The sequence below is a fragment of the Oryza glaberrima genome, chromosome 8, assembly GCF_000147395.1.
Source record: "Oryza glaberrima chromosome 8, OglaRS2, whole genome shotgun sequence".
NCBI lineage: Eukaryota > Viridiplantae > Streptophyta > Magnoliopsida > Poales > Poaceae > Oryza > Oryza glaberrima.
In genome coordinates this window covers 20,723,592-20,845,487 of record NC_068333.1, presented here as the reverse complement: position 1 = coordinate 20,845,487, position 121,896 = coordinate 20,723,592, and the positions used below count along the sequence as shown (strand labels likewise).

Below are 121,896 nucleotides of genomic sequence, written 5' to 3'. Positions count from 1 at the left end.
CCCAAGGTTCGTGCTGACAGGTCACAAGGTCCCCTTCTTTTATTTCCTAGGGAATGCGGTGCTCATGGTCTTAGAGCAGGTACAATAGCGGGCTATAAGCCAGCTGCAAATACATTTTAAGGAGATAAATGAGGAGAGAGAAGGGCAGCGGGCTACAGATTTGTAGCCAGCTGTAGCACGGACTCCAAGACACCGTGTGTGTATGACAGGCGGGGCCAGGTATCAATAGTGTAGTATGTAACTATTGTATGAATGAACTATTAGATTGGCTATAGATGAATTGGAGCTAGTAGTAGGCTGTACTATTAAACTTGCTCAAGTTTAATAGTACAGCCTACTACTAGCTCCAATTCATCTATAGCCAATCTAATAGTTCATTCATACAATAGTTACATACTACACTATTGATACCTGGCCCCGCCTGTCATACACACACGGTGTCTTGGAGTTTCGTGCTACAGCTGGCTATAAATCTGTAGCCCGCTATCCTTCTCTCCTTATTTATCTCCTTAAAATATATTTACAGCTAGCTTATAGTCTACTATTGTACCTGCTGTTAAAGCAGACAAGCAGTCAAACAATATAGAGATAGGCAGGCAGAGCAATATACTGAAAGAAAATTAAAAAGAAACTGAAAGAAACCCATTTCCTCTTTTTCTGGGTCTTGTTAATTTTCTTTTCTGGTTACACCATGTTATTTTATTCATGTGGATGATCATCATTGCTGATCACAAAAAGGAGTGCTGCCGCCTCTAATTTTCTCCTTACAAATGAAATGGAAAAAAGAAAAAATACTGCAACTAATGCAACTAGAGCTAGTGAACAAAAGAATACTACACAGCCAGGTCAGTGCATGCCTAGTTCTTGGACTTGTTGCCTAAAGCCCCTTACCATCCTTTGTCTTGATCATCTCATGTAGCTTTTATGTTTTTTTTCTTCTTTTTTTTTTTGAAACTCATCAAGCTTTTATGTTGCTACAAAGCTTTTCTTTGTTCTTTGGGGGCACCTCTCATCACCATGGCTTGCTGGCTTGCAAAAGCTTAGCAATTAGGTGTTGTCAACCTCACCTCTTTATTCATCAGCAACTTCTTGCTAGCTAGCTCTCTCTCGTCATGTCAAAATTCCCTCCCTTTTGGCCCCCTTCCAGTGTTCTTTCTTTCTAACAGTCGTTGCAACCGAAACAAATTGACTTTGCCTTTGTCGAGATGAGTGGCGTACAGACTACAGAGAGAGTGATATATCATTTGGCACTTTGACTGGTCAGTCACCTGCTAAGCTTCCTCCTCTTCTTGCTAGTGACCGGGGAGCTATCAAAGCAACTCTTCCTTCTTCCTCCTCCATGTGAGGCAATAGTTGCTGCATCAGTATCATCACTTTTGTAGCTGAGGCAGCCAGCATCCAGCACCGCAACAGGGCTCTCAGGCACAGAGGAGGAGGAGGCTGAGCCTGAGCCTGAGCCTGAGCCTCTCCTGGTGCTTGCAGGTTTAGGTTGCACAGTGTTAATGGTGGCCATGGAGTAGTGATGATCCTGAATCGCTTCCTGGCATTGCAACACCCTCTCCTGCAGACACACAGCGGCAAAAGCCGAACAGCACATTAACTCCCCGAGCTCACACGCCCATAAATGCGTTTCACGCATTCTGAACCGGTACTGTGTTCTACGAAAGTACCGGTTGCAAATTATGAGTTATTATAATTCAGTTATGAATGTGATGGATCCAAATTGGTAGTACACATGAGTTATTCAGAATTAAACGAGCTAGTAAGAGTCTATGAGGATGAGTTTACGTGAGGGTTTGCTTCACTGTCTGTACCTTATCTACATGGGTGAAAGCCTCTGCGATGTCTTCTTCTACCACGCCGGTGGCTTCTCCGGCCAATGTGGCAGCCACCGCTGCAGCGATCTCCGAGGGTCTAAACTCTAGGAATCCAATTCCTGACAAGTTTAACATGCATCGTCAGACTATGCTGAGAATGCTGAATTATGGTCTGATCTATAGGATGTCACTGAATGAAACCATGTTCAGCAGCTTCCTATCGTGGCACACCTGCTGCTATGCGCAAGATGAGCTCCGACGATCTCAGGAGCCAGCTTCTCGGCGCGGCATTGCCGCCGTTGAGCTTTCGTAGGAAGTAGTCGATGTAGGAGAATGGAGTCACGGCTTGCATCCTCCAATTGAGGTTGGTGAGAACAAGAAGCTCCATTCTATGGATCGTCTCCACCTCGAACAAAAACCGTGGTTCCCCAATCTGATCAACAACAAGAACAACGCTTAGAACAATATCAAACAAAAACGCAACGCATTGCGAAATCTGAGATGCTTGTCACGGTTTGATGCTGACCTGAAGATCCAAACATTGCGGGACGACGGTCTCCTCCATCTTGGCGGCGATAGACAAGCACGCAACCGAGAGCAACTGTGTCATCCAATCCCTGCCTTCCTGTATTTGCAAGCATGAATCTTAGCTCATCATCTAGTACTTGTATGAACATGGACAACATTGGCCACATCTTGAGATGATTACAAACACAATCTTTTTGATTCTTACCGGCAGCTCGTACTGAGACAGGAAACGGTCCAGGTAGTTTACAGCCAGATAGGCAGTGACAGAGCTGAAGTTGTAGTAAGTGTAAACCTGTAGAAAGATCAAAAATACAATAAGTTAGAGATCACATGGTAAAAGAAACAAAATTTTCAGGACAAGAACTCCACAGCAATTATCTTCTATGCTTTTATCAGAAGTTTTTTTTTTTGGCTCCGAAAAATGCCGCCCCATCATTGCAAACGTTGTAGTAGTACAAACTAGAATCAGACAATGCACATCGACATCTCGTGAGTAAGCGAACGGATGAAAGGCCAGCTTCGTCCGAGATGTATGGTCCCAAAATTTAACCCCAATTTGTTTTTGTCATCGTCACATTTATCGCACTACGACAAACAATGTTTATTACTCGAAACACAGTGAAAAAAAAAAACTCTTCAGTGCATAATATGCATTGCATTTACGCCCGTGGACGAACGCTAGCTGCAGATTAGTGAAAACTGGCCGAGAAAACAAGTTGCAGGAATGGTTTTGAATCCATCCAGAAACGAAGTAAAAAAGACACGTTTTTTTCCCCCTAAATGAACGGAGCTAATCATGGCAGATCTATTGCATTTACTCAGAAAGACCAAAGAAAACAGCGCAAAAATCATTCCTTTTTTTTTCTTTCTTTCAGGCAATGGCGCATCCTGTGCCAGATCGATCAAAGAATGCACCTCCCAAATCCAGCCGATGGCCTCGCTGCGGACGCGGAGATCCACGTCGCCGCCGCCGCCGCGGAGCCGCTCGCCGTAGTCCGCCCTCGGCATGTGCGCCTGCTCCCTCTCCACCAAGCTCGCCACGCACTCCTCCGACTGCGGCGGGAACATGTCCTCCTCCTCCTCCACTCCACCCCCGCCGCCGCCGCCGCCGCCGCCGAGGTCCCCGACCATCGACCGGCAACCGCCGCTCCTCCTCTCCCCCACCTCCCCCTCCTCATCCTCCAGCCACAGGATGCTGCTGTTGTCCTCGGCGCAGAGCAGCATCGACGCGGCCGCGTCGTGGCAGGACGACGAGCTCGGAGCCATCTCTCCGCCTCCCCTCCCCTCCCCTCTCCGGTTGGTCTTCTTCTTGGGCTAGCGAGTCAAGGACGGACAGTGACAAGGACAGAGATAGATAGCGAGAGCGAGAGAGAGAGACGCTGCGCGCTGTGCTGCTGCCGCTGATGCCGCCGAGGCCGCGCTTTGTACTGGGGAGGGAGACAGGAGGGAGAGGGGCAGTTTGGGAAAGCGCAGCGCGACGCGACGGTACGCCGAAATTGGGACAGCCGGGGCGGGAATGGAGGGAGGGGGGCGCAGGAAGAGGGCACGGTCACGGTAGTGGAGGCCGTCCGATCGGATGGATGGGCGGCTGAGATTGGAGGCTGGGAGGACACGGGACAAGCCCCTTGCGGCTCTCGCGCGAAGGGTTGCCCAAAAGGCTCGGCCGTGTAAACACGTTCGGTGTGGATGTGCTCCTGTGACGTAACTTTCAAGTGGTTTGGTGGCTGACATGTGGGTCCGAGAGTGGTGGAGCCTACATATCAGTCATGGTGAAGGGTAACATCAGAGGATCATCTTCCGTTCGGTGTTTGGGATTTTGGACACGGTTATAAAATACTTTTAGCGAGTTATACCTAGGTAGTACATGCTAAATTTAGTCAATTTTTATGGTATTTGTAACGTTACATGTCGTCCAATATGTTTATAGGGTGGGCGTTTAATCCGACCGAAAAATTCAGTCTCGATCTGTTATTTAGAAATTTTGGTCATTTAAAATTAGAGATCGATCGGTCTTGGACACCAAGAAATTCGGTCTTTGTCTAAATCATGACCGAAATTTCAGAAGGTCCAAAATAATCAAGCGAAGTCTTAATTTCTAGATAAAAAAAATATAAACACAAAATAGACTCTCTTGACTATCATGGATCAAATCAAAGCATACTGAAGGCTAAAATTGGGTCAAAATTCGGTTTAATTGGGTTGTTGATCAAGTACTAACCGAATTGACCGAACAAAATTCAATCTTTCAACACCTGACTGGACTAGTGATTGAATTTTTCGGTTCGGTCTTTTTCTGTCCACCCCTATATGTTCAACAGTTTTAAAAATTAAAAGGTAAATTGGCGAAACCCTTGCTAAATTTACCTTTGGCTATGATGGTTGAACTACAAATAAGTCAAAAAAAAGCAACCAAAAACAATTTTTTTCCGGTTAAACCTTGGTGGTTACAATAGAAAAAGGGCAAGGCTAGAAAATAGACTACAATAAAAAAAGACTCAAAATCAACTTAATAAAATTAAATTTGAGTTGGAATTGATAAGCTAACAAGCAAATAACGAGAGACAAAATAAGTTGGTGCTTTTATAACAGGATTGACACATACCCCTTCCCAAAAAAAAAAAAACTAATCCTGGGTTTGAATTTGGACATACATATTCAAACGTAGGATTGGGTTTTTTTAGATAGAGGAAGTATTTTATACCTAGATTGTACTCTCTCCGTTCCAAAAAGAACCAATTCCTAGCTATGATCTTGTCCAGATTCATAGCGAGAAATTGGTTCTTTTTGGGATGGAGGGAGTATATGAGAAACCTCGAGATCGTATATGGTTGGTTGGGAAAGGGCTCATCTAAAGTACTGCCCTTTAACGTGGGTCACTGACATGTGGGTCCACATATCAGTCCCTCAAAGTTAGACAATAGTAAGTTAGAGGGCTATGTAGCTTAAGTATATTTTATAACATAGGAGATGACTATGTAGCTCAAGTATATAATTAGTGTGTGGTGTTCTTTTTAATAAGGCCTTGACGTTTTTCTAAATGGAATTCATATACATATTTTATTTTACGAGGATAATACTTTAACAAACAATTTCTCTATTACGCTATTTTAATAGAAAAGATTCTTATTAAAAAATGCTTACTAATTATGCTTCCATGTCACATAACTAATTATTAATAAAGCGAATGATAGCTAAAATCTTATCCTAATGAAACAAAATGTCTTATAATAAAAAAACAGGTGATATTGTCTAATTGAGCGATGATGATTGTCCAATTAAATAACCCGGTGATTATCTTACGAGCACATATAGCTGAACTAGATCACAGAGCAACCAAGGTTAGTTATGACAGACAGATAAACGGAATCGGCAAAGTGTACATGATAGCTGATGATCCAATAAAAGGGGCTAACAAGTAACAAATTCTATTGTCAGTACACATGCAGTACGCATTCGCTACTAGCAATCCAATTAACCACACGAATGACCCATAAATAGTCATTTGAAGTGTAGATGTACATCAAAGACAAGCACAAAACTCCACCTAAAATCATTCACTGCTGAACATGTACTGTACAGAACGTTGTTTGATCATCTCTAGCGCCAAAATGAAAAGAAAAAAAAAAGATACTACTGTACTCTGCTAATTAGGGCGTTTTGGCTGACGAGCAGCTACTCTCTGTTTGTATCTAGTTGTGTGTACAACACGTACTGTCTGAAGACTCATAGTACTAACGAACTCGAGTAGAGATCAGATCCGAAATTCGTGCTGCTGAGATTACTGTGTGGTAAGTAAATGACAGGAGTACACTCTGTACACTACAGTTCAGCGTAACCAAGAAATCAAACAGAGTAGCAATGCATGCAAACTGAAAACGATGGCTTTCCATGTTTGGGTCTACACTACAAGTACTCCCTCCATACTAAAATATAAAAGATTTTAAATGTATGAGACATTTCCTAGTACTATGAATTTAGACTAGCTCTATGTTCAAATTTATTGTATTAGAAAGTGTCATATGCATCTAAAATCCCTTATATTTTGGGACGAAGGGAGTACTACTGAAGTTATGGAATTTCCAAAAATTATATATATATGGGACTCCATGATGCTCGGGCTCTAAGGTATAAAACACACAAATTCTCTCAAATTTTTAAAAATTTTCAAATTGTGAGTATATACCTAGGTATATGAATTTGATTCATACAAATACCTAACAACAAAACAACTCAAACTCAACTTTATTCCACAATTCGTTATTACATACCTAACGAATTATATGTTTGAATGTTATATACCTAGAATCAAAATCTAACAAAGAAAAGTTCAAACTCAGTTCAAACTTGTTAGTAAAGAAGTTAATGTTCATATCTAAACATTTAAAAAAATTTCATACTCATTCAAATTGGGTATATACTCAATTTAAATCTTGAAGCTCATACTTATATATATATATATATATATATATATATATAGGGAGCGTATCCTATGCACACAGGCCCTCGCGTGTACACACCATGTACACCAACTAAAAATTATCACAAAAAATTCTAGGAAAATTCATACATGTACTTTCAATAGTATTACATCTACGTGCAAAGTCGCATCTTCAAATTCATTCTACATAGAGAATAACAAAAAAGATAAAATTCTGACAAAATTGCAACCTTAAAACTGTCAGATTTTTTTTGTTTTTTTTGTTACGGCTAAAATATAATGAATTTGACATTAAGATTTTAACCCTAGGTGTAATACAATTGAAAGTATGTGTATGATTTTTTCTAGATTTTTTGGTGATATTTTTTAGTTGGTGTGCACGTGTGTACACGTGAGGGCATGTGTGCATAGGATATGTTGCCATATATATATATATATATATATATATATATATATATATATATATATATATATATATATATATATATATATAAAGTTGAATCCGACATGCATTTATAGTCTATAGAGGCAATTTAATCAAAAATTGAATTCACCAAGAGTTCTTACTATCGACATATGTGGGAGCGCTCTCGCTCCCAGAGTCTTTGCTCGGGATATCGTGTAAGGAAGGGCGCACAACCACGTAGGAGGGATGAGAAACTATGTTTTTCAAGTAGCCACCTTTTTATTTAGGAAGTTAATGCTCAAATTCTCTTTAGAGATTCTCAAAGGGAGGAGTGTTGGATATCTGTTGGTGACGCTCTTAAATGCAAAATGAGAGGTTTTAGATATTCCTATGAGGACCTCACAAGTCACAAACAATTCTACAAGATTGTAAAATTATGCTACTACATCTATTCTAAAATATAGCAAGTAACTATAGTATATGTGGTGTCACCAATCACATCACAAATTTAATTTCAAGCCTAATTTTGATCAATACATCAGGATAAAAATTATGCTGAAAAAAATGTACATGTACTTCAAGCAACAAGGACAAGACTTTTGTACAATATAATCTAGGAGTACTCTGTTTTGGTAAAGACTTGTACAATATAATCTAGGAGAGTACTCTGTTTTGGTAAAGACAAGTACAGCAAAATCCAGGAGTATTCTGTTTTGGTAAAGACTTGTGTAAAATATAGACATGTATGAAATGCCTGGCCCCGTGCAGTTGTGAAACTGTGAGAGGAGCTCGATCTGCTAGTTAGTATTTAATTTTGCTCAACTACAATTACAATCTACTGCAACAAATGCAATTGGCCTGTTGATGATATAACACAACACAATCATTCACAAATGTGTCTGATATTATTGTTCCTTCCCAGTACAGATATAGTGTAAAAACTATACAAACACTGTGATTAGTGTTAGTACAAACATGGCCAGGAGCAGGACATGTACTCGATCACATCACGCATGCATTTCCGTCCTAGAAGCATTACGGATCGTCTTGGTTAATTAAGTACAGTACTTAGATTCAATCTGAATACGGATTATGATTACAATATTACTGGTTGAAAGTAAAAAAGAAGAAGAAAACAACAACGTGTACAAGGCTTGGACCCAAGTTGAGACTTGTTTGGGAGATAAGAGCTTCAATCTAACAACATGGCGGTTCTTTTGTGCTTTACTTGCATAGAATTTCGGATCGCTTGCTTGCTTATTACTGTACTAGAAACGCTATCTACCTAGCTCAGCTCTCGCATATCACGACAGTAACGTTCTACTACCTCCCTCTCTGAAGGAGTGTATCGTTTTAGCTGCTCTTTTAGGAACAGAGAAACTGAGTGAGTAGCTGATTGTGATTTTCTATTCCAGATAAAATAAGTTCGAATTCACCGATGGATTTTTCAAGATTTAATTTAACAGCCACCGTCGGAGGGAGTGCTCAGATATATATTGGCTTTCCCGAAAGAGCACACAGAAAAATATGCAGTTTATCTTCCCTAAAAAAATGCCTAGATTAAACTGCATCATTAGTACCATGAGCAGGTACAACAATGGGTTAATAGCATGCTTACATAGGATTTTTTATACATGGCCGAGAAAGAAAACTTGGAGAGAGAAAAACGAGTGACTATTTAGTCGCCGGCTCTTCGTGCGAGCATATGTATTTCACCTACCATAGGCCCACCTACTCTCACGACAACCAATGAAAAAATGAATGGGGACGTAAAATATTGGCGGGTTCCTTCGGAGTAGACACTAGCTCGATTAAAAAAAATAAAGAAGTGTTGCATGTTGTTGTATGCATTGTAGATTAGCTCTCTATTGAAGGATGTGGCACTCGGTTGCCGCCAGCAGTCGCCGATACTATTAACCTTGCTCTAACATGGCAGCAGTATCCAGTAAAGCCAGTAATGCATGGTTCCTTTGGATTGAATGAAGTTCATAGAATTTTTTGCACCATTAAAGTACTTGGAAAAAAAATCTGTGATACCCTTTGAAAAAATAAAAACAGCGTTACAAGATTTCCATGGGTTGCTTCCCTACCCTATTCTATAAGAAATTTAATAACGACATCAAATCTTTGTATTATTTTATTTTGCTAAGTCCAATACAAACTCTCTATCTCTCTCCCATATAAGATTTTCTTTAAAATCCCATTGTTTCAACTAATGTGAACCATCCAAAGAGTACATTATTTATATCTATCGTTTCTCGATTTGAAGGGCATGTTCATTTTGTTACCAATTTCGACCTTACTAAATTTTGACAATGTTTAAATTTTGATAATTTTGATGTTGTTAAACTTTGGTAGTGTTGGATATATTTAGTTTGACGTCTTTCAAAAATTTGGTAGCGTTTTTATAACACGAAAGTTCGGAACTACCAAATTTTGGTAGGATGGCATTCATAAGGTCATGTTTAGTTTGCTATCTTACTAAAATTTGATACGTATCAAAGTGGCAATAAAGAGAACAAACCCTAAAATCTCGAAGTATTGTACAGCATGTGACAACATACTTCTATTTTTTCCCCATGTTTTAAAAATCCTACCACCTGCGTTTCGAAATATAAGAGATTTAGCTATGCAACCAAAATTCCTTACCTCCTACATCCCAAAATAAATATATTGTTCACCCATCTCAACACATACTAATACAAAAGTAAAATGACTGGAATAACTTTCACTTTATCAAATCCCAATGCACTTATCCTCTGATTTATCTACTTCTAATACATTTATCTCCTACTTTTATAAACTCTAAACTGCTTAAAAATACACTTATTTTGAGATAAATAAGAGAATACAAAGATAAACTTATTTTAAAACGAATGGAGTGTATTTTTAGGACTAAGATAGTACGATCCAAAGGAGCCACTAAGCGTACTCCCTCCGTTCCATAACAAACCAACCGAGAATAAAACTAACCGAGAAGTAAACGAGATACTATCTAATACTATAATGGTATATCCAGATTCGTTATAATAAGCGTAGGGTACGAGAAAATAACAGTACTCCAACAACAGTGCAGTTTTGTTGTGACAATAATCGCCGCCGGCCGGCCGGACGGGGGCGTAAAGGATGGTACCAGACAGGCACAGATTTTGTTGACAAGGACGTCGATACGAATCGGCGAAACCCTTAACTCCGGCTGTCTCTCGCCGTGGCTTAAACAACGCACGGCCTGTGTAACTATTCTCTCAAGGTGCCATTGGGACCCCAATTGCTTTAATTTGAAGGTACGTACAAGAGAAAGTAGAAAAACCTACTAGGAGCTTACATTAATTCACTTGCGTGTAGTACATTAAAATTTGCAAGAGAGATAGCAGTATATGTGCAGTAGCATGCATGTATGTTTAATTATTAACTGCAGTAGTATTATGATTTATGAGAGAGTAGCTATAGTAGATCGGATTCATTGCCCTGTCGAGGATAAGGTGCAAAACTCTGGCCCGTAGGATCGGAGGGAGGGTCACGAGATCGTATCGTATCCTGCAGGTGTGCCCGCGTACGTGCATCTTATCAGTGCGTGGTATATATGGCTCAGCTGGCCTCTCGTATCGGCGTGCAATCTGATCCCCACTCTGTCCTGGTAGTGCTTACATTATTTGTTTTATTTTTTCTTTGCAAATTTGCTAACTACCTTTAGAGTTTGGACAGACATTTGAGAAACAATTCTCATAGTTTTAAACCATTAGATTGATCTCAAGACTCGTGTGTCCGTCCTCTTTCTTCTCTCGCTCCGACAACGAGGATGTGGCGATAATCTCACCGGGTTAGGTTTTTGGGGTCGGAGGATTGATTCAAAGGAGGGTTGGGTTTAGAGCGAGTCTAGAAGACCAGTGGACGGTGAGCAATAGGAGGATGATGAGACGGTGGGGGCGCCACTAAAGCCGTGAGAGTGAAGGAGGGCGATGGGAGGTGAAAGATTTGGTTGGAGATAGTAGGGGAGTCAAGACGGTACATATTAGAGATGACGGATATTGATGGCCGATCCAACGGCAGAAACCACAAGAAGTGGAGGAAGATAGCTCAGGAGCACCGACAATGAGAAACATGATGGGGGAGAGAGAAAAATGAAGTGGAGGGAGAAGATCTGTAGTGTTGTTCTCGGCTTCTCGCTAACATCAGAGGTGAAGTCGGAGAGACAAAGGGTTGACAGCGCGTGAGGAAGGGAGAAAGGTGTGTATGTGATGATAGCAGGAAAGTCGATGCGAGTGCGTCGCTCAAATCCTAATCGATGGGCCGGGATTAGGGGACGATGTGTTGGAGACAGATGAACACAGATAGCGAGGGTGATGTGTGATGCATTTGATTTTAATTAATCAAATGATTAGAAAATCATAACATTACATTGGGGAATTTCTCAATGATGTCTTATAGGTAGTATTTTTTCCCATAAGGCTTACGGTAGAATTGGCACACTAGACACTAGTAAATATAATATATGCACATAATATAATTAGAGATCTTAAGGGTAAAGAAATTAATTAATAACAATTTAGTAAAGATGATATGTTAATTAGTTAATTGTATGCATGTATGTACGTCTTATGTAATGTCTTATGTAATGAAACATCTGAAAAAAAAAATAATTGTATGAAATGAAGCACAACTTAAAAAAAAAGGATAAAAGGCATTAGGGTAGATTATAGTAGTTTCATCCTACTCTTGATGAGTAAACTCTGGCTCCGCCAGATTCACGATGGAATTATTGACGGTGCCTGATATCGCCATTACGCCCTAGGCGCGCAGCACAGGATGGCCTCAGCACAAGATGATCATCTCGCTGCACCTAACCAAACTCCTCCGTGTGCCCGTGTGGCTTACCTCACATGTACACTTCGTGCGGTTTCCACCAAACCGAGCTCCCGTACATTGTACGTGCACTAATTTTGCCGGGGGCGCGCGCGGTAACGGAGCCCAAAAAAAAAAAAAACGAAACTGTAGATGTGCACGGTACACGTCTCCGTGGTCCACGTGCTATACAACGCACAACGTCAATAAATCCCGTGGTCCACGTAGCTTGCTAGCTACACACGAGTTATCTTAGCTAGCTAGGTAGTACGTACGTACGTAATCGTATACGTAGATTGTCACTTGTACAACACAGTGTCCCGTACGTGATCTCTGACGCACGTACGTACGCTTTGTTAATTAGTATACATACATATTGGCTGTGGGTGCCGGGTACGTAGTGCGAGATGCGCGCGTACGTATGTAGGGCGAGTACTATACAGTATGTGTCTCTCTCTTTTTGGATGTATATATGTGTGTATTTGTGAGCCTCTGCAATCGATCGGAATCGGAGGGAGCAGAGGATCGAGGGCAGAGTCCGTCCGGTAGATCTCTCTCCTGTCTCCAGATTCGTGATCACGTAGCTTAATTTTGTCTCGGGCGGTTAAAGAGTTAAAACATACACGTAGTAAAAAAGAACTGCCATGGGAGCGTTTGCCCTCTACTTATAAAAAAAATGGGGCTATTATTTGACCCCGTTTTAAATCCTAACAATTTGACCCTACTTTTTAGAGTTTGTTTATTTGACCATCCTTATCAAAACGAAGCTCCCATCTGACCCTATTTCCATTAGTCCGTTAAGTTTTGATTTAAAATAAAAAAAATACAACTAATATTCATAATACTCAAAATACCCTTAGAAAACCATATGCATCCACCCAACCCTATCCACATTTCTCTCTGTGCGGCAACGGCGGCGACTTGCGGCGAGTCAGCGCCGCCACCCCCTCAGATCGGCGCCGCCCTGGTGATGACGACGATGAGCAGGCACCGGCCCCGGTGACAACGACGACGAGCCGGCACCGGCCCTGGTGACGACAACGACGACGAGGAGTGGTGGCGGCGGCTCGTCGACGATGAAGAGCCGAAGCCGGTGCCCTGCTGACGACGATGACGAAGAGCCGGAGCCGGCGCCGCCCTGGTGACGACGACGACGAGCCGGCACCGGCCCTAGTGACGTCTGTGCCGCCGTCGTTCCTCCCTCCCTCCACGAGCCAGCACGGCCGCTCGCCCCCTCCGCCCTGTAACGACCCGCCTCTCCCAGGCCGGGCCCACTTACATCCGGCAGCTTTCATAGGTCATAGACTGCCCTCACAGACCAACACATGTCTTTTCTGCACACTTTGTCCTCACTCGTGTGCACCCGGGAAGAATTTCCCGATAGGTCACCCATCCCAAATTGCTCCAGGCCAAGCACGCTTAACCCTGGAGTTCTTTGGAGATTGGCTTTCGGAAAACAAGTTGCAACTTGTTGATATGAGTATTCTATTAATCCTATTAAGCCCTAGGCCAGGATGTTACACCCACATCTGGCAGCTTTCATATCTTTTCTGCACACTTTGTCCTCACTCGTGTGCACCCGGGAAGAATTTCCCGGTCGGTCACCCATCCCAAATTGCTCCAGGCCAAGCACGCTTAACCCTGGAGTTCTTTAGAGATTGGCTTCCGGAAAAGAAGTTACAACTTGTTGATATGAGTATTCTATTAATCCTATTAAACCCTAGGCCGGGATGTTACATGCCCCCTCTCCCTTAGCCCCCTCAGAGCGCCGCCGCCACCGGCCCATCAGTCGCCGCCCCGTGGAGGAGAGGAGAAGAGAAGAGAAGAGAGGAGAGGAGAAGAGGAAACTGCGGGTGGGTCCCACATGTAATAGGGTCAAATCAGTAAGGGCAAAAGAGACATTTTGTGCTTTAGTTAACACCGTTAGATGCCCTTAACAGAACAGGGTCATACGCGAGCTTCTTTTTAAAAAGGAGGGTCAAATAAGCAAACTTCAAAAAGTAGGGTCAAATTAGTAGTTAGGGCTCAAAACGGGGTCAAATAAGCAATTGTCCTAAGAAAAATAGAATGCAGTAATTATGAGGAAATTTTACCAGTTTGGGAGAAATCGATAAAATGTTTTTTTAACGACTCGCACGAGATGGTACGAAGTTCTATTTATAGAGCAGAAAAAAATTACAAGATTACAATATTGGAAGGTCGTAGCTAGAAAAAAGGAAAAAAATATACCACCACCCACACACCGACAGTGCCAACACATAGGTCCGGGAGAAGGCTAGCACCGGACCGGTCGCCGCTAAGTGTGACCGACCGCCGCTAGGCCAACAAAGGAACACAGACGAGATCGCCCAAAAAACGTCCTTACAACCAACACAAAGCCCAACTCTATCCTAGAGCTTGCTTGCACCAATCATTCGAGTGGTTTCGGCAAGAGGATGCCTAAACGACGTCTCCAACGAAATAAGCGACAGAAAACCGTCACCGCCGTTCGGCAGGGACTCAAAAGAGCCAAGATTGGGCTTTCGCTCAGCAACCACCCTTGAGGGATAAGACGGCACGACAACGCCCTCAGGAGGGGGAATGAACCATCGTTGTCGGTCCGGCCAAGTCCGGGCTAGGTTTTCACCCGCAGCTCATCACCTGCGAGTCCACGGCTGACGCATCGATGCTCCATCACCGCTCAACCTCTGCCGACATGTGGGACCACTGCACTGGCGCCCCCACCTGGCGGCCTTTGTGCGTCGAAGACCACGCCACACCCACCGGTAGCTTCTCCTTGCACCGTGGTCGTCTCCTTTACCGCCGGCCGGGCCTCATCGCGCCGCGTCAGCCTCCTCCACCCCCGGACGCGTCTCTCGCGCCAGTTCGGCCTCCTGCTATCGCCGTGCCTCTCGCGCCAAGACGGCCTCCACCACCGCCGGTCGTGCCTCTCGCGCCGTGCCAGCCTCCACTGCCATCGCCTGTGCCTCTCTGCGGCAAGCCGGCCTCCGACTCCTCCTCCAATCATTGTCGCGCTAGCTAGGTGCGGTCGTCTGCCACACCTCCAGCTAGCTGTCCGAGACCGCCATGCCTCCTCCCACCATAGTCACGGTCACCACCATCGTGCCTCCTCCCTCCGCAGCCACAGTAGCCGCTGTTGCCAATGGCCAGCCACCTCGTCGCTGTCCGGCCGCTGCCACCACCGTCGCCACGAGCTCCGCGCCGCTGTTGCCGTCTTGAGTGCATCCGGTTGCCACAGCAGCTGGCAGCCGCTACTGTTTTCGGCCAGCCGCGGGCTCCGTAGCGCCGCCACCGCCGCGAGCTCGCCCCACACCAGATCCGTCCTCGGGGGAGGGGGGATCCACCTCCGGCGTGACTGGATCCTGCCCGCCGTCACCATCTTCGCTACCGCCTTCCATTCCCGCCGTCGTCAGTCCCCATCTCTTCTCCTTCTCCGTCGCCACCACCTCCAGACCCTGCCGCCACCACCGCCAACCACCGCCGCCTCACCACGCTGCCCCGCCGTCGGCTGCCTCCCCGCCAGATCGCGATGGCTCGGATCTGGGTGGTCTTTTGCCATCCGCACGGCCCCCCACTACCGGCGAGACGAGAGAAAAACGAAGCCCCGCTGCCATCGTCCTTGTGGCCGCGCGGCTTTGCCGGCGACGGCGAGGCGGAGGAGGAAGGGGGGAACGGGCGACGGCGGGGTTGCCGCCTCCCGTGTCGCCCGTGAGGGAGGACGACACGGAAGACCCTATGAGGACGGACTTAGACACCTTGATGTAAAATCGATAAAATGTCATACTCACTCTGAGTAGCCTTTATAAGGGTACAATTCGTCATTACAAAATGCTTCGTTCTACTAAACGCCGCTACGAAATGAATTTGATGAATGCCATCACACGAAAAATTTTCTTCCCCTTTTACCTTTTTTTTTGTACTTTTTGAATGAAAAGTATCCCACACACGACTTCTTTGATCAAGAACCACATGCACTAGCAACGTTACATGGTACACTACTAGGGCCTAAGGGTTAAAATAGATAAGATCAGATCTACTTCAAATCCATCCGAAATAAGAATATGGTATGACTGTATTTGTAGAAATCTAGTAGATATAATACGTGCATTCAGATGTAGATATGGTGTTCCTAATATCTGGTGGATACTAATTATGCTACGGAATTTTTATTGGATTATCCGAAAAATTTTAACCCATGTAATCACTCCATTTGTTTTTAACCCATGTAATCACTCCATTTGTTTGATAGAATATAAGTTGGCCCATGCATCAATTCATCAGATAACCTAGACTCCTCTAAGCAAGCTCACACTGTAACACCTCACACCTATGTAGCCGCCACCACTCACCAACGCAATGCAGGGATGTAACGAGCGGCAAGAGACGCCCCTTCCGGCCATCCTAATCTCCTCTCCGACTCAGCATATAGCCTCATGATAATGTGATTTCCACCACGGCTGGTGATGGCCTACAACACGATGGTAGACAGCAGCAAGCGATGCCTCTCCGACTCTCGTCTCTTGATAGCTGACTGATTATTGTCCTCGAGAGTATAAATCATGTTCGGAAATCATATGCTCTATAGTTATTATATTGTTGCCTGTTGCATTGTTGACTCATTATTAATAACCGATTATATATACGTGGAACCTCCAATAATTTTAATCCATTTTTAAACTAAGCTTGCATCGACTCTAATCCATCTTCGATATCCGAAGCAATCCGCCCACATTACTCACTTCAAATCTACTTCAAAATAATATGGATGACAACTATCGCATCTAAATACACATTATATTTCACCCTTGATCTCAACCAAATCCTTGGTAGAGTGGCCATTGGGTAAATAATAACGGGCCTACGGATATTTTGAGTATTATAAACGTAATAATAGAGAGATAATGGTAGAAAGGAGGAAAACCATAACGAATTCTACGTAATGGCCTATGTTACACATTTTCGTTAACGGTATTTTGTACAATAAGCTTTTGCGAGTGGTAAATCAAAGAAATTTTCATATAAACCACTACTGGTTTGAGTAAAGGAATTTATTAGGCTCGAATAATACCCCTGCTGTCTTAGGGGTTTAGGGCCCTAGCATTGCATCGTGTCAGTGTGCATGTTCAAGCGATCGACGAAGTGTCACAATCAGCTCATTCATAATGCACGCAATTAAAGCTTGGTCCGGTACGTAATTTCTGTTTGTGTGCATATGCGATCCGGTCGACCCGGTCATTAAGGCTCTTGTCCCATTGCCCATATCTATATATATCTCTCCCCTCTAGATTAATCATAGACGACTGATGTAACGCTAATTGGTCTTCTTCTTTTTGACCTAGAGAGATTATTATAACTCTGCTTAATCCTCTCTTTACATACATACATACATACATACATATATATATATACATACATACATACATACATACATACATATATACATATATATATATATGTATGTATATATGTATGTATACATACATATATATATATACATATACACACATATATATATATATACATACATATATATACATACATATATATATATATATATACATACATATATATATATATATATATATATACATACATATATATATATATATATATACATACATATATATATATATATATACAGACATATATTATATATATATCTACATACATATATATATATATATATATATATATATATAGACACACACACACACATACATACATACACATATACATACATATACATATATATATATACATATACATATATATATATATAGATAGAGTAGGAGTATATATAGCTAGAGCTGCAGCAGCAATAGTCTAATTTAAGAATTTAATTAAGATAACCCAACTGGCAACTGGTCACATGTTACAGTGCATCGATTCTCAGGAAGGCCTGTGAGATCTAGCTAGACATTTGCATTAGAGGGATCTTAGATCTAGTTTTAACTGGTGAGTCAAAAGAGAAGGTAAGTACAAGCACGTAAAACAAAGAGAGCGACGATTGTTCGGCCATCTACGTACGTAGGTGTACTCCCTCAGTACTGTCACTTTTTCTTATTTGACCCTTAACTCCACAATTGATGTGCGTGATCTACTAGCTGATTAATGCACATGAACCGAGGTTAAGAGTATGCTTGTTGCATGGCCCAACATCGAAATTAATGGAATCATTGTTAGGCATTTACAGCTCCAAAATAATGATAACTCCAAATTAATGTACATATTGATGAGATAGAAATGAGAGATGGGAAAGAAGTCTTTATTTTTGTGACGAGATCGCTTGATTATACTCCCTTCGTCAAAAAAAAAATCAATCTAACATTGAATCTGCCATTTTGTAGTACTCCTCCATCCTATTTTAAACGCAGCTTTAGTTTACATGTCCAACTTTAATCATAGATCAACACAGATGCAAATCTCCCATGCCTTCGTGTGTGTGATGAATTTTGTGTCAATAGAAACGTAAATTCCTAGCCTTACTATTTTTTTAATTAAAAGAGCAATTACATTGTAGAATATTCGTGGGCACTAGAATTTAAACTATTGGGTTCAACACCAATTGTGCTTTGCATACCTCAAAACAGTTGTGTAATGTGTGATTTTTGTGGGAAATATAATTGCATGTGCATGTTTCGACATATTTCAGTTGAATTTTATACACTTTAAAGGTCAACACCTTCTGAAATATCTAAAGTGGGTGCATAAAAATTATTTTTTAGATATTAATCAAAAAAATACTTTTATAATATAATAGTAGTTTTTTTTAAAAAATGTTTCTTATAGCACAATCTTTGTATTATTATAGTTGTATAGTAATATCCGAAAGACTATTTTATAGAGAGCTGCTCTCTCTCTCTCTATACACACACACAACATCCGCCATATCTAGCTTAGCTTGCGTGTCGCCGCCCTCCGCGCTGAGACTCCCTATGCAAGCTCTCATCCATCCATCGATCCATCCATCGAGATGTCGCCTACTAGCTTATTAGCAAACTGATTTGTTGCATGGCATGTCCACTTGCAGTAACGATATTGTTGGAGTATATGGATGATCAGGTCTTGTTAGTCGCGTTGTTTCTTGATTCATTTGTCCAGGATCAATTTAATTCATTCATGTTGGTTGCCAACTTGGCCAGGACCAATCAATCTCCCAATGATGCTAAGAATATGAGAGGCTGACCCTATCAGGCTATCACCACCCTGGGCCTCCTTTGATTGATCGTAGTATTAGGGCCCGTTTGAAACCTTATATATCGAATAGAAGTAGCATACTGGTCACTTAGAAGTAGTCTAATTAATTAAATATTAACAATTATATATTTGAAAAATGAATTTATTTTTTAAAAAACTTGTATATATATAGTAAATTTCTGCACAAAACGAAAACGTATTAATTAACTGTTCGGGAAGCGCTGATGGAAAACAACTAATTTATAGTTTGGAGTTAAAAGGGCTTGATTGGATTGATGCCAATATTTGTTCTAACAAATTCTTGACAATTTCAATAGTGTCTCATGCATGTTTAGTTTTCTATCAATTTTTTACCCGCGGTAAATTTGGTAGTCCCAAAACTCATATTGGTAAGGTAAGAATTGACTTCAAACCCAGCAAGCTCAAAGTTTACAACTCAGTATTAGTATTGTCAGGCAAATGGTGCAGACGGATCTGGCTATCATTGGATTTGGCTCCTTAATCCCCACTTAATTGAGCAGAACGAATATAATCCATCTCCATATGCACTAGAGCGCCTTCCAGCAGGCAACTAGCCAAGCTTACTCTCCACTTTGTCTTGTGTGTTTCCTAATTAATCTTTTGCTTCCAATTCACCAGTTATGTCAGAAAAGAAAACTACAGCAAACGATCATAATGAGAATGAGAAGCTGTCCTTGTACTCTTCCGGCATCAGTTAAGCGTGTACCGGTGTACGTAGCAACCGTGCAGTTTTCTTTGTCAGAGTACTGCTTCAGGGACTGTGCCGTACTACCATCCGATAGGCCGGCAGGTTACACATTGGATCAATACATCTAGGACTAGTAGGAGATTAGCTTAACTTAGCTCACGGTTTATAAGTACTACACTACTACTAGTCCTAAACTTCCTCGCGGCTAAAGAGCTGGATGGAACCAGTACAGTACTTGGAGAGAGTCACAAGGACAGTTGCATGTACAATCAGAAGAGATTGTCTGAAACATGTTGCATCTAAACACAACTAGCCTGTGTTTAGATCTTTGTAATGGTAAGATCTAGCATTAATTATTCAAAAGAACTATTGTTTTGGGTTGTCGAAAGAATTGGTATCGTCAAATTTTTGGTAAAAAATGATTGTTTGGGTTGCAGCAAAATTTTTGGTATATGTATACCTCTTGTTTATCACTCTAGCTAGCATCTTGAACATGCTGGTTTTTCTAGAAAGCAAATGAACATGTTAGTCCATTAGCATGGCCAATTTTTTTGGCATGGTGAGAAAGGGCAATGAACCAAACAAGTGGGTGCATGAAGCAAAATCTCTCCACATAATGAGTTTATATCTTCCATTTTTTTTTAAAAAAATAAAATTAAAAATCCAACCTCTACATCCAATAATATTAAGATTTTAAGGTTGAGTCCAACTCTGTAAACCGGGATATGCATATATTTTGATCCTCGTAGCCCAGAACATTGATACAATAAATCCTCAAACCCTAAGGCTGTGTTCGTGGATCATGGTTGGGAACCTTACCCTCCCGCACGGAAAACAGAGCAGTCCATTAGCGTATGATTAATTAAGTATTAGCTTTTTTTTTCAAAAATAGATCAATATGATTTTTTTAAACAACTTTCGTATAGAAACTTTTTACAAAAAATACACCGTTTAGTAGTTTGAAAAGCGTGCGCGCGGAAAACGATGGAAAAGGGTTGGGAACCCTCCTAAACGAACTCAGCCTTAAGTCTTCGATTTTACCTACGTCACATGATATGTGATCGCTATTGAACGAGTTTGTGTAATAAGTGATTCTAACTCTTGTTAGCAAAAAAAAACGGATTTATTCCATTATTTTTTAAAAAAAAGGCACTATGAGAAACGAATCCTATAACGATTTTGCTAAAAATCTGGCGACAAATTTTTGGCTCGAAATCACTCGGATTTACTTTCCTTGTGGATTAGTCTGTGCATGATTTAATTAGTGGCTATGATGCGTTTCCTTCCCACGCACGCATGAGGCCAGCAACATCTAGCTTGGCACATAATTGATGAGTACATACATTGCACGTCGTTGCGGCTAGGTGAAGAGATTGAAGAAATAAAATATAAAGTTACAGATCTATATAACTAAAATTACATTCGTAAATTCAGTTGATATAACATGTAAGTGCACTATAATTTTGGTAAAAATATTGTGTAAGTAAATATGTACTTGTTATTTCCTTTAAAATATAAAATTACAATCCTATATAACTAAAATTATATTTGTAAGTTTAGTTGATATAACATGTAAGTGTACAGTTACACTGTAACTACACTATAGTTACAATATACATTGTAACTATAGTGTAGTTACAGTGTAACTATAGTGTAATTACACGGTAACTTTTAGTAGATGGGTTGGTGATATATTTTTTTCAATGTAAAGATCTAACAAATAAAATATATGCAATATATATAATTAATATATGTTGATACTTGTATAGACTTTTCTAGTCAAGTGATCAAATGAGCCTAATCCAACTAATCTAAAATCTGTGTGATTTGGACCCAAAAATCTGTCGTGTGATGGATAGCTAGTCCCACGAAGGGTAAAAAAGCCCATAAAGATTCGGTCACTCGGAATCTTCAATCTTGGACACGTGAGCTGGGCTTCTGGGCCGTACGGACGGCCTGTAAGCTCCGTCACGGACAAGTGGGCCCCATTAGCAGCTTCCATCTCGCGAGGCTTACCTCTCCGGCCAGTTTGGTCCGAGCGAGTTTTTACGAGGGACTGAGAGTTTAGAGGGATGAGACTCTTAAGTGTTTTGTTTGGTTAGGAGACATGTGAATTTTGGTGGGATAAAGATGGGGAATTGATGAACGATCTTTTCAATACCTGGGTAGGGGCAGATAATTGGGAGTGAATGCCTCCTTTATTTTCTCTAAGCAAATCTCAGTCATCCGTTTTTATTAATGACCTAATCTCTAACTAAACTTTCTAGCAATGTCCATCTCCTCTACCAAACCAGATATTAAGATTAAAAATTAAAATATCATCTTAATCTTCTCATCAATTCTCTCGTAAACTCCCAATCCCCTTCCAACTCCACTCCCAAAGCCACACGCTCCAACTCCGGCGATGGCTTCCATCTCCGGCGCGGCGGCGGCGGCGCCCTCCTCCTCCGGGGCGTCGTGCGGCCTCCGCCTCCGGCGAGACCACCTCCCGCGCTCCTCCCACTTCCGCCTCGCCCGTCCCAGCTCCATCACCGACGTCTCCCGCTCCTGCTCGTCGTCGTCATCCTCTCCTCCCCGCTCGCTCAGCTCCAAGCAGTCGGGCCACGCCGACGTCCTCGCCCATGGCGCGGTGGACAAGGACCCCATCAGGCTGTGGAACCGCTACGTGGAGTGGCTGTACCAGCACAAGCAGCTGGGGCTGTTCGTCGACGTGAGCCGGATCGGGTTCACCGAGGAGTTCCTGCGGCGGATGGAGGCGCCCATGGGGCGGGCGTTCGCGGCGATGCGGGAGCTCGAGAAGGGCGCCATCGCCAACCCCGACGAGGGCCGGATGGTCGGCCACTACTGGCTGCGCAACCCGGCCCTCGCCCCCAACTCCTTCCTCCGCGACAAAATCGAGACCACGCTCGAACGCATCCTCGCGTTCGCCAGCGACGTCATCTCCGCCAAGGTGAGCTTCCACTCGCTTGAGGGATAGTCCGTTTTCAATTTTACGGATAGCCATGATCGATTTGTGTGTATTGTGAATTGTGATAAGGCATGGAATAGGTCATAGGGATAGGCTGCTTCTCGGGGTTAATATTAATTAATTTAATAATTTGACCTGTTAGCATTGTAGTCAAGCAGATTATTGGCCGGATTATTGTAGTGGATTATATACACGATTATGGATATAAATTAAGTATTCTAATAAATAAACTTGATGAATTTACCTTACAACAAGAGAACTAAACAATGCAGTAGAAGAAACAATTTCCGTGACAATAATCCAGTGAAGTGGCTGAAAAGAGCAGGGCCTTAGTGGTGTTAAGTTCTGGTTCTATGTGGGATAACAGAGCATCCAAACAACTTAGTGGTGTATTACTTGTCGTAACAATACAATATTGTATCATTAGCACATTGCATCTTTTGTAGGTACGTTTTATGTCCTGTGTCAACTTCTCATGCTACTTTTGTGATGGTTTACTTAATGCAGATAAGACCTCCATCCTCCCCTGCTGGCCGATTTACTCAAATACTTTCTATAGGAATTGGTGGTTCATCTTTGGGGCCACAATTTGTTGCGGAGGCACTTGCTCCAGATAACCCTCCTCTGATGGTATTTCCTATTCCTGTAAACTGTACCATCTGCCATACATTTTCTTCTCATTTACTTTGTCTATATAGTTACTAGGATCCATTCCTTGCTGAAGTAATAGGTCCAAGAGTATTCAGGGCCCATCGAAGAGATTCCAAATTCAATAGAGAATTCAGTTTTATGAATACCACAAAGAAAATATGAACAGTCTTTGCTTTCTACACCATCATATCTATCTACTACAAAGGCCCATTTGAGCTAGGAACTTTTGTTTTGTGTAACATTACTTTTGCCTTGAAATAATCTATCATTTGTGTCTGATCCAAGTTGAAATTCAAATCCTTCAATAGGGACTTTAAGCTGTAGAGTAGGCTGAGTAGCTTACTTGCTTATGGACTTTATTTACCCATAAGTAAAGTGAGCTCGTTTGCAATGTAATGTATTGTTAAAAATGTCTTCTGCAGCTCAAAGTACTGTGTGTGTGAAGTGTGATCTACCTTATCTTTCTGATGGCTGTGTCAGATAAGATTTATCGACAACACCGATCCAGCTGGAATTGACCATCAGATTGCACAGCTAGGACCAGAACTTGCATCAACTCTTGTGATTGTAATATCAAAGGTACATCATGCACACCCTAATTATCTGTTTTTTTTTTCTACTTCATGGCTAATCTGATATATCTTATTTTTTTCATACTTCTAGAGTGGAGGCACACCTGAAACACGAAATGGTCTATTAGAAGTACAAAAGGCCTTCCGAGATGCTGGACTAGAATTCTCGAAACAGGTTGTGACCTAAGGTTCTTTTTTGTCCTTCTATGCTTTCTTTCTCTTCGGTATCAAATACTGTATGTTGCTCTGTACGAGACTGTGGGTGTGAAAGTTTCATTCTCAGTTTACCGTCTGTCACGTAGTACTTTGTTTCTAAACGAAAAAAGTAGTCTCCTGCAATATCCCTTCTTTTGATGATTTGATCACTGTAATATTATGCTTTACTAAATGTTTCTTAGTGTTCTTCTCCCAATCATAGTACTTGAGCCATAACATAGATAGCCAGATTTTAATTTATTTTTTTATGTATCCATTATGCTAATTAGAAACCTTTTCCAATGGTGACCTGACATTCTTTTACAAGGATGGTGACCAAACATTGATCAGATAATTGCTTACTGTATATTATCATAGGTTCCTGTGATTCTACCAAACAAAATAAGAATCATAGGTCCCTGTGAATTTTATTATTTTCTTCTAATCGTGGATGCACGTGTTTGATCCATGATTAAATTTGATATAATGTAGGACCAGCTATTTTGCAGGGTGTTGCAATTACTCAAGAGAATTCTTTATTAGATAACACTGCCAGAATAGAGGGGTGGTTAGCTAGATTTCCCATGTTTGACTGGGTTGGTGGTAGAACATCAGAAATGTCAGCTGTTGGTTTACTGCCAGCAGCATTACAGGTCAGTGCCTCACATTTGCATGTTCTGTTGTCTGTTGAGGAGAAAAATATTTCCATGGACTTCCAATGTTGCAACTGATAAGAGACTTATTACAACTTACAAGGGTATTGACATCAAGGAAATGCTAGTTGGTGCTGCACAAATGGATGAGGAAACTAGGAATACTGAGGTATGAATTTTTTTTTTAAAGGGAATACTGGAAGTATGATTTGTTTGAACATATAAAATACAAGTTAAATAGTCAATGCCACTCCTGTAACTAAATATATATATGATTATGATGTTTTACGTGTCCAGATTAAGGAAAATCCAGCAGCCTTGCTTGCATTGTGTTGGTATTGGGCATCGGATGGAATAGGCAGTAAGGTTAGTAGTTTTCAACTTGATCAGTTATTATGGCTTATTCGCTGTTCCTTCCAAGTTTCCTTCCATGTCCATGCATCTGTATGCATTGTGACTGCTTGTGTGTTTTGGCTTATCCTTAGTCTTTACGATACTAATTGCTGTTCTAGGATATGGTTGTATTGCCATACAAGGATAGCCTGCTTCTTTTGAGTAGATACTTGCAACAACTTGTCATGGAATCTCTTGGAAAAGAATTTGACCTTGATGGAAATCGGGTATGCATTATTCCTTTTTCTTCTCATAGCTTATATTATCAGTCATGTCGAGGTCTTTATTCAAAGGGGGGCCTTTTCCCTATCCATGTGGAAAATGTACAGATTTCTGTAAAAAGTTATACTATGTCCTAAACAGGCCTTTAACATATGATAGTGTAATGCAGGTTAATCAGGGACTAACTGTTTATGGTAACAAAGGAAGCACAGACCAGCATGCGTAAGTTTACATCTTTACAATCTTCTCATCTTCTGTGTCAGTTACTTTCCTATATATAGATTAGAAAAATGCATGACCAATGATTTATCTCTGATTTCAGCTACATTCAGCAGCTGAGAGAAGGTGTGCACAACTTCTTTGTTACTTTTATTGAAGTTTTGCGCGATAGGCCTCCTGGTCATGAGTGGGAGCTTGAACCAAGTGTTACATGTGGGGACTACTTGTTTGGAATGCTACATGTAATTTTCCAGATCTGATATAGAAATATGAAGTGAGATTTGACATGATACCAATTACATAAAACTGATGATGAAACAAAATTAATTTTTGTAGGGAACTCGTTCAGCTCTTTATGCAAATGACCGCGAATCTATTACAGTCACTGTCCAAGAAGTAAACCCTAGAGCTGTTGGAGCACTTGTTGCACTCTATGAGCGTGCTGTCGGTCTTTATGCTTATTTAATCAACATCAATGCCTATCATCAACCTGGTTTGACTCTCTCGTAATTTTTAAAATTTTCTCAAGAATTGTTAAGAAAATTTGTTGCTATGATCTATGCAAATTATTATGCTTTGTACAGGTGTCGAAGCAGGGAAAAAGGCTGCTGGAGAGGTGTTGGCACTTCAGAAAAGGATCCTACTTGTTCTTAACGAAGCCAGGTATGGAACATCAATCTTCTTCTTTTTTTTCTTCATGGGGGCAACATCAATGTTCTTGAACTGCATTCATTCCCTTTTCTTCTACTGTTTGATTTCATTGCAGTAATAACCACGCATTGTTTTTCTAGGTATGGCTATAGTCCAAAGAACTTGAAACAGAATCATATAGATGTGTTGACCTAAATTCTTGAACTACACCCATGTCCTTTTGGAATAAAATAGCCTGTTAAAAATGTTCTGGAGATGTTTGAGTACCTTGGTTAGCGGCAACCATTTAAAAAATGATATGTATATAGATTACAATAGCTGATCAGTTGACTCAAATAGTTGGAAGAGGTGACTGTGGGACCTTTTTTTTGCAGTAATATTTTTTTTTTATAATTTAAATAAGAACAAAGTACTCCACAAAGAAAACATGAAACATATAGGCATCTCTTTGTCATGAACATATAACCGTTTCAATTCCTCTCCACATGGTTTCATGAGAAACAGATGCGGATATGCTATAAGATTGGTGAAAACCAAAGATATGATTTACGATAACATTTCTAGTCTCCAGTTTGTTGTGTTAATTTTGTACTAGGAGATCTTTCTGCTTATAGTCGAGTTTACTATCTTCCAGCTGCAAGGACCCTGCTGAGCCATTGACACTGGATCAAATTGCAGATCGCTGCCACTGTCCTGAAGAGGTAACCCGTAATCCATGCTCTTTTCTCGTATCACTGGTAAAAACATCAATGGATTGACGCACTAACTCCTTTCCTTGATGCAACCTTAGATCGAAATGATATACAAAATAATCCAACACATGGCTGCAAACGATAGAGCTCTTATTGCAGAAGGCAACTGCGGGTCACCAAGAAGCATCAAGGTCTACCTTGGAGAATGCAACGTGGATGATGATATGAATTCTTAATTTCATCATCGTTTTCTTTTCACCTTTTTGGTGAACTTGAGTGATCTTTTTGAACTATAAGGGAAAATGATGCTACTTGCTGATGTGTATTCCTACAAACTATAGGTCTACTCTCTTGTATAATATTTTTCCTAGCTCTACTCCATTTGTGATAGCAGGATCGGATTAATGCAACTATATTTAGCTTGCATGGTACTACTTCCGTCTCAAAATATAGTTACCCAATACTACGAATTTAAACAAATCTCACAAGTGTCAACCACATACCGATTTGTAAAGTAAGTGCTTCCACAAAGTTTAGCATCTCTGTTTGTCATGGCTATGTACTACTTCGTATTAAAATATAGTTACCTGGTACTATGAATTTGAACAAATCTCACAAGTGTCAGCCATGTAGCGATTTGTAACTTGTAAGTGCTTCCACAAAGTTCAGTATCTCTGTTTGTCATGGCTATGTACTACTTCTTGTTCATCGAAATTTGATAAGGGCCTAAGGGGACAGTGGAACAAAAGATAACAGAGACATGGCTCATCGCATGTGCGTGACATGTTCAGAAGGAATGACACCCAAAAATAAAAATGGATGCAATGAATTCGGCACATAGGCAACATGCCAACTGCGCAATGATGAGAGCGCGTTTGGTCGCTGATTGCGATCAGAATTGACGAGTAAATAACGCACAATGTTCATTGAACTAGTATGATTAATGATTTAACTTCCCACAGGTTCGGGGAACTGAGCTGAAACATCACTAATACTCGTGTTAGTCGTGTCCCTTTGGCTCATCTAGAGGCATGGAGCCATGGACTGATGGATTGCTACGTACCCATACAAGAACGAAAAGCCAAGCATGACTGCTTCCAGTTCCAGCTTTGCCTATCAATACACGCATAGCATCAAAATTATCTGTTTTCATAAACTACTGTCATGGCCTATGAGCATTTAGTCATGGGGCATGCTGGCATGGTGATGTGTATCCCAGAGAAAGTCGCTTATCTGCCCCCTTCCAAAGTCCAAACATGTGTATTCAAGGTAGCTTGGGTGTAGTTTTCTGTCCTATGTCATCAAAAAGGTCAAATGAATGGGTGCATCAAAAATGTCAAATGAAGGGGAAACATTTCTGTCCTATAGCATCTATCAGGAGTTAAATTTTAATACCAACGATTTTTATATCACACGGTTAACTTTAAACAAAAAATTGGTAAGATTGTGAATTTATCCTAGGACTCCCGAGCTCGTTCTAAAAGGAGGCCATGCATATAACTCCATCCACCATGTGTTTGAATCCTAGTGTTCGTAAATGTTACGCATATGCGGATGCGCTTTCAAAGTTTAGTGATGCTATTGATTTGTCGCTAATATGTATTTAACATATTAGAAAAACGTTTTCACGGGGTATATGAATATAATATACTTGTAGTATGTGTCTTTCTAGTAATGCTTTAAAATAAATGTCCTGCTTCCCAGACGGGTCTTCGAGGAACTATGCACTGATCTCAAAGCGTATGGAACATAGAAGAAAATTGTTATGCGTACGACCTGTCTAACTTACATACAACTAAAGTTGATCAATGGTTGTAAATGGTTGCAGTGCATATAAACATGTTCTTCTTTAATTATTTATAATTATATTTATCTAATTGAATATGAGTTGTATAACTGAAACGTCATACGTATAGCAGGACTCAACATAGAAATACGGCACGTAGCACTAGCACATTAGAGCATGTTTCCAGTTCCAGTTGGTGGTGTGGTTACTGGTCAAAAGGGTGCCCTCTCAAGTTGACTTCCTCAACGGAAGAAAGCTTTGGAGCATCAGCGGTGTTTACTTTTCAACGTTGCCACTGATGGAGTAGCACTTGTGCAGTTTGTGCGTCACTGCCTGCCACCTCTAGTTGACATCTGGGCCTGGTCAAGAAGTAAACAATACGGTTAGCTTGAAGCAATTTCGCTCTCTTTACAACTACTACTGTTTACTTTGAAGTTTGAAACAAGAAGCATTTGTACTACTGTACTACTGCTGCTAGTATGCTTTCACGGCGTGTTGGCTTTTCCTGGAGTAGAACATCTGGAAGACCGGACCAGATCAATATTCAACACCGTTTAAAGAGTAGAATAGCTCAATCGTGCGTCCACACTCCACAGTCCACATTAACCAGGCGGTCATTATGCTCTGTTTTTGTATGGATGATTGATATAGATTATTGGTGGTTATTTGTGGGAATAAAACCAAAACTTAGTATAGAACAAGTGATTTAAACAATGGTTTTGTAGAATGTTTTTAGAGAAAAGAACCATGCTATACATAGGAGCTATTCGGCTGCCCTTTATCACAACCGTGTAGGCTGCAACTGCGAGTCGATAACAGTGGTTTGTGCCCTCCCTTAGCTGAAGCACAGCCGCAGCAATGCTGTAGCAACACCCACCGAATTGGCTCGTAATTGTTTTTAAAAAGCCACTATCGGCCCGTAGAGAATCAGCCTAGCATGGAAATAAAAGTTAAAGGGAAAAGGTAAAGCAGAGAAGCCAAACCACCATTCTTGGACGTGTTCATCTCCACTAGCCGTGGAGCTCGGTTTCTTTAACGGCTAAATTCAACTTTTTTGTGGTGCTTGACACCCCTAAGCTCTGCTGGACTTGCTGGCCTGTAGCCCAGGACCGGACCAGGGTAAACCACACTGAACTAGTCCAAAAAGCAACGCAAAGAAACCACCACAAAACGCACCCAACTCGACCCGTATTATTTATTTATTAGTGGAAAATAAAGCACAGATTTGGCCTCACACTCCCACAAGTCACCCCCAGGTTAGGACAGCAGTTATTGCTGATCGTGCCATGTTAGAGCAAGGTCAATAGTACACCTAATTATTGGCTCCAAAACATCTATAGTCAATCTAATAGCCCATTCATACAATGGTTAACTACGAAAATATACTACACCATTAATACACGGTCCCACCTCTCATACACATATAATATTTTAAAGTCCGTGTTACATCCGGCTATAAATCTGTAGCCCGCTTTCTTTTCTCTTATCTCTTTTTTTCTTGATATCTAGTTACAGCCGGCTTATAGCCTGCTATACCTGCTCTTATGCTAGGCGGCCGGCTGGTTCGTTCGCTGGCCGATCGAGTACCAGCAGTCACCACTCACTCCATCACTGGACAGAGGCTTTACTCCGATCCAGCCCGCACCAGCTGCAACCTGAGAGTAGCTCGCGCCCCAACTTCCCCGGAAAACCCACCGGGCGCACGATCGACCCGCGCACGCGTCTGCGCCACGCGTTGCGTTCCCAGTTTTTCTCACCGGTGCGGATGCGTGCGGTGGAGTCCACGCACAAGCGGACGCGGCGACGCGGCGCGACGCGCGATGCCGACGTCGCCGTCCCGCGCGCGGAGGCGGGTGGTGGTGCGGCGGTGGATTTAGGGGCTGTTTGGATTTTTGTTTCGGTTTACCAAACTTCTAAAATTATAAGATGTGGCATGCTATAATTTACGTGGCTAAGAAATTTTTGGTCACAAGTTAGACAAATATTGGCAAAGATATATACCTATAATAAGTGTGTTCACAAAATTAAAAAGTGTGGTATGATAAATATATGGTCAAAGTAGCTTACCAAAGTTATGGCAAAGTATGGTCACCATCCAAATAACCCCTAGCTTCCTTCGTCGGGGCAACTCGGCAACTGGTGTGTCGCGAGCTGTGGCTATGCACGAACGGGCTATTAATACGTGCAATGTGACACACCGTGACAAGATGCTCTCGGTGCTCCGTATCTGGAAGGGTTAACGTACACGTCGCGAGCGTCTCCATCAACGGTCCCGCAGGGAGATAATTTAAAGACTATGTAAATTTGACATACTATTAAAAAATTGTTGGTAGGGTAAAATTATTTAGTTAATATTTGAATTGCTGCCAATATAAAGCCAAATTCTGATAGTACAGTGAAGAAACTTCTAGAATATGACTAAATATAGTACTACCAAATATTTGATCTCAATCCAAAGTAACACACATACTATTAAATTTACCAATAAATTGGTAAGATATGTTTTTTAAATCAAACAAAAATGGCCCTTAAGGTCATGTTGCCACAATGCCAGTTTCAACCTTATAGAGCAACAAACTAAACATACTTCAATCATTATAACCTTAGCAAAATTTGGTAGTTTTAGTAGTTTTCTCTTTTAAAAGCCTACCAAATTTTGATAAATGAATCAAATCAAATAAAGCCAATGCTACTAAAATTTAATAATGCCAAAATCTATCAAAATCCAGTATGGTTTATTTGGATAACAAAGTTAACAAGCCTTAACTATTTGCTACTTTTAGACATGACAATTAACTACTTCCTCTGTCCCATAAAAAACCAATATATTACTGGATTTGATATATCCTAATACTATGAATCTAGACATATAGACATGTATATGTCCAGATTCGTTGTACCAGAATATATCACATACAGTCCTAGATTCATTTTTTTTTTGGCGGAGGGAGTATATACCATTGGATTCATATGTCATACATACATAACGATTCACAAGTTATTGGCATAGGAATAGCAAATAGTTAAACATCAAGTTTGAGAGGAGAGGAAAAGAGAAGATTGAGAAGATACCCAAAACGAGAAGAGCCATTAGTGTATGATTAATTAAATATTAATTATTTTAAACTTTAAAAATAGATTAATATAATTTTTAAAGTAAATTTTTTATAGAAATTTTTTTAGAAAAACACGTTTGGTAGTTCGGAAAGCGTGCACGCGAAAACAAAACAAACAAACTCACCTCCCACAAACGCAGCTCATGAGAAAAAAAAAACGACTAGAAATGTAAAAGGCTGTGTAGCCAGGACGCCTCTCTTTTCAGACGAAGAGCGATAGAGTTGTGTCTCGGTGCGAAACGGTCATTTGGTTGACAAATCGTCGTATGGACACGCTGAGAGGGGTGAATTATTTGGTGCAAAGGAACAGCTTTGATCGATACTACTATTAATAAATTAGACTTGGACATGGCAACGCGTTCGACAAGGAAACCGTGGCGGCAAGCCAAGCCGGCCACAGGCGGCAGGCAGACGTGCCCTTCGTATAGAAAATTGCTTGCTCGTTTCGCTTACTACTAGTTCCACTTTGGGTGGTGTTTGGATACATGATTTAAATTTAGTCTCTATTTAGACACTAATTTAGAGTATTAAATATAGACTACTTACAAAACTAATTACATAAATAAAAGTTAATTTAATTTTTTTAAGCCTAATTAATTCATAATTAGAGAATGTTTACTGTAGCATTACATAGGCTAATCATGGATTAATTAGGTTTAATAGATTCGTCTCGCGAATTAGTCCAAGATTATGGATGAGTTTTATTAATAGTTTACATTTAATATTTATAATTAGTGTCCAAACATCCGATGTAATAGGGACTTAAAAGTTTTAGTGCCATGTAAAGGGGGTCTCAGGCAAGTCATCACGTAATCAGCGTGTTACTCCGATGGCTTGAAGCAAGAGAGGTTTCATTAGCGAAAATAACTACGGCTTCAAGCAACAGAAATGGCCTGAAAGGTCGTTAATGTCCTGAGTTTAACTAATACTTTTCCTTGAGGGGTGTTGAGCCTGACTGCCTGAGATCAGTATTCTCAAACGCAGTGTGTGCCTGGCACTCTGGCAGATGTACTCCAGGCTCCAGCATTCACCATCGTGAAAAAGTCAATCATGGATACACGTTGCCTTTAGCCCTCCTTTTCTAAGTCAAAGTCTTTTCGGTTACGGAAAAATTAACCAATTTCTAGAGAAAAAAAATCTTCTTATTGTTTTTCTTTTCGTGGGTCCTCTGATCAACCAATCGACCGTGCAGCAGCATGCAATGTACTGTAGTGGCTACCATAGCTGATCAGGCCCACTTGTAAGCCAGAGAACTAAAGAGACGTTATACAAGGAGAAAGTAATTTTAGGATAAAAAATACTCTCTCCGTTTCAGGTTATAAGACTTTTTAGCATTGCCCATATTTATATAGAAGTTAATGAATCTAGTTATATATATATATATATGTTTTATTAACATATATATGAATATGGATGACGCTAGAAAGTCTTGTAATATGAAACGGAGAAAGTATATATTTTCACTTATAGTGGTTCAAAAGTTAAAGCTTGAAGATTAAAAAAAAGATAAAAAAATTGCCTGAATTGAATTCTAGGACCTGTTCAGATTGCTACCAAAATGAACCTTTCTGAAATTTGACAATACCAAAATTTGGACAAGTTAACAATATTACCAAATTTTGATAGGATAGATTAAATGTTTTGTTACCAAAATTCTTTAGGCAGTACCAATATTTGATAACAAACTAAATTTATTAACATATTTATTAATTTTACTAAAAATAATATGGTTCAAAATGCCATTAATCTGAATAGTTGTTCAAAATGGCATCAATTCCTACACGCACGACATGCCCACCATAGAGTACGCATTTCCCGTAGGGAGGTCGAATTTCAACTGGCAGACCGGCAATAGTAGAGGACGATTTTCGGTGGAGTAAAAAAGGGCTGGATATTTTCCGTGGAGCAAAATAGGGCTGGATCTTCACTGTTTGTCCTCACCGCGAATACATCGTTCCCATCCAGCCGCTGAACCGCACAGCTCACCCCAGCCACTCACCCAGTCACCACTCACCACTAGGATGAAAACGGATCGGATACGGTCGAAAACTAGCTTTATTATATTCGTTTTCATATTTTTTTCTCGGAATCGAAAACCCGGATATGAAAACGGAATCGAATATTATCGAATACAGATATGGAGCGAATACGAATCAAAACGAATACGGTAACGAATATTAATCGGAACATAAAAGCCCCTCAAACCGACCTTCACAAATCAACGAATAAATATAACTCGTTATTTTTTCTAATAGAACATATCAACATTTTCAAATTTTAGTGTTAATAATTTTGTTGTATTCGATTTTGTGGTTGAGGGAGACGATTCAATCAAGAATAAGACATTACGAGGCTATTATTGTGTTCTAAAATCATGTTCTATCGAGTTATTGTGTTCTTACTGCTATTATTTTGGCCATATTTTCTTGTGACTTTGTTTTATCAAGTAAAAAAATTTGAATTTCAAAAAATAGCAACTTCAAATAATATTTTGAAGCAGTAAATAATTTCAACTGAAAAAGTTATGAATATAAAAGTTGTAGAACTCGTCAAGAGCTACAACTTTTATTTTGGTCATTTCTTCATCCGACCAAGTGATAGTAATATTGTTTATAAAATTTGCATATCTCTCTTATATCTCATGAAACCATATACAAGATATGTAAATTTTGTAAACAATGTTACTATCGCTTTGTCGGATGAAAAAATGACTAAAATAAAAGTTGTAGATCTTGATAAGTTATACAATTTTGTTGTTGGTGACTTTTTCAGTTGAAATCATTTAGTATTTGAAAATGTTATTTGAAGGTATCATATTTTGAAATCCAAATTCAAACTATTTAAATAAAGTCATATAGAAAAATGACCCAAACAAAAGTTGTTGATCTCGATGAGTTATCCAACTTTGTTGTTGACAATTTTTTCCATTTGAAATCATCTACTACCCGAAAAATTATTTGAATTTCTTATATTTTAAAATTCAAAATTTATATAGTTCAATCAAACTCGGATGAAGAAATGACCAAAATAAAATTGGTAGATCTCAATAAATTCTACAACTTTGTTTTTGATAACTTTTTCACATGAATTCATTTAGTATCATAAAATTTAATTCGAAGTTGAGGGAGGACATATAGACTTAATAGCTAATTCTTAGGCCCGTTGGCCCATTTAGATGGAGGGATATATAAACCTAACCCTAGTTTCTCCCACACCTCCCAATCTCCTCCCAGCCGCCACCCTTTCCTCCCGGCTCCCGCGACCACCACAGGGGCGGGGCCCGCATGCGGCAGACGGCGACGGCGACGGCGGGGGCGGGGCCGCGTGCGGCGGACGGCGACGGCAACGTCGGGGGCGGGGCCTCGTGCGGCGGACGGCAGGGGCTCGGCGGCGCAAGGCGACGACGTGCAGCGAACGGCGACAAGCGGAATCAGCCGCGCCAGCCTCGGGGCAGCCGGGTCGTGGCGACGGCGGGAACTCGACAGCACGAGGCGACGGCGTGCGGCGGACGGCGACGCCGGTCTCGGGGCAGCCGGATCCGGGGTCGGCGGCCCAGCAGTCGCGGGATTCGACGTCGTGAGGCGACGGCGACGGATGGGGCTCGGCGGCGCGAGGGGACGACGTGCGGCGAACGGTGACGAGTGGATCCGGCGTGCGACGTGCGACGGCGTGCGGCGGACGGCGACGAGCGTTTTTCGATGTTTGTTAATTTGGATTTTGCTGTTTATTTTGATTCGGATATCTGGCAAAAAAAGGTCGGATAGTTTCCGACCGAATCCGATTTTCGACATATACCATTGCTACTGTATTCGAATTCGTATCCGAGAAAAACTATCCGAATTCGTATCCGAATCCGAGAATATCCAAAAAAAAATTCGACTGCAACAATCCGCATCCGAAAAACCGGGATCGAAACTCAGAAATTATCCGTACCACCTTCATCCTGCTCACCACCAGCAAGCAAGGCATCCTGTTCCCAGCTATACTTGCCTACTATTCCCTTCCTTCTTTTGCCCGCCTCGACCCCTATACGCCGCAAAAAAAAACTTTCCGAGCAGACACACAAGGAAACCCGAAACCCCCCCCCCCCCCCCCCCCCCCCAAGCGAGTCATCTGCCGTCCATCCTCACCAACGGACGGCCCACGACGCGTCCAAACCACGGAATAATTAGGGCAAACCCAACAAGAGCCCTGTCCGCCCACGCGCCGTCATACCACCCCCCCCCCCCCCCCCCCCCCCTTTCTCATCCTCCTCTCCGCGTCAAGTCCAAGCGACCACCAGAGATCTCTCTCGCGGGGCGGCCAGGTCCTCCCCATCCCGCGGCCACCACCCACCTCCGAATCTGCCTTCCCCAGAACCACCGCGACCCCTCTTTCTTTCCTTCTTCCTCCTCCTCCTCGTGCCGTCTCCAAGCTCCCTCCAGCTTGCGAGGCGAACTATAAATAGCGGCTTGGGAGCCTCTTCCTCTGCCAAGACGCAGCAAACAAACAGCACATCGGAAGCCAAGCCCCAGGAAAGAGGAACGCACGAGCAGCATATGTCACAGAGGGCCAGCGTCCCACACTCCTCCTCCATAGCCTTCGCCCTCCATTCCCATCTCCTCGTCTCCAGTGAGATGTGCCCCAGCTCCTATTGGCAGCAATAGGAATAGAAAAGATTGCTCCTTTCTTTTGAGCTTTCTTGCAATTTTGGTCTTCTTTCCTTTTGATTTGGTTTCTTTCCGTCCGATTTGTGAAGAGGAGGAGCAATGGGGTTCAAGGGATTTGTGGAGGGTGGCATCGCGTCCATCGTCGCTGGGTGCTCGACGCACCCGCTCGATTTGATTAAGGTGAGGATGCAGCTGCAGGGGGAGGCGCCGGCGGCGGCGGCGGCGGTCGCGCCGGCGCAGGCGGCGCTGCGGCCGGCGCTGGCGTTCCACGCGGGGCAGGCCGTGGCGATCCCGCATGACGTGATTGCGCCGCCGAGGAAGCCCGGGCCGATAGCCGTCGGCGCGCAGATCCTGCGGGCGGAGGGCGCGGCGGGGCTCTTCTCCGGCGTGTCGGCCACCATGCTGCGCCAGACGCTCTACTCCACCACCCGGATGGGGCTCTACGACATACTGAAGAAGAAGTGGACCCAGGAGAACGGCGGCGTGCTGCCGCTCCACCGCAAGATCGCCGCTGGGCTCATCGCCGGCGGGGTCGGCGCCGCCGTGGGGAACCCGGCCGACGTCGCCATGGTGCGGATGCAGGCCGACGGGCGGCTCCCGCTCGCCGAGCGCCGGAACTACCGCAGCGTCGGGGACGCCATCGGCCGGATGGCGCGCGACGAGGGCGTCCGCAGCCTGTGGCGCGGGTCGTCGCTGACGGTGAACCGCGCCATGATCGTCACGGCGTCGCAGCTGGCCACCTACGACCAGGCCAAGGAGGCCATCCTGGCGCGCCGCGGCCCCGGCGCCGACGGGCTGGGCACGCACGTCGTGGCCAGCTTCGCCGCGGGGCTCGTCGCCGCCGCGGCGTCCAACCCCGTGGACGTGGTGAAGACGAGGGTGATGAACATGAAGGTGGCGCCCGGCGCGCCGCCGCCCTACTCCGGCGCCATCGACTGCGCGCTCAAGACGGTGCGGTCGGAGGGCGTCATGGCGCTGTACAAGGGGTTCATCCCCACCGTGTCGCGCCAGGGCCCCTTCACCGTCGTGCTCTTCGTCACGCTCGAGCAGGTGCGCAAGGTCTTCAACGGCGTCGAGTTCTAAAGGCCACCGCCACGATGATGACGACGAACAATCCACCTCTAGTATTACTTCTGCTAGTACTACCTCTGCTGCTGATGCTGCTGCTATGAATAATTACTACTACAGCCTGGTTGAGAGATTGTACCTTAGCCTGCCTCCCCATGGCATATGTTCCTTCTGTTCCTGCATTCGAACGAATTTGGATGGATTTGATCAAAAACTTCAATGGAATCCGCATTTTTAAATTTCTTGTGTTTAAAACGTTTCCAGTGTCTCATATTATTTCGTCAGTAATACAGTAACCTCCAAGCATGTTGGATCTTGGAACGTGGCAACCTCAAGCCCTCAAAGCTTAAACTGAATTGAATATTCCATCTCGGTATTTTTAGATGCAGTGCACACAACCAAGACCAAGGTGATCTAGTAGTGTTTGAAACAGACAAGAACTATTCTCAAACGCAGTTGAATAATCAATCAACAACCACCCTCCCCCAGTTCGACCCTACTCAATGATGATGGAGTAAATTGCTAAGCTAAAAATCATAGGATTCCGCGTGTGCGAGTGAGTTCCGCTAATTCAGCAGCAACCAGTAACCAGAAACGTGTCTCTCGCGCCGTTAAACATTTGGGCAGGACAGTGACGTGCATGTTCCTGGCCATAGGAGGCTTGGGGGTTGGGACCTGGGGTATGGCAGTGACATTTCTTCTTCTTTTTTCCCCTCTTGTATGATTGCATCTTTGTATCTAAATCATGTGTCCATGTTCACGCTGCAAAACAAAATGTCACCACCACGCTTGGTAGTGGATACCGATGCAAATCACACAAGCCTATAACAATGGTGGTAAGTGCAGCCATGACATAAGCGCTTTGCTGTCAATTAGTACAAGGTTAGTACCAACTAAACACGAACAGCACAGGAGCCGTTCGCCAATGCTTTGTCTGCACAATGGATGCCAACTTTGGCCTCGTCAGCAACAGAACAAGTGCAGGAACTTTAAAAGGCTAGACAAGATATCCGCTGTAACAAATTGGATCCACCTACGGACCTACCTACCAGCAACAGGCAAATTTGGCCGATCCGGCGATGACCTACTTTGAAACACGCTAGTTTTAGGCAGCGTTCGTTCTGGGGAGATTGGAGGTAGAATGCACATCGTTTTCGCGTGCACGCTTCTCAAACTATTAAACGGTACGTTTTTTGTAAAAATTTTCTATAGGAAAGTTGCTTTAAAAAATCATATTAGTCCATTTTTGAAATTTGAAATAATTAATACTCAATTAATCATGCACTAATAGCTCACCTCGTTTCATGTATCTCCCAAATCTTCTCTATCTCCCCTTTCTCAAACACAGCCTTACATGCCAATGCTTTTTTAAGACATGCTTTTTAGATGGACTCGAGACACGTCTGAAAACTACAGTTTCTAATTCTGAAATTTCACAGGACATAGGGAAGATTCATGTGTTACAAACAAGGACTTTGCATCAGAGCTTTCTAGTCAGTAATAAAAAAATAAATTGCATCAATTGCAGAAGAGGTTAAAATCTGTACTAGTTTTGCAAATATAACTGGTAGTCATATCACATCTTAGAAGAAAATGTAGACGAGGTTAGTTATTCACCTTTTGTGCGGAGTTTGAGCAGAAACCAGTTGTTTCTCTTGAGAAATCACATGATTGTCCTTCAAGCACAGCATCCTGGTTCAAATTTAGCCTTTAAGCTTTGGCTTCCCAACCTTGCATGCAAACTTGTTCTGAATCATGCTGAACAGGAAACACATAGCGTCGATTTAGATGCAAAGGACTACTTCTTGGACATGTAACAAGCAACAGAAAATTGTCTGTCAACTTGCATTAGCCAATTGTGGGAATTAAAAAAAAAAGCAAAAGAAACAAGCGGCAACTGATGACATCATACCAAATTGACCGGTACCATAAGAATATGCACAACGAAAGCAGTTTGAGACATGATGGACTGATTTTCCAGATGCATTTGCAGGACATTAGCAGCAGTGTTTTGATCGGCCATACCTTTTTGGAACTCTTACAGTAAATTTAGATCAACAGCTTTTCGGAGTCATCAAGAATATTTAGGATCTCACTGACATGCCTTATTAACAACCCATTTTCACGTCAGTGTGGTTGGAGGCCATTAAACTCAGTAGAGACCTGCCGCAAGTGCAGTTTTGCAACCCCACCTGCAATACATCCCGGCACCTGAGCCCTGAAAATTACATTGTCTTGCTTACTTAAAGAACAAGAAAATGATCGTCATTCTTTGATGCATGTGAACTGAGAGGCATATTATCAAGGAGGTTAACTTTAACCTCTTGCCCTAATAGGTTCAAGTCCTAGGATCAACTTGGATGACCATCTCATTTTTAATTGAATGACAATATTCACATAATCCAAGCCAGTTTTTCTTTTACTCTTTATCGTTTCAATAAAAGAAGATTCTGGAAGCACAATATTACCTCCCACTAGAGCAATCATGCCCATCACTCAACATCAGAAAATATGTCAAACTCAACATATATAACAGTGTCAGCTTGATAAACAGCTTGCTTCAGTAAGTGGCATATTATCCTGCATATGACAGTATTTCATGACATATTACGTCATATAAGTTATGGCCAGGCTGTACTACAAATATCCATTTATCAAGCTCTAATCAGTTCAAGCTAGAAGGTGGCACTGGCCAGTAGCAATTTCATACAAATGGTAAATGTAAGCTTGTTAGCAAAAGATTATATATATATATTGTTTAATAGGAGCATGAGATTGATATTTAGGCATGAACTCTCTCTAGTCTCATTTGGACAGGAATATGATTGATGTAGATCATGTAAAACCAATAAAACAGTGATTCAGAAATCAAATGATGGTGACCACGAACCTACAACTGGTCCTGTATCAATTTGATTTATCTGAAAATTCTACAACTATTCTGGTGTTAAGTGGATGCTGATTGCTCAAGAAATTAGGTATACGCAAATATCTGAAAAATGGAGGGCCACAAGTCTCTAGTCTACAGCATAATTGGAGTGGGCTTCACAAATATTTAACTGTGATATATTTCCACTAAATTGCCTAAAAAGGAAATTGTTTCATTATTGCCAATTTGATGCTAATAAATTTTGGCCAAATTAAAGTGTCATGTCACAACATAACTCCAATATGCCTCAATAAATCTTTGCAACTGTTAGAAAATTGGCTACATAATGTATTTACTCTTATCCACATAAGTAGGCATTCTATGTGCGAACCAGTAAAAACAGAGTTCACACCACAGGTCCATTGCCTACCATTTTGATGAAGGATAGAGATGTGTACCTAAATAATTACTGGATGGTTTCCCTGCCAACTCCAACTGAATTTCTTTGTACTTGAGAGCCAATCATGATCCTTGACTGGTTCTATCATTCCACTCCACGATCATGATAACATGATGTTGAAGATGGAACATGCATGATGCATCAGTAAGGTTAAAAATCTGTGCATTTGCGGAAATACCAGAAAGGGACTGATACTCTAGGATTCTAGTTTCTACAAAACAACTTTGAAACAGGTGCTTCTCATCTCAACACAGGTAGGGGCTTCAAAGAAGCATACTGAAATGAGAAGGATAAATTACGCAATACAAGTCAAATTTAACTTTGAATAAAAGAAGCGTCAAGTTTTACCTTCAGCAGGAACATATGTGAGAAATCTACCAGATTATAGGTGCAGGTTCTGCAATCATGAGAACATAAAGCTTCCTATTAGTTGGTACAACTATAACAGAATTCTGAAGTTTGCATCTTGCACTTTTGCAGACACTTGAAGGATCACACTATTTGGGCTAAAATTGGCCTCCACAACTTGTTACCCGATTGGACTTGGCCCATTAAAATGTTTTTTCAGTTGCCAGGAACCCAGACTGGTAAGAAGATGGAACATGCATGAAGCATTAGTAAGGTTAAAAATCTGTACATTTGCGGAAATACCAGAAAGGGAATGATACTCTAGGATTCTAGTTTCTACAATACAACTTTGAAACAGGTGCTTCTCATCTCAACACAGGAAGGGGCTCCAAAGAAGCATACTGAAATGAGAAGGATAAATTACACAATACAAGTCAAATTTAACTTTGCATAAGAGGCGTCAAGTTTTACCTTCAGCAGGAACATGTGTGAGAAATTTACCAGATTATAGGTGCAGGTTCTGCAATCATGAGAACATAAAGATTCCTATTAGTTGGTACAACTATACCAGAATTCTGAAGTTTGCATCTTGCACTTCTGCAGACACTTGAAGGATCACACTATTTGGGCTAAAAATTGGCCTCCACAACTTGTTACCCTATTGGACTTGGCCCATTAAAATGTTTTTTCAGTTGCCAGGAACCCAGACATCCAGACAAAAGATCGTATTCTTTTCCTGTCTTACACCAACCTGTTACTTAACAACTATTCAACATTTCTAAGACATGTTGCAATATTTTTTTATCAGCTACAACTTTCCTAGGTAGGCAAGCTGACACTTATTCGAAGAGTTCTCACATGTTAATACCATAAAGTCAAACAAACCCCTTAAATAGGTCAGAAGTAGAGAGAAAAAGGTTAATCTTATTTCAACTTTTCACCTAAAAGCCAGAGAACACGTGGTAATTTGTGTGCAACTGTGCTATGGGTATGCAAACAAACAAAAGCCATGCACATCAAATAGCAAATTACTCAGTGATACAAATTTTATTCGTAATGCCATCTGTTATTTTCAATAATTCAAGGCACTCTACTTAACCTTAGAAGACTCCCTTATGCTAATTCTGCAATTTCAGAATGGTTACAGCAATGTGGGCACCATGGTTTGATTATGCCGAAGACATACTGGTGACTGGTGAGTTCTGTACTGGCCATAAGCATAGCTTCTCAACATTACTACCTAGAAGGCCATTATGGTACATAAGTTGAATAGTACTGTACCAGTTTATGGTAGTATTAAACTGGTCAAGAATATTTCAGACTTCTATTCTATTGGCATTCATATTCACATGTACTAGAGATTAAAAAATTAGCCATATTGAAGGTGGCTGCAAAGTTTCAAACAAAAAAAAAGGTGGCTGCAACCTGCAATTATAGCAGATTAATATTGGAGGATGATATTCAAGAGCAAATTCAAAATAGGTACGTCAGCATAAGAAAAGAAGTGCATTATTGTGCAACAACCTTATGTTGGTAGCACCTGACAAGAAAGCAGCTGGTGTATTTGGTACTTGTAAAGAATAATGGAAGCTTCAATCTTGGCGCAAACCAAGTTTCAAACCTGGCGCAAACAGTGTGTGTTTTCAGAAAAAAAAAACGTTTTATATAATTAGCAAAAACATAAACGTTTCACATCCTCCAGGCTACAAGAAATGCTTGCAGCGGTATTCAAAGGGGTACCATCAAGTGTATCCATGTGCACACGCTGAAGTGCACAATAACATAATGAAGAAAACAATCAAATTGACAACCATGTGGAAAAGCTATTTCCTAAATCAAAAGGCCGGGGTACTGCCAAAAGGATCTGTGGGTTTTTCTGCTCAAGTGCAAACTGATTATAGTTAACCTATCAACTTCTCTGTCAAAGCTCTACCTTTTTGATAAATAATAAACAAGCTCTGGTGACTTCCAAAAAGAGTCCTAGACTACTAGTTATCTAGTAGGATTCTAGGTCAAAGCTGAATTCACAATGTAATGTGACTTTGGAATGGCATGTCTTCATTGAACAGACTAGGACCACTAAGAAAGAACAACCGTCCTGCACATTGCTCAGAATAACTAAACCAGGAATGAGGTTTTAATCGCCGACGTTCTTTTTCTATCAATGCCAGTCTGGATTGAGGTAACTTTTAATCAAAAGAACTCTAACATGCCTAGAATCCATCCCAAAGAAAGGAATGACGACCTCATGCCTCAAACTGATACACCACCCACCATCAATATTCAATTCTTCCCATCAGGCGTCGGAGCTGTGAGAGGCATATCCCACCTAAACAACACCTTACACCTACAGCACGATGACCCAATTCATAAACCCCCCAAGGCCCCAACTCCCCCCATCTCCAGGACGCGAACGCGCTTGACCCTACTGCCGCATTACATCGAACACCTAGCGTGCGCCCCGCCCGCCACAACTCCACCCACCTATCCGCACATGCGGCGCGCGGGCAGCCGAGTAAATCGCCCCGCCCCCGCATCCCCGAACAACCGCCATCGCTGCTGGTTTAAGCACATTTGATGCATCGGTGGTCCTCGCGCCTGGCCCGCGTGCGCGCGAAAAGGGACCGCGACCGAATCTCTCTGGCTTCTCTAGTAAAGTTGGTGGATGATCCGGAGATTAATAAACATTTAAACAATTGGGATCGAGGTCGGTGGTAAGATGGGTTGGGTAGCCCTGGTAGGAGTTGACCGATCGATCGATCGATCCAATAAACAACTGTTTTACTTGGGGAAATTAAAGGAGAGGAGAGGAAGAGATCGTGCGTGCAAAATGTGATGCGGCGGAGTCCAAAACTAGTCGCCTGGGTTGGTTAGGGCGACTAGTCCCGATAGGAACAGCAAGCGGTGGAGAGAATGGCGGGTAGGGGGTGAAACGATCACCTTGTTTGTGGCCGCCGACGCTGCCGGCGGCGATGTCGGCGGCCGGATCGGAGAATCAGCCGTGGTGGCGTGGTGTTGGTGGACGACTGGTAGACGGTAGTGGCGGGAAGGCGGAGCAGATAATGAATTGTGTTTAGGGCAAATTTGAATTAAGACAATTGAATATTATTATCCAATTGTAGTGTAAATTAAGGCAAATTGAATAATATTATTATCCTACAGTCTGCAAATTAAGGCAAATTTGAATTCACCTATCCGGTTATCAAATTGTACTATAAAAGAATATTGTTAAGACGAAATCGGATAGGTGACACTGGTACTTTTATAAATTTGAATTGTTCTATTATCGTTAAGGTTTCTGTCAATATCTTGCTCCCGATTATTTCTTCTCTATCTCCGGCGCGCATAGTACAAAATGATTGTCATAGCGGCTGATGGCATGGATGGCCGTGGAGAAGCAGAGTGGTGCAAGCGCATCGTAGCGATGTGGGGGCTCGAGCTCACCTGGTGAGGCAACGATGTACGGACTTAAGCTCCCAAGGGCGACATCGATGCGGCTTTGAGAGGCAGACAAAGCTCGGTCACACTAAAGGAAAATAGTGATAGTGGTTGCTGGAGCGAGCTCCTAATAGCGATGGCAATACAACTTGGAGAGGTTAAGGGGAGCTCGATGACAGTGAGTAGAGGCGATTGTGGTTGCTAGGACGTCAGTGCATCCCGTTCTGCCTCGTCGTCCTCTTGCCATTGTCGGATCCCTTGCCTCCTCCAACAACAACTCCTGGATCTCCTCCTGTCACACCTCTTCCACCTGTCGCTGTCAATTCTCCTCTTTATCATGTCTACTCTGGTCGCCATTGTTGGATCCCTTCCCGTCCATCTGTCGCTGGCCACCTCAAGAGGAAGAAGTTACATGCTTTGACAGCTATTGCACGTTTCTTATTTTAGAATAGTTAAGTGACACAGATATACTTTCAATTTTGTTAGTGACATTTTTCTAATACAATGTTTCATAGTGGCATGATCAAATTTACCCTCTTGTTTACGACGAAGTCTACTAATCGGAAAAAAAATAATGAATGAACATTCAATTAAAGGATATATGATAGATTATCTTATTCTACATTAATATTTAGAGGGTAACGGAGTTAAAAGTTATTTTAAATACTATCCCAAGAATGTATGTATTTTTTTATGGAAATGCTAAATACCGGGATACCGTTTGCTAGCGTTCAGGACGGGATCTTCTCCCAGCCTCACACAGCTACGGATAAGAATGGTGCGGAGACAACCAGGTTTCACGGCAGCCATTGCAGTAGAGACAGTCTATTTCACGCGAGGTTGCGGCGTGGCGTCTGTCGCCGTAGGTTGTGGGCGTCGCCGTCGTGCTGCTCAGCTACTCACGCCAACTGAGGACGGCGATGGCGCGTGGGGCTTGGCCGCCGTTGCTGAATCGAAGAGAGGTGCCGTGTTGAGGAGCAGCGCGAGCTCGACATCGGAGCTGATGGATGTGGGTTGTCACGACGATCGGGGATAGAGCTATCGTCGAAGTGGATAGACGCGGAGCAAGGAGGACACGGCCGCTGGCGATGAGCTCCGACATGGCGTGGACGGTGGAGGATGCGGCCATCAGCGACGAGCTTCGGCGTGGGGCCTGGATGACGGAGAGGACACGACCGCCGCCACTGAGCTCCGACATGGCGTGGACGGTGGAGGATGCAGCCGCCGGCGACGAGCTCCGGCATGAGACGTGGACGATGGGACCACCGGCGACAATGCCTTGGTGCCCGGCTCCTGATACCTCGCAAGTATCACCTAATACGTGGTAAGAATCGCTTGATACTTGACAGGTATAACCTGATACTTTGCAAGTATCACCTGATACGTGATAGGAATCACCTGATACCTTCTAGGTATCACATGATATCTCGCAAATATCGCCTGATACCGGGTTAGGTATCAGGACGTGATAACTTAGAGGTATCAGGACCTGATAACTAATTGGTATCATTTTGTCCTAACGGGATTCCGTTGAATAGCAGCCCCGTTTTTAAGAAATCATGAATCCTACAAACTTAGCGAATATAAACATGATATAATCTATGATATGTAAGTGGAAAAGAACGAAGAAATTTGAATAATTTTTTTTTCTCATAAAAGAATGAATTTGAATAGGGTTGACATCATGTCATCACTCTTAATGTCTTTTTCCCCTATGATGCAAGTTTCACCTATTCGTGAATTATCAAGACATAACAATGCAATATACTAATCTTCAGGTCATGATAATATATTATTTGACTCACGAATGGTGCCAACTCCATGGACGGCATAATGTATGAACTAGCCAGCTAGGTATATTTAGTTTGGCACACAGTTTCAAACCCAGCCGCAACAAATTCTTTCGTTATCTTCTCCATGCAACAAAGAACAAAACAGAAGGAATCAACTAACTTAAAATACAATCAAGCATGGAGGAGAAAACGTGTGTCGCCATCATCTGACGGTCGCAGGTTAGCGATGGAAATATGGAATTATCTGAAACCTTTTCTTCCTGAGCCAGAATTCTGTACGCAAGTAATAAAAAACTTCAGGCGATTAGCCCCCAACCAATGCTCTCTCGCACTTAGCTGATGGACCACATAAGCATTAGCATATCAAAGAAAAGTGTTTATCTGTCCCAGAATGGCAAGAGAACAAAAAAACTGAAGGAACTTGGCAACAAAAAGAGGCAAAATGCATCCGGTGAGCTTTACAGAACTTTATGCACTGTAGGTTATAGTCTGATAGAGACTTTGGTTTAATCTGTAGAGATAACGTGCTGCAAATACAAGTTAAAATACTCTTATACGAAAAATACAAGCTAAAATACAGTCTTTCTAAAAGTTCTAGCAGAAATTGGTAAGAAATAGTCATGACTTGTTAAGACAATAATAATAAAATAGTTGAAGAAATTAGATAAGAGATAGTTGTAATTAGCTGAGATGAATAAAATAAGTAGAGGAATGGTTATACTGCGGTACAAACTTTCAATCTAAAAACAGTTTGGAGAAATGCTTATATTGCAAAGGCTGCAATTATCGAAACGAGGAGGTTGCTTCTGCAAACGTAACCTGAAAAAAAAAATCTCATATTCTCATTTGTTACGCACCTAATCCCGCCAAATAAGTTTGATGAGAAGATTCAGCTCGGTGAAATTTCGCTAATTGCGGAAACAAATCGCCTGCTGGTCGTTGCATCTAATCGACTGACCACAACCGTGGAAAGCAACCGGATTGGTTGCGAAATCAATGAATGGTTTGATTCGTCAGGCTATTGGACTCCCACTGAGGAAAAAAAAAGGTCAGTGCATGTACTAGAAAACAACGCATGCTTTTGCTGCAGTATTCTTCAGCACATGTACATGTTGAATTCGTTGGAAGCTAAACCACCCCACAAGCTATTGGTTTTCGGGAGGAAATTTCTTCAGGGTACGAGCTTGATTAGCAGAGCTGAATCGTATACACCACGTCTTGGCATGCTCTTGGACTTCCATGTTAACATAATTCAATGTTGCCATGTTGGCATAATTTCAATTACCACTTTTACCTCAATAATCTCGTCTGTTACTAGGCTAGCAGATTCCTGAGCAGAGTATTAGCTGGTGTGTTGTTCGTTAATTGGGTGGTATGAAAATTTTTAGTTGTTTCGACGTCGCATCATGCTGATAGACAGCTGTTACGGCCTGGTTCAGTTCCCAACTTTTTTTTTAAACTTCTAATTTTTTTATCACATAAAAACTTTTCTACATACAAACTTCCAACTTTTCTGTCATATTGTTTTAATTTTAGCGAACGAAACACACCCTACAGCTCGTGGAACAGATCGTGTGATCGTGTCGCTAACTAAACTACTGGTTAGAAGAAGAAGGCCGGTGTAAGTTGAAACTTCAGACCAATAGCAATCAGTTGACTGTAACAACACACTGATATTTCGAGCGAGCGAGCGTGAGGAGAAGTGGTGAAATTCGCCTCTTGTTCCCGTCGTCCACTCATCTCGCGACGACATGCTCGAGTGCTTCTGTTGATGGAAATTGATGGATTCTTCCCAGAACTCACCCGCTGCCTAATTAATTAAAAATCTAGCTCTGATGCTTGATGATTACCACCAATTGGTCTCTTTGATCTGATGCTATTTAGAGTCCAGATCACACCATGTCACCATGCAGCATGATTAATTTGTTTTTGTGATCGAGATGCAGTCGGCGAGTCGGTTGTCTGGAATTTGGTGGCCGCGCTTTCCTTCTGGGATACTCCGGCGCCGACGTGGCGTCGCCTCGGCGAACCAAACCCCCCGCCGTCCGCCGACCAGCCGCATATCACATCGGCGCGTCGCCATCGCCCGCGCCGCCGCGTCCGCCCGCGGCGCCGCGAAGCGTCGGCGCAGGATGGCGGTGGCGCGACAAGCGTGTGTGTACGTGGGCGACGCGCCGACGCCGCCGCGCGCGCGCCGTGGCGTGGCGTGGCGTGGCGTGACGTGTCGCGTGCGCAGGGGAAAGGTACGTGGGGGAAAGCCAGGTGAGGCAAACCATGCCTACTTCGGACGCTGCGAATCAGGAGGAGGAAAAAGGGAGAAAAGCGTCGCTTGTTTGGCACGTATTTGCCGGTTCGTCTCAGCTGCTGCATTTGTTTGATTTCTCTGTTTTTTTCTTCCCTCGTCGCCATTGACAGAAAAAAAGTGACGTCGACAGAAAAAAAAAACTGATTTAATTGGGCTATTTTGCAAAAGGTCTTGAGCTACTAAAACGATTATTATTAGTTTATTACTACAGTATTTTATTTTATGGCATCGAATATTTCGGGTAGGCAATATTGAGAACAAGTGATATTGATGGAAATATATTTGCCTAAATAAAAGCTTCATGCAGTTTAGGCAACTGTGACAAATCCGAACTTCTTCTAATTTCTAAAACGAATAAAAATCACCAATTACCTTAGAATAGTTTCCAATTCCAATTACCAACCGCAGATATATATATATATATATATATATATATATATATATATATATATATTAAAAAATCCCTTTCATGTGAAAAATCCCTCAACGTCAACCGCGTGGGACCCACCAGTCAGTTTATGGGACCCCACACCTAATTGGCGGGAACACATAACAAAAAAGAAAAGGGAAGAAGAACAAACTTGCTAATAACATTTTCCCGCGATTCCAAAAGTTAGGTACGAAATCCACCCGGGGGGAATCGATCCGACGGCCCAGACACACTCGGGCCCACACCCCCCTCCCGCGTGTGGGAACCCATTCCTTTCTTGTCGTCGCGGTGGCCGTTACCGTTACGTGCTCCGTCTTCCCTCTCCGTCTCGCGAAGCCACTTTTTGCAGTTTCCCCCCTCCACAAGCCGGATTATTATTCTTTTATTATTCCTTTCCCTCCTCTCGAGTCCGCCGGCTTCTCTCTCTCCGTCGCCTGCCTCTCCGTCACTTCCAAAGACCAAACAAAACTCGAGTAGAAGAGAGAGAGAGGAGAGAGATAGAGAGAGAGAAGGGGAGGGGAAAAAATTGGGAGCCCTAGATTTCGGCGGGTTGGCTACGGCGAGGTGCGGGGGAGGGGTCGGGGTCGGGATCGGCGGGCGGATCCGGTGGGTGGAGGAGGTTGGGCGGCGAGATCTATGCGGTGGGGAGGGGAGGGGAGGAGGAGGAGGAGGGGAGCGGGGTGAGAGGGGAGGAGGAGGTGGTGGATGGCGGAGGCGGCGGGTTCGTCGTCGTCGTCGTCGGCGTCGGCGGTGGTGGTGGCTGTGGTGATTGCGGTGGTGGTGGTGGTGTGGGTTGTGGTGCGGCGGAAGGTGAGGCGCGCCGCGGCGCGGAGGGAGGAGGTGCTGCGGCTCACGCGGCTGGCGCAGGAGGAGTCGGAGATGGCGGAGGTTGAGTGCGCGCGCGCCTACTACTCGGAGCTGTTCCCGAGCGTCGTGCACGCGACGGAGATGGTGGATGAGGCGGCGTGGGGGGCGCCGCCGGCCGTGGTTCCGGCTCAGGCGGAGGCGGAGGCGGAGATGGAGGCCCGGGCCCAGCCGCAGCCGCAGCCGCCGGTGGGTGCCAAGGGGGTCTGCGCGGTGTGCTTCCGGCCGACGACGTTCAGGTGCAAGCAGTGCAAGGCTGTCAAGTACTGGTGAGTTGTCTGAATTCTGAAACCCTCTTCTGAGTCCCCCTTTGCATTTCGTGAAATTTCACCGGGTGAAAGGGGAATCGGAAAGAGAGTTCTGCGATTGGTAGTGCGGATTTCTGTATTTCGTAGTAATTTCGGTGTTCAACCTTGAGGAGGGCTAGTGGTTCCAGAAAGCCTGGAATTTGCGTCTAGTTTTGGTTTGCGCATAACATGACCATCTTGAATAACTGATTGGCAAGTGAGTTTGGTATGGATAACCCTCTATTTAGTCTTTTCTTTGTGCCCATTTGTTGCATTTGAAGAATCTAATGTGGACATATGGCATTGCTAACAGAAACACAGTTTTGAAAGACATTAGCCTGTGAATCGCTCATCTGTCATATTCCCAACTAGGATCCTAATGGCTCAATTCTTTCTATTACTTTTGTTGATGATGATCTTCTTGGAAACTTTACTTTTTTTAGCCTGACTTAAAGTTGTCCGTCCATTGGCTCGGGGCACATATATTATTGTCTTTTATTTATGAATGAACTTAGGCACATGACCGGGTTTAAGATGTTAGGATCTCAATGTCTAAAATGTTCTCTAGATGAGAAAAGTATCATTTTCACAAAGCAATATTATTTTTGTGATGGAATTTACTGGTATCGTTTTCATACATGATGCTTCCTATGCTCAGATGCTCTACATCGAGGCAACAAACATAGATGATTTATCAAACCATGTTCAATAAATAGTTGAGACTCTGAAATTCATAGTTATTTTTTGCGGGAAAAGATTCATACCTTTTTTTTTTGCGGGGAGGGAAAAGATTCATACTGCTTAACAGTGGTGATTCTTCACAATATTTGTCTCATGCGCATAAGCTTATCTCTAATCATATCCTTTAAATTTCACTAAATTGCAAATGTTTGGACAAAATTATCACAAAACAACATATTTACGCCATAATGAACTGTAGATTTAGCATAGAATATATCCCGATACTACAGATTGAAGCCATTTTGTTGCAAAAATATAAGATTTAACCCCAATTTTATCACAAAACTATATATTTTTAAGATGTACACACATCAATCATGCTAATCTGAAGGGTATTCAGAAAATTAAATTCCATAATTTCAGAAAATTAAATTCCATAATTTTCATTGACAAATTTCATCACCCGCTACACATTCATGAGTATATTTATGTGTTAACCCATGATTATGGATTAAACGAATCTGAAGTTTTCGAGGTTGATAGTCGTAATAAGAATTTAGCAAACTACTTATGGAACCGTTGATTACTTGAGTTTATCAGTGATTTTTTATGGATTAGTTTAGTTAATCATCCTAACAAATATTATTATTGGATTACAACAACTATTTTTATTCTGAGTTTTATCCTTTGATTCTAAACTCATAATAGTTAACATTGAGGCTTAATTTACTGGATATGATATCAACATTGATACCTTTTCAAACTCTTAAGTTATTATCTTTGTTACATTGTATACATTGAAAATTCTGAGCTATAGTGTAATGTTGTGCATGGCATTAGAATGTGCTACTTGTTCAACTTCAATGATACCTTCATTTTTTTTGCAGTTCCTTCAAATGCCAGATAGCCCACTGGAGACAGGGTCATAAAAATGAATGCCGCCCACCAAGCACTGATGCTAATCATGATGATGTGGCTGAACTTTCTGTTGCAAAGGAAAGGAAAATTGAGCAGACAAGTGCTTCTGAAGAAAACATAGCTGAAACCAACACGGCAGCCACCGTGAAGAATTTAAATGATAAAACAAAAGATATGCCCTCAGAAGTACTTGCTTCGGTGGAGGTTCCTGATGATGACCATTCTGTCAGTGAGGTCAAACTCCCTCAAAGTTCTTCACAAGTAGCTTCTCTTGGCAGTAGAAAGACAGAATCAAATATGAAACCTACAACTCCTGTTGAAAATGGTTCTTACACAAAGGACTTAGATGAGGCGTTGGTGTGTAGATCTCAACCTTCTCCACCAAAGATTAGTGGCTCTGGAAGTCTTATCAACAAAGAGTCCTTAATTGATTCCAAGAAGCACCAGGATTGCTCTCAAACTAGTAACAGCAAAAAATATGCAGATAACAACAATGCTCAAGCTGCTCTACCTGTTGCGGTAGAACCTAAAACTTCCAGGACTGCTCTTCATGTGGAAGTTGGACACTCCAAGACAAAAGCTGCTGGCTCAGACAACATTGGTGTGTCAAAAATGGTGCCATCTGTCTTGACTGTTGATAAAGTTTCTCCTGTTCCCGGTGGACGTTCTGTTACACCTAATTCATCAAAAAGGGCTGATAATATTGCTGAAAGGAATTCTAAACCATCAGAGAAATCAATTTCAACAGCAAATAGCCTGGCAACATCTCTGAAAAAAATTGTCAGGCAGCAAACAGCACCAAAAGTTGTGAGGCATTATCCATCAGAGCCAGTAAGCAAAACTGAACTGCTGTGTTTATAGTTAGTAGGAGTTTTCTATCTGCTAATAGTTTTATTTTTTTCAGACACATTTTCCATATGAGCTTTTCATTAAGCTCTATGAAAAGGTTGAATTGCAACCGTTTGGTCTTCATAACCTTGGCAATAGGTAAGTTTTGGATTATTTCTGGATAGTTGGAACACATATATGTGTTTCTTTTTTGCTTATCTCATTATTTTAGCATTTCTCTAAGATTTATAACTTAGCTCTCCCCATCCTTTTGTGGCTATCAGGCTACATATCACAGCTTGCATCGAATTTTATGATAATTTGTGGTGTTTATGCAGGAATTAGCTTAGTACAGTGTTCTGTGTTCACCCTGTTTCACCTTGTTTTTTCCTCTCTCTTGCAGTTGCTATGCAAATGCTGTTCTTCAGTGCTTAATGTTTACCCGACCACTTACATCATATCTTTTGGGAGGGCTTCATTCAAAAAATTGTAATGTTCTATTACTGTGTTTATTACATCATTGTTTCCCATAAAGCATTTCTTTGAGTAATTATTTAATATATCATACTCTCTAGGTTCCAAAAAGGAATGGTGCTTCATGTGTGAATTTGAAAAACTCGTTGGGGAGGGCAGACAAGGCAAGATTGCTTTGTCACCAACTGGGATACTCTCTCATTTGCCTGACATTGGAAGTAGCTTTGGTCCTGGTAAACAAGAAGATGCTCATGAATTCCTTAGGTAAGTTATTTTTTTTAATTGACAGTTTCCAGTTTAAGAAGTTAAGAATTAGTTTAGCAGAAGTTAGGAACATTTATGTGCCTCAACGAGGAATGCACTGGGGGATAAGAGCGGGGGTATCATATCACATATTCATGCAGAAAATTAAAGTTAATAGGCCTACTTGAATATTTGAGTGGTAGCTGGAGTGCTTATTAGGTTCTGTGGTCTGTGGTCTGCATGAAGAATCTAATGAGCAATGACAACCTTTTTCCCTATCATCTGGATTCAGAGTTTTGGTGGTGGTTTGCATCAGTATAATGTTGTAATCCTGGTAGAAACAACCTAAACATATTATTTTGGGTATGAATTGGCATTGCCAATGTCCTTGTTTTGAATTAGCTTAGTTAATTGTGCTCAACCAGTTCTTTTCAACAATAGTGTCTGATGGAACCGCACTACCTGATCTGTTTGTAGGTACGCCATTGATGCTATGCAATCTGTATGCATGAAGGAAGCCAGGAAAAGCGGCACTCATCGGTTACACGAAGAAACAACACTTATGCAATTAATATTTGGGGGCTATCTGCGATCTAAGGTTTTCTTCACAGTTCACAGAACAAGTTTAAATTTCTGTTGTTTGTACTCAATTACCTGAGATCAGCTGTGTAATGAAGCCCCACTCCTATTGACTGCTTTTTTCCTTCTTCTAGATAAGATGCACAAGATGTGATGCTACTTCTGAGCAACATGAGCGTATTTTGGATCTTACTGTTGAAATAGATGGCGACATCAGTTCACTGGAAGGAGCACTTGAGCGATTTACATCTACAGAAGTCTTGGATGGAGATAATAAATATAAATGCAGCAGGTTTATTACTTAGTTGACCTTATCTTTCTCTGCCAGCTCTTGCTGTTCCTTTTGTGCTCATATGCGTTCATACAGTGCACATCTTTTTTGCCACTTTCCAAAATCCTCAAAATGCTTGTCACTGAGACCGTAGTAAGTTAAGGACCTCTATTATAGTGTTGTTGTAATTTCAAAACGAATTATAGGCACCTCAGACCTGTAGCCTAAGTTCGTATTCACTTTCTGGGATTTAGGGATCGATTTTTTTTCCCATGTCACTAATCAGGATTTAAGAGGGGAATGTGTAATCCTTAGTGAAAGGGAAAAATAAAAATAAAAGGATAGGCATGCATTATTGTTTGTGAAAGTTGGCCAAGAGAGGCCTTACAAAATTAATTCGTATCATAACATAATCAGGTAGCATGAGGATACCAGTCTAATGTGTAGAGTGTATCACGTAAAGACCACGTAAATACTGATGTTATTTGTGAGCACCATGCTGGTGAGCTTTCTACTTGTTGTGAAACTGAATGTGCATTACATGGGAACTCTGAATTGCAGAGTGTTTATTAATTTACGGCGAAGTATGAGTGACCAACCATGGTGGTTAACTGTCACGATAGACTTATTGAAACGCTATCACATGTTTGATTTTTGAACTACCGTATCCAAGCTTTCTACAACAGCATGAGTAGTGCCTTCAGATCTGGCAAATTGTTGAGATGGAAAATTGATTTCCCAGAAATTGTCATGTATATCCATGCAAAAGTTGCATATATTTTAGTCTTGAAAACGAGATATCTTCTCGAGGGACTTTTGAAAAAGAATTGGTGGAACGCTCTGTTGCTTGTTAAAATTGCTTTGCTTCTGTGAAATAATAGGAAGGTGGATGTCATAAGACGTGTCCTGTTAATCTAGTTCTATAATAAATGTATCGTGTTAGAGCTGTAATAACTACATATTTAATCACTTCTGTGTAACTTGACTGCTTTTGTGCCTAGTCCCTAATGCTGATACTCCTAACTCTACTATGTAATGTCAGATGCAAATCGCATGAGCGCGCTAAAAAGAAGCTGACAATATCGGAAGCACCAAATGTCCTGACTATTGCGCTGAAAAGATATCAGGTATCATCTACAATAAGACCTTTTTTTTTGCTTTTCTTATCATAGCAACACTGAAGGAACTTGTTTACTTATTCAAGAGTTCATTGTTTCATTTATCCTAGTTTTGAATAAGTCCAACAAGCATTGAAATTGTATTTAGTGTTTGACTAATACTTTTCTTCTGTATCTATACAGTCTGGAAAGTTTGGAAAGATCAACAAAGCCATCAGATTTCCAGAGACCTTGAACTTGCAGCGCTATATGAGCCCAAAAGCTGATGACACTTCCCCTGTTTACAGCCTGTATGCAGTGGTTGTCCATCATGATATTATGAATGCCGCCTTTTCTGGTCATTATGTATGCTATGTGAAGGACACGCATGGGAAGTGGTACAAAACAGATGACAGTCAGGTAAACAAGCTCTTTCACCATGTTTTTGCCTATACCTGCCCAATGTTTTATCACTGGTAAAACACTATTTAGTAAAGCCGATTATGTTCATTCCTGGATCTTCCGGAGCCTTGTTTTCCTATTTTAAGTAATGAATAATCTTTAGCTATGAGAGTACTACTTACTGAGGATAATCTATGTGTTAGTGAAAGCATACTGAACAGAATACGCGACTTCAATAGGCACTGCACCATTGTTTTGTTCTAACTGGAGGGTAAATTGCTTTGTTCAGGTCAAACCTGTATCTCTGGAAAATGTCATGTCGAAGTGCGCATACATGCTGCTCTATGCAAGGTAGATTCTCTTGTTTCATTAGAGAGAAGATCCTTTTTGTTATTTTTCTTTTTGCCACTTGTTTCAAGGAGCGGAAAAAAGAGAAGTTCTCATGAATAGCAGACACTGGCAATTACTTGTCTGTGCTTGCCTGGATCTTTATCAGGACATATAAATCCTTTGTCAACCATTTCAGGTGTTCACCAAGAGCTCCAAGCTCTGTAAGGCCAGCGCTGATGGCTCAAGATCCAGCACGTGTAAAGAAGGACAAGGCAAGGGTAAATTCAGGACGGTGGCATGGAGGAGGTCCCATACACCAAGGTGGTCAGATGTACGCAGATCACATGACAGATGATTTGCCCCATACATATGACGAGTTTGGACATGGACCATATTCGCCAGCAGAATCTCCTAGTCCAAGTGAGAGTTCATCAATTTTCACCAGTTCCGACACAGGGTCACATAGCACCGACAGCAGTGAAAGCACTAGAAACTCTACCAGTGAGGATATGGAACGCCTCATATTTGGTGATCAAGTTTCATACTTTGATGGCTCTATGTTCGGACATGGGGAAAACGACCGTATGACTTATTCCCGATCAAAGTCTAGCTTGGGTACCAGTTCATCAGGTCAAGAGGTGGATCAGTATAGGCCTGACGAGCACAGGCTTCAGGGTGCCAGGGAGGGTTGGAATCAGGGCGATGAAAGTTCTTCCTTGTATACTAACCAAAGTAAACATCAATTTAGTAGTAAGTTAACAGAACAATATAGGAGGAGGTTAGATGGGACTGAGCATGATCCTGGAGAAGCCAATAGTGTTTTATTGAGGAGATCGGCTAGGGAAAGGACGGCCCAAACATTTTATTGACATGTGGAGGGTTTGGGTTGTAGAGGTATAATAATGTAGGATGTATTATTACCCCACTGCAATGAAAAAGGAAAAAATGGCTCAGTTTGTAGATAATGGCTGAAAATTTCAGTCAGTGCACGCATCTTGTTTATTCATCTTGGATCTGCATCCCAAGAGGTTTGATCTGCTGCCTTCAATTCGATCAGCGGATGGGCAAACCTGGTTTCATCTGCTCTGCTAGCTAGCAAGCCTGGTGGGGTGATTGACAAGTGCAGCAATTAACGAGCGTATCATGGTCTCACGGATGCTGTGTATGCTATATTGCTATGACATGGAAATACAGATTCTTGTGTAAAGTTTAGGATGTTTGGCTAGGTAGCTAAATAGCTGAGCGACTTACGATAATTATTTAAGGGTACAACCGAATAAATTAAATATTATAGTTAAAAAATAAAATTAAAATAGTTTTTTTAAAAGTGTTATATATAAGAATGTTTTTTTTAAAAAAAGAAACACGAAAACGTGCGTATTCAGCTATCATTCCGTTTGTTGGAAAAGAAATAGGGCTCAGCAACCAATTTCTTCTCCGAAGGGGATGCGCATGGATGATACCATACCATATTCCGTCTCCGTCCATACGTGCTGTGCCTGTGCCTGCCAGGTCAAAACCAGAGCTGTCGATGTAGATTGTAGCGTCTCTATCTGATCCACCAAAGCCACCACGAATTCTAACCAAGACAACAGGAGGACGTACTGGAGGAGCAACCACTTTGCAGCTAATTCCACCCTACTTAATTTCAAAGCCACGCACATATAATTGCATGTGGTCTGACTACTAAGCTGAAGCATTATATTGAGAGCATACATGCACACATATCAGTTCATCCATAAGTTGATTACTCCCTCCGGTTCTATAGTTTATATCATTCTAAACAATGACACTTACATTATGCAAAACATATCTTTTGGGTGCGTTCTAAACTCCATTTGGGCACCCTAAACTTAGTTTCTCGATCTTCATTAGCACGTTTTTCAATCTATTAAATGGCATGTTACGTGTGAAAACTTTTTATCTAGAAATTGCTTTCAGAAAACAAATAAATCTATTTTTTTTAAGTTTTTACTCAATTAATCATATACTAATCATGTTTCTTGTTTACGTGCGACTAATCATCCGTCTGAAAACTCACTTTAGAACACACCCTTTGAATATAATTTTATAATATAAATATAATAAATAAATAAATAATCAATTTTATTAAAGTGCTTTCGAAGACTAATATGTATACGTTGTTCTAGTGCCTTTAAACTATATTTTTAGACATTACTGATAGTCAACCTTAATGTTCAAAATGATAAGAATTATATAACTAGAGGGAATTTATTTTAACGCTTCTATTCACATATTGATTTTGTTTTGCCTATAGAAGTACTCTCTTCGTTCATAAATAAGTTCATTTTTAGATTATACTGTTTGTTCCAAAATAAGGTTATCCACAAATAAAAAAAATATTACTTCAATACCCTTACATACTCAATCATCAATACTATTTTCTCCATCAATGAAGAGTATTTTGGTCGTTTTTGCTCTATCTTAATTTGTACTTCAAGGATTAAATATGAACTTTACAACGGAGGAAGTAGGCATCAGGAACCAGCACTTCCTCAAATTCTGTTTTTACTTGATGTGTCGGCGTGCTAGGTACGAACATGTGAATGAATTATTCAAGACTGCAAGTACTACTACACCCTTGACATGTTGTACGTCGCGTTCCAGAGATACGTACGGGTCGATAACGGATAGAGACCGATTGATAGCAGAGTGCGGCTAGCTTTGGATTCTTTCCCTTAAAAAGCGAACAACATTAACTCCATCCTATTCCACGGGCCAAGTACACCGTCTGTCTCAAGATAAATTTATTTGTCGGTTTCTATGTTCAATATTTAGTCGCCCATTTTATTTAAATTTTTTTATGATCAATATTTTTTTATCATTAGATGATAAATATGAATAATATTTTATGTGTGATTTTGTTTATAATTTTTTAAATAAGATGAACAGTCAAATGTTGAACGCATAAACCCATAAATAAGAGATGGAGTAGGACCAAGATTGGATAAGCCAGCTACAGGTGGATGGATCATATCAGGTCCATCGCTTGGGCCTATCACGTTAGCCAGCCAAAGTGTTTATATCACGTGCTTGATTATATATTGGTCGTCCAATTTGCAAACGTCCCTGTCAATCTTATCAACCAATATAGCTCGATCGGTTTTAGAGTGCCCTCCAAAATATCCTCCACATAATTGACAGTTCTAGCTACTACAACATTCAAAACGCGCAGTTGTACTAGCATGCATATGTTCAGATCTCTCGCTCGCGTCGCGGCGTCGGCACATGAAAAAGCTAGCGTGAGAGGTGGCGGCGGATTCGCGGCTGTGCGTGTGTGTCGCTGCCGTGCCGTCAAAGGGTGCGGCGGCCGGCCGGTGGGTGGATGCTGGATAGCGTACACACACCGGCCATGCATCATGTCAGTTGGAGGAGGAGACGGTGAAAGGGGTAAAGATGAAAGGAGATCAAAGGAAAATGGAAGGGCCCTACTTATGGCATCACAGGTAAGATGTAAGATTTTATCCGATTCTATTAACATGCTTTTAAAAATGCTAAACGGTATGTTTTGTATAAAAGTTTTCTATATAGAAGTTACTCTAAAATATCAAATAAATCCAGTTATCAAGTTTATAATAATAAAAATTTAATTGATTATATGCTAATAACTTTCTTGTTTTGCGTACCCACTTAATCTTATTCTCCATCTTTGTTGGAGGAGCTCTAGAATTCTAGTAAGAATATGAAAAAACTAGGCTATCAACTTTGGGTTTCTAGTCAGTTTATTTTCTAAATTTTACAGCTACAGATTTTTAAAATGTCAATGAAAATCTATACTATTTCAGCAGCAGGAGAGATTGGAAATAAACTGCAGCTACCAGCTACCAGAGGCTCCGGAGTATGGCATTATTAGCTAGGTAATGAGCTCCATGTCCTTTTCTCTCCGGATCCAGTGGCTAATCCTGTCCTCCTCCTGTCTCTCCTCTCTCCAGCTTTGCTTCACTTACACTTACACCTCGCCGTGCTCCCTCTCCCGGCAAGAAATCTCTCCCGGTAGGGTAAAGCAGCCAGGGACCCTCCTCCTAGCTTAGCTATTATTGCACTCACACTCCAAGCTGGAGTAGCTAGCTGCTGCTTGTGAGGGAGGTATGGAGAGGAGGAGTCAGCTGGGAGGAGGAGAAGGCGATGGCAAGCTCGTCGTCGGCGGCGGCGCCATGGGCGAGAAGAAGCAGCAGCTGGAGTGCTTCTCTGACGAGGTGGACAGCCGTGATGGTGGTGGTGGCGCGGCGGAGGAGACGACGGCGGGCGGCGGCGGCGAGGGTGTTGCTGCGGTGGTGGTGGTGGGTAAGAGGAGGAGGGGGCGGCCGCCGGGGTCCAAGAACAAGCCGAAGCCGCCGGTGGTCGTCACGCGTGAGGCGGCGGCGGCCGAGCCGGCGGCGGCGGCGGCGATGCGGTCGCACGTGCTGGAGATCCCGGGCGGCGGGGACGTCGCCGGCGCGCTTGCGGGGTACGCGCGCCGCCGTGGCCTCGGGATCTGCGTGCTCGCCGGGACGGGCGCCGTCGCCAACGTCTCGCTCCGCCACCCGTTGCCTTCCGGCGCCGCGGCGGAGATCGGCGGCGGCGCCGCCGCCGCCGTGGTCGTGTTCCACGGCCGGTACGAGATCCTCTCCATATCGGCGACGTTCCTCCCGCCCGCCATGGCCGCGGCGGCGCCACGCGCCGCGCTCGGCGGCCTCTCGATATCTCTCGCGGGGCCACACGGCCAGATCGTCGGAGGCGCCGTGGCGGGCCCGCTCGTCGCCGCCACCACCGTCGTCGTCGTCGCCGCCGCGTTCGCCAGCCCCACGTTCCACCGCCTCCCCGCGGAATACGACGACGCGCCGGCGCCCGTCTCCGGCAGCGGCGCCGACGCTGACGAACACCGCGGGCGGCGCCGAACGGAGCCACCGGAGCACCATCACTTGACACCGCTGCATCCGCGCGGCATAGCTCTGGCGACGGCGACGACGACGACGACGACTCAACCTGTGTACGCGTCAGCGTGCCAGCATGAAGAGGTATGGCCGCCGGCGGCGGCGGCGGCGGCGAGCGCACCACGGCCACGGCCGCCGTACCAATAGCTAAATCGAAGCTAGTGATGCAGTGCTTGCGTGATGACATGCAAGGCCAAGGCAATCCCTTTGATCTTCTTGCAAAGTTGCATAGAGTATCAAAATATATCTAGTTAATTGATGTTGGCTCACTAGTAAAAGTCATTAGGGTTTTTAACTTTGCTGTTTACCTCACGAAGGGTTGACGACTCAATGTCCGGTGAGATCGAAAATTTGGAATGTGTTTATATTTTCTACTATTTGTTGCTTGGACAGCTGAAAACTAATTTGGAACTGATTTTGAATTTTAGACTAGAAAAATTGCTCGTGCATTGCAAAGGGTGAAGACTATTTTAATCGTATTATTGTTAGATTTTTTTTGAAAAGTGTATATGAGAATTTTATTTTGATAGTATTGTTATCTAATTCGGAACTCTTATTCGGATGATGGTCATATTCTATATGTTGTTTTCTTATGGCTTGAAAAAAATTCTGAAGCAATTAGGAGTCCGACTCTCGTCCCAATTTAGTATGTGATTTTTTTAAAAGGATATTTTATACGACTCCTTATATATTTTCAAAAGCGAACGAATTTAAAAATCGACTCAAATACATACGACGTACCAAAGTATCGGCAAAAGTATTTTCAATTTTTATATTTTAATTAGATTAATTTCGGGGTATTATGGTCACTTCATTTCCCAACTCATTTTTATGATGGTTATGAGGACATATAAAATTCATCCAAAGTTATTGTTGAACACCAAACTTTTAATTTTAAAATCGTTTTGAATTATAATCCACAGAAAAAACAAGCTTGTTCTGACCATGATTCTGATTGACAAAAGGGCCAAAATTACATGGATATAAATTTAGAATTATTATCCTATTCTGGTTCTAGTAGTACTCCCTCCATTCTATAATATAAGGCACAACCACTTTTTTAAGATGTTCCATAATATAAGACATGCATGCATATAGGCCATTAAACTAAGGAAAAAAATTTGGAGGAGGGGTGCAGCGGGCCTGCTGTGCAACCCCAATCTGGATGAGCGACACGTGGCCCAGCTACCGATCCAACGAGAGCGCGCGTAGGGCCTCTAGCACAAGTCTCGGCTGGCTCCCTTCGGCTGAGAATCGATCGGCTCCTGTCCCGGCTCCCTCCGTTCTCGGAACAGGATCCTCTGACGTAGAGCAATCTACGTCAGAGGGACGTCCGATGCCGCTACGCCGCTGGATCGGCATCGAACGGAGGTAAACAAGCACAGCACACCAACTAGCTTCTTTTCGGTCCACGCTGACAAATCAACCCACGAAAACGGAAAGGCTCGCTCCTGGCCGGCGGCCGCTTCTCTCGTCATATGCCGCCGAGTTCTTCGTCGACGGTGCCGCAGGCCCGCAGCACGCAGCATCCTGCGGCGGAGCCGTCCGTGTTGAGTGTGTGGTTCGCCTGCGCCGACCTCCTGTCGCTGGGGTCAGCGCTTCTGGCCGAACCTTGCATGGGCCATGGCTAGCTGCCTCCTCGAGCTCACGCTCAGACGGAGCACTGCTGAATCTTACTCTTCTTGCCAGAATCGACATCATGGTTGTGCTTTGAGCTTGGATACATGCCAGCGTGCTAGTGAATGGCATTTGCGATGAGCCCCTGCAAGTTGAACGACATGGTGATCGTACGGAGGGCCTTGCTGCCGGGATGGGTGCTGCATGGCCACGTTGACTACGTCTCCGGCGGGCCACAACCGGCCGGGATTTATTTCGCCATCCCCCGAGGCACGCACTCCGGCTGGCGCAGGCGGTGGCGGTGCGCTCCAGGGCGGCGTACGCACTGATGTTCCTGGCCACACGCACCTGCACGCGCGACGACGAGGCGCTGAACGTCGCCATGACGCCGTCGTTCTCCGCGCCGGCCGACGTCCCTGCGAGCGAGTAAACTGTTCGATTTTGTCAGCGTGAGCAGAAAAGAAGCCAGTTAATCTACCGTGCTTATTCACCTCCATCCGATGCCGATCAAGGGGTGTAGCGGCGTCGGACGTCCCTCTAACGTAGATCTACCTCAGAGGATCCTGTTCCCCGCGGTCACGCTTCCCTCGATGCGCCTGTTCGTCTGCCATCACCGCACGCGCTCGATCGGCTCGTGGGTGTGGAAATTGGAAAGCTCCTATCGCGTGCCCCTGGATCACGCGGACGTGGAGTGAGACGTCTCATCCTGCGCCTCAAGATCACGGCCAAAATCGCCGGCAACCGCAGCACTGCAGTAGCCATGGCAGGACAAGTCTCCACGGGCAACGCGGCTGCATCAGCTTCCATGGCAGGAGAAGGGCAGGAGGAGGACCCTGCAGCCGCCGGGACATCTCATCTCGTGTTGTTTTCACCTGCCCTAGCACATGTGTAACACCCTGAAAATTCGACCGACAAAAATCTAAACTCTAAAAATATGGATTTTCAAAAACTTTTTAAATTAATTGCATCATGCCGATCCTATTCGCCTATTTTATTTGGATTTGATCTCGAAGTTTATTAACCGTGAGTAAAGAATAGTTAATTAGGAATAAACCATAAAAACAAGTTGGTAAAATAAATATAAACTAAAATAAAGATTAGGTGTGGATAGGAATAAATAAAATATTATCGCGACCATATTTGGATCAATTAAAATACGATGGAATAAGAGTTAACCCTAATTAAAAATTCAAATAGATTAAATAAAAATAAAATATGAGTAATATTAATCTACGGTGAACTCATTAGTTGAGATAACACAAATATTGAGTAAAATGCATATATGCAAAAATTAGGAATTGTTGAATCAAATTTATATGGAAAATACACTAAAATCGGGATAAATAGGAAAAATCACTGTTCATTGCCTCATAGGTGTTCGATTTCGGTCCCTAGCCCTAGACCCTTCTCTGCCACGCGCCTGGCCATGCCCCGAGCCCCGCGCCGCCGCTGCCGCGCCGTCGCTGTCACCGTCCCGTCGCGCCGTCGCCTGCCGCCGCGCCGACGTCGCCATCGCCGCCTGTCGCCGTCGCCATCGCTGCCGCGCCGCCCTAGCCGACCTTGCGCCCCGCGCCGCGCGCCGCCCCATCGCCCCGCGACGCGCCCCGTGCCGTGCTGCCTCGCGCCCCGAGCCGCCCGCCCGTCCCATCGCCGCTCGCCCGTCGTCTCGCCCCGTCGCCGTCGCGCCGCGCTACCGTCGCGTCGCCGCCCGTTGCGTCCCGCCCCGAGCCGCGCGCCGCCGCTGTCGCCGCCGCCGTCGACGTCCCGTCGCCGTGCGTCCCGTCGCCGCCTCGCGCCCCGCGCCGCCGCGCCGCCGTCGCGTCGCCCCTTCCCTTCTCTTTCTTTCCCCTCCTCTCCCCTATAAAACTCCACCCTCCCCCCATTTTCCCCACTCCATCTCCCCCTTCCCCTCCCTTTTCCCCTTCTCCACACGCCGCCGTCGTCGCGCCGCCGCGTCGCCGTTGTCGTGCCGCCGCGCCGCCACCTTCACAGCCGCCGCGCCGTCGCCCCGGAGCAGCCGCGCCGTGCGTCGCCGCCTTGCGCCGCCGTCGCCGTCGCGCCGCCCTCGCGCCGCCGCACCGTCGCCTTCGTGCCGCCGCGCCGTGTGTCGTCGTCACGCCGCCGTCGCCGCTACCGCCGTTGGTAAGCCGCCGCCTCCTCCCCTTGCTCGGTCGCCGTCGCCGCCCCGGGTAGCAGGGAGCCGAGAGAGAGAGAGAAAGGGAGAAGCCGAGGAAGAGAGAAAGAAGCCGGGAGGGAGGAGAGAAAGAAAAGAAAAGGAAAAGGGGGAAGAGAGAAAAAGAAAAAAAAAGAAAGAAAAAAAAGAAAGGAAAAGAAAGGGAGAAAAAGGAAAAGGAAATAAATAGGAAATTAGAGGGAGATTAGGGAAGTTTAGAAAATTTAAAATAATTAGAATTTAATTATAGATTAATTATAGTCGTAGAATTGCAAAATTTAATATAAATTATGGATTATCCTTGGCAATTTCTATAAGAAATCAATTCACGGTAATAATTTAGATGTAGATAATAACTAAACAAATAGATGAATTCTTATAGATTATTATAGATTATTTTTGGGTAATCCCTATAAGTAATCGATTCACGGTAGAAATTCGGATTTAACTACTAGGGATTTTACCCGTGTATTATATTTAATCATTTAGTCATAGGCTAAATTAAATCGTATAATATTTCTAGGATTCCGTCCGATATTTAGCTCGCGATAGAAATTTCTAACCTATTATATGGATATAATGCTCGGTTAGATTAAATTAAAAACTTATGACAACAAAATATTTATACCCGCAAAATAGTTTAGGATATAAAAATTGAAATTGGGTTTGCCTTAGTTCGCGAATAGTAAAGTTAATATAAAAGAATTGACTTACGCGTTCGACTCCCACTTGGATTTATTTGGATTTTACTTGAATTCTAACCGAATTCAAAATCGATTCTTCGCACGTACTTGTAGAGCCCGAGGGAGTTGCGGATCCAAGCGAGGACCAAGACCCGCAAGACCTTGAGCAAGGCAAGTCATCACTATCCCTTGAACATGTTGATCCCAATTGCGAAATTGCTTTGTTTACAAATAAAATTGCATGCAATGATGAACATCCCACTTGTGATTATGCCATGCCTTGATTATTGTTTACCCTTAAATCTTTGTAACCATGTTTACGTATGAGTCCCTAGTCAACTATGACAATTGCTTAGAAATGCTATTCTAGAATCATGCATACTCATATTTATCAAATGCTATATGCTTGGGTAATTACCTTTGGGAAGGTAATTGAGATGCGGCATGTGGAGACATGAGCGCCACATTGCCATGAAATTGATGACATGATTTGTGAAAGGAAAATAAAGTGAAAACAACTGTTTTCGATTGGGGCGGACGGAGGATTTGGGTGGTATCTGGAAAAGGCTAGTACCGTCCCCGGTCAATTAAGGACCGAGCCATGAAGTTAAGCATGAAACGACCCCCGTACAACCGTACTTCTCGAATGGGTATAGACCTAGCGGATTAGATAGCCGAGCGGAGGCAGTATCCCTGCATAGATGGTTCACCCCTGAGTGAGGCAGGTGCGCTACGATGGGACAGCCGTTGAGGTAGGGCCGAGAGGCGTGCCCTACATCGGTGTCGCCATTGGTAGGACTGCCATGAGTGTGTGAGAGAGAGAACTTAATTTGAACTATAATTTAATATGTGTGTGAGACTTCTCTTTCCCGGGAGCGCCAGAACTCCTCTCACTGCTAGAAACATGGACACCTAGAGTGCATGAGGATTTAAGTTCATGGAGCGGGTACTGCCAATGCGAGGTTATCGAAAAGCTTTGCCGTGACGCGTCTCATGTGTTGGGACGAGGCTCATGTGTTGGGCAGTTGCGGAGTGCGGGTAAAGTGTACATCCACTGCAGTGTGAGTAAATCAAATCTATTCGAATAGCCGTGCTCGCGGTTATTGAGCACCGGGACATGTATTACACTTGGCTAGACTCTAAATTCTTAACTTGTGTGGGATGGGATATTGCATGATGATTTTTATGCTGATGGAGCCACTTCCTGAGAGGTGGGAATGTGGACGTCCTCAGAAAACCATAACGACTCGATGGCGGGAAGCTATCCTTGGGATCACAATGGATGGTGAACAGAACCGTCATTGTTTAATATGAACACTGGTACTAAAATTTGATTAGTCTGTGCTAGGTCTTAGGCTTGCGAAAAGAATTACAAAACTGGCTTTGCGCAAAGGAACCATAGCTATCCTTTGAATACCCCTATCATGTGCATTTCTTGCTGTGGTGGTTTGCTGAGTACGGTTGGTACTCACCCTTACAAATATAAAATTAATCAGAAGTGGAAGATGAAGCTTCGGAGGATCCCTATGTCTACTACCAGGAGGGAGATGAAGACGATGGCGCTCAGTAGGTCTTAGTTACGGTCGTTGCCTGTGGCAATGGCATGCCGCTGCCTGAATTCCGCTGCCTCATCTATTTCTGCTTTTGGATGTATTCCGGACCGCTCGGTTCGATGATTTAAGAGAATGCCTGCGGGCTTATGATGTAATAATTAGCACTAGACTCTCGTGTATGTGCTTTTGGTATTTCAGCTATGAACTCGTGTGTACCAGACTACTTGATCCAGGGAAATGGTATTGTTTACACGAATAATTCCTGTTATAAACAGGGGTCCACAACATGGCATGGAAGGACATGGATTTCAATCACCTGCGCCCATGGACGTCGAAATCGCCGGGGATGTTGGAGCCGGCGGCGAGCGGATAATGCAGGTAATATCGTCTAGTTCTTTAATTATCATGTTTTTCAATCAGCATTGTTTGATGATGGATGATGTTCACCTATATGTAGAGGATGACCATGATCATGACAATCATAATATTTCTTATATTGTGTTAATATAATTATATAACTTTAGTTATCAACTGCCATGTGTATTTCAGATTTACAAAAATATACATAAGTATTGAACATTGCTCTGCTGCTGAATTATTGTCAGAAACGAAACAGAGATTGCAGCTGTAGTTTCAGGTGAGAGCAAATAATCTGGATCTGCAGACGCTGGTAGTGGTTCTGATTTCTAGAGAGATGACGTACCTATCAGAATCAGACTTGTTGTCCAGACGACACATACGCGGCACGGCACGGCCGCTCGCCGCCGCCGCCGGCGCTCGCTGCTATGAGAGAAGCAGAGGGGAACACGCGGGCGGCGGCGGTAGATGAGCAGGCGCATCGAGACTTCGAGAAATAAGGGAGGGATATACTTTAGCCGAGCTGGCGCATCGAGGGAAGCGTGAGCGCGGAGGGAGCCAGGACGGGAGCCGATCGATTCTCAGCCGAAGGGAGCCAGTCGAGACTTGTGTTGGAGGCCCTACGCGCGCTCTCGTTGGATCGGTAGCTGGGCCACGTGTCGCTCATCCAGATCAGGGCTGCACAGCAGGCCCGCTGCACCCCTCCTCCACCAAATTTTTTTCCACTAACTAAATTATTACTTTTTTAAATCCTCCACTCTCATGTTCTCTAATATTCTATTGGATGCATGTATTGTATTTATTAGGATGATCTAATCTATAAGATGATAATAATTATTCTCTTGGTATTTGGGTTAGGGCTGGTTATGTCTTATATTTTGAAATGGAGGGAGTAGTATATAGTACTCCCTCTATCTACTTTTGATAGTCATATTTTATCTTGACACATAGACCAAGGATAAGTAATTCTACTTATCATCCATTTAAACATGCTACTAGTCATTCATCGTAAACAAGCGATTCATTAATATTTACATTTCTCAAAACCCATGTAGCCAATGATGTGTGGAAGAATGGAGAGTCACGTATTAAATTCAAGAAAATCAATAAGATGATAGGTTGTTGGATTGAAATATGCCTATCAAATAAAATTTTCAGATTTGGAAATATGACTATCAAAAGTAGATGGAGGGAGTAATGTGGATTGATTTAATTGCCATTGCTCTGTGCAACCCAATATAAAATCCTACATTTATTAGGGGCTTTTATACTGTTGGCTAACTAAATATAGTGTAACACTTATTAGGCCGCGAAAGTACCAATGGAAACTCTATAACCAACGACCAACCAGATTTTATTCCAAGGTGTGGATAATTTAACCTTGCTAACCAGATTTTATGAGTGTTTTACCATCGGACATTCATTTAGCAACACTGCTAACTAATCCAAAATAGAAGTAAGCTGTTAGGACGTGATGTTTGGTGGCAATAAGTTTGTTTTTGATTTTTAAAAGAAATTTTGATATGGAATTTTTTTCATGGAGCATACTATTTATCAGTTTAGAAATAGTACTCACTGAAGACGAGAAAATTTTGAAAATATGCCTAAAACACGACGTAAGTCTCGCTAGCTATTTATATTCTTTATTATAATTATGATCATATATGCAATCTCATTTCTCTGCTGCTCATTGCTCTCCTTCCTTTCATATGATCCAGACGACACCGCCGTTATCTTAGCCTTGTTATCGCCGTTCACTGTCTTTCTAATTTCCTTGGTAGCCAAGGTGCTTGCTATGTACTTTCTTTGTCCCAAAATATAATGGATTTTGGACGGTTTTATTATATTAGAAAGTATCACATCTGTCTAAAATCCCATATATTTTGGGATGGAGAAAGTATATACTAGCTCTCTGCCATTTGCACAACGAACTCTCCCGACACACCTCTAAACTATCCACCCCACCTCACCTCACACCCTGTCAATCCTACCCTTTACCATGATGACCTAATTCGACCATCTCCTCATGCAACCGTTGGATATTGAGGTCAAAAAGCCTATAGTAGAATTCTTCAAATCTCAGACAACTGATTAGTACTAACAAACTTAGGGACCGAAGGCCTTCACTTTATTCACTCCAGCTCACAGAGTACTAGCTGAGTTGCTTTTCATCCATGGTATGGATTTTTGTCGCTAGAGAGAATGTCTTCTCGTTTTATTTTACTTATCGTCTAAAAAATCATCTTTTTTTTCTTATAAAAAAGGTAAGATAGATTAATTTATAATGTCATTTCACGAGATTTGGAGAATTCTAGTACCTATATAAATTTTTTTTAAAAAAAATTGTCTATGAATTACGAATTCTTTTTGTCAGATTTGTTATATTTGTTTTTACTTGTATTAATTAAGTTTGAACTTATATTTTAAAGATTTAGATGACATTGAAAAAAAGTACATCTCTTTCATGGGACGAATAGACTTTCTATGAATTACGCATTCTTTTTTTCTTTAGAACTAAAGTACATCTCTTTCATGGGACGAATAGACTTTCTTCCCATCCATTAGCCGGTGATCACCATTCACCAGCGCAAGTACACAACCAACTCTGCAGGCCGGCCAACGCCTATGAGTACACCACCAAGATACCCCCGTCCCCACTCACCTGCATGCCGCTACAACGCTGCTGCTCCGCGTCCATCTCCTCTGCCGCCATGGTGGTTGGAGTTGGAGGACCAGCAGCAGGTGTGGAGCTAGAACGAAATATAGAGAGATATACTTGCTTAATTTACTCTACTTTACATCAAGTTTGAGTTAATATGAGTGTCTTTTGTATTAAGAGGTGTGCACATAGTGAAAATGAGTAAGATATAGCTAAAAAAAAATTTGTTGATCGGATTCCTGGGCAAAAGCGCTAGTCTCCGACGACGACGCAGATCACCATCGGTACGTACGTGTATCCGGCGGTTTCGTTGCTGCGACGGCGACTGCATCTCCGATTTCTGCACGCAGTTCCAGTTCGCCTGTACTTGGAGAGGAGAGGACAGCAACCTGCGGTGGTCTCGCCTCTCCCTACCGCGCTTTCTCTGCTTTTCTCGAGCCGATGCACCGCTCGCTTTCTCTGCTTTCCAAGCGTACCGCGACACCAGTTCATCAGTTAGCTCGTCAGTTACATCCATCTCTCTTTATTATCTCGTAGTACTTCTTCACTTCTTTATCTATTCCATGCTGGAGTAGCATGACCGCCCACAGCCCACAGCTCCATGCACCGATGTACTCATTTTTACCTGTCTCTGATCCGTGGTGGAAAAGAGTTGATAATCCCGAGTGATCTCTTCAGCATCACGCTGTGAGTATGTGATGATTTTTTTTTTTACTGGTTTCTCCTCGAGAAAACTACCACATGTGAATTGTGATGTTCAGAACGGGTTCAGCGGTATGCGGGCTGATTTTGCTTTATGTTTATCGATAATTTTTTTCTAAGAAATTATCAAATATAACTAAAGTATTTGTGGCTACTATATAAAACTTTCACATAATTCTAAATCAATAGATTTACTACTCCCTCCGTCTCAAAATATAACAACTTTTAACATTCACGATTTGTCCTAAAATATAACAACTTCTCCAACAACATTCTCTTCCCAACCAATCACAACCTCCGTCATTTACTTTTCCTACCTACCTCCACTACTCATCCAATCACAACCCTCCATCACTCACTTCTACATACTTTATTAATAATCGTGTCTAACCTTAAAACTTGTTATATTCTGGGACGGAGGGAGTACAAGATTCATGCAAGTTGGAAAGAAATAAAAGATCAAGCGTATGTACGTGAGTGATGTCGCGATCTCCGCTTCATGAAAATAGCGTGTTATCATATGATTTTGAAAGTTATATACAAATTGTATCATAATTACATACGACCACCTATACATTTGTCGATAAATTTTCTACTGAAAATTTGACAGATGTAATTACAGTACAATCGTAGTGTAATTACACTGTAACTTGCATGTAACTACAGTGTAACTAGTATGTAACTACAGTGTAACTTGTATGTAAGATCTATTACAAGATTTATTTTGGTGAGGAAGAAAACAAATCACAGCACACACATATGTGAAAGAATTTGTTTCCACGACCTCTATTTTACCGAAATAACATGTTATGTAGAGGTTTTTGAAAGTTACATACAAGTTAGATTATAGTTACAGTGTAATTACATGTAAGTTACAGTAATTACACTATGATTGTACTATAATTACATCTGTTAAAAAATTTTTTTTGGGGGGGGGATTTGTCGATAAATATATAGCAAAATTGTCTAAGAAAATTTGTTGACAAATAGTCCCTACGTGGTCTGTGTTACAGCCCACGAAGGCCCGTAGTGGGTAGAAATGGGCCGACGGCCCAAGGGAATTCGTTGCGAGGCCCACTAGGAGTCGCCAACCAGTATACCCCACGCGAGCGGCAGAGAGGCCAGGCAAATCCCCATCCCGTGGCTCGATCTCCCCATTTCTCTCTCCCGTGTGGTCGGAGCTCACTGCGGCGGCGGCGGCGGCGGCGAACGAGGGGGGAGAGAGAGAGGTCGAGGTAGAGAGGAAAGGGAGAGGAGGGCGGAGGAAGATGAGCGGGAACGGCGTGAAGAAGGTGGCGGAGGTGGCCGCGAAGGCCGGGAAGGCGATCGACTGGGAGGGGATGGCCAAGATGCTCGTCTCCGACGAGGCGCGCAAGGAGTTCAACACCCTCCGCCGCACCTTCGAGGACGTCAACCACCAGCTCCAGACCAAGTTCTCTCAGGTATTCACCACCCCCCCACCCCTCACCCGCCGCCGCCGGATCGGACCTAGGGTTTCCGGATCTGGGGGGCATCCTCCCGTAGCCGATCCTTCTGATCTTGTATTGAATGCGAAGATCCCATGGTGAGATGTTAGTGGAATCGATCCATTTAGTTGGGTATATTCTGTATTCGTGTGCGTTGTAATAATTTTGTTGGCATGTTGATATTCAGTTAGATTTGGACTTTACCAATATACATCGGAGATAGGTTAACCCATACAAATGTAGTCGTCGTTATGCCAACATTCTCACATCGTTGGTGCTTACGATCATCAGCATAAGAACGTTGTTAATTATGGACATCTTTATTCCGTTCACCGCGTTTGCGCGTTTGGATTTTTATTATAGTCTACAGACTACGTTCGATCACCAAGGATCTGTATTGTCTTTGTGGCTAATAAGATTAATATGGTTTGAATTAAAATGATCCTTTGTCTTGTCAAATTGATGCCGTCATGTTCCTTTGGTACTTTTACCTTGAAAAATGCCTGGAAGAATCTAGAACTCTTGGATGCATGCATTTTCTCTTGATTTGCAGCATGCGTTTTCTCAATGCTGTTAATTTCTGAGGTCCCGTATTATGTTTCTAAAAGTTTCTCTCTTTTGACACTGCAGGAGCCCCAACCGATTGACTGGGAGTACTACAGAAAAGGAATTGGGTCTAAAGTTGTAGATATGTACAAGGAAGCTTATGAAAGTAAGCATTTTAGGCCCTGTTTAGATTCCAACTTTTTTCTTCAAACTTCCAATTTTTCTGTCACATCGAACTTTCCTACACACACAAACTTCCAACTTTTTCGTCACATCGTTCCAATTTCTTCAAACTTCCAATTTTGGCGTGGAACTAAACACGGCCTTACTCTTCAAACATATCCCGTCTTTCAAGGAAGTAGGGTTAAATTTGAGTGTGCTTTTCTTTGCACAAACGTTAGTGTGTCTTTGTACCATTGTTCTACAGTGATGTTACAAACTTAATGCTCAGAAATAGTGTTTGACAATATTGATTTTTTTTTCTAATCTATTATTGGAATATGATTCTATAATCACATCAACATATTTCAATATTTCATAAGGCATGGGAAGTGGCAAATATGTTCTTTCTAGTTGATATTGTTGTTTGATGATTATGTGGGTTGATTCTCTTGGTTGTCTCTTAGCGTGTGCTAATTTTCTGGTCAATGACCTTGTTATGCCTTTTCTTGTTGTCGCTCTTGTGTATAGACCTTTGAATCTTTCAGATCATATCAGTAATATGTATATGCTGTTTTCAGCTCCTTCTAATGTCAATCAATACGATATCTTCGTACCATGTTGCTGACATGCAATTAGCACATACTACCTACCATGTTAATGATTCTAATTGGCTGTACCTTTTTATTTCAAAGGAACAAGTTGTTTTGTAAATCCAAATGTTAATGCTTTTTGTGGCACTGTAATATGCTCAGAAATGCATGTTCTTCTCTGTGATTTAGTCAATAGAAGGTAGTATGTGTTATTTCACATGCCCTTTTCCGGATGGGAAAAGGCAAATTTATTGTTGGAATATTAGTAAAATGCTGATCACATCAACCTTACACTTTGAATTTGCAATTGACCCCATGCAAGTATTACTTTTGCTTAATTCTTCTGGTTTATATAGTTTGTTCCGCCTACTTGTAGTGAAGATACTAAGCATGAAATAAATGCAGGCATTGAAATCCCCAAGTACGTTGACACCGTGACTCCTCAGTACAAGCCAAAGTTTGATGCGCTGGTGAGGAACTATAAGTCTATCACCCTTGTCTGGAACTATCATTCTGTTATATGTGCCCGTCTTTCTCTCATCTTGCTTCAACAGGTTATCCTTCTGTACCCTTTAGATACTGATGCACCTTTTATCCTTTTCTCTTTTATCACGTCATATGCAGCTTGTTGAGCTGAAAGAAGCAGAAAAGGAGTCTCTGAAGGAGTCAGAGAGGATAGAGAAGGAGCTTGCTGAATTGCAGGAGATGAAGGTGAGGATGATCTCTGGCGAAACTTGTATATTGCAGTCCATTTGTCAGAGATTGGTTGTGCATGCATCCATTATTAAGAGCATTTTTCCATTTGCTTTAACATATACTTGTTCACGTATACAGAAAAATATCAGCACAATGACAGCAGATGAATACTTTGCAAAGCATCCTGAGGTCAAGCAGAAGTTCGATGATGAAATCCGTAACGACAACTGGGGCTACTGAAGAGTGGAGGAACTCTTTATTTCCCTTTCTTGGAAGAGTTAATAATTTTGTCTTGTGTCCCAGAGTGTATGTATAGGGGAATCCACTATCGCAACAATGGTGGTTTCCATACCATGTGGATGGGGCCTGTTTAAACTCCCAAACTGATTCTACCATGTCGTCCGTGCTGCAGTTCCAACTGAATTTGCTTGTGTTGGACCTCTTCATTTTCTAGAGGGTTGACCCTTAAGAAGTTTATGTTTTATTGTTTTTGTGTTCATCTCCGTTCTACATGAATAAAGATGATCAATTGTTGAAAGATTATGTTGATCTCTATAATGCCGAGATAATTTGTGTATTTATGTAGATGGTTTGTTTGTCGAGTGTAGTATTTCGCCCTCTGTTCACGTGAGCCCCACCTGTCATAGGGCGAGTCCGCTCTGACAATCTGGGCCCACCTGTCAGAGAGACCAGCAGCATCTCCGTGGCTACACGGAACCGGTGCGCGCACCCACGGTTTCCACCCATCCATGGCGGCCGTGCGCATTGCCCCACGCCTCCGCTCTCTCCCGCTCCTGCTCCCCGGACCAGACGCCGCCGCCACCGCCGCCGCCGTCCACCGCAGCTGCTCCTCCTGTGGCGGTAGCTTGGCCGCGTTGGCGCCTGCCCGCCTGCGCGCCATGTCGTCGTCGTCGTCCTCCTCCTCCGTCTCCCCCTCCCCGTACACGACGCTCGTGGGTCGCGTGAGCTGCGAGCGCGAGATCAAGAAGAGCAAGTTCAGCGCCATCGCCGCCCCCGTCCCCGACGAGCGCGCCGCCATGTCCTTCCTCAACGAGGTGCGTCCCCCTCCACGCGCGCTATTATCATCTCCCTCACCGACGCCCCAAATCGGGCAAGTCTTAAGTCTTAACCTTGAGCCACAGGGAATTCTTGTCCGACTATGTGGCAGCCAACAATCGCCAATTTTTTCTTTGAAGGGAGAGCAGACAATTGTTCTATAGGGGAACTCGATAGTTTTTCAGTGTAGTCTGCACTGTAAAGTACTAATCCATCATCCTTTAGTTTTAGTGTCCATACCTAGCTGAAGGGTTCGCTCATTAGCTAAGTTGAATGCGTGCTATTTCGAATGATATAAACTTCATCTAGGATTTGCAGGTATTTCGTTTAGCGTTTCACAAGTTGTTTATGTGAGGTTAAGTTTGCAGTTGTATGTGTACACATAATATTGGTCCATTTACCTTCGGCTTCCAGAAAACTCATCCATGTGAAAATTGGTTTTACAATTTTTTTTGTGTGGTATGTTATCGATTAAATTTATGAGTCTCTTTTGTAACAGGTCAGTGATCCCCGTGCAACCCATAATTGCTGGGCGTATAAGGTTTGTACGTATACCTGAATCGTACAACAATTCATGCTCATGTAGTTATGTTTGTTGATGATAGATTGGTCTTTTATACATGTCTATTTAGCTGGGAGAACAATTCCGTTACAATGATGATGGTGAACCTTCAAGCACCGCTGGAAAGCCAATATACTCTGCCATTATTTCATCTGGCATTGATATGGTCATGGTGGTGGTAATCAGGTAACCGATTTGTTAAGCAAACCATTTCATGTAATTTTAAAATTGTGACCCACCCTTTTGTTGCTATTTAGTGTTCTACTGAATTAAGTACCTCAACTTGAGCAGAGATAATACTGTCACTAACTGACAGATATATGTGTACATTAACTACAACTTTTGGCTAGACAGATGGTTTGTGGCTATTTGATACTTTCCATCATATTATGATGCTATACATTGTATAGATACTTTGGAGGCATAAAATTAGGAACTGGTGGGCTGGTGAGAGCTTATGGTGGGGTTGCTTCTGAATGCCTAAAAGATGCTCCTACTTGTCTTGTAAAACCAAAGGTGATAATATCTAATTCTTTTGCATAAGCATTTTCTTGGTCATTGCAACTACGTATGAAGCATGGACTTGGTATAATTATTATTTAATTTCTGACTTCACTTTAGGCTCGTGTGGGTATGGAGGTACCATTTGATCTCTTGGGAACAGTCTATCATCAGGTGATGATTAGTGGCTTAAGCGGTTCCATTTTCTGTAAAAAAAACAGTACAACTGAATGTGCATTTCTTTCAGAGACTTTTTTATCCTTCTTTCTGCAGCCTAATTATGACTGCGTTGAACCTTGAAACAGTTGCAACATTACCAAGCTGAAGATATCAAACAGGACTATGACACTGGGAAAGATGGTACTGTTATGGTCATGTTCAAATTGGAATATGAAAAAATTGAGAATCTTGGGAATGCAGTAAATTCAACCTGCAGCAGGAAAATAGAACTACTCCTATAAGTGGAATCATAGGGTTAAGTGTGACCATGCAGATTCAATGTTCAGGTTGTGCCTACTGCAGCCTCTGTTAACCAGTGTAAGTACTAAGATATTCCATATCACATATAGTACAAATATTTTTCTTTACCTTTTTCCCTGTTTTGATATTTTTTTTCCTTGTCATCTGATCTTTAATATATTTGGCTTATTATTTATTTAACTTATAGGCACTACTACTACCCCTGAAATATTCAGCCTTTGACTCGACGATAGTTCTTAGCAGCAACTTCAGATTGGAGTTCCCCAATGTAAACGGCAGAATCATGTTCTACTGAGATTATTGATCCTCCAAACATACATATATATTAGTTTCTCATCCTGTCTACCATCTATTGTAAGTTACCAATAATAACGTCTTAGTATTATACTCTTGTAGCATTGATATGTTGAAAGAGATGTTATGATAACTTCTCCATGATCTTTATGACCAAATTGACATTAATTTGGCTGATCTTTTGATTCAGCTGTGTTATTTTGATGCGTAATTCTTTTCTTGCAATTTATGGCTTCATGCATTGTTTCTTCCTCTTTCTTTACAATATCGTTAGAAGATTATCTTGTTGCAATGATACATGTGTATATCTTCATTATCTTGTGTGACTTGAAGAGTTGCTGAAGAATTAATTGAGACAAATCACTGCTTACATTTAGTAAAGCTTTTTCCTTATCAGTAGATTATGCTTAGAAAATTTATGCAAACAGTTTATATCAAGCCACTTTTAAGCAGAGACAGGACCAAGAAGCACACCTGTCTGTCTGCTTCCTCCTGATGTACTATGTTAAATTGCTAAAACCATGCTAAAATTCTGTCAAATAGAAGAAAGCCTTGTAATAGTAGGTGTCACATTCTTCTCTGTCGCTGTATGTGATCGTGTAAAGAACAATAAAAAAGCTTATATCCTGTGCGGTATGTTATGCAAACCAAGAAATGATTTATTCACAAACATGATAGTACAACTGCCTAGCTGCATTTACAATCACACCAATGCAAGCCAGTATAACTCCAATAACAGAACACAAATAAATGTACACACTGATATGATGGCAACATATGCCTAACCAAATCCCTGACTAGTAACCATGAATATCAGTCTCATCCTCTTGAAGAACTTCAGGGGCTAGTGGTTTTGGGAGGTGAGGACATGAATGGGATTGGTGGCATCTGGAACCCGGGAATGGTAGGGATCGTCGTCGGGATTGTGGTGGGAATGGATGGAATAGTGGTTGGGATTGAGGGCATTGGTGGCAGGGTAACAGGAACTGTAGGAATGGTTGGTATGGTGGTCGGAATGGCCGGAATTGGAAGAGATGGAATTGTGCCAGCGGCTGTTGGGGGAATGGTAACCTTTGGGATAGGAACAGATGGCATTGGGGGCACTGTCAGCTTGGGGACTGCAGGTATGGAAGGTATCGGAGGCAGCGTGGTTGGAACTGTTGGCATGGAGGGCTGAGCTGGGGCTGCCTCTGGTGCTGCAGCTGCAGCTGCTGTGTCCAAAAGATGACGAGCTGCGTAGCTGCAATGGAAGGCTGAGAAGGCCAGGAGCAGAACCAGAAGATGACAACCAGAAGAAGCCATGGTAAGTGACTGTTGTTTTTGTGTGTTCTGGGAAGGCTACTGTGTTTCTTTTGATGTGAGGTGATGCTTGTGAGGCTGTGAAGCTAAGAGTTGATGCTGGAGCTACTTATAGCAATCTGTGATCAGGTAAGCCAGAGCAATGGTCTTATTGGTAGTTGATCTGTGTGCTTTAGCTATTGAAGTCCCTGGCCTTGGTTTGGTTGTTCACCATCCAATATAAAAGGCTCTGAACTTTGGTGGAATTGGTGGCACCAATTATCTCGAGATGTTGTTCGTCAGGGGGGTTAGGAAAATTCTGGCTTGAACTGATGGTGTGGCAGTCTGGCAGGGTAGTTGGGTTTGTTCTGAACTTCTGAGTTTAGACATCCCAGCATCATTTTGGCCACATTGTTCACTCGTTAGGTGTGGGATAGTCATAAGTTCTCGCCTTCTTGGTATATATGCCTTTCTTCATTCTGAACTTTTCGAGCTCTCTGCAATGCTCATCACAAGTCTGGCAAGTCCATGCATTTCCTAAGGGGCTCTTCTGGTTTGGTTCAACTGGGTGCTATGTGGAAGATTAACAGTAGACTTCAAGCTAAACGTCATACATAGAGAAACGAAGAGAAATGGTGCCAGCAATGTTCTGGGCTTCCACTTAAACCATTCCAATGACATTTTGATACATCTCCTACCCCGATATTCTTTGTCCCGTGAAGTTGGAACTGTACCAAACGCTTTCGAGATCCTTACTCGCTATTTTTATCCTGTAGAATTGATGCTGTACCAAACACTTTTAGACCCTAAATAATATTCTTCGAGATCCTTACTCGCTATTTTTATCCTGTAGAATTGATGCTGTACCAAACACTTTTAGATCCTAAATAATATTCTCTCCATCCCAATTTGATCATCCTCTGAGCAAATGACATCAAGACCAAGGAATTAATCCTCATTGATCAAGGTGCTCCGTCACTTTGTGTTCAACGAAAATTAATTCACACTTTAAATGTTGCATGGGTTAAACCAATATAAATTAATTGATTGGTTGCACGCGTGCATGCAGGACATTCCATGATACACATTTACTTTTAGCACAAATAAACCAAGAGATACTTTGTTAGATGATCATTTTGGGAAAATCTCGAAAATCTTGAAATTGGGATGGAGTATCCAAATGCTTTCAGGATCCTAGATAATATAGAGTGAAATTGTCTCTCTGCTTCTAAAAATTACTTAGTGGGGGAGCTGTAATGATTCCTCAACATTCAATTTCTATCAGATACCACGACTTTGCACGTGCAGTTGCAACATTGCGGGCATGTTCAGATTGTAGCTAAAATAAATCTTATCAATGCTAAAATTTTTGCAATTTGGTAATATTGCAAGTTTTGGCAAGATTAATTTCTTATTTATTTACCAGAGTTTGTTAAGAAACTAAATGGATGAACATATTCGATAATTTTACTAGAAAATGACATGGTTTGAAATGAATGTGAACTAAGCCCTGCATTTAGAACTTTGCTTCTACTATTTCATTTCCTGCATGTATTAACTCCGGAGCAGCAGGAGCAAGCCCTGTCGTGTTGTAGACTTGTAGAAGTACAGCACACTGGCCCCTACTGCCGGCAAAACACGAAGGGATTCATGTGATCTGCAGTAGAGCCAATACTGAAACTACTGAAGTACTGGTGGACAAAAAGTGCACCAGTGCCACACATCTCCACTGTTGCAACTTCGCAACACTGCAACCGTGCAACAGTATACCTGACAAAGTCTACGTGACGATACTGGTTGCCAAGTACAATTACCAGCCTACTAGTACCATGCAGGCAAGCAGCAAGGAAAAATGACACGCAGTACCCCTCCGTTACATAATATAAGAGATTTTAGAAGAATATGATACATATTAGTATTACGAATCTAGAAAGAAAATTTGTCTAGATTTATAGTACTGCTCCCTCCGTTTCAGGTTATAAAACTTTCTAACATATTAACCACATTTATTTATATACATATATATATATATATATATATATATATATATGTGGTTAATATGTTAGAGTCTTATAACCTGAAACGGAGGGAGCAGTACTATATATATATATATATATATATATATATATATATATATATATATATATATATATATATATATATATATGAGAACGTGGACAATGTTAGAAAATCTTATAATATGAAACAGAGGATATATCGTATTACTTCGAAATTTCTTATATATTGAGATGGAGGGAATACAAACAAACAAAAAAACACCAAGCTAGTTGTGACACGAAACCGGTAGTAGTGTATCAGCATCGCATTGTTCCCCTAGCTTATCTTAGATTCGTTTTGCCGCGTACGTACGTACGGCGAGTAGTAGCGAAGCTTAGGTTAGGCTGCTACACCTCGGCGAGAAGCGTGGCCGCTTGTAGCCGTCGGTGGCGGCGGCGGCGAGGAGCTCCTCGCGGTTGAGAAGCACGGTGCGGAGGGCGGCGCGGAGGGCGGAGAGCGCGACGGCCCTGTCGTTGTCGGCGGCGTCGGAGGCGACGACGACGTCGAGCTCCAGGACGCTGCGCGTCCTCCCGCCGACGGTGGCGACCTCGGCGCGCACGGGGCGCGCGCTGACGGAGCGCACGGCGCGGCCCAGGTCGGACATGAGCCCCGGCCTGTCGGCGCAGCACACCCACGCCCTGACGCGCCGCCGCCACCGCCTGTCGCCGCCGCCGACGACATAACACCCCTCGTCGCGCTCGCCCTCGTCGTCCTCCTCGTCCTCGACGCCGACCTCGTCGCCTTCCCCGGGGACGACGACGTCGGCGCCCTCCGTGGCGTCGTCCGCCCTGCACCGCAGCTCCCGCACGTGCCGCACCACCTCCCCCAGCAGCGCCGCCTTGTCCATCTGCACGCACGCACGCACACCAACCTCGTCAGACGCACGCACGCACGCACACACGCCATCGTGGGCGTCGTGGATGTCTCGATCTCGTACGTACCCGGGAGGCGGAGGGGACGAGGGTGCGGAGCGTGGCGAGGTGGGCGTTGATGCGCTGCCGCCGCTTCCGCTCCGCCTCGCTGTGGCTCCGCACCGCCGGCGACCCACCCTTCCTCGCCGCCGCCGCCGAGCACTCCCCGTCCGTCACCATCGATCTCACCCGCAGTCCAGAATGGCAAGCGAGGTGGTTGTCGTGGGGTTTAAAAGAGAGGAGGCGGGAAAGAGGGCGGGAGGGGTATATGTATACGGGGGGGCGGGGGGCGCCGACACGGGAAGCTACTCTTTTGGTCGGGACGACGGCTGTTTTGGCGCGTTTCACTTGGCGGATCGAACGACCGATGTGTGCTGCCTCCGTTTCAAGGGTTGTGTTTACATTAAAAGTTTGGATACAAACTTCAGTCCTTTTCTATCACATCAACCTGTCATACACACATAACTTTTCAGTCACATCATCTCCAATTTCAACCAAAATCTAAATTTTGCGCTGAACTAAACACAACCAAAATAAGGTTAAGGTTAGGCTGTTTTTAGTTCACGTCAAAATTAGAAATTTTATTGAAATTAAAACGATGTGATGGAAAAGTTATAAATTTATATGTGTGGAAAAGTTTTGATGTGATGGAAAAGTTGAAAGTTTGAAGAAAAAGTTTGAAACTAAACTCGGGCTTAGTTATTTAGTTTAAATTTTAACTGCACAGCTATATTTATTTTGAAATAAAGAGAAGGTTCAGATTGTATCCAAAATATAACTTTCCAAATTCTGGTAATATTTCTTATGTATTTAGTAAAGTTTGGCAATAAACTAAATTGATGCTCATATTTGGCAATTGTATTTAAAAATGGTATGGTTTAAAATGATGTAAATCTAAACAACTTCATATATACTCAGTTACCAAGTTGAAAAGAGTATGTAAGATTAAGTTTAATAGGATTCCATCCATCCTAAAATATAAGAAATTTTGGACGGATGAGATATTTTAGAGAATTCATGTGAAATGTCCTATCCGTCCAAAATCCTATTTTAGATAGAGGAAGTAGGCTATAAGATAACTATATATACTCAGGTGGAGGAGAGAAAAAAAATGAAAATGATAAATGTTAGCTTTTATATAAGAACTAATTATACATATGCTTCCAAGCAAATTATAGATGCTATCGCCTTGTTTAGTTGGAGAAAATTTTTTAGATTTGGTTGTCACATCAGATATACGGATATACATTTGAAGTATTAAACGTAGTCTAATAACAAAACAAATTACAGATTCCGCCAAAAAACCGCGAGATAAATTTATTAAGTCTAATTAATCCATCATTAGCAAGGGTTTACTGTAGCACCATATTATTAAATCATGGTGCAATTAGGCTTAAAAGATTCGTCTCGCAATTTACACGTAAACTGGTTTTTTTTTGTGTAATTGCGTAATTGGTTTTTTTTGTCCACATTTAACTACTTCATACATTTGTCCAAACATTCGATGTGATGGATGAAAATTTTTGTTTTAGGAACTCTAAGGGGGTGTTTAAATCCATGGGTGTAAAATTTTAACGTGTCACATCGGATATACGGGCACACATTTGAAGTACTAAACGTAGACTAATAACAAAACAAATTACATATTCTACTTGTAAACTGCGAGACAAATTTATTAAGCCTAATTAATCCATCATTAGCAAATGTTTACTGTAGTACCACATTGTCAAATCATGAAGCAATTAGGCTTAAAAAATTTGTCTCGTAATTTACACGCATACTGTGTAATTAGTTATTTTTTTTATTTATATTTAATGCTCAATACATGCGTTCAGATATTCGATGTGATAGGGTGAAAATTTTACCAGTGTATCTAAACATGCCTTAAATTAAGCTTTATATGATAGGGTGAAAATTTTACCAGTGTATCTAAACATGTCTTAAATTAAGCTTTATGTTAACTCTAAATTAAGCTTTAGGGGTGGATTGGGTTGGGCGACGCAAGACGCAACCAAAGAGGGAGAAGGGGGGGACAGGGGAGGGACATGGAGGCTGGGATGATCGGAGGGAGGTGTCAGGGGATGGCAGCCTTTGGGGAATGGGGATTTTCATCAGAATTCCTGCTGGGGATGCCCTCCTCTTTACCGGACCCTCCTTTGAACGTTATTTGTCGGCCGCCCTCGGTCAAAAGCGCGCGTCGGCCGATCCATGGATTTTATCCCAACAGTGCACCGTAGTTAATTAAGTCCTTCTCATGGATGTTTATCACGATAGGGGCAGTCAACAGTCATTTGTTCCAAAAAAAAAAAGATGAATGAGGCAGTCCCCTTAAACCTTACTCCCTCTATAAAAAGAAAATCAAATTCTAACAATACGTGTCTAGATTAATCTTTAAAATTGGATTTTTTTTAACACAAAGTATACTCCTGTACATCGGTTCAATAAATAAATATGTGGATATGGTACACACAATAGAAGTATGGTACAATTTCATTTATCTAATAAAATGTTTGTTATATAAAATATAAATATGACTTTTTGTCTAAGTTTGGCCTTTACTACATAGTATAGTAATATTGGTATGTCACTAATTTTATAAAACAATCCACATTATACTATTAGATCATTTTCCCTCTGTTAGAACACCTAGTATTTAGAGACATGCTATTTGGATAGAATTTGTTTGTGTCAACTCACTTTCCTGACCGTACCAATGTCGTTTCAAGAAAATGATATCGTTTTCGACTGTTTTCATCCCTAGTCCATGTAGGGTATCTTTGAATTTTATAGGATTCAATAAATTTTCTTTTTTGCTCCTTAGATACAAAGGAATGGGGTTTTCTAAATCCTATGAAATTCGTATGGAATGGTTCATTGCCTATAGAATTTGAAATAAACTTAGCAAGAGCTCCAATATTTTGAAAAATTTTCATTTTAATATATCTCTCTTATTAGATTTCTGTGGTTTACAATTATCTACTTTACACTTATATTCCTATCAGATTCTTAGATTTTTTTTTCTATTTCTCTGTTTTTTTATTCTTGTGATTCGAAGGACCCGTAGTATTAACCACTACGAGCTCATCTATGTTGACATCGGTTGGATTGTGCCAAGCTGCTATGAGAACACCCATTCTATACTACGTTGCCATTGCAACATGCTCATCGCTCCAGGGTTTAGAAGCTTTCGGCATACAATCGTTCCTTACCGGAGACTACAAAAGTGGCCATGAAGAAAAGAAGAGGTAGACCGATGGAAGAAGGAAAACGTAGATACATAAGTTTATCTGAAGCAGTATATTTTAGATCGTCCATAAACTCAGTTGTGCATTGTCAAATACTCGACTAGAAAAAGAATAAAGACCACTACACCCACTTAAGGCCTATTCTTTAGAACTAGTAACAGATAATGGATTATCGTTGGCATGCTTTCCAAGCTCCTAATCAACTTTCTAATACTCCATTTCATTAGCATTTCTTTGAAAACTTTTAGAAAATAACCTTTTCAACTTTCTATCATTTAGTTTATTCGTACGTGCATTCAAACAATTATCATAAATTATTTTTCATCTACCATCAATCAGAACTTTATAACAAGTCTAAGGCCCTGTTTAGATCCCACCCTAAAATTTTTTACTCTATCACATCGAACATTTGAACACCTGCATGAAGTATTAAATATAGACTAAAAAATTAATTACAAAGATTGCGTGTAAATTGCGAGACAAATCTTTTAAGCCTAATTGCTCCATAATTTAATAATGTGGTGTTACAATAAATATTTGCTAATGATAGATTAATTAGGCTTAATAAATTCGTCTTGCAGTTTACAGATAGATTCTGTAATTTATTTTGTTATTAGACTACGTTTAATACTTTAAATGTATGTCCGTACATTTAATGTGACGTAAAATTTTTTACCATGAATCTAAACACAGTCTAATTAAAGACGAATCAAACTTTTTTTTACACACACTACCGCTATTTTTGCCCATGATACCCAGACGACGATACCTACTGCTTCATGCAGCAGGGTCGTGTGTAGTCATTCGAAGCCTCTCTGGCACAAATATAATCCCTCAGTTTTAAAATGTTTGACACCGTTGACTTTTTTAGTATGTGTTTGACCATACGTCTTATTCAAAAAAATTTAAGTAATTATTTATTCTTTTCATATCATTTGATTCATTGTTAAATATATTTTCATGTACACATATGGTTTTAAATATTTCATAAATTTTTTTAATAAGATAAATGGTTAAATATGTGCTAAAAAGTCAACGGTGTCAGACATTTTAAAACTGAGGGAGTAAGAAGGAAACTCATGATGTCGAAGACAAGCGGCACAGGGCTTTGCATACCCCCAAACAGTGGTCAAAAAAACTCTCTCCAGCTGAGCCTTTTTATCTGGTGCCATTTCACCGGCATCGCTCCAGTGAAATGCCGGATGGAGCCGGGGAAGCACTAAGTGATACATGACTCTGCTACTATGTCAAAATCTCCACGAATATTACACATGTATATATGTTGGTTTTCAACAGGACTTCAGTAAGATCAGAAATATATCGCTGGTTTTCATATCTTATAGCATGTGTTATAGCATGTGTTAGGGGACACATTTATAGGATGTTAGTGGGATGTGTGCGCCTGTGATTCTACCGTGTAATATCAAACAAAAAGGAGAAATGCCGGATGGGCCGCAGCTTTTTTTCACCATGGCGACCTCACTCTCCTCTCCGGTTAAACCGAGACAAGGGACAAGTTAACCGTGGCCTTTATGGCGTGTCCCCTCGCGACGCGGCAGCTTCAGTACTACCACCCCCTTTGGTTTACAAAACGCAATCGAAAGCAGAGGAGAGAAGGCAGTGACAGGTCAAGCTTCATGATGCGTATGCAGACCATTTCACTCACTTTTTATTTTTTTGGTTTGCCCTTTCTTTCTTTCTTCTTCCCTGTCCAGGCAGCAAAGGCTTACATCTTTCTCATAAAAACGCACTCCGTTTTGTGATTCATAACAAATGTGCTTTGGGAGTAATCTAGCTTTTTTCCTGGAATTTAATGTGGTGGTACTACAAATTTCGAAATACTTTGGGACATCCTTTGGAACACGGTAATTTTATAGTTCTGATTTGTGAAGGATCATACAAGAGCTAGTTTAAGCCGTGTGATATTAAAAAGGTTCCAGGTATTACGTCAAAAAAAAGTTGCATGTATTTCAAACGAGACCTTGATAGGTAAAACATGCTACCAATAGAAGCTACTATGTATCTTCATGTATGTGCTCGTGTATAAAGATGGATCCAAAATAAAATTAGAGAGAAACTCATCTCCTTCCTCCTCCTTTAGTGCCCTCCCCTCCCCTCTTCCTTCTCTCCCTCTTCTTCCCCCTTCCCTCTCTAGTTCTATCAATAGTGATCCAGCGAGGTAGGGTGGCACCCACACTGGATCCGGCTCTACTAGTATATATTCACATTGTTCTTCATTCTCTTTTGTTAAGCATGAAGCTCTTCTCACATCACATTGTGAAAAAGGTGGACGAGATCAAAACTTCACTATACATAATTTTTTTTTCTCTTAATATGGATCAAATTTTCTAAGCTCATCTTTTCGCTTATGCTTATGTTTATCAGCCAAAATTTAAATTTTCAACCTTAAATTTGGAGCTAATTTTGAGGTTTTTTCATTGAAGTTTATTTTTCAGCCTATGCTTTTAGATAACTAAGAACATGTATATAAAAATTTTATTCACAAATTACTTTTCGTTTGCAAATATATCATTTCGCTTATATCGTGATGGCTCCGTTCATTTATTTATCTTTAAGGGTTATGCCATACTTTTTTTCCCTTTTTTTCCCTAATTTTGCATACATTTTCTAGAGCTAGGTGACGAGCACTTGGAATGTTCTCGGGAGGAGACCTGGGCTGACAATCGCCATGCAGCCAACAGGGAACCTTGTTTATCTTGATCGTTCAGGGAAGGAATCATCTGCAGACGTGACGTCATGTCAATGCCGACAGGCTCTCAGATGCGTATTGTTCTTCATGAAGATGAAACAGTCCCTCTGACGTTCTTCACCGGCACCTAAAACTTCTCAAAGAAAGAAGATTTTCAGTCCATCCATCAGTCCTCTGTTGGTCACCTCCAAGGCAGACAAGAGTAAATACTGCTCCAAGGTTTAAAGTCGTCACCTCCAAGCTCAAGTTTAACTCTAACCTGCAATTCTGCAATGGTCAACACTGGTAACCATGTTGTTACAAGCTGTTCATACTCCGTCCGTCCCAATATATTAAAACCTAGAACAGGATGAGTCCGTCCTAATATATTAAAACCTAGAATAGGATGAGACATTTTTAGTAATATGAATCTGGACAGACAGTCTGTCCAGATTCGTAGCACTAGAAAATATCCCCATCCTGTCCTAGGTTTTAATATATTGAAACGGAGGGAGTACACTGTTTAACTTTACCAGTAGGCCAATGCATTATTGGCACCAAAGTTTCAGGCCCCATAGTTCCCCTTGTATGAAATCAACCATCGCCAAAATTGAAATTTTAAAACTTAATTTTAAAGTTTTTTCATTGCTATTTAAATCACTATGAACATTGCAATAGGGGGCCTCAATTCAAACGGTGGCGCATTCTGATATCTTAAGATAAAGAGAATAATTGAGCCTTAACTTGGTACTAGTACTAACATAATAATAGTGTACTCATGTATGAATTCAGTTGGCAGTATACTGGGACCATTTTGTGGCCTTACAGATACAATGTTGTGCTCACATTGCAATTAAATTCAGTCGATTCTACTACACATAAAGGCAATCGCATTGCATTCTAGAAGACCATGTAGCGTTGTGGGTTTCTCCAAAAGACCTAAGCGAGCAACTGGTTAGGTGTAACCGAAGCTGAGTTCATGAGTTATGATAGCTTTCGAATATCTGTATCCAAAATGCTGTGGAACCAAGGACTGCAAAACGTTGGAAGTATTGCTCCGAACCTTTCAAGGATATTCGAATTAACTCAGAATTATAAACTGGTTGATGCAACCAGTCCATTTTTGCCAAACGGGGATCCTGACGGAGCAATCAAAGCAAGACTCTGCATGATCCTGATTTGACGCGCGCTAACTTGCCCCAGTTCCTCCATGGCTGCATCCCTGCTCTGGTGGATTTTGGTCAAATTAGTGTTGAAATTTGAGATAATAAGGTTTAGAAGTATGGGCGTGGGCAAGGGAATCTACTTACAGTACTATCGAAAGGCCCTCTCTCGAAAGAGTTGGGACTGTTGTCATGATTCATGGTTTCTGAGGTGTCCTTAGCTCTTTTCTTTCCATTGCTACTTGCTTGATCTATTCTCCCTTTTCTAGATCTCTGTGTAATGTTACTTGACTCCGCCTCTGCCCTACTACCACCTCGTTTGATGCCTCGTCCACCCTTTGCAACAGGAGTAGGATCACCAGTTATGTTCAATTCACTAGCGCAGCAAATGCCATTGATCACTTCATCTACATATGCCATCTCAGCAGCATGCTGCTTGGCAATAATGTCACTGAACAGTATATCCCTAACCATAACCCTTATTTCTGCATGAGAAGCCAAAGTTCCATCTATGGTTGAATCATCTTCATGCTGATTTGAATTCTCTGGTGTTCTATTTACTTCATTTGCACCTTCACTTGCACTTGTATCACTGAAAAGTGATGTTCTATCCTCCGATGGATCTAAATATGCCTTCATGGGTGTACAAGCAGATCGTCTCAGTCCTTCCCTTCTACCCACTGATCTCTCTGTCGTTGTCATCTTACAAGCCTCTTCATCATATACAGAACCAACTTGTTTTTCTGTCTTATAACTTGAACCCTCAATAGAAGCTTTTTTACCACTGGCTTGATCTTCACCATCAGTAGGACTGAGTTGTCTTGCACCTTCTCGCGTTCTTCTTCCTTTACGAGTGGCAACTCCAGTTGTTGCAGTATATCCAAGTTCTTGGTGCTGCTCTGCACTATGCTGGTCTTTTGTATCCTCTCCCATATGCTCAGAGGCTGGTGATTCCTTTAAGCCCTTTTGCTTTCTGACTTTCTTGGAAGAGGTCTTGGCTGTGTCCAATTCAGTCACACCATCAGGAAAATAAATTTAGGTACATAGTAAAGAAGCAAAATTAGGGGCAAATGGATTAATACTAAATAGATGGCATGAGTCAGGAAATAATACCAATGTGCCATTGACATGTTGTCTGTAGAACCCACTTGATATCATCAAAATTAATGACAGTTTTAAACTTATACATGCTTGCATTTCACCAAGCAAAAAAAATCCTTTTGTTTCATAGAAAAAGAGTACATTTGCATGTTATGTTCGTCATATCCAATTGAGCAATATTTGATATTATGTGATGTTTGAACTTTGAAGATCATGTATATCAATTACCTTCAAAGTGATGCTGCTCCATACTACTTCTTAATACCACCATTGCAAGGATTTTATTAACAGAAAAAGAGCATTGTTGACATATAATTTCTTATTTTTTACTAGTAAAATAGCTATTCTTTCTTCTGTCATCCAAATTCTGCTCTATCTATTGTTAGTATCGCCATATGGCTCTTTTCTGTTTTCCACTACTGCTTGTTCAAATGTAATCGATTACCATTTTCTTGTTCTCGATTCCAATAAAGACTAACATGCCTCAACAATGAGTTACTGACAATGTGACCCATATATCAGTTTTATAAACCTCACTGTGTCATCCAGTTATCCAGTCATCCACCTAGATATTTTCTCCCACTGACAGAAGGTCTACAATGGTTAGCTTTGAGGCAGGGTTGGAATGGTCATTTTACAAACTCAAAGTCTAACTGACAGTAGTAGCAAGAGGGGTAAATTCTGGATGGCAGAAGAACAAAAATTCTCTAGTAATAAAGAGCGAATAAGGGATTGAACGAATGATCAAATCATTATCCATAACCACTAAAAAGCTGAGTAAAAAAAACTTGTATATGTGATATATATCTTCAGGTAAAAACAGAAACTCACCTTTCAAGTTGCCAGCTTCTTCAGTAGAATCGCAAGGTGAATTAACGTGGGACAGCTCCTGCATTATGGGATGTTTTCAGCAGCTAAACATAGTTACATCTTAACATATGTGATGCAATTATGCAAAGGTGACTGTCGTACCTTCTTAACGGCCTCATGGAATGCTTCCATTGCACTTTTATTCTCTCGCTTCAGCATCTGCATGCGATGAGCTCATATGTGAAATATAAAATGAATATCGATATGATTCATTTTCTTCCAAGAGAAAAGATAAATGGCACAGATTTTTTTAAAAGTTTGAAAACCCAAACCAGCTTTTTCAAGCAGTTGTATTATAACCATTCTAAACTGGTTCATGTTATCATACTGCAGTGATAACCTGGTAAGCCGAAGAAAATAAACGAAGCAATCAAATATAATTTTAGTGTAAGACTTTTATATTTCTATTCTTACTTTCTTAGCAGTCCAAAAGACAAGGCTGAAAAATAGAAAACAATTACAAAAACCCAAATCAACTCTAAAATTAAGTTCTAGAATTCAAATTCTGGCTGTTGCTTATAAGCCAACAACCAGCCAAGAAAGCACCTAGTGATATCATGGTTGCCTTGGATATCTGTCAGAGGGAGTAGAAGTTTAGAACAGGCCAACTATGATTTAGAGGCAGCTAAGTTATCTGCGACCATGTGAAAATCTCCTTTCACTTCTTCATTCTCTCCCCCATTCACTCCATTCTCACACTTGATCTGGCACATTTTTTTAACTCCACTGCCATGCTGCTACTAGCGGATCCAGCACGTGCTGCCGCTGCCCTTAGATCTGATGTCATGCCTGAAGCATTCAAAGTGTTGATTTGAAAGCAATTGTGTTGTTTAATTGAAAGTTGTTATTTGCAGTTGAAATTTGTTTTATTTTCATAGTTTAAAGTTTGAACCATGGTTTATAATATTGGGAATTTTATGGTTCAAAGTTTGAAATGCAGTTGGGAGTCAAGTTGTTCAATTTGGAAGTTTTTTACTTGAGAGGTTTAAAGTGAGGGGAACATCAAAGGAGAAAGGGAGGATGACTGTGAGTTATGGAATTCATGGTCAACTGTGTCAGAGGCACTTTCTTTCTAAATCTACAATGAGTGGCACGGGAGCAATGACAATATATCAGTATCCTTATAAATAGATATTGTGCATACCATTTTGAATTCCATGTTAGACTTCCAAGGGTCTACGTACATGCTGAAAATAGTAAAAGAAATAAACTTTTGTCACCAGAATATCATGGAAAGAAAAGAAGGCATAGCGCATTAATAAGATCCCTTACTGTACACAAGTGCCATACAAACGAACTGGAACATGATGCTTGGCCGTCTTCTTAGGCTTGCTGCTGATACATGAATTTTCAACGACCTTGAATTCAGAGGAAAAAAAAACAAAACAAAACCAGTGTAAATATACACATGGGAAAACTAGGATCATGGACAAAGTAGCAGTCAGCAAAAGTCCACTTCTTAGCTTCTGCATCACATATGCATAAAGATGGTGGCATTATCATCTGAACTTCAAAAAGAAGTTCATGCCAATTCCATATATCTACAAATGTCAATCTATTATCCCAGCCAACATTAATATTTTACGATTTAGAATATAGCCTGCCTAATGCACCGTTCACTGAAAATATCTCATCATCTTATGAAAGAACGATACTTTGTGCATTCAAAGTTAAAGCTCGGAAGATGTATGCAATCGTACCTGTGCTGGCCACCACGAGCCAGTGTGCTTAACCCATGTAATATCTCCCAATCGGAAACTGTGCCTCAAGTTATCTTCTGAAAGCGCAGGAGACGATTGGCATTCTTGAACGCCATCTCCTTTCTCTGCATGTTCTTTCACCATGATGATCAGTTCAGACCTGCACCAGCACAGAGTAAGAAGAAGAAAAAAAAAACTGTTATAGAGACTGTCCACAAGCAGGGGCGTATCCAACTTTGGACATGGGGGGGTTCAGTTGAACCCCCAAACTTTTGAGAGGTTTAAGGAGGAGAAGAGGTTTTTCCAGATCTAGAAGAGAAGCTAGGGTTAACGCAAAGCAAATTCCAGACAACAGTAGTCCCGGTGGGAGAGAGATGAATCAGAAAGAGGATGTGGATGCTCACCAGAATCCCCTCCCCTGCTCTGCTCGCCAAATGGAGATCGCCGCCCCCTCCCTGCTCAGCCGCGACTCGCCTTGGCGGCGGCGCAAGGAGCGGAGGAGACAACGAGACGGGACATTTCGCGACACGCGACTACTACACCTTCGAACTACTCCCTCTGTTTCGTCATATTATGCTGCATCTAAAATTATACAAATTTATAGAAAAAATTAACAGCATCTAAAATGCCAAACTAGTTTCATACCTCCTCCGTACTTATAAAGGAAGTCGTTTAGGATAATGTTTAAGTCAAACCTTAAAAATATAAATCATGAATAACTCTCAAGTTATTGTGAACTTGAGTTTGAAAATGTAAAAATTATATGAATAGATTTGTCTTGAAAAATACTTTCATCAAAGTATACGGGTTTGTTTGGTACAGCTCCAGCTCCAGCTCCACCCCTCCTAGAGCTGGAGCTTAGCTAAACAGTTTCAGTTCCACCAAAACTGGCAGTAGAGCTGGGTGGAGCTCTCTCATAAAATGAACTAGAGTTGTGGAGCTGGGTTTAGGCAGCTCCACAACTCCACTCCAGACCTAACTCCTAGAGCAAAATTTAGGAGTTAGAGCTGTACCAAACAGGCTCTACATATATTACTTTTCAATAAATATTTTATTAGAAGCAAGAAGTTAAAGTTATGTTTTGGAAACCGTGTCGCTGTCCTAAACGACTTCCTATGCAAGTATGGAGGGAGTAGAATCTAACATTGAATATATTTTAATAATACTTTTTTAAAAAAATATTAATATATATTTTCATAAACCGGTCAAACTTGAATAAGAAAAAATTCAAATGATTTATAATATGAAACGGAAGGAGTAGCTATTAGTATTTCTTTCTTTACGATGACTGGTGGCCCATGTATTATCAATACTTAAAAAAAATAACAAACTCGGTTAGCGATTGTATCGACAACAAACTCTTTCTCCATGAGCCACCATCACTACTCTTTCTCCATGAGCCACCATAGTCCCTCCTCTCCGCCTTCACATGCACCTATAGTAACCGACATGTCTTTTTCTCCTCCCATATTGTCATACACACTATTTGTTATGGTTGTTGTTGTGGTGGTGGTCAGGGGCTTGCAGGGGCTCTGGGACGCAGGAGCTGCCCCGACAAAGAGCGAAGACGCTAGATCCGGGCTCCTTCTTGCTGGATCTAGCGGTTATCCAAATGTTGGAGGAAAAAAGAAAATGGAAAAAGAAAATAGCGGTTATCGACCGACGTGGTATGAAAACGGAGCGGATACGGATGGACAATGCTCATACCATATTTGTTTTCAGTTTTTTTTGCTAGTTAAGAAAACGAATACGAATAGCTCGGATATAGAAACAAATACGAAATATCTCGAATAGGAAAATGATCGAATATGATCAACACGAATATGGAAACAATTTTTTCTCGGAACACGGAAACCACCTTAACTTCTAATAGAAACAAATATCATCATATATAATTAGACCATTTTATATGAAATATTGTATAATTTACAAAATATTTAAAGGTTTAAATAATATTAATAGTGTGGACAAGTGTTAAGAGATGGGCAACTATTAAAATCTAAAAAGGTATATTGAATGTCGTAAAGTTATAAAGAAATGGGGTATGTCTTTTATCTCTTCAGCGAACATTTGAATAACACCATTCATTCGCATCCGTATATGAACTATTCGAGAGTTTTCGCTCCGAAAGGTATATGTATTTGTTTTTCTCCGGAGTGGATAGAAACTATCCGCTCCGTTTTCATCCCTAGTGACCCACATAATCAGTGATCATGTCCATGTGACTTCACACCAGAGGACCTCAATTCAAAAGCTTATAGCTATGCCTAGAGTTACTAAAGAGATTTAGTTCTTTTCAAACTTGGAATTGAAAAAATGGAGCAGTTGAAAAAAACACGATTTTGATAGGAATATAAATCCAAAATAGAGTATTGTGAAACAAAAATAAATATAAATGACTGTTTGAATAGACCGTATAAAAAGTAATAATCGGATGAGAGATATAGATCAAAGAAAAATTTCCAAGAGGATGGAGCTTTTGCTAATTTTCCTATAAAATCTCTATAAGATCACCCATTCTATAGTAATTTCAAGAGCAAGAGAGTATATGCTTCACTCCTTTATATAAAAAACCTTTATAGAAATTTTTTCTGTAGTATTGAAACCCTCCAAATTTATATGTTTTTGCTAGAAAATCAAAGAGGGCTTGAGAATAAAGAGAATAACTATGACGCCCTCATTAATTAATGGGTGGGTGAGGGAAGGGTTGTTAGGGTAAAATAGGGAGAAAATAAATATGGGTATGTTCGGTGTATCTAAATTGTAGCTGCACAGCAGCAGCCACTACAGTGCATGCATGGTAAAGAAAATATATACATCGGCTATAGCGTAGCTGGTTACAGCTGAAGAGCAGTGTTGTCGATTAGAGCCTATAGAGTGATTGAGTGGGAGAAATAATACTATAGTATCTTCTATATTTGTGAATGAAATTTAAACATTAGAATCTCTTATATTTATATTTATGGAAGTAAAAGCTTTATAATTATTGAGCAATATATGGTTTGAACTGTATAGAAACTAGTTGATTCCCAAGTGCTGCGGGAATTACTAAATAATTTTTAATATGTTTTTTTAACAATCGAGTTAGGAGTAATATTAGTTATTAACAACTGGTTTGACAAACCATGTCTAGAAAAATAAATTTAGTAGACCATATATGAGATTGTAGATGAAATATTAGGTTGTTATCTAAGGTGGTGTTTTTTTTCTCCTGAAGATAAAGATTAAGTTGCATCATCCTAAAGTAATGTACATTTGGCACTACCAACAACCCATCTGATAATCTTACAATTTACAACAACAAATCTTGCGCTCGAGGTGGCATGGCACAACACACAGAATCTAACCATCTAATGAGAACCAACTTTCCAACTGAAAGAAGAGGAAAATTGTTCATCACCAAAATTGCTGTTCTTGTAGAAGATCCAATCTCTCTTCATTTTCACCCCATTTTTGCCCCTCTCATCAGCAAACAAAGAATCTATCGTGCACATTCAGAACCATGAGTTTGGCGAAGAGCAAAATTTGCCAAAAAAACATTCTAATTGATCTCGATCACCACATGCTTGTTCTTACTGCTTTTGGGCCTCCCTCGCTTCCTTGCCCCAAGCTTTACAAGTTTGGGCTTCACCGGCAATGGCGCTGCCGCCGCCGGCGGCGGCGGCGGCGACGGCGCTGTCACTGTGCCATCACCGGAACCAACTGCTGCATTGCCCTCGGCAGCGTCGCCTTGAGCTGGCAATGGCAGGGAGTAGGGTCCCATTGGATAGAATCCCAGAGCAGCCGGTGCTTGCTTCGTCGGCGAAGAAGAAGAAGAACTGGTTGGTCGAGCGAACGCAGGGCCACCGGGGAATCCCATCGGGAAGAAGCCCCATGAGCAGTAGTACATGTCGGTGCCCGGCACGATGGGCGGCGGCGTGGCCATTGCCGCGGCGAAGAACGGCTTGCGGCAGCTGGGGCAGAGCAGCGTGCGCGCCTCGTAGGAGCGGGTGTACTCGTGCAGGTTGCAGCAGGATGGGCAGGCCGTCCAGAACGTCGCCGCCGCCTCCACCTCCGCCTCCTGCTGCCGCTCCGGCGTCGGTTGGGGTTTAGCGGCGCGTGGCGGCCGCCCGCGCTTTGGCCGCGCCGGCGGCGTCGACACCGCCGAGGCCACCTCCGGTGCCGCGGGAACAGGCGGTGGCGAGGCTGGCCGCGGTGACCGCGGCTGCGGCTGCGGCTGCTGCTTCTGTGGAGAGGGAGCGGGAGGCGGGCGAGGTGCCGCCGCGGCGGCTGCGGCGTCGAGGCTGGAGTCGAGGGAGGCCTTGCGGACAGGGTCGAACAGGAACGCCCACGCCTCGGCGACGAGGCGGGCGGCGTCGGCGAAGGCATGCAAGCAGGGGCGGTCGGGGTGGGAGCGGTTGAGGAGGAGGGAGAGGCGGCGGTAGGCGGAGTGGACGACGTCGGGGTCGCGGGACGCGGGGTCGGCGCAGTCGAGCCCCAGGACGGCGTACGGGTTGGGCGCCCCCGTCGCGAGGCGCCGCCGCTGCGTGGCGAGCAGGATGTCCGCGGCGGCGGCCAGGTCGTCGGCGCCGGGGGCGGTCGGGTCGTCGGCGCGCGCCTGGGAGACGAACTGCTTGCACCCCTCGAGGTCCCGCGCCATCAGGAGCTTCTCCGCCACGCCTATCCACCGCTCGGCCTTGCGCCGCGCGGCGGCGGGATCCATGGCGTCGCGTCGCGTCGCCTCGCCGCCGTAGGGGGGGAGGACACGGGGGATTTTGACTGGGATTCTGCTGGGAAAGAGAAGAGAAGGAGATGGAACGGAGGAGGACGAAGAGGGGCCCGGTGGTGGTAGTGGGGTTTGCGGGTGCGCCCAGCAATTTTAGTCGGCGTCCTCGATTTGTGTTTTTGTTTCGATCTTCGTGTCACAGGACTCGGAACAGAGCATGAACATGAACTGCTACGTCCACACACATAGATTTACGACTCCATAAATGAAGAAGAAAATTAAGCTGACGCACATGAGAAAGCTATTACTCCCTCCGGTTCCATATTAATATGGCGTAATGGTCAAACTTTTATAACTTTAACAATCAATAACTTTAAAAATATTTAGTTTAAAGGAACTAGAACAACATATACATACAGATTTATCTTTTAAAGTACTATAATAAAAATAAACATGCATTTATTTATTATATATACTATAATAGAAAAGTAAGATCAAATATGTATCTTGTAGACCGTGTCATTGTCCAAAACATCAATTAAAATAGAACCGGAGAGAGTAGCACGTACTCCCTTCATTCCAAATTGATCTACATATAATTTTTTTGGGTTTATTCCTAAATGACCTACATATTTGTGTTCATTTATTAGGTCTATTCGTTATTTGTGCATTGGAGTAAATGGACATTGATGCATGCATCCATGCACACATATATTTATAACACACATGCAATATATTGATTTGCTATTGGCTAGAAAATAGTGGGGATGGTGCATGCATTGAGTTTGCTGCTAGAGTAAATATAGTATGAGAGAGTTATTAGCTTTTTTTGGTCTTGGTGTACCTATGAAATATGTAGATCAATTTGGAATGTAGGGAGTAATTAATTAAGCTTTAATTATTACAAACTTAACAAATATATATATTTGATATTTTAGAACAACTTTTATATAGAACGTTTTCGCACGAAACATATTGTTTAGTAATTTTAATTCGAGTGAGCGGCTATCACCCCCTCCCTCCTCCCCTTCGCCTCACCGCTGCCCGAGTGGCTCGTCAGCAAAGCCGGGGCCATATGGACGGCGGCGGTGGGGCGCTCTCCCCCACGAGGAAGCCCAGCGGCAGGGACACCGAGGACTGCTCGGTAGTAGCGGGTCGTGGGAGGTGGTGACTGAATGGTCGGCGTGGCGGATCCAGCCATGCCGGAGGTGGATCCACCTCCCTCGGCAGCGGATCTGGCCCCCCGCATTCATATCGGGATGGAGTGGCGCTCCCGTAGCCAGATCGAGATGGAGCGGCACTGCCCGTGCCGCATCGGGAAGGAAGCCAAGGTACAAGCGAAGGACGTCATGGCTCTGACGGTGGCGGTCGCGGTACCCATGGAGGAGGCTGAGGTGCAGGTGGAGGAGGTCGCGATGCTGGCGGTGGAGGTCGCGGTGTCGACGGAGGAGATCATGGCGCCGTCCAGAGGGGTTTGCGCTTACGACGGAGGAGGCGGAGGCCACTGCGACGGTGGCGCAGCCCACGGTGCGACCGAGTGGAGGAGGCATAGGGCGTGGGCAGCCCCAGCGTTCCTAAGGAGGGAGAGGCGGCGAGGGTAGAGGAGGATGAGCGGGCAGCGGGGCTGAGAGCGTGAAGGCGACGCGAGGAGGAGAGAAGGCGGCGGGCAAAGGGAGCACGTGGAGGCTCCGATTTGATGCCGTGGCATGCTCACACGGAGGAGGCGTGGGTCAGTGCCTCCGAGGAGGGCGAGGCGGTGAGCAGGCCGTGGAGGTGGGGGCGGCCGGCGTGTGGCAAGGTGGCGTGACAGGCGGGCGGTAGGCCAACATGGCGTTAGATGCGTGGCTGGCAGTGGAGCGCGTAGGAGTCTAGCATGGAGCGCGCAATGAGAGTGGCCGTGTGGCGGCACGCGGAGGCTGACCGCCAGTGGTGGAGCAATGGCGTGTAGGTGTGGAATCGTAGGCGGCGAGTGAAAACCTAGCCCGGTTTTGGTCAGGTCGGCAACATTGGCGTTTTCGAGCTCGCTTTTCCTCTTGAGGGCGTTGTCGTACCATCTCATCCCCTCTAGTGGGGCTACCGGGTGAAAACTTAGTCTCGGTTCTCTTTGAGAACTCGATGGACGGTGGCGACGGTGCTTTCGTTGTTTCTCTCCCTGGAGTCGTTGTCTAAGCAAGCCCTTGCCAAAACCTCCCATACAATGGGTGCAAGCTCGCTCTAGACTATATCCTTCTGTGCCAGCACCCTAGTTTATGCAAGTTGGCTACGTCGGAGGGTCTAGGGGGAGAGCGGTTCCATTCTTCTCTTTCACCCTCTCTCCCTCAACCCTAAAGATGTGGATAGAGTGAAGTTTGGTATCGTTTGTTAGGGTTGGGTTTTGGGCGATTCCAGCTGTAGTTCCTTTGTTGGCTTAGCGCGGCCGGTTCGGTGCTAGCATTTTCCTGGGTTTGTGTATTGGTGCTGTCGGTGCATGGGTGGTGGTTTTTTTTCTTCGTTTTTCTGAGTACGATCTCCCAGGGTTATAATCTTATGATTTTTTCCTGCTCTATCAATATGAATTTGTGCTGTCTGGTATGAGTTATTCCAAAAAAAAAAAAGTAAGATACGACGTGGTCGCAGGATGCGAGGGATGTAAATGTATTGAAGGGATACGCTCATCTAATAATTCGACAAGGGTAATTAAGTGGTTACGCTCTTTGTTTCAAAAAATATAGATACTTTCTAGGTACTTGGATAATTAGCTAAATGTAGCTATATTTTAAGAAAAAGGAGTAGAAATCAACTTTTTTTTTTGTGAAAAACTTAAATGCTTAAAACCAACATTCTTTTGAGACGATGGGGGTACAAGTTATTTTCCCCTTATGTTTAACGGTAGTTTCTTCTAAATTTTCGCTAAACTCTCTAGGGAGAATGAGGGAACATAGATGGAACTTCCAAATAAAATCACGGGTCGAATATAATCCAAGTAATCACATTGTACAATCACCTAGAAATTTGCTCACTTCCATGTGCCAAAAACAATTACTCCTTCACTGAATCACTGATATAATCAAAATTTTTGGTAAGCAATTTTCTAGTGCAAAACAATCAAAATTTTGGTGTAAAACAACAAAAAATTTTAATTAAAAAAACAAGCCAATTTTGGCAAGCAAAGTTGGCAGGAGTGTACTCCTATAAAAACTGTTTTTTTTTTTTTAAAAAAACGAGGAGTACTACTTCACTAACCCATTAGAAAATGGAATCTGTGCAAAAGGAAGAGCCCAATTAACCGTACTATTGTTGCGTCATGGGCCGGGCCAAATCAGCCCACTTCGGGATGTAGCCCATCGTACTCAGAGTCTCTTGTTAAAGCCCAAGTAGAGCGCAAATCCGGCCCGGTCAGAGTTCCCCTCCTCCTGGTTCCCGGCGGCGACTGCGGCGGCGACGCGAACGCCGAGATGAGCGTGTTCGGCGGCAACAGCTGGGCGCGCGACGCGCGGCAGCGGAAGCGCCGCCTCGACGACCTCATGCTCCCCGCCTCGGCAGCGTCCCCATCCTCGTCCTCGCCCGATTCGTTCAGGAGGCTCTCCAACGGCAAGTTCGCCTGCCTCGTCTGCCCCCACCGCCCCGTCCTCGACTCCCCCCTCATGCTCTCCGTAAGCGATCCCCTTCTGTGCCCCCGCCTTCCTTTACCCTAACCACGTAGTTGGATTCTAGCATCTTGGATTCTAGATGCTTAATGGTCATACATTGTTCTTGCCTGTGCGTGAGCACGAAGACCGGCTCGTTAAATTTCTAGTCCTGACCAATCGATTTTTATTTGGGGTTTGAATGAACCATGGATTAGGAAACTGTCACAAGATAGATTGGTTCAAATGTTGATAAGAATGGTTCAGAATTCGGATTGGTATGAGAGAAGTAGGTGTCCTAAGCCAGTAGTACCTCCCTTAAGTTAAGTATGATGAGGTATTGTGTTTGATGTTTTGATTAAAGAGATTAGCATTGTGAAGCTATTGTGTTGTCATGTGATGTGGAGCTATTCTGTCCGTATTGAATTTCTTTGCCACAATCGTTGTCAGTTGTTGCCGTCTAGAATAATGTAAAAATCTTGTCCGTGAAGCTTATTTGTGAAATTTCCTGGATTGTCATGAATACATATTGGATCAGTAGCATTCTGTGTGTATGGTTGGTTCATTTGCCCATGTTACTTTAGTGTGTGTCAGCTATTTTTGCTTCAAACATCGAGTGATATGGCTCTCTAGATCCAGTTTCTTATCCAATGAAAGGAGCTTGGGGCCAAGTTGGTCCTTCGGTCTAAAGCGCTCTGTGCATCATGTTGTACATGAAACTTTGTGTTGAATGATCCTAGGGAGTATATATATGTTAGACCGAGATATGTTCGTTATCCGTCTCTTTTGCATTTTGTATTGTTGAAAATTGCGACCACGTGTTCTTTGATTATTTTCTTCATCTCTAAATGACAACAAATGAACAGATGCATAATAAAGGTTCACGGCACATTGCAGCAGAATCGAGGCTGAGGGAGAAAGAATTATCAAGACAACAAGAGATCAACAAGAGACTTGCTATTTCTCCAGAAGCTTCCGTTTCAAGTTCTGGTAAGCAACATTATGGTGTTAGGTCTAGTGATATGAAAGAAAAACCATTGATTCAGCAGACAAGACAAGCTATTTTGGAAGCACAGTCCAGCAGATTTATCATCGACAGCGCCAACAAGAAATCTCATGATCTGGAGAGGACATCGAATTCTTCACTGTGTGATTCCCAAGTTACTCCTAGTGTTCCAATGGAAAAATGGAGTGGAGATACTGTGAAAGGAAAATTCTTTGCTGGTGACAGAACTGCAACCAAAATGCTTGCAGAGGAGCAAGCAGATTTCCAAAAACGCCAGGAGCAAGAACTCAAATTCACTGCTTCAGGATGGAAACGAGATGGCCATGGAAGATGGTACAGGGATGAAAATGTGAGTCACATTTTTTTTTTGTATGGCTCTTTCTTTTGTATGTTATTCTTAGTAGTCAACTCAATATAGAAAGAATAACAATAGCTTTGCTCATATAGGCTAATTATTCTTTGTATTGCTGTCATGAGATTTAAGTTGCTTTTGCTATCAACAATAATGAATGATTCCCAATTACTAAGCCTTTTTACACTAAGTCACATAATGCACTTCATATTTTTGTGGCGGACAGTGATGTGGCATCAGTAGAGGTAATGTCCTTTGACCCAAGGGCCTCATAGAGGATAGCTCATTTCTCCTCTCCACTGTGCAATCCAAATTTATACCAGCATCTGTATCCACTAACTATTAAAATGCAATGGTGGATGGCAGGTGGAGTTTGACTCAGATGAAGATGATCCTAACATATGCCTTGGCTAACCATTTTAAGGGCATTCTGGATGCAACATGATAATGGTTCGACCTTAAACTCAGATTGCTATTTTCAATGCCAGATGAAAAGCATGAGTCCCTCAAAGATTTTTGCTCATCTATGCTGTCAGTCTTCCATACTTACTGGCTACTTGTAACACAGGTATCTTATCTAACAGGTTGATTATTAGTTGTGCCGTGGTTGTTTTACTGTCTGTTTTCTAATTCTTTTTCCTTGTATGTATTCATAAAATGATGATGTACTATAATGTGCCTACTGAACTGAATTTGTCTTTGCGAGTGAACCAAAGCCTCTGTAATGTTCTAATTCTGTTGTTACTATAGATTGATAATTTTGGAGGGCGTTCGTATGATCATATCTGGACCTGCTGTTAGCCTGTATAAATTTATCACAGAATATGATTAAGACTTGTACTATTGTTCGGTCACCGGGCTACTATTTTGTTTGCGCAGCCCTGTCATCATGGTTTGTTTCAGCAGTAGTACATGAAGTTATTCATGAAGTGAAGGAAGGGAAGTGTGCCCGCTATTTCCATCAGTATAGACTTGCAAAACTGAAATTGATGTCAATCAAACCGACTTCATCTCCAAGCACAAATTGCGTGCGACACAAAAGAAAATAACTAATTAAATATTTATCAATAGCTTAGTTTCTTTACCTTCCACTCAACAACCAGGTTAACAATCTCGACTATTTTTTTGGTTAATTCCCACCTGGTTCGAAGTAGTCAATAAACAACACGGATCCACAGCTTTTTTAGTATGATCATTATCACAAATCACAACACACAAGCTCACAGCATCTTATTTATCAATCATAATAGCTGTATGTATTTTTTTTGTTTCACGCGTTCTACTTTGAGAAGATAACGTTAAGAAAAGAGAGACAACATTGGTGGATTTATGTTTGCATCTTCTTAGGTCTTAGCTGGTAGTATTACATCTGTTCCTCGTTGTAAACATGTTTACATTGTAATGCATATATTTTGTTTCTTAAGAGCACTAAGACTTTCTGACGATGTCAATGCAAGTACTTGGAAACATTAATTATCTCAGCCTTTGAATATATATACCTTCCGACAAGCCGTTCAATATTTCAACCAAAATAATAGAATTTTCCACCCCCAACTGGACAACTTAGTTTAATCCATATGCTCACACACACATATGTGTGTGTGTGAGGGGAGCATAGCATTTTAGTTATAGCGCACCCTGGGTGCGGTTTAGCGCATATATATATATATATATATATATATATATATATATATATATATATATATATATATATATATATATATATATATATATGAACGGAACTGTCTGATTGGAAATGTAAATCTGGGCCTCATCTTTTCGCTTATGCTTACAATTATCAGCTAAAATTTGAATTTTCTCATGAGCTGATTTTGAGGTTTTTTCATCGAATTTTATTTTCCAGCCTTTGCTTTTAGATTGCTAAGAACACATATATAAAATTTTTATTCACAAATTACTTTTCGTTTGCAAAGCGAAAAGATGGCTCCGATTTCTTATACGATTTGAGAAAATCCAATATATATGGATATCAGTCGAAGCCTCATGAACAAGCAACAGAAACAAATTTTAGGTTTAGAGTTTTATAATTACTAGTAATATGCCCGTACTTTGCAATGGATCATACCCATATAATTGGAGATTGGATGAATTGAGAATAAACACGAATCAAGCTCATATAATTGAGTAATGGCTGGGTGGATGGATTATGGATAATAAAGCAGAGGATTCTTCAATGGTTACCACACGAGAAGGAGCAGACGACCTCTACTGCTCTACATGGGGCAGATGGAGGACAACTCCGCTTTTAAAGTAGAGAGAATCCCTTATATATCACTCTAAATTAATTGGCTCCTTTATATGTCACTTCAAATTGGCTTCTCCCTTTTATGCCATCGGTTCAAGTTTCTCCTCCCTTATGCCATTGCCGTCAGTCCACCGTCAGTTGACCGTTAACTTCATTGTAAAAAGACGCATTTGCCCTTGAGAATTAGTATACAACCAATAATAAGTATTTTAGTACTAATATAGCTACTGGATACAACATATGAAAATTGATTTTTTCTGCATCACATGCAATTTTAGCCATTACCATCACAAATAAATTTTTAATGTAAGCATGAAACATGCAGTTTTCTAACAATATTTTTAATATAAAGAGCATTTTTCATTGGTTCTGACAAAATTTTATTCACTCAAAAAGGATTTAAAATAAATTAGTTATGATTTTTTGAAGTTTACACATTTTTTAGTTGAGAGGGCATATTGGTCATTTACGAAAAAAACTAATCTTTGACTAACAGTCAACTAACACTATAGTGGTGGGAGTGACATAAAAGGGTAGAAAAACTTGAACTAGTGGTATATAAGGGAGAAGCCAACTTTAAGTGACATGTAAGGAAACTGGTCAAATTCTAGTGGTATATAAGTGATTCTCTTTTTAAGGTAACATAAATACTCCTATAGCTTAACTAAAAACCAAGGCATAGTGAAATCAAAACAAAATTAGATCTGGCTTTTAATGCATGGCTCAAACAACCAGTACCATTGTTGTGACCAGAACCCAAATATACAATAAGTATCCTCCTTTTTCTTCTCTCTATCAAAATGTGCAAATCTCTTAACTTTTCAGAGTGAACGTTGTTGTAACCAGAACCCAAATATGCAATATATATCTGCTTTTCTTTTTTCCTTGAATGTCAAATATGTAATATATACTGTATATCCGCCTTTTTTCTCCTCAAAATCTGCAAATCTCTTAACCTCTCGGAGCAGATGTGTGGATGCTTATTGCTACTAAAAACCACGTAAATATAGTAAAATACACCAACCATAATTTTTCCCCCTCCTCTTCTTTTTCCTTATCTCCTTTTCCTTTTTTCCCCCCTAATTTTCTTTTCTGTTTTTCGCTTCTTCCTCCTGGATTGGTGACTGCAAACCATGCAACTTAATTAACCGAAGCTGTTAGTTAATTTGTCTTATTTTATTCCTTTTTATCTACATTAATTCTTTTCTCCCACATTGGTTCCATGCATGCTATTATCATTTCCATGATTGCTCGAGAGAAAATATAATTAAGCACGTCTCAGTATGTTATCCTAATTAAACGCGATCTGCAAGCATTGCGAAATTATATGACAAGTTGTAGTTGACGCAGCACTTGTTAAGTTTCTTCTCAAACTAAGAGCATTTTAATAGATATTCTTTTCAAGAAAAGTTCAAGCAAGGCACCAAACCGTTGAAAGGAACTGATGATTAATTAAAGCTAATTAAACGATGTTGTTTATTAGGCTTAATTTTTTTTTCTTGATGAAGTTTTTATTAGTCTTAGTTGGCAACTGCCGATTAGCCTATGTATCTCTGCAGCTGACCTGGCCAATCTTTGTTCCTTGCTTCCTTCTGTTGCAAACGTGCATGTCTTTATAAAAGAACCCCAAATTGCTTGCTTGCCTTCCTGCTAATCACCGCCAATCTTGCATTGTTCTTTCTTTCGTTCCATAAGTCGTTGCATCAATATTAGCCTGATTTTGAGCTATCAAAGTAGCAAAACGATGGCAAGTGCTAGCTCACCGGAAGGTGCAAGTTCGAGCTCTCCTGAAAAGGTCAAGATGGTCACCGTCCTGAGCATCGACGGCGGCGGCGTCAGAGGGATCATCCCGGCCACCATCCTCGCCTTCCTTGAGAAAGAGCTCCAAGTAAGTGATGAACAATATAATTGAACTAAAGTTGTGAATTGTTCTTGTTACACTGTGACTTAATTATTAGTGATGACTTGTCTGAGTTTGTGTAGAAACTGGATGGTCCGGATGCTAGGATCGCTGACTACTTCGACGTCGTCGCCGGCACGAGCACCGGTGGCCTCCTGACGGCGATGCTCACTGCTCCAAACGAGAACAACCGGCCACTGTTCGCCGCCGACGAATTGGCCAAATTCTACATCGAACACTCGCCCAGCATCTTCCCACAGAAGTAGTAACCTAGTCCCATGCATATGCATGCACACATAGCAAACCAATTTGTCATATAAAATTACATTTCTTAGTACAACATGCATCGTTTGCTTGCTGAAGATTGCAACAACTTGATTATTATTTATATATATATTCTAATCAATGGTGAATGAGCCGGTGAATTCGCAGGAACTGGGTCTTGTCCAAGATCGCCGGCACGCTGAGGATGGTGAGTGGCCCAAAGTACGACGGCAAGTACCTCCATTCGCTGCTCCGAGAGAAGCTCGGCGACACGAGGCTGGACAAGGCGCTGACGAACGTGGTTATTCCCACCTTCGACATCGCTAACCTGCAACCAACCATCTTCTCCAAATTCGAGGTACAGCGTCGTTTTCTTTCTTCCCATGATGTTTCAGTGACCGGGCTCATCACCTACACACGAGCATAATTTTCGTCTACCCCCCATCAGTGAAGCAGCTACCACCAATTTTGCTCTAGTAGTGGATATCAATCATCAATGTCAATATCCACTTTTCCAGTGGAATATATAGCCACAAATAGAGCTAAGACGATGATGTGCACAGTTTTAATTAGGTGGCTTAATCAGAACAAGAGAATTTTTGGCGAATGAAGATTAACCAAATATAAACTATTTTTGTGTATAGTCTTTTTTTCGAACGGTCAGGCTGTTGCAGACGTTTTATATAAAGAAGAAAGTGTCCCATTTTAAAGAGTAATCGGGACCAAACCTTATAGTCAACACACATGGGTATAAACTATAAAGGATAATGAAATGTTTGGAATTTCTAATATATGGATGGTTTGGTGATGATCAGTTGAAGTACAAGCCACTGAAGAATGCTCTCCTGTCGGACATTTCGATCAGCACCTCCGCCGCACCGACCTTCTTCCCGGCGCACTATTTCGAGACCAAAGACGACAATGGCCAGACGAGGGAGTTCAACCTCGTCGACGGTGGGGTCGCCGCCAACAACCCGGTAAGCACCACGTGTCGCCGATGCAAACCTCAGGTTTCTTTTTTTTAGGACTTTCAAGGGAATCAAACTATTTCATGTGAAAATCCCATTCTGCAAAAGAGTCCTAATAATACTCCCTCCGTTTCTAAATATTTGACACCGTTGACTTTTTTAAATACGTTTGACCGTTCGTTTTATTCAAAAATTTAAGTAATTATTAATTCTTTTCCTATCATTCAATTTATTGTTAAATATACTTATATGTATACATATAGTTTTACATATTTCATAAATTTTTTTAAATAAGACGAACGGTCAAACATGTGCTAAAAAGTTAACGGTGTCAAATATTTAGAGACGGAGGGAGTATATCTGTTGGAATATAATAATATATAGACATGGAACTGTATGTGTAGACATTGTGTGCAATGAGCCAAGTGTCCAAGTATATCATCCTCGAGGACAAGGAAGATTGCGACTTCTTCCCGGTGAAGCCGACGGAGTATGGCAAGTTCATGGTGATCTCCATCGGCTGTGGGTCGAATCACGATCAGAAATACAAGGCCAAGGACGCTGCCAAGTGGGGCATCTTCAACTGGCTCATCAAGGGTAGCTCAGCTCCCATCATCGACATGTTTACTTCTGCTAGTGCTGACATGGTTGACATCCACCTCGGTGTGCTCTTCAGCGCTCTTCAATGCGAAAAGAACTACTTACGCATACAGGTAAAATACCTATTTGTGCTGGATGAGAAGTTTTTACTATCCATAAAGAGGTAGTACCACCGTACTTTGACCATTAGTATCTTAAAATATTTTGAAAACGCAAAAATCATATAAGTATATTTTTTTCTTTATAAGACTTGCACAATATTCTAATAAAAAATTAATGATCAAAGTGGAACGTCAAAACTGAGTAAAGTAGCCTAAACAGGACCTAAACAATGTCCATATATTGCACTGCGTTTGAGTCTATTTGGGGAAAAACAGGACCTCAAAAGTAGCCTGAACTCTAGTTTTCTTTTCAAATTAAGGAGCCTAAGGTCTAGTTTCACCTTGTTCTTAGTCGTAATTTGTGACTTTTCTTCGATAAAGAAGACAATTAGAAATTTTTTCTCTAACTTAACAAGATGTTGTATCGATATATGATCGATCTGTTGGAGTGTAAATGCAGTATGATCAGTTGACGGGCAGTGCGGGCTCGATCGACGACTGCTCCAAGGAAAACATGGATAACCTGGTGAAGATTGGGGAAATGCTTCTCGACAAGAACGTCTCACGAGTAGACCTGGAGACCGGCCATTACGTGGATGTGGCCGGCGAAGGCACGAACAGATATCAGCTTGCCAAGTTCGCAAAGCAGCTCTCCGACGAGCGGCGCCGGCGCCAAAACGAGCCCTCAAATTAAATTGAATTAAGGAGTGATAAAAAAAATTAAAGTGATTTCACTGTTCTGCTAGGCCGTAAAATCTCTTTAAATTAAAATCTCGGTTATGTGTGATGGTCGAACTGCTTCTGATTGAATCGAATTGGTCTTCATGTGTGTGTTGGGGGTGGTTTGTTACTTTGAAACATGTTCCTCGTTCCATTTTTGTATATATCAGAAATAAAAACTTCCATTTCTCTAATCATATATAGTACATGTGGAGAAATAAGTCCATGTTTTGCACAACGAAGCAGAGGGTCCAGACTCTAAAAGACACATGTTAAGCCATGTTCACTGCTATTCCCTCCTCCTCCTGGTTGATAATACTTATTGTTTTGGATAAGAGCACGGTCTTAAAAAAATAACTTTAACCATTATTGTCCATTATAATATATATAAAAGTGTTAACAAATATATGATTTTATTAAGTACTTTCTAAGACTAATCTATACATGTAGTTATCATATTTGAAAAACAAATATTTTAAAAATGATTCATAATCAAAAGTTCTAAAGTTTGACCTCACCCTTATCTAAAACGATAAGTATTATTAGCCCGGAGGAAGTACAAAACTGCTTAATCGTACTACCTCCGTCCTAAAAAAATTGCATTTCTAGCTCTAAGGCTTTGTCCCATAAAAATTATATATCTAGCCATTTGGGCCCCAGCAAATTGATTCATCTAGATAAGTTTCCTTAAGTTCTCTCAGCTTGTAATTAAAGTACGCTAATTATATGGGTTAATTCTCTCAAACTTCCTTTTAATCATTTGTATATATGGAATGTGTGCATGCAATGAGTTCATTAAATAAGGTCATTGTGGTTATTTTCCAATCCTATTGTTTTGTCCTAAATTAGCTAGAAATGTAATTTTTATAGGACGGAGGGAGTAACACCCTATCAATACCAAACAAAGAAAACTCAGCATTGATAGCGGTTTCCTGTCCACCCGCCGGCCCATGCGCGTCATCCGCATGGAATAACCATCATTAATGATGCCACATAAGTGCTGGTTCATTAAAAAAACCAGTATTAATGTGTTTCCACATGCTAGTTTTTCAAATAAATAAGCACTGATTGCAACGACGTGTGAGCTAGTGACAGTTCATGCCGGAGGAGCGAGGGATGATGGATCTGATGCCATCACGGTGAAAAAACGACTTGACACTCAATGGGATTTTTTTTCTAGTTAACAAGCGTGTCTTGTGCTTGTTCCGAAAAAAGTTCGATATGGATGTTTGTATATGCATAGAGATTATGCAAAAAACTGGATCTATGTTCTGTAAAGTGTTTGATTCAACCATACCAATTTTTAGGATGCCTTTGTGACTGCTACTTTAGTTGGATTCGTGATTGTTTTGTTTTGTGGATAAAGATGCTCGATGATGATGCATCGGCTCGGCTTCAATAGAGTCGTACCAGCTCTTTTGTTTTTCAAATTGTCACCCTATCACTCTCGGATTAGGAACCGGTAACATGAGGATCCTCTCATAAGTGCTCAATAATTAGTGCTAGTTTCAAAACCAACATTGATGAGGGGGAAAAACTAGCACTATAAGTATTGTTTTGTAGTAATGGTTTTGTTCTTGGCTTACTCAATTTGTGTACATGGGCATTTACTCAATTTGCCCGATATAAATGACTTGTATAGGGAGAAAACATAGTTTAACGTTTCTTTTTTATTTTTTAACATGTAATTTCATTTTCATCATAAGTTGGTTTTAACTATAATTTATAGACGATATCTTATACTGCAATAAAAAATATCTCCTTTATCTTTAAACAAAAATTAACTATCATTTGTAGACTGTTTTGTGAATCAGGAAAAAAAAAATGTTCTCGTCATATATCCTCTCTAGCGTTCCAAGAAACTGCACTGAACGAACTTCTATATGCATTATAAGTCACATATATACTTTGCCGGCAAGAAATCTCAATGAAAGATGTTATGAAGACATAATTAAGTTTGAGATAATTCTTGATCAGCTAACTGTACGTACAATAGTTTTGCTTGCAGGCTGATCAGAACGCTAGCCAACTTAGACAGGTTTCATATTTCCACTGTATCTCTGTCTCGTATCTTGGCAAGGCATTCTTTCATATACAACTCTATGGAATCCAATTCCAGTGGCAATTATATTAGTCCGAGCAAACAACGTCATCAAAAAGAATATTAATTTACACTTACACTGTGCTTATCAAGTCACCAAGTTGATCACATCCCTCATGTACACACTAATTAATTACTACGTCCACGCCATTGACTATGAACTTGTACTATATCTATATGGATTAAACCTAGCTAGCTTATCCTACATGCATGTTCTGGTTCATGCATGGGAAAGCTACTTGTGCATTATCCATTGCTTTGAAAGTGACATTGTCGGAGGGTGAACTCCTCCACCAGGAAACTGTGAGGCCCCTCTTTTTTTTTCGGCCGAGGATAGCGGGTGAGATTTGAGGACCCGGTGAGCGAAGTTGTGTGATCTTGAGGGGGTTAGGTAGGCCCCTCAAAGACGATGGGACAAAAGGGGTTTATACAGGTTCGGGCCGCTATGAAGCATAACACCCTACTCATGTGCTATGTTCATTGAGTTGGGGGTTACAAGATCTTCTTGTTGGAGTAGAAGGTGGTGTTGATCATCAGGGGTAAGAGACTGCTCTAGAGTCTAAAATGGCTCATCCTCCCTCTATCCGTCCAAAAAACACCCCCTCCCTAAATAGGCCTGGACCTCCTTTTATACCATAAGGGGTTACCACATGGGCTCAACAACATAACTTAGTGGAGAAGTATTACAATCTTTGCATTAAATGCATGTCTTGTCTATTGCACGTTGTCTTGATGATGGGGCCCGTCAAATCTTGCCGCCTGACACGGGGGGTGCCCCTGTGAGTCGCCATTTAAGGGATGAAGACTTCTAGGCTCCTGTTTGACCAGAGCGGATAAACCGACTCCTGCTATGATGAGAGGCTAAAAAGCCTCTCATTATGATGTGATGGGACAGAGCACGCCGCACGCCGCCTAGCACACTGACAGGGTGGGGGTACATAGCCGCCGTCCCATCGGTCATTCGACCGATCACAGACCAGTTGAGTGCACTGCACGCCACATTAAATGCGGCGTAGCGCAACCGCTCAGGTCGCCATAAATGTGGGTAGGTGAGTGCCTGGAGGCAGCCACCTAACCCACCGCACGTGGCGACCTAGAGAGGGGGTCGGGGGAGCCCGACCCCTAGTCATAGGAGGGGGCGGCCACCGCCCTACCTCGGGCCCGATCCCCCCTCGGGGGAGGGCCACGTGGCGCTTGGGGCAGCCTCCTCCCTCTGGTCTTGATCGGGACGGGCCCGACCCCCAAGCGTGGAGGGGGTAACCGCCACTCCACCTCGGGCACCATCCCCTCGGGGAAGTGCCATGTGGGTCTAGGGGCAGCCTCCTTCCTCCAAACTCGGTACCCTAAGCTGGGAGGGGGCGGAGCCACTCCACCCGGGCGCCACCCTTCTCAAGAGACGCCACGTGAGTTGGGGGGGCGGCCTCCTCCCTCTAAACATGATACCCCTAGGCCCATATCACCGATAGACATATACCCAACATATTGTCATGAAACAAACTTAGGGCCCCTTTGAATCACAAGGTCGAGAAAATGCAGGAATAGGAAAAACGTAGGATTTTAATAGGAATGAAAGTGTAAAACAGAGGATTGCAAAACGCAGGAAAAACACATGAATGATCGTTTGATTGAACCGCAGGAAAAACATAGAAATTGGATGAGAGAGATAGACTCAGAGGAAAGTTACCAAGAGGTTGAAGCTCTTGCTAAATTTCCTCCAAAATCTCTATAGGATTGTCCATTCCATAGGAATTTCAAAGGATTGGATAGGATTTAATCCTTTGTTTCAAAGGGCTTTATAGGAAATTTTCTTATAGGATTAAAATCCTACAAAATTCCTATGTTTTTCCTCCAAATCAAAGGGGCCCTCAATGGTTCTAAATATGAATTCTCAAAAAAAAAAATATTTTGCTGCATTGCTTAGACCACTTATCGTAAGGTTTATTTCATAAGATATTTAATATATTCCTATAATCGAATGGATAATATGTGACGTGTGAATAATCTGTTTCAAACGCTACCTTAAATCTACGTAAAACTAGAATATGACCATTTAGATGCTTGGTCCATTTATTTCCACTATGTTCACTTTAGAGATTAAAAAAATATCACATTAATAAAAGAAATAAAAAAAATTTCATCACTCGATCGTGGCGGGTTAAGATGATAAAGCCATAAAGCCATAAAGGCTCATATATATTGATCGATATGGTCGTATATAAAATATATTTATATCGAAATGGAAACAAATATATTTATCTATTCAATTCCACTTTTGAATATAAAGTCTAGCTCGTGTATAATCATGGAAAATGGTTTGCTAGTTACACAAATGCATGACGGATGGACGATGCATTTAAATATCTTGTTTTAAAAGGCAGAGAGAAAAAGATGCGTACCATCATAATTAATCAAAGCTTAAAATATATCGTATTGTCTGTTTAGGCGACCCTACTCGTACGTACGGCCGGATTCGTTAAGTCAACTATCAAACCGATGGTTGTGCTTGTTTGCTGGTCCTCTCCGTCGACCAAGTTGTATGTTTGCACAATTTATATACGAATGATCTTACCCTCCTGAGAAGTCACCGGAATACATCCTAGCTAGTATATAAATTCTGGTACGTACAAAAATCTCTCTTTGGTTATATGAGAACATATCCTATGCACATAAACCATCATGAATACACTATGTACACCAACTATAAATATCATAAAAAATCTAGAAAAAATTGTTCCAAGTGGCTTGCGCGGTCGGCGCCGGCAGCAGCTGGAGGCGGCGTCCACGGCTTCGGCATGCACGGGCGATGGGCCGGACAGCGACCGTGGACGGGAGGAGGACTGGCCGTGGTGGGTGATGGCGGCGAGGTGAGGATGGCGACGACGAGGTGGCTGGGCGTTCGGCAGCAGCGGCTGCGGTGGTGGTGACCGTGACTGCGATCACTGGAGGTATGACGGCCTCGGACGACTAGCCGAGGGCTTGGCAGACGGCTGCATCTGGCCGGCGCGGCATCGTTTGGAGGAGGGGTCGGAGACCGGCTTGGCGCAAACAGGCGTAGCCGATGGCAGCGGAGGCCGGCTTGGCGCGAGAAGCGCGAGCGGTGGAGATGAAGGTCGGCTTGGCGCGAGAGGCGCGGCCAATGGAGGGAGGCTGGATTGGTGCAAGAGACGCGTCTGGTGGAGGAGGCCGGCTTGGCGCGAGAGATGTGACCGGCGGTGGAGGAGGCGACCTTGGTGCGAGGAGGAGCTGCCGGTGGGTGTGGTGTGGTCTTTGGCGCATGAAGGCTGGCCGGCGGGGGCCGCCGGTGCAGGGGTCCCAGATGTCGGCAGAGCTTGAGTGGTGGTGGAGCATCGGTGCGTCAGCGTTGATTCGCAGGTGGTGAGCGGCGGGTGAAAACCCAGTCCGGCCTTGGCCGGACCGACAACGATGATTCATTCACCCTCCTGAGGGTGTTGTCGTGCTGTCTCACACCTCAAGGGTGGTTGCCGGGCGAAAGCCTAGTCTTGGCTCATTTGAGCCCCGACGGACGGCGGCGGCGGTTTTTCCGTCGCTTCTCTTCTTGAAAACGTCATTTTGGCATACCCTAAGGGACGATCTCGTCTGTGTTCCTTTGTTGGTCTAGTGGCGGTCGGTCACGCTTAGCGGTGGCCGGTCCTGTGCTAGCCTTCTCCTGGACTTGTGTGTTAGCGTTATCGGTGTGTGGGGTGGTGGCATATTTTTTCCTTTTTCCTGGTTATGACCCTTCAGGGTTGTAATCTTGTAGTTTTTCTGCTCTATCGATAGAACTTCGTATCGTCTTGTGCAAGTCGTTAAAAAAAATAAAAAGACAAAATTTCAATAGACTTGTAGTCTTAAATCTGTCAGAATTTTTGTTTTTTTACGACTAAAATGTAATGAATTTCAGGTTAAGATGTTATAAGTAGGTGTAATACTATTGATTGATTGTTTTTGGATTTTTTTATGATATTTGTTAGTTGATGTGCACGGAATGTACACGTAATTAATAAATATAAAGTTGTACTTGTTATACTGTTGTAATTTTAGCTTTTCTTACATGAAATGATTTATGAAATTCAAAATTAATACAAATAAAATTGTACTCAGTTTGTACCAAATTACAGTTTTTCATAATTTAATAATTCTAAAACTCAAACGTAAAAATAAGCATGGAGTTGTAGCCATCTTGGTGTTTTGATTTATTACTATTTTAATTTATTAGTTCTTATAAAATTCAATTAATAATTCTCAAGTCATAATTAACATGGACCCATAAATAACAAATATATATAGTTACAACTTAAATTCCTTCTTGATATATTAATTCCGAAATCCAAAGTTCATAAATACAGTTGTACTTGGCCTGTCATCTCAGTTGTTTTACCTAATAATTTGAAAATCGTAATGAATAGACATGAAAATTTAAATATTTTGAACTTTCAGGTTAGCATCATATTGATTTAATTTACAATTAGACATCAATATTTGGGAAGCTGTAACTAATGTAAACTCAAGTAAACAACAATAATTTAGTCCCAGTGCACTTAGATGAATAGCTAAATTTATTCACTGTTCTTTTTATTAATGTGAGATTCTTTTAAAGTCCAACTAATATATAATATTTCCGTTCCAAAATATTGCAATCTAACCAAACGAGATATATAGTCCGAGGAATCCAGATAGATCTCTATCTTGATTCGTGGTATTAGGATTGGTTTTTCAGATTCGTAGTATTATGATATGTCTACTCCGGTTTTATGTTGTACTACCTCCATCTCAAAATTAATGGTCGTTTTGATTTTTTTTAATGTTTGATTATTCGTCTTATTTGAAACATTCGTACAAATTAAAAAAATCATACTTAAAATACTTTTGATAATAAAACAAGTCACAAACAAAATAAATAATAATTCCATAATTTTTTTAAAAAGACGAATGATCAAACTTTACACAAAAAACTTAAATCGACAAGTATTTTAGGTATTTTAGGACGGAGGTAATAATATTTTGGGATGTATGGAGTATATAGATTAGATAGATCAATTTTCGTTGACACGTTTTCTTACTACTGGAGTAAAATACTCCATAGTAGTAGGTAGTACTAGAGTAAAATATAGCCTTCACTGAATTATGGAATGGCAGTGCAGGCAAAGCTTAATTAAGCAGCCGTTGACTTCAATGTGTGGTGAGCATCAATTAGCCAATTAGCCAAATTGGTACTGAACGTGCTGCCATGCATGCATATATACTGTACTCTGTGTTCATGAGGCGATGAGGATTCTAATTTCTTCCCCTCATATGCTTCTTTTTTTTTCCTGTCAAATTTAACGTAAATGGTGGAGAAAATTTCACAATATAGAGCATAAATTTAGATTGAATAGTACCGATATGTTTATACATTGAATTTGTTTTTTAAAATATTTCTTGATATGTTAAACTGAGTTTACATTTGATTTTCTATACTATTTATAAAAATTTGAGTAAATTTTACAAACAACATATATTTTGATCAAACTATCACACAAAACTACAGGTTTAAGGTGTTCTATCACAAAACTACATATTTAACAAAAAAAAACTTGTCATAAAACTACATATTAAAAGCCAAGTATCATATAATTAGAGATTCTATAATTAGAGATTCTAGAGTTCAAATCCCTAACACTATCTTTATGTTGGAGCTATATAAATGGTGTAGTTTTGTGATTAGATTGGTGCTAAACCTATAGCTGTGTGATAAATTCGCTACCTAATCTTTATTTTTTACACTCCATCTTAATTTTATTTGACACTATCTTAAATATTTAGTTTTGTGAGAAATTTCATACTAAATCTGTAGTTTTGTGATCTGACACTTTAAATTTGTAGATTTGTGATAGTTTGCTCGAAATATTTATGGTTCTGTGAAATTTATTATAAAATTTTGAGGGACTAAAAGAGTTCCCGATTATCTTGGGTATATAGTTTATGAAAATTGTTGTCGTACGACATCCAACGTAACTTGCCACCCATATAAGGTGAAATATTGCAAAACTACAAATTTAGTAACAAAATTATCACAAAACTATATGTTTTATATCAACTTTATCACAAAACTTGGATATTTGTAACTCAACATAATAGTAATGCTAAGGATTTAAACCCCAACATGTTTAGTTTTGTGATAATTTTATTATTATATATGTAGTTTTGAGATATTTAGCCTTAAACATGTAGTTTTGTGATAAGTTTATTGTTAAATCGGTAGTTTTACGATACAACACCTTAAATCTATAGTTTTACGATAATTTGACTAAAGTACCTATAGTTTTGTAAAATTTAAATATTTATAAACACAAACACACATATGTATATATACCATCTCTCCGTTATAAATTGTTACTATCTAATGAATCTGTCTAGATTGGTAGTCCTAAGAAGTATCCCATTCTATACAGGTAACAATATTTTGAAACGGAGGTAGGAATAATGGAACTTTTATGAATTCATGCATGTGCCTGTGCTTGTGCATGTGTTGCCGGTCAAATGTCAAAACTATTGTGTCTTACTGATGCCGGTCAAAAAGTCAATAGTCAAGACCACTAGTATATATACCGTGTTTAGTTTTTCATTGTTTCTACTCGTACTCCATTAAGCACCATGGACGACGCAGACAAAGCTAGATGTATGTACCTTTCAGTACCTCGTCTCCATATTTTGGAAACGAAACTACGAAAGGAAAATATTTGTCTTCCCAATGGATGACGAAACAGGAGCTTTCCGTGCAATTTCATTGATCGAGAAGAAAATGTCGTGTATATTACAGTGATATCATTTATGCACTCCTAGCAAAAAAAATAGATCAATTATGCGCTAGATGACATGCGTCCACAAACACAATTAATATAGTTGCTTTTATACAATATTCCAATGACAGTTAAGGATGCATGTATCTGAACAAATTATACGTCATCTCAATACTGTGTATTTTATGCCAGTACTATCTTAATTATTTCAGGCACACAAAGTTGAATTTTACTTGTTATTAATAAACCTCCAACTCTGATCCTTTCTACGGTCAGATACCGTAGGTGATACGTGAGATCGAGCTACTTAATAATTATGTAGTATGATAATTAACATACCGTATACTGAACGGGTACGATATTTTTTGAATAAACACTACTTGATCGATCGAGACACAATAATACGAGATATATATAGAAGTGTGTCAAAGTTGTCCTATGAACTTCAAAAACTGTAGAAAATTAAAACTCGCAGAACGGAATATATATTCAGATATGTTTGTATGCATGTGCTACCAAAGTTTTAATTTTTAGTTTTCTCCTGTATCGTCCAGTTATAATATCCCCTGTGTTCTACGCAAGGGGGCTTACTAAAATGCGCATCTTTTTTTTGTCGTAACCAGTTTATCTTTGAGAGCGGACACGAAATCGATTGTTTCGGTGTCTATCATTGTCAATGAATATGATAATCAACTACTGACCATGCATGCAAACTGATAGATTAATCAGCACGTTTTGGAGCAAGTTGAAAGTGAGTTAATTAATTACTGAGGCTGCTTGAATTTGTCCACTGCTGCATCATATCGCACGCCAGCTTTGCTCCAATTCGTGGAGACTGAGAGCTAGCTTGTCATCATTATCTTGCTCTCGCAGCGGAGATCGACCAGTTTATCTAGCTAGTTACTTGGGCGGCTTGGAGAAGGTCACGTGACACATTCACGTAATCACGTTGTGCTAGCTTGGCTAAAGGAGTATTATCTGAAGCTGTACGAGGCTAGTAGAAAAGGCAACATGAAATTACATTCCTATTTACGCACTCCGTCTAAAAATATAACAGTATTTAAAATGTCATGTTAACCAATATTACAGATCATCCCTATTTAATTTCTCATCTTGCCTTAATCCCTAGTATATATAAAAGAAATCTAAAAGTAGCTACTATATCCGCCTCTAAGATATACTCTCTCCATTTCAAACCATTTCAGGTTATAAAATGTTTTGGCTTTGATAAAGTCAAACTACTTTAAATTTGACTAAGTTTATTGACAAATATAGTAATATTTACATTACCAAACTAGTTTTATGTTAATAATTAAATATATTTTTATAATAAATTTATCTTGGGTCGAAAATATTACTATATTTTTTTGTCAAACTTAAAGAAATTTGACTTTGACCAAAGTCAAAACATCTTATAACCTGAAAGGGGGAGTATCCTTTTAAGTTATGAGTCTGTTAATAGATATCTATCCGAGATACTGCCTCCGTTCCATAATAATTGTATTTCTAGGATTCAAATTTGTCCCAAAATAATTATAGTAGTAACTATTTCATTAATCACTTTTGATTTGAATTTCTCCCTATTCTATCCTCAGGCATCATCCTACTCTTACTAGCTATGCACCATTTAATGAAGGGCATCTTAGTTTTTCTTCTCAAATCTTAATATATGCTAAGTAATCTAGAATTGTAATTATTTTAGGATCAGTTTGGGACTGAGGTAGTAGTATATAGATTTTGGTATGGGGTAATTACAAGCGGAAACCTTTGGTGCCGGCGATTGAGCTAAATTTGGGGCCTGCTAAATGGATGCGCCGTTGGTATTGAAATGTCTCAATTTTCCTTTTGCGGGAAAAAAGTCTCAAATTAAACCAACAGGGCTGTAAAATGTAGAGAAAATAGAAAAACCGATGAACTATAAGGACTGTGAATGCTTGCATGCACACTTTCTTTTCAGATATACAAGAGTACAAAGTAGCTAGAGTACAATTCAAACCTCCTAATTGTGGGTAAACACCAAAACAGTTTTCTTTACCTGATTAAAAGAAAAGCCAAACTATCCATCATAAGCATGGACAACCAACCATAACAGGACAAGAAACTCATATTTACCACTTGTTTTGCATGCATCAAAGAACAAGTCCAGAGTCTTTTTTTCCCTTTCAGGAACAAGTACATATATAGAGCCAAATGATGTTTATATGTGTGTAGCTCATATAAGGGTGATAAATATATATCATTTTATTTTTGTCAAAAATAACATCATCGAGATCACCACAAAGGCTATGTCGCCTAAAACTTCTATTTAAATCCTAAACATGTTTCTAAAGTGAAAAATATTTCGGATATATTTAAATCCTAAATATTCCTTAAGGAGGCGTGCATATTTTTCCATGGCCATAGCATTCGACAGTCCGCAAAATATTCAGAGCTTATCAATGGATAAACGAATTATTGTAGTACTCTAAGAACATAATAAAAGGTTTGGCTGTACATGTACACACCCACTTTTGGGTGTAGAGGCCAGGTTTAAATCCATTTTCTAAAAAAAAAAGATGACATATTTAATAAAAGCCGTAATGTCACGCCCCGAACTAGCCCCGACCGGAACTAGCCCGTGACGCTTCAAATTAACCTGTTAATCGATACCGGCCCCAGGAAACAGTGTTGGTATCACAGGAAGACAGATTATCACAGCAACAGAGGTCTCTTTATTACAGAGTAGGAGTACAGTCATGTTGGGCTACGGACAGATCCCGAGCTCATAAATGCATTACAAAAGGGAAAGCGGAAGCCAAGACTTGGACCATTCATCACAAGCGCGACTTGGGAACTAGGCCGAAACCTTAAAACTCATCGTAGCCGACTTGCTCCTGGAAGAACTCCTCGTCAGCGGGATCTACTTCATCTTCTTCAGCAACTGGGGGGGATTATTTATATAGAGCAAGGGTGAGTACAAGAGTACTCAGCAAGTCATGGGAATTAAGTGTTTAAATGCAGGCTTCAAAGGAAGGGCTATTGTTTTTGCGATTGATTTTAATTAAACTCATTTTTGAAATAACTAGATGAGTGCTTCTCAAACGACATGGATGAGACAGTGCGTCTCGTCCGGTCGGAGTATGTGCAATGTGTCAGGGTTATGGATACCACATACCTAATAGTAGTTGACTAAATCTCGGCAGGATCCACTACATACCATGTCTTATACAGAAACTGACCTCGAGGGAGTTCCGGATAAGGAAAGACAACCAGAGTTCTACATGGAAACGATAAGGACTACTCGGATTGTATCCATATTGGTTTCCCTAGTTCTACTTGGACAAGGGGACACCTATGGGTATAAATACAGGGCCCCCTAGGAGGAGAGGGGGGACAAGACAATCAACACCCAACGGGATCAACACCCGACAGGATCAACACCCAACACAATCAACATAGAAGCCTACATACGCCAAGACACGCCGCCGGATATCGACTTCAGGGATAAGCACGGCTAATACCCTACGGTGTCTTCGGATACTGTCAGGAGAAACGAAAGCGCTATCTCTGATCTCGCCGGGCACGGATTCGAGGAGGAAGGTTACCCTGTTGTCGACTACGAGTCAGATCGTCAGACCGCCATGTCGACAACAGTTAGATTAGCTACCCCAAATATTGTACTGGTGTGATTATGGTGAATAAGAGCAATACCGGCTTTGGCCAACAGGATGTAGGGTTATTACCCGACAACTCGGGGGCCCGAACCTGTATAAAAATCCCTGTCTCCATCTCTTTTACCTCAGTCTCGCGTATACCCTAGCACCGACGATCTCCATACCATGCAAATATCAGAATTGCGACATCAAACGTCGACAGTGGCGCGCCAGGTAGGGGGATTTTGGTGCTTCAGGATTTCGACGAGATGGGTTCAAAAGATGGATTCTCCGACAATGAGCTACTCGACGACTTCAGCTGAGGGGGAGATCCAACCTAACCAGATCGGAACCATCATCGTCATTGACAACTTGGTCTATCGAGATCATCCAAGCCTCAAGCTCTGCGGCGTACCAAAAGATGTCAGATCGCATGACATCGAACGAGTACGCAACAAGGTA

At 41.8% G+C, this 121,896-nt stretch overlaps 13 protein-coding genes and 1 long non-coding RNA gene across 19 annotated transcripts; 8 read left to right on the top strand and 6 right to left on the bottom strand.

The window, feature by feature from the left end:
• Positions 1 to 513: 513 nt before the first annotated feature.
• On the bottom strand, positions 514 to 3,764 carry LOC127781122 (cyclin-D4-2). The gene is made up of 6 exons (XM_052308028.1): positions 3,261 to 3,764; positions 2,551 to 2,637; positions 2,344 to 2,442; positions 2,049 to 2,250; positions 1,815 to 1,936; positions 514 to 1,561 (listed from the first exon to the last, which is right to left on the bottom strand). Exons 1-6 carry the CDS (start codon positions 3,609 to 3,611, stop codon positions 1,265 to 1,267), a joined length of 1,158 nt encoding a protein of 385 aa, XP_052163988.1. The 5' UTR covers positions 3,612 to 3,764; the 3' UTR covers positions 514 to 1,264.
• An 18,520-nt stretch (positions 3,765 to 22,284) lies between these two features.
• Positions 22,285 to 27,684, top strand: LOC127782914 (glucose-6-phosphate isomerase 1, chloroplastic-like). Its single transcript, XM_052310193.1, has 14 exons — positions 22,285 to 22,887; positions 23,413 to 23,535; positions 24,037 to 24,135; positions 24,220 to 24,303; positions 24,833 to 24,976; positions 25,080 to 25,145; positions 25,274 to 25,342; positions 25,489 to 25,596; positions 25,761 to 25,813; positions 25,914 to 26,052; positions 26,147 to 26,303; positions 26,395 to 26,473; positions 27,096 to 27,162; positions 27,252 to 27,684. Exons 1-14 carry the CDS (start codon positions 22,342 to 22,344, stop codon positions 27,387 to 27,389), a joined length of 1,872 nt encoding a protein of 623 aa, XP_052166153.1. The 5' UTR covers positions 22,285 to 22,341; the 3' UTR covers positions 27,390 to 27,684.
• Positions 27,685 to 36,671: 8,987 nt separating this feature from the next.
• LOC127782477 (mitochondrial uncoupling protein 5-like) lies at positions 36,672 to 38,011 on the top strand. Its single transcript, XM_052309679.1, has one exon. It carries the CDS (start codon positions 36,804 to 36,806, stop codon positions 37,785 to 37,787), a length of 984 nt encoding a protein of 327 aa, XP_052165639.1. The 5' UTR covers positions 36,672 to 36,803; the 3' UTR covers positions 37,788 to 38,011.
• A 32-nt stretch (positions 38,012 to 38,043) lies between these two features.
• On the bottom strand, positions 38,044 to 44,476 carry LOC127782478 (uncharacterized). Of its 2 annotated transcripts, XR_008019182.1 has the most exons (5): positions 44,390 to 44,476; positions 41,100 to 43,070; positions 40,241 to 40,352; positions 39,798 to 39,990; positions 38,044 to 39,530 (listed from the first exon to the last, which is right to left on the bottom strand). It is a non-coding gene; the product is annotated as an uncharacterized LOC127782478 (long non-coding RNA). The 2 variants fall into 2 exon arrangements; XR_008019181.1 differs by having other exon boundaries at positions 39,798 to 40,352.
• Positions 44,477 to 49,873: 5,397 nt separating this feature from the next.
• LOC127781761 (ubiquitin carboxyl-terminal hydrolase 17-like) lies at positions 49,874 to 57,633 on the top strand. Its single transcript, XM_052308784.1, has 11 exons — positions 49,874 to 50,548; positions 52,135 to 52,996; positions 53,070 to 53,152; positions 53,397 to 53,482; positions 53,569 to 53,731; positions 54,188 to 54,308; positions 54,424 to 54,581; positions 55,603 to 55,687; positions 55,862 to 56,077; positions 56,349 to 56,410; positions 56,586 to 57,633. Exons 1-11 carry the CDS (start codon positions 50,121 to 50,123, stop codon positions 57,256 to 57,258), a joined length of 2,937 nt encoding a protein of 978 aa, XP_052164744.1. The 5' UTR covers positions 49,874 to 50,120; the 3' UTR covers positions 57,259 to 57,633.
• A 1,912-nt stretch (positions 57,634 to 59,545) lies between these two features.
• LOC127781765 (AT-hook motif nuclear-localized protein 17-like) lies at positions 59,546 to 61,779 on the top strand. Of its 4 annotated transcripts, none has more exons than XM_052308792.1 (3): positions 59,546 to 59,856; positions 60,199 to 60,267; positions 60,343 to 61,779. In XM_052308792.1, the coding sequence occupies exon 3, from the start codon at positions 60,499 to 60,501 to the stop codon at positions 61,468 to 61,470; it is 972 nt and encodes a 323-aa protein (XP_052164752.1). In that variant the 5' UTR covers positions 59,546 to 59,856; positions 60,199 to 60,267; positions 60,343 to 60,498; the 3' UTR covers positions 61,471 to 61,779. The 4 variants fall into 4 exon arrangements, with proteins under 4 accessions (XP_052164752.1, XP_052164749.1, XP_052164751.1 ...); XM_052308789.1 differs by having other exon boundaries at positions 60,196 to 60,267; XM_052308791.1 differs by having other exon boundaries at positions 59,546 to 59,863; positions 60,196 to 60,267.
• A 10,409-nt stretch (positions 61,780 to 72,188) lies between these two features.
• On the top strand, positions 72,189 to 75,070 carry LOC127781769 (ATP synthase subunit d, mitochondrial). The gene is made up of 5 exons (XM_052308796.1): positions 72,189 to 72,509; positions 73,164 to 73,245; positions 74,237 to 74,301; positions 74,456 to 74,542; positions 74,666 to 75,070. The coding sequence occupies exons 1-5, from the start codon at positions 72,336 to 72,338 to the stop codon at positions 74,765 to 74,767; spliced, it is 510 nt and encodes a 169-aa protein (XP_052164756.1). The 5' UTR covers positions 72,189 to 72,335; the 3' UTR covers positions 74,768 to 75,070.
• A 112-nt stretch (positions 75,071 to 75,182) lies between these two features.
• LOC127781767 (uncharacterized) lies at positions 75,183 to 77,564 on the top strand. Its single transcript, XM_052308793.1, has 7 exons — positions 75,183 to 75,582; positions 76,083 to 76,124; positions 76,216 to 76,331; positions 76,556 to 76,661; positions 76,767 to 76,820; positions 76,952 to 77,183; positions 77,314 to 77,564. The coding sequence occupies exons 1-6, from the start codon at positions 75,277 to 75,279 to the stop codon at positions 77,105 to 77,107; spliced, it is 780 nt and encodes a 259-aa protein (XP_052164753.1). The 5' UTR covers positions 75,183 to 75,276; the 3' UTR covers positions 77,108 to 77,183; positions 77,314 to 77,564.
• Positions 77,565 to 78,058: 494 nt separating this feature from the next.
• On the bottom strand, positions 78,059 to 78,818 carry LOC127781770 (vegetative cell wall protein gp1-like). Its single transcript, XM_052308797.1, has one exon. The coding sequence runs from the start codon at positions 78,720 to 78,722 to the stop codon at positions 78,258 to 78,260; it is 465 nt and encodes a 154-aa protein (XP_052164757.1). The 5' UTR covers positions 78,723 to 78,818; the 3' UTR covers positions 78,059 to 78,257.
• Positions 78,819 to 80,879: 2,061 nt separating this feature from the next.
• LOC127781768 (transcription factor AIG1-like) lies at positions 80,880 to 81,887 on the bottom strand. The gene is made up of 2 exons (XM_052308794.1): positions 81,698 to 81,887; positions 80,880 to 81,603 (listed from the first exon to the last, which is right to left on the bottom strand). The coding sequence occupies exons 1-2, from the start codon at positions 81,845 to 81,847 to the stop codon at positions 81,091 to 81,093; spliced, it is 663 nt and encodes a 220-aa protein (XP_052164754.1). The 5' UTR covers positions 81,848 to 81,887; the 3' UTR covers positions 80,880 to 81,090.
• A 6,446-nt stretch (positions 81,888 to 88,333) lies between these two features.
• Positions 88,334 to 92,986, bottom strand: LOC127781762 (uncharacterized). 2 transcript variants are annotated; one of them, XM_052308785.1, is made up of 8 exons: positions 92,840 to 92,986; positions 92,436 to 92,595; positions 92,008 to 92,093; positions 91,880 to 91,922; positions 90,838 to 90,894; positions 90,697 to 90,754; positions 88,912 to 89,762; positions 88,334 to 88,828 (listed from the first exon to the last, which is right to left on the bottom strand). In XM_052308785.1, the coding sequence occupies exons 2-8, from the start codon at positions 92,577 to 92,579 to the stop codon at positions 88,694 to 88,696; spliced, it is 1,374 nt and encodes a 457-aa protein (XP_052164745.1). In that variant the 5' UTR covers positions 92,580 to 92,595; positions 92,840 to 92,986; the 3' UTR covers positions 88,334 to 88,693. The 2 variants fall into 2 exon arrangements, with proteins under 2 accessions (XP_052164745.1, XP_052164746.1); XM_052308786.1 differs by having other exon boundaries at positions 88,334 to 88,823.
• A 2,604-nt stretch (positions 92,987 to 95,590) lies between these two features.
• Positions 95,591 to 97,261, bottom strand: LOC127781764 (protein transport protein SEC31-like). Its single transcript, XM_052308788.1, has one exon. It carries the CDS (start codon positions 97,135 to 97,137, stop codon positions 95,977 to 95,979), a length of 1,161 nt encoding a protein of 386 aa, XP_052164748.1. The 5' UTR covers positions 97,138 to 97,261; the 3' UTR covers positions 95,591 to 95,976.
• A 1,138-nt stretch (positions 97,262 to 98,399) lies between these two features.
• Positions 98,400 to 103,047, top strand: LOC127783114 (uncharacterized). Its single transcript, XM_052310370.1, has 4 exons — positions 98,400 to 98,667; positions 100,474 to 100,772; positions 101,612 to 102,100; positions 102,470 to 103,047. The coding sequence occupies exons 1-4, from the start codon at positions 98,400 to 98,402 to the stop codon at positions 102,515 to 102,517; spliced, it is 1,104 nt and encodes a 367-aa protein (XP_052166330.1). The 3' UTR covers positions 102,518 to 103,047.
• A 2,925-nt stretch (positions 103,048 to 105,972) lies between these two features.
• Positions 105,973 to 109,101, top strand: LOC127781763 (patatin-like protein 2). The gene is made up of 6 exons (XM_052308787.1): positions 105,973 to 106,257; positions 106,353 to 106,531; positions 106,702 to 106,891; positions 107,349 to 107,510; positions 107,906 to 108,214; positions 108,663 to 109,101. Exons 1-6 carry the CDS (start codon positions 106,114 to 106,116, stop codon positions 108,894 to 108,896), a joined length of 1,218 nt encoding a protein of 405 aa, XP_052164747.1. The 5' UTR covers positions 105,973 to 106,113; the 3' UTR covers positions 108,897 to 109,101.
• Positions 109,102 to 121,896: the final 12,795 nt, after the last annotated feature.

What these genes read in the sequence shown, in the direction of transcription:
- LOC127781770 (XM_052308797.1), bottom strand. Translation starts at nt 78,722, where the DNA reads ATGGCTTCTTCTGGTTGTCATCTTCTGGTTCTGCTCCTGGCCTTCTCA.
- LOC127781122 (XM_052308028.1), bottom strand. Translation starts at nt 3,611, where the DNA reads ATGGCTCCGAGCTCGTCGTCCTGCCACGACGCGGCCGCGTCGATGCTG. An exon ending in TGTCTCAGTACGAGCTGCCG is followed by an intron (nt 2,443 to 2,550) that starts GTAAGAATCAAA and finishes TTGCAAATACAG; the next exon opens with GAAGGCAGGGATTGGATGAC. An exon ending in CTTTCACCCATGTAGATAAG is followed by an intron (nt 1,562 to 1,814) that starts GTACAGACAGTG and finishes GTGTGTCTGCAG; the next exon opens with GAGAGGGTGTTGCAATGCCA.
- LOC127781767 (XM_052308793.1), top strand. Translation starts at nt 75,277, where the DNA reads ATGGCGGCCGTGCGCATTGCCCCACGCCTCCGCTCTCTCCCGCTCCTG. An exon ending in ATAATTGCTGGGCGTATAAG is followed by an intron (nt 76,125 to 76,215) that starts GTTTGTACGTAT and finishes ATGTCTATTTAG; the next exon opens with CTGGGAGAACAATTCCGTTA. An exon ending in TGGGAACAGTCTATCATCAG is followed by an intron (nt 76,821 to 76,951) that starts GTGATGATTAGT and finishes ACCTTGAAACAG; the next exon opens with TTGCAACATTACCAAGCTGA.
- LOC127781768 (XM_052308794.1), bottom strand. Translation starts at nt 81,847, where the DNA reads ATGGTGACGGACGGGGAGTGCTCGGCGGCGGCGGCGAGGAAGGGTGGG. An exon ending in TCGTCCCCTCCGCCTCCCGG is followed by an intron (nt 81,604 to 81,697) that starts GTACGTACGAGA and finishes GCGTGCGTGCAG; the next exon opens with ATGGACAAGGCGGCGCTGCT.
- LOC127781761 (XM_052308784.1), top strand. Translation starts at nt 50,121, where the DNA reads ATGGCGGAGGCGGCGGGTTCGTCGTCGTCGTCGTCGGCGTCGGCGGTG. An exon ending in GATGCTCATGAATTCCTTAG is followed by an intron (nt 53,732 to 54,187) that starts GTAAGTTATTTT and finishes ATCTGTTTGTAG; the next exon opens with GTACGCCATTGATGCTATGC. An exon ending in TTGCGCTGAAAAGATATCAG is followed by an intron (nt 55,688 to 55,861) that starts GTATCATCTACA and finishes GTATCTATACAG; the next exon opens with TCTGGAAAGTTTGGAAAGAT.
- LOC127782477 (XM_052309679.1), top strand. Translation starts at nt 36,804, where the DNA reads ATGGGGTTCAAGGGATTTGTGGAGGGTGGCATCGCGTCCATCGTCGCT.
- LOC127781763 (XM_052308787.1), top strand. Translation starts at nt 106,114, where the DNA reads ATGGCAAGTGCTAGCTCACCGGAAGGTGCAAGTTCGAGCTCTCCTGAA. An exon ending in TCCTTGAGAAAGAGCTCCAA is followed by an intron (nt 106,258 to 106,352) that starts GTAAGTGATGAA and finishes GAGTTTGTGTAG; the next exon opens with AAACTGGATGGTCCGGATGC. An exon ending in AGAACTACTTACGCATACAG is followed by an intron (nt 108,215 to 108,662) that starts GTAAAATACCTA and finishes GTGTAAATGCAG; the next exon opens with TATGATCAGTTGACGGGCAG.
- LOC127783114 (XM_052310370.1), top strand. Translation starts at nt 98,400, where the DNA reads ATGGAGTGGCGCTCCCGTAGCCAGATCGAGATGGAGCGGCACTGCCCG. An exon ending in CGACGGTGGCGCAGCCCACG is followed by an intron (nt 98,668 to 100,473) that starts GTGCGACCGAGT and finishes CATCGTACTCAG; the next exon opens with AGTCTCTTGTTAAAGCCCAA. An exon ending in GATGGTACAGGGATGAAAAT is followed by an intron (nt 102,101 to 102,469) that starts GTGAGTCACATT and finishes GGTGGATGGCAG; the next exon opens with GTGGAGTTTGACTCAGATGA.
- LOC127781765 (XM_052308792.1), top strand. Translation starts at nt 60,499, where the DNA reads ATGGAGAGGAGGAGTCAGCTGGGAGGAGGAGAAGGCGATGGCAAGCTC.
- LOC127781764 (XM_052308788.1), bottom strand. Translation starts at nt 97,137, where the DNA reads ATGGATCCCGCCGCCGCGCGGCGCAAGGCCGAGCGGTGGATAGGCGTG.
- LOC127782914 (XM_052310193.1), top strand. Translation starts at nt 22,342, where the DNA reads ATGGCTTCCATCTCCGGCGCGGCGGCGGCGGCGCCCTCCTCCTCCGGG. An exon ending in GACTAGAATTCTCGAAACAG is followed by an intron (nt 24,304 to 24,832) that starts GTTGTGACCTAA and finishes GCTATTTTGCAG; the next exon opens with GGTGTTGCAATTACTCAAGA. An exon ending in CGGATGGAATAGGCAGTAAG is followed by an intron (nt 25,343 to 25,488) that starts GTTAGTAGTTTT and finishes TTGCTGTTCTAG; the next exon opens with GATATGGTTGTATTGCCATA.
- LOC127781769 (XM_052308796.1), top strand. Translation starts at nt 72,336, where the DNA reads ATGAGCGGGAACGGCGTGAAGAAGGTGGCGGAGGTGGCCGCGAAGGCC. An exon ending in TCCAGACCAAGTTCTCTCAG is followed by an intron (nt 72,510 to 73,163) that starts GTATTCACCACC and finishes TTGACACTGCAG; the next exon opens with GAGCCCCAACCGATTGACTG. An exon ending in CTGAATTGCAGGAGATGAAG is followed by an intron (nt 74,543 to 74,665) that starts GTGAGGATGATC and finishes TCACGTATACAG; the next exon opens with AAAAATATCAGCACAATGAC.
- LOC127781762 (XM_052308785.1), bottom strand. Translation starts at nt 92,579, where the DNA reads ATGGTGAAAGAACATGCAGAGAAAGGAGATGGCGTTCAAGAATGCCAA. An exon ending in TCCATGAGGCCGTTAAGAAG is followed by an intron (nt 90,755 to 90,837) that starts GTACGACAGTCA and finishes CCCATAATGCAG; the next exon opens with GAGCTGTCCCACGTTAATTC. An exon ending in AGAAGCTGGCAACTTGAAAG is followed by an intron (nt 89,763 to 90,696) that starts GTGAGTTTCTGT and finishes AATTGGACACAG; the next exon opens with CCAAGACCTCTTCCAAGAAA.